This window comes from Porites lutea, chromosome 4 (genome assembly GCF_958299795.1).
Source record: "Porites lutea chromosome 4, jaPorLute2.1, whole genome shotgun sequence".
Taxonomy (NCBI): Eukaryota; Metazoa; Cnidaria; class Anthozoa; order Scleractinia; family Poritidae; genus Porites; species Porites lutea.
In genome coordinates, this window is record NC_133204.1 from 15,769,761 (window position 1) to 15,910,864 (window position 141,104).

At 39.3% G+C, this 141,104-nt stretch overlaps 13 protein-coding genes and 1 long non-coding RNA gene across 17 annotated transcripts; 11 read left to right on the forward strand and 3 right to left on the reverse strand.

The window, feature by feature from the left end:
• Positions 1-2,402: 2,402 nt before the first annotated feature.
• Positions 2,403-8,710, forward strand: LOC140932662 (interferon-gamma-inducible GTPase 10-like). 2 transcript variants are annotated; one of them, XR_012164979.1, is made up of 3 exons: positions 2,403-2,856; positions 6,493-7,700; positions 7,758-8,710. XR_012164979.1 is itself a non-coding variant. In XM_073382180.1 (2 exons), exons 1-2 carry the CDS (start codon positions 2,663-2,665, stop codon positions 7,478-7,480), a joined length of 1,182 nt encoding a protein of 393 aa, XP_073238281.1. In that variant the 5' UTR covers positions 2,403-2,662; the 3' UTR covers positions 7,481-8,710. The 2 variants fall into 2 exon arrangements, 1 of the variants encoding a protein (XP_073238281.1); XM_073382180.1 differs by having other exon boundaries at positions 6,493-8,710.
• A 4,789-nt stretch (positions 8,711-13,499) lies between these two features.
• LOC140932665 (interferon-inducible GTPase 5-like) lies at positions 13,500-22,303 on the forward strand. The gene is made up of 2 exons (XM_073382182.1): positions 13,500-13,709; positions 20,175-22,303. The coding sequence occupies exons 1-2, from the start codon at positions 13,516-13,518 to the stop codon at positions 21,160-21,162; spliced, it is 1,182 nt and encodes a 393-aa protein (XP_073238283.1). The 5' UTR covers positions 13,500-13,515; the 3' UTR covers positions 21,163-22,303.
• Positions 22,304-22,592: 289 nt separating this feature from the next.
• On the reverse strand, positions 22,593-40,093 carry LOC140932663 (periodic tryptophan protein 1 homolog). Its single transcript, XM_073382181.1, has 18 exons — positions 39,909-40,093; positions 37,917-37,975; positions 36,915-37,072; positions 35,652-35,737; positions 34,822-34,924; positions 33,056-33,166; positions 32,386-32,504; positions 31,385-31,452; positions 30,999-31,095; positions 29,976-30,037; positions 29,395-29,428; positions 28,384-28,461; positions 26,123-26,213; positions 25,311-25,390; positions 24,307-24,348; positions 24,102-24,207; positions 23,287-23,381; positions 22,593-23,175 (listed from the first exon to the last, which is right to left on the reverse strand). Exons 1-18 carry the CDS (start codon positions 39,963-39,965, stop codon positions 23,038-23,040), a joined length of 1,584 nt encoding a protein of 527 aa, XP_073238282.1. The 5' UTR covers positions 39,966-40,093; the 3' UTR covers positions 22,593-23,037.
• A 90-nt stretch (positions 40,094-40,183) lies between these two features.
• LOC140932667 (uncharacterized) lies at positions 40,184-48,050 on the forward strand. Its single transcript, XM_073382184.1, has 7 exons — positions 40,184-40,616; positions 41,832-41,950; positions 42,618-42,687; positions 43,772-43,882; positions 45,272-45,460; positions 46,171-46,281; positions 47,127-48,050. The coding sequence occupies exons 1-7, from the start codon at positions 40,446-40,448 to the stop codon at positions 47,307-47,309; spliced, it is 954 nt and encodes a 317-aa protein (XP_073238285.1). The 5' UTR covers positions 40,184-40,445; the 3' UTR covers positions 47,310-48,050.
• A 1-nt stretch (position 48,051) lies between these two features.
• On the reverse strand, positions 48,052-50,989 carry LOC140932669 (dnaJ homolog subfamily B member 6-B-like). The gene has a single exon (XM_073382187.1). The coding sequence runs from the start codon at positions 50,888-50,890 to the stop codon at positions 50,168-50,170; it is 723 nt and encodes a 240-aa protein (XP_073238288.1). The 5' UTR covers positions 50,891-50,989; the 3' UTR covers positions 48,052-50,167.
• A 1,564-nt stretch (positions 50,990-52,553) lies between these two features.
• LOC140932671 (BTB/POZ domain-containing protein 10-like) lies at positions 52,554-86,681 on the forward strand. Of its 3 annotated transcripts, XR_012164980.1 has the most exons (9): positions 52,554-53,070; positions 57,246-57,342; positions 57,938-58,058; positions 58,519-58,616; positions 60,178-60,277; positions 61,153-61,263; positions 61,643-61,699; positions 62,473-62,743; positions 86,639-86,681. XR_012164980.1 is itself a non-coding variant. In XM_073382190.1 (8 exons), exons 1-8 carry the CDS (start codon positions 52,691-52,693, stop codon positions 86,493-86,495), a joined length of 1,092 nt encoding a protein of 363 aa, XP_073238291.1. In that variant the 5' UTR covers positions 52,554-52,690; the 3' UTR covers positions 86,496-86,524. The 3 variants fall into 3 exon arrangements, 2 of the variants coding, with proteins under 2 accessions (XP_073238291.1, XP_073238290.1); XM_073382190.1 differs by lacking the exons at positions 61,643-61,699; positions 62,473-62,743; positions 86,639-86,681 and adding exons at positions 84,415-84,471; positions 86,368-86,524; XM_073382189.1 differs by lacking the exon at positions 86,639-86,681 and having other exon boundaries at positions 62,473-64,040.
• On the forward strand, positions 67,210-68,727 carry LOC140934944 (perlucin-like protein). The gene is made up of 3 exons (XM_073384501.1): positions 67,210-67,350; positions 67,989-68,045; positions 68,173-68,727. The coding sequence occupies exons 1-3, from the start codon at positions 67,296-67,298 to the stop codon at positions 68,586-68,588; spliced, it is 528 nt and encodes a 175-aa protein (XP_073240602.1). The 5' UTR covers positions 67,210-67,295; the 3' UTR covers positions 68,589-68,727.
• On the forward strand, positions 73,086-75,739 carry LOC140932672 (uncharacterized). Its single transcript, XR_012164981.1, has 3 exons — positions 73,086-73,110; positions 73,653-73,709; positions 75,606-75,739. It is a non-coding gene; the product is annotated as an uncharacterized lncRNA (long non-coding RNA).
• Positions 77,381-78,818, forward strand: LOC140932826 (perlucin-like protein). The gene is made up of 3 exons (XM_073382333.1): positions 77,381-77,576; positions 78,219-78,272; positions 78,403-78,818. The coding sequence occupies exons 1-3, from the start codon at positions 77,522-77,524 to the stop codon at positions 78,816-78,818; spliced, it is 525 nt and encodes a 174-aa protein (XP_073238434.1). The 5' UTR covers positions 77,381-77,521.
• A 3,301-nt stretch (positions 86,682-89,982) lies between the features above and the next one.
• LOC140934981 (perlucin-like protein) lies at positions 89,983-91,302 on the forward strand. Its single transcript, XM_073384533.1, has 3 exons — positions 89,983-90,066; positions 90,685-90,741; positions 90,872-91,302. The coding sequence occupies exons 1-3, from the start codon at positions 90,012-90,014 to the stop codon at positions 91,285-91,287; spliced, it is 528 nt and encodes a 175-aa protein (XP_073240634.1). The 5' UTR covers positions 89,983-90,011; the 3' UTR covers positions 91,288-91,302.
• Positions 91,303-107,144: 15,842 nt separating this feature from the next.
• Positions 107,145-108,304, forward strand: LOC140935001 (N-lysine methyltransferase KMT5A-A-like). Its single transcript, XM_073384548.1, has 3 exons — positions 107,145-107,525; positions 107,632-107,831; positions 108,077-108,304. Exons 1-3 carry the CDS (start codon positions 107,436-107,438, stop codon positions 108,300-108,302), a joined length of 516 nt encoding a protein of 171 aa, XP_073240649.1. The 5' UTR covers positions 107,145-107,435; the 3' UTR covers positions 108,303-108,304.
• Positions 108,305-109,338: 1,034 nt separating this feature from the next.
• LOC140934282 (uncharacterized) lies at positions 109,339-111,281 on the reverse strand. Its single transcript, XM_073383936.1, has one exon. The coding sequence runs from the start codon at positions 111,279-111,281 to the stop codon at positions 110,346-110,348; it is 936 nt and encodes a 311-aa protein (XP_073240037.1). The 3' UTR covers positions 109,339-110,345.
• A 5,292-nt stretch (positions 111,282-116,573) lies between these two features.
• On the forward strand, positions 116,574-117,962 carry LOC140934986 (perlucin-like protein). The gene is made up of 3 exons (XM_073384539.1): positions 116,574-116,675; positions 117,279-117,335; positions 117,453-117,962. Exons 1-3 carry the CDS (start codon positions 116,621-116,623, stop codon positions 117,866-117,868), a joined length of 528 nt encoding a protein of 175 aa, XP_073240640.1. The 5' UTR covers positions 116,574-116,620; the 3' UTR covers positions 117,869-117,962.
• A 4,520-nt stretch (positions 117,963-122,482) lies between these two features.
• Positions 122,483-125,685, forward strand: LOC140935108 (perlucin-like protein). The gene is made up of 3 exons (XM_073384643.1): positions 122,483-122,634; positions 123,324-123,404; positions 125,133-125,685. Exons 1-3 carry the CDS (start codon positions 122,574-122,576, stop codon positions 125,546-125,548), a joined length of 558 nt encoding a protein of 185 aa, XP_073240744.1. The 5' UTR covers positions 122,483-122,573; the 3' UTR covers positions 125,549-125,685.
• Positions 125,686-141,104: the final 15,419 nt, after the last annotated feature.

Sequence of the window (141,104 nt, forward strand, 5' to 3'; positions counted from 1 at the left end):
CTATCCACACGGATACGCTACTAAGATTTACATTTGCTAATTACTGGCCAGTATAACTGCCAGTAAGCATGCTCAAATGGAACCCGCTACTGTGATTTCGCGGCATTTGTTGTGGCTATATCGAGCACACATGAGCACAATGGGCAGGCCTGTCTATACGTTGTCTCTACCAGGCACCTGTACGTGCGCTGGACGAACCCAAAGTCGTCTTTGAGGATCTAGAAGAAGAGTCGTTTTACGCGCTTTCGTCTAGAACTAAAAGATTCCACAATCTGGATATGATTAAGTTCCATGGTTGCAAGAAAATGTAGGCTATTGACCAATTGTAGAGCCAAATAGATCAGTAGCTATTGTTTTTTTTTTTTGTAAGATCAAAGGAGCCCCTTCCAGCCCCCGGAGAGTGTTAAAAATGTCACATCGGACACGGATACGGACATTTTTGTAAAATTATATTCAACGGTTCCAGATTAAAATTTACCGCTTGTATGGAATGCATTACCAGTAATTAAAATATTAACTGGTCCAGAAAATCAGCAAATCTCCCAGAAGAAAAGAATAATTTTGTTTTTAGTTAGCAAAAGCCTGAGTAGAAAGGATACTTTTTAATTTAAATTGTTCTTAATTATTTTCGTGGCTAGGATAAATTAAATCATAATTTGTCCAAACACGCTAAAGTAAAATATTGTTCAGGGTTTATGTTCATGCTCAGCTGTTTCCTATAGCCCATGGCTAAACTATAGCTAGACTTTTACTCACGTGGTCAGCAGCTATGCAAATTTTTTGGAACAAAAGGAAGTTTTTACGTAACAAAAGAGTCAAATCCCCATAATACTGGCCGCCATTTTTTTGTTTTGTACACCAATGTGACCAGTGTAGCTGTTGTGGTTCAATTTTATCTTTGGTTTAAATTCTATTTCTCTTTGTTTTGGGGTATGGTAATGTACGATAATGTGTTTAATAGCCGTCGTGAGTTTTTTTGTAAACGATCTATTAAACCACTTACCCTTCTCAAGAAACTTTGATCTTTGCTGGAAAGTTGTCCATGGCGCTCTTTATAATTAGTCTACAATACGTAAGGCCTCGTTTCCTTTGGCCTTGATGTTCTGTCTTATTGCTTTTGTGGGCAATCCACCGAAACCCTTGAGCATTTTTTCAATTTTATCGCGTATTTGACAAGCGATCTTGATTGGATCCCGGCGGGAACTCGACCAACATTTGGGTATAGGTGAACCGCTGGGGGATTGAAACCCTGACCCTGTTTAGGTAAAAAAAACGCCTCAAATACATACCTTGTACATGTTCAGGACAACACCCTCAATTGTATTAGCCTGTTTAAGACAAAATGCATGCCTACTTGTTTTAAAGCCATTTGAAGTTTCTCTCGCAGTGAGCCTCCTCTTACGTACCCCGTTCATAGAAGTCATTCCCGGCGAAACTTGCAAATGAAACCAGTTTGAAGATGGTGATAGTGTTTTCACTTGCACTCGTTTGTTGGTAAATCAAAAGGCATCTTTTTCGCGGTCAACAACCTGCAGAGGGATTCAACTCCGCGATACACTCACATTAGTTCCATAAATGAAGCAAATCCTGAGAGGATATGGACAACTATTTGAATTTTCTGAGTTTCCATGGCACATATTAAGGAATATTTTCCTACCACAAGACCGTAAAACAATTAGAAAAAAAAAACAGCAAAATCCTTCTCTCCGCTGACGGCGGATCATTCACGAAGATTGTTTAGTGCTACCAGCCACGCGAAGAATAAAGGCTTTCAACTTCCGTTGATTTCAACAGCCAATCAAATCCCGCGGTATTGCTCTAACAGCCAATCAGCGTTGTGGCCAAAATCTGGTTGCAGCCCGCGCAAACTTGTGAGACTTTGGATCAGGCCCAATTTTAGCGGGACCGCGTAAGAGAGAATGTACGAGAACTGCTAAAATTGGGCCTGATCTCAGGTTACCAAAGTACAGACAATGGAAATGACGCGATAGTGGCGCATTAGTTGTTTCTCTCGCGCGCGATTTTCCGAGAAACTTCAACGGAAATGGACGTCAAAAGTGTCAAAGTCATTGTAAAAAAACAAATCGACAACAACTTTCCATGGTCTGTTCTATCATCGACCAAATGTCGTCAAAATGTTCAAAACTTTGCAGTGAAACCACTTGCCTGCGAATATTTTGACGTCATATTTATGGTCGATAAGATAAGAGTACAGACCGTGGAATACTGTTGTCGATTTGTTAAACGGACAAATTCTGGGAATTTTTCTCAGCTTGACAGCATATTAGAGGATAAAGCATTTAATTCTAGAGAAACACTATTTATTGTACTTTGTGACTTCTCAATTCTGTCTGGATTACATGAGCACCCAGCCATGAAATTAATTTAGCTGTTGATTTGTTCAGAATTGAGAAAGAAAATGCTTTACATTCGTTTGAGTGTCAAAATAGCGCGAACCTCACCCAAATATGCTGTCCAATCACCGTTTCCCATTTCCACGTGATTCGTTCGTGCTCAAACAAAGATGAAGGTCAGGTAATCATCCTCACAAAAGACGCTGCTCTTTGGTTGTTGGTCCTCTCTGTTCGTTTTACGGCGTATCAAGACAACTTTCTCGTCAAAAATTTTAAACTCCACTCAAGAAAAGTTTCTGTCTGTCGTCATGGACCTGATGGATACGGACTGGGAGGTTTTAACTCAGGAGGAAATCAAAGGATACGTCGAAGAGCATGGGCTTTTTCGAATTAAGGAATACTTCAAGACGAAACTGGAAAGATGGCAGGAGGTAGAGGTGAACATTGCCATAACCGGAGACTCGGGGGTTGGAAAATCAAGCTTTATCAACGCAATACGAGAGTGAGTACATCATAGTATGTAGATGTACCGTATGTGCCACGTTAAGCATCGAAGCGGAACTGATCCGCGAAAAGACTGAAAGAGGCGAAAGCGGAAAACTACATCTATATGATTCTATGCGAGAAAACAAAATCAGGAAAGGCAACAAAAACTGGCCCGGGTCCTCCATTTCAGAGATAAGGTTTCAGCGTTTCGTTTTCTAGTTTACATTGCTTAATTTTCGAATTTTGAGCGCATTTTGCTTCCAAGTCTGGGTAATTCGCTTCAATCCGTGTTTACAAGTGCTTCGTTGGTTGTCTTTACACTAGGCTGTTAAGTAAGACTTAAGAGCTGCTAGGTGTTACTTAACCAGAAATGCGTGTGTGAAGGCTTAAGTAAAATCTCAAGCAACTTCACTTCGTATCTCATTAAAGTCGGAAAGTTGAAACGATTCAAGAAAGTTTCAATTGACTTGAAAACCATCCCTAAAACCGACTTGAAGCGAACTTGCGGTTTCTTAAGCTTTGAGAAAGGCGAAGCATGTCAATAAATCTTAATTATGTTGCGTGGGAAAACGAGTAGTCTTAAGTAAACCTGTCAGTGAAGTAAACAAGATAGTTGTGTATGAAGCTTTTTTTGACTTTAAGAATTTAAAATTTATTTGTATTGAAATATTTCTTAGCTTATTTAGGCTCTAGTGTAAAGACTGCCATTGCCTCATCCTTTCGGCATCAGATCTCCGGGCCATTTGTAAATCGAAATTTTGCCTGCGAGGTAAAAACTGTTCTCCGACCTTTCTTTTAAATAACATAATATGCGGAAACAGTGGCAATGATGTAGTATTCCAAAAAAATATGATTTATTCCAACGGTTATGTTCCTAGAAGTATCAATGCTTGAAAATTTCCCGGAAAGTCAGCAGATCTCTCCATTGTACCTTCCGATAGACCTTCCTCTGGAATTAGAATACATTCTGAATTATCCACTTATAGCCTTCAACGAAAAAATTTTTTTCTGTTTTTACAATGGTGACTGGTTAGTTTGTTTATTGAGCACATTTAGGCCCGGGTTAGACCCCAAACCTAATAATAACATTGAATTAAGTTCATGAAAAGTTCGGCGTCTGAATCAGTTAGGAACGTCTGTTTCAACTTGGAACGGCTCAGCCGTTCCTTTCGTCTAGCCCGGCCGGGAATTTCGCCTTTGGAGCAACTTTGGAACGGCTTTGATTCAGACTCCGAACTTTTCATGTACCGAACCTAATGCGTAAATTATTATACCGTATTTTGTAAGCAGTTTGACCGAAATGAGCACTTTCCGCCCGTTGAACTTAGTTCGGCTGAAATTAATAAGATCGGCGTCTGAATCAATTCAGCCGGTCGAAATAATTTGGGGTGGCCTTAATTCGAATTAGGTTCGGCTCATGAAACAGGGGCACCCAACGAGAATACAGTTCAAAACCACTTAACATAGCATTGTTGAACGTATTTTAGTATTTAAACGGTAGATATAGGCATATTTTTATCCCCTAAAAGCTTTTCATCTGTTCGGATTTCCTAGCTGAAAGTCTAGTGAACCGAAAATTATAGGAATCAAAACTTACCTTTTCGAAAATTTCAGCCAGGAAACGGGTTCCCGAAAATTCTAGGTGGCCGTTTTTAGGGTAAAAATCCGTTAAAAATGGGTAATTATACCAATTCGAAAATCCTAGGAGAGGCAGGCAAGCAAGAAATTTTACAACAAATGTTCCGAAAATTCTAGATCTCAAATCGTCTCCCGAACAGATATTTTCCGAAAATTACCTTTGGGTGCCCCTGATGAAAGGTTCGGCGTCTGAACCGGGCCTTAGGATACGAAAATGGTGTCAACAAACACATTGTTTGCTATGGAATATTACAGACAGGCACGTATAGCGTGCACGAGCAATTTTGAATGCTTCAGTGCAGCTGTAACAGGAATCTTTCCTTTTCATCCTAGTTTGCTGTTTTACTTGAAAGTGTCCAGAAATTGAGTATTTCTGTACATGAAAATGATGAAAAAAAAGAACCAAGCAAACAAATAAAATAACGGCTGAAAACGCAAAAATTACGCATAGTCGATACAAAAGGCGAGGGCTCTACAGTTTTCTGACTGAAGTCAGTAACGAACCTGTCGTGATATAAGATTATTTCAAAATTAATTATTGACATTTTTGTAAAGCTGTGGTTTTGAATACGCTGATACCTCAAATCAAACGTTTTCGATACCAACTAGTTATTCAAAGTTCCATCATTTTTCATTTAGGATACCAAGAATCATCGAAGTCAGTTATGAATATTTTCTGCTTCAAAAACGCGATTCAAAAATCTAACACACCGTTAACACGCTAATGAAACGACTTGAGCCACCTTAATCTAACTGCCCCACAGTAAGAAAGGAGACATATCTAGGTTCTAAAGCAGTTGATAAACTAAATACTTTCCAGTTATTTTAATGACTGTATAACAAGCACTATATAGTTATGCACGCAACTTATATAGGAAAGTGTTGGATCTTTCGCCTTTCGCGGTTCGTGCGTGAGAGAATGTAAGATGTTTGCGAGATTCATTAGGTCAGTAATCTTAACAAGAACACAATAAAGTATAATTCCGGCTTGAAATCAATAGCTGAGTATCCCGCGTATCTTGCAAACATAGCAAATGTTCATGTTGGATTTTATTAGGGAGGTGGAAAATAAGTCATTGATTTTAAAAAAGACGGTTTCCTTTTTTGGGAATGAGTTACAGGTCGTAAATTTTCTATTGTAGAAGCCATACTAAAATGTAAAATCTTAAACAACCGTATCACCGTAATCCGTATCACTGTAATCGAGAACGGCAAAAAAGCAATAGGTCTAAAAAAAATTGGTAAAACAACAACTTTTGCACGTGCATCACGCTTGTTTCTGCCTTTGTTGCACGACGACCTAAAACTTCCTGGTGTCACTTCTACGGCCGCAGAGGTGAACTCGCGACAACAATTTTCCGTTTCTTTTTCTGAACTCAGAATCAGTCCTTCCGAATTAACTCCAAAGAAAATCCCAAACATTTGACAAATTGAATGGAATGGAATAAGAATAATGAAATTTGAAACCGCGCCAATTCACTTTTAAAGTGACGTTTCGCTGCCGTTGCCGATGTAGTTTGTTAAGTTCCCTATTAATTGTGACTGACCGGTTATCGACGAAACTAGCCTAGTTTTCAAAACAGTCAAACAAGCAAACCGAGGCGTAGAAAACACTGTCACCTTACGGCTTGTAAGAGGGAGTTTACCAACTTACTTTCCTGGCTGAAATTTTCGAAAAGGTAAGTTTTGATCCCTATAATTTTCGGATCAGTAGACTTTCAGCTAGGAAATCCGAACAGATGAAATATTTTTTAGGGGAAAAAAATGCCTATATCTACAGTTTAAATACTAAAATACGTTCAACTATGCTATGTTTAAATGGTTTTGAACTATATTCTCGTTGGGTGCCCCTGTTTCTCTACAGGAAGCTCCCCGTGTTGCTTTTCCTTCCAACCAAGAGAACTCGATCTTCACATAGTTCAACTTCGTATTTGGCCAATCTCAGTTTAAGTGCTGAAATTTGAATCTTCGGCATTTAAGAAATATCTAACTGTCAATTGCTTTTTTTCGGTAGACTTGATGATGATGATCAAGGGGCAGCTGAAGTTGGCATCACGGAGACCACAAGAGAGCCGAAAGCATACGATCACCCAACCAATCCTAAAATTAAGTTTTATGATTTACCGGGAATAGGGACTCCCAACTACCCCGACATGGCGACGTACTGCAAGAAGGTGGAGTTGGAGAAGTTTCATGCGTTTCTTATCTTGACAGCCGGCCGATTCACCGAGCACGATTTGGAACTGGCCAAGAAAATAAGATCAAGTAAAAAGAAATTTTTCCTCATTCGCACAAAAATTGACGAAAATGTCCGAGCAGAGAAGCGAAAGAAGTCGTTCAATGAAGGGGCCATGCTACAGAAGATTCGAAGCGACTGTTCCGAAAACCTGGGTGACCTGCTGAGCGATGTGCGAGATATATTCTTGATTAGCAATCACGATCGTGACAAGTGGGATTTCGCCCGACTACTACAGGCCATTCTGAATGCATTGCCAACATACCAGAGAGAGACTCTGGTCTTGTCGCTCGGCAATGCCGTAACAAATGATATTTTTGAAAAAAAAGTTCAGGTTCTGAGGGGACGTATTTGGACCGTAGCTTCACTATCTGCTGCCGCTGCGTTGGTTCCGATTCCGGGGTTATCCATTGCCGTGGATATCGGGTTGATACTAAAAGAGTTCGCCTTCTATAGATCCCAACTTGGTCTTCCAGCGGTAGGATCGGATGATTTTGTAAAGCTACATTTATCCACCCAAGAGCAAGTCCGTAAAATCTGTATAACAACGGCTGCGCAAGCGACCGCTTACTTATCAACCTATGCTGCAGAAACAGCCGTTGAGGAAGTTTTCCGTTTTATCCCGATTCTGGGTTCGGTGATAGCCAGTACCATGTCGTTCACCACCACGTATACTGCACTTCAGGAGTGTTTGAAAACGGTGGAAGAAACAGCATTGTTGGTTCTGAAGGAAGCTGCCATAGAGGCAAACGAGGAACTCGATTGAATGTATTCAGTACATTTTTTACTGGGCCTAATCTGATAGAACAAAAGCCTGCATCAACTTAAGTCGATTACCTTAGACTTAATGAAATCAATCTTAATTGTTGTGAGTTATCGTTTGTAAAAAAGAGATATTTGATTAATTTTGCAGAATCGAAGACTGAAAAATTCCTAGACTAAATTAGATTCATCTCAGCTAAAGCTGGAGAATCATGTTTTTTGGAGCTGGGGTCCCCCCAACCTCTTTCCCAGGTTGTCTCTCCTAGAACCCTGGGAACGAGGTTGGGGTCCCCTTCCTTCATGTAAATAGGCCCTAACCTCAGAATAGCAACCAGTGAATCGCTTCTAAGAATAATGGGCACGAAAAAAAAAAAGATAAAAAAAGGTTTGTAAATGTTGCCGCCAAACAAAATTCAAAAGAAAACAAAGAATTCGAATTTTTCAGTGGGTGTCTACGAAACCAATTATCGAGGAACTCAACCTGGGAGTAAACATTGGCAATAACCTTACATTCCCCCCCCCCCACCCCACCTCCATGTATTAAATTGGTTCTTGGTAAAATTCACGCGTTCATTTTTAGCCTTCTACTAAAAAGAATAGAACAAACATGATGAGTTAAACAAGAAAATGGCAATTTTAACGTACTCAGAAGTCTTTTGAATCTATTTAAGGCTATGAGTTATGAACAGATCTTGTCACTGTATAATTTAGATAAATAAGCCTTAAGCCAGGCGCTTACACTCGAAGTTTTATAAGTAATATGATTAGCATCAAAGACATTGCTTAGTGCAATCTTCGAGGAAATGACAGCAGGCTCGACCAGCCACCCCCGAAAGTCTTAAACATAGAAATTCTTCTTTTATTGCATGCCGACTCTGGAGTAATGTCCCTACTCATGTCAACCCTTCCGTTCCACTAACCCAAGAACTTAAGCTGGGCAAGGACAATTGTCGATGTAATATTTGCTGTGATGAGATTGCATGGTAGTAACAGTTAGTATGGTTAGTTAATTTATCCATAGTTTGTCCTTTTCATCAGTTTGTGTTTTATCCTAGCCCCTTACCGTATGTTTGATTCGAAGTTTTTACTATTTTTTTAGTTATTATTGTAATTGTAGATACGCCAACATATTTGCAAGGAGCGTTTGTTAGAGTCAGTTTTAAGGTTCAGTTATTACGTGTTTACATAAAGTTGATTGATCGCTTAACTGAATTAAATCCTAATTTTAACTACATCTCTTACTGGAATAACTTAGAGACTTTTCAATGCATTATACTTTTTCAATTAGGATTTTTCTGTCTTTGTCTTAATTCGTTTTTGATTCAACAAGATGATAGACTATATTAGGTTTACTATGCAGTTACTACAATTCCTTATTTTTTTGATCAATAAAAATCTCTGCAAAGCTAATGGGGACTGGTTCTGTACCTAACATTTCCAATTTCGTGCTGGAGGTCCCTAGAAAGTAATCACATCTCATCATGTTTGCGTCGTGGTTTCTTTCTATGAAGCCGGTAACTGAGCCGGGCCGGGCTGGTTAGCGGGACGCATATGCCTTTTCTTATATGCAGCCCGGTTACTGTTCATAATGGAAAACTTCAACCAATAGGCCCAAATGTCTTTTGTTTGCCTTGACCCAGGGCGGCTTTCGCTCTCCAGCACGTTGGTTTTGTACCACATGAATGTTTAGCTACAAATTGCCTATTGAGTAAGGCGTGATATTTAAAGTTTTATCCCAGGTTCTGTTGCCAGGGTGCACAATTCTCGGGGGCCCTCTAAATTCGATTCCTTATATAGTCAGAAAATAAATTCCCTGAGGAAGTTTGTGAAGCAAGGAAGCCACGGGTATACTGGATGTCTTAACTGGGACCGAAATAATGCATAAAGAGGGGGCACTTTTGCCACTCGATCCGATGACATAGTTTTACGAGGCTACGACAGTAATTATTTGAAGAAACCCTTGAGTTTGTGTTCTCCAGTGCTCAGTGGCACACCGAATAATCATTCGGTCCAGTCTGACTTAAAACGAAAAGCTGTCCGGACCACTTTCAGTGCTCTTGAACTGGGCTGCGGAGCTCTTGACGTTTTAACAAATCCGCCCTCGTTTTTAAGCAAGCAAGCAGCCTAGCATGGTCGGCCACATTTGATACGAGCAAAGAATTCGAATGTGCTAAATGAAACAAAAATTGGCCAAGCAAGCACGGTGCTAGCGCGAGTATGACCGAGGAGGGTATTCATTAAAATTGATGTCGTCTGCGTGTGCCATTTTTAAAGAAGGTAGATGTTGATGAAAACTTGGAACTAGACTAGAGTCCAGAAGCGTAGCACCTGATTATGACTTAACTACTTACTACATGTAAACCACCAATTTAGGAAGGTTATATAAAGCTTGCAGCATATGGTGGAGGGTTTAAAATTCTCACACCCAAAGACCTTTTGTCAGTATAAGCAACCTTTTTATGAACAATTTATTGTGACTCTAATAAAGTCGAAGATTATAGCGATGGAGTAAGATATAGCCGGAGATGTGAAAACAGTTTTGTTTTCGTATTACTTCACTGTAAGATAAAATAAAGGTAAAATGGCACCCACATAAAAAAAAAAACACCTCTGAGGGAGATCTTTAAAAACAAACAAAGAAAGTTTGTTCGAATGCTTAACAAACTCCATACCAGACCTGGCAGTAATGGTCGACGAGCCTACTTCGTGGGGGGCTACTTCACGCGAGCAAAGTAAGAACTACGAACCACAAACACTCTAGCGCCCTTTGTGTATTTACTGAACTCGCTGAGTGAGTTCAGTTGGTAGGATCCTTTAGCTATTGGGGTCGTTGATCAGTTATTTATGTCTGACAGCCAATAAAATTTGTCACTCGGTTTTCGTAGGACGAAGATTATTTCCGCCTCCTTTTCTTCTTTTTTTTGGACTGACCACTGTCCTTATTACTGCTTAGGCTCAACGCTGCCATAGCGTTAGCCGCTGATTCCCCTTCCATGGGCTCGGGCTTTTCCTCTTTACTGATACCTCAGGCTAATTGAATATAAATGAGATTAAATGACACCGAAACTAGGGCAGAATTTGTGGAAAATGAAACGACAAAGCAAGCGAAACCACAACAATTACAACAAATTAAGCCTTACCACGTGTAAACATTGTTCTGTTTCTGTGTTCTTTGTTGAAGTTTCAACAGCTTTACTCAGAACTTGTAGTCTTTGCCTTGATTCAAGTTTTCGGCGAACTGTGACACAATAGAAAAGGTTAGCAGCAGATAAAGGCCAACTGATTGATAAAAAAATTTCTGATTCACTAATTTCTCAACACTGATTGGTGGAAAAATGGACTTACTAACTGACTTGACTGGCTAAGTGACCTGTTGACTGACGGACCAGTTAGCTGAATCACTGGCTGACTGCCTGGCAGGTTGATCGACTGCTTGGGGTAATTAATCGAGTGAACAAATGACTGGCTGATTGAGAGACTGACAATATGGCCGGGTGACTTGACTGGTTGACTGAGTGACTAACCAAGAAAAAACCTTTTGACCTTTGTGGGATTCGAAGCCACGACCTCCGGATTTAGATCTATCGTTGCTCTACCGACTAAGCTACGAGGACTGATCAAGAGCAAGTCGGGGGTGAGATGGTTGCTACAGCCAGAGGTTTGTGAAATTCCCTGACTTTTTCCTGACAAATGGAAACTTTCTCTCACCAACTGAAATAACAGTTTCACAAATTAGTCCTGATAATGGATTCAACCCTCCCCTCACAGCCATGCTCTTCTCAGTCTCCATTTATTTATGCTTTGAGGAAGTCACATGCAGTGCAATGGCGGATCCCTTTATTTTTTGACCAAACTGAAGCCCGAAGGGCCGAAAAAAACTTTTTTGAGACCACCCCCCCTTATCTCAGGGTCTGGATGACCGCCTCCCACCTCCTTATCTGATGGTCTGGATCCGCCACTGCAGTGTATTTGAATATTGATTGTAAAGGATTGATTTTCTTGAAAACCCATCAGCATGCAATTGTCGTTCAATTTCATGAACAATACTCTACCAATACAACATGATTCATGTCCGTAAAGTGTCCAAAAAATTTAAACGTTAGACTGAAAACAATAAAAGTAGAGAGAAAAGAATAATTATGTACTCCCTGACGCGAAGTGAAATTCCCTGACTTTTTCCTGATCATGCCCCTTAGCTTAGTCGGTAGACCAACGGAGGTCAAACGATTTTTCCTTTGCATTGCATAGATCGTAAACAATTTCTACCTGGAGCACTTTCTGTTAAATTAAGTGTTCTTGATGCCTGCTTCTCGCTGCCAAAACAGCGCAAAAATTTTGAATGGGGTACCAGCTGACGTTCTGGAAATAATTATTTTTAATTTGCCGCTTTTTTTGCGTGCATGAACGAAATCTCTTAGGCCCCGTCCACACGAATTCGGATATTTTTGAATCCGAAACTTTTTCTTTCTGGAGTCAAAAATTTCCACGTCCACATGTATCCCCCGTATTCAAATCGAAATTGCCCGTCCCAATGCCCGTCCACACGTATCCGACACGCGTTTCCGGACTCACTCTAGTACCCAGGACTCCTCAGTGGGAATATTGGCAATGGAGTATGTGTCGTAAAGCGCGCAGTATTTGCGTCTTGCAATTTGTATCGACAGGTACGAGAGAGAACCTGGGAACGAGGTTACCATTTTGAATACAGTATTTACGGTAAAGAACTGGGCTCAATCTTGCTAAGTCACCGGGTAATGAAATATCTGGATTTAGCGTCTACACGATTCCGGATTCATAGCGTATTCAAAAATAATATTTCCACCTTGGAGAGCGGATTTTTTAAAAAAGTTGCGGATTCGTATGTCGGATTCACCGGATACGTGTGGACGGAAGCCTTTACCGGAAAGAAAAAGTTGCGGTCGGGATTAAAAAATATCTGCATACGTGTGGACGGGGCCTTAATAAAAGCGTTGCACTTGCTATTAGATTGATTAAGCCTTAAAACAATTTTGTGACAAAGTGAGGTTGAAGCAACTCTGTTATAAATCTTAAAAAAGCAGACAAACTACATAACGCTAAAGTGCAACTCGAGAACGCAGAGCACCATAAACCTTTTGAAGCACAAGGTTAACGAGAATAGTAACAATTTCATTAGGACAATCACATTGATCGCATGACAAGAAAACAGCTTTAACAAACTTTTAGACCGTTCTTTCTCGGATGGCGACCCTGTTTTCTTGGAATCTCCTAACTCTTTACATTCGTTTGAGCGTCTAAATAGCGGAAACCTGACCCAAATAAGCTGTCCAGTCACCTTGATCCCGTTTCCACGCGATTTGCTCGTGCTCAAACAAAGTTGAAGGTCAGGTGATTATCCTCATATAAGGCGCTGTTCTTTGGGTGTTGGCAGGAGGGGCACTGCATTAAACCGAAGAGCGTGGCCGCTGACCAAATTAGGGACTTAAAGATCCAACGACGCGGACGGCAACGAGAACGTCAAAACAAAAAAACAATAGGACTAATAAACAAAACAACAACTTCGCATATGCCTCACACTTTTTTATACATTTCTTTCCCGTTTTTGCACGACTACGACTTGAAAATGCCTAATATCGCGTTTTACGGAGAACGTAAACGAGCAACGCCGAAATTTTAGTTTTCTCTCTGAGCTTGGATATGGTCACTCGAAATTAAGCTTCAGGAACGTTCGCCTACATTTGGCAAAGTAAGTGGGTAGGAATAATTGCTACAAAGACTGAAAGAACGCAAATTCGTTTTTTAAGCGACGTTCTCGTTGCCGTCGCGTCGTTGGATCTTAAAGTCCCTTTTAAACGTGCTGATCAAAATTATTGGGGGGTCCCATGCCCCCCGGTCCCTTCCCATTCTACGGCACTGTGGTGGCGCAATTTGTTTTTCTCTTTCTCTCGCGCGAGATTTTCCGAGAAACTTCGACGGAAATGTACGTCAACACTGTCAAGGTTATGGTAAACAACAAATCGGCACAACTCCGGCTCAAGAAAAGTTTTTTTTCCTGTCGTCATGGACCTTATGGATACGGACTGGGAGGCATTAACTCAGGAGGAAATTAAAAGATACGTCGAAGAGCATGGGACTTCTCGGATTAAGGAGTTCTTTAAGACGAAACTGGAAAGATGGCGGGAAGTTGAGGTGAACATTGCCATAACCGGAGACTCGGGGGTTGGAAAATCAAGCCTTATCAACGCAATGCGAGAGTGAGTACATTATACTATGTAGATGCACTGTGTGTACCAAGATATCTTTAAAAGACTGACTTAGTGAAATACTACTGAAAGACGTTAAGCATCGTCGCCGAATTGTTCCGCGAAAATACTGAAAGAAGCGAAAGCGGAAAACTACATCTATATGATTCTATGTGAGAAAACAAAATCGGGAAAGGCAACAAACTCTTGCCCGGGTTCTCCATTTCAGATATAAGATTGCTTCACTTTCGGATTTCAGCGTTTCGTTTTCTAGCTCATTGCTTACTTTTCGAATTTTGAGCGCATTTTGTTTCCAAGTGTGGGTATTCACTTCGTTGCGTGTTTACAAGTGTTTCATTGCCTCCCATTCTTCATCGGTACGGCCGGGCTATTTGTAAATCGAAATTTTACGAGGTGCTAAAACTTTTCTCCGACCTTTCTTTTAAATAACGTAATATGGGGAAATAGTGGTAATGATGTCGTATTCTAAAAAAATAAGATTTACTCTATCGGTTATGTTCCTAGAGGTATACTTGAATATTTCTCGGAAAGTCAGCAGATCTCAGTGAGATCTCTCCATGGTGCCTTCCGATAGACGTTCTTCTGGAATTAGAATACATTCTGGATCATCCACTTATAGCCTTCACCAAAAAAAAAACAAAATTTCTGTTTTCACAATGATTACTGGCTAGTTTGTTTATTGAGCACATTTAGGATACGAAAATGGCATCAACAAACACATTGTTTTCACTGGAATATTAAAGATAGGCACGTGTAGCGTGCATGAGCTATTTTGAATGCTTCAGTACAGCTGTAACAGGAATCTTTCATTTTCATCCTAGTTTTGTGTATTGAAATTATCCCGAAATTGAGTATTTCTGTACGTGAAAATGATAAAAAAACAAGCAAACAAATAAAATAACGGCTGAAAACTCAAAAGTTGCACACACTCGATTAAAAGGCGAGGGCTCTGCAGCTTTTCTGACTGAAGTCAGCAACGAATCTGTCGTCATATAGCATTAATTTCAGAATTAATTGTTGACATTTTTGTAAAGCTGTGGTTTTGAATATGCTCATACCTCAAACGTTTTCTACACCAACCAGTTATTCAAAGTTCCATCATTTTTCATTTGGGATACCAAGAATCATTGAAGTCAGTTAAGAATATTTTCTTCTTCAAAGAAGCGATGCAAAAACCTAGCCAACACGCTAATAAAACGACTTGAGCCACCTTAATCTAACTGCCCGACAGTAAGAAAGGAGGCATATTTAGGTTCTAAAGGCAATGGATAAACTAAATACTTTCCAGTTATTTTAATGACTGTATAACAGGCACTATATAGTTGTACACGCAGCTTATATGGGAAAGTGTTGGATCTTTTGTCTTTCGCGGTTCGTGCCTGAGAGAATATAAGTTGGTCACGAGATTCATTAGGTCAGTGAGCTTAACAAAAAGACAATGAATAACGTATAATTCCGGCTTGAAATCAATCGCTGAATATTTCGATTACTTCTGTTCTTGCAAACAAAGGAAACGTGTATGTTGTTGTTTAGTGGGGAGGTGGAAAATAAGTTGTCGTTTCTAAAAACGACGGTTTCCTTCTGGCGATTGAGTTATGGGTCGTAAATTTTCTATTACTGCAGCCATACTAAAATTTAAAATCTTAAACAGCCGTATCACTGCACTCTGTGTTTAAGGCAGGAAGATGTGTAACTGCTTCACATTTAAACATAACTTAATAAAAGAGGTTCCTACCTGAAAGAATGAGCTCATCCTTTATTGGGTCCTAGTATCACTTATCGACCGTGGAATATTTAAAAAACACGAACAATAGTGGTTTGAATTATCAAGGTTTATAAATTGAGCGCGATGAACGAGAGTTTCTATACTTCTTCTCAAACTCATTAATAATTCATAAAGAAAATTCAAAGGAAATTAATGTTTAATGAGTGTTTGGATATCAGATGAAAAACTGCTCATTTTTGCATCCTTAATTTCTCCTTCAAAAATGATTTTGTTTGAGAAGAAATATCAAACATGAGACGTAGTGTTTCATCACCAGATGAAACACCTCGAAGTTCGTCAAAAATACTCCGCTGCGCGTCGTATTTTCAACTCTCTTCTCGGTGTTTCATCTGGTGATGAAACACTACGTCTCATGTTTGATATATTACATGAAACACGTGCTACAAGTGTTTTGAACAGCTTTAAAAACGCCAACTGAGTATTGCTAAATAATGTATTTTTCTTTTAAATCGTGTTAATTGAAAACGGCAAACAAAAGCAGCCAAAATAACTAGGTTGTCAAGTACAGTTGTGCAAATGCATTATGCAACTGAAGAACACGATCAATAGACCGTTCAAGCGACTACTTTCCGCTGAACTTAATAACCGTACAATAGGAAAAACAGTCGCTCGGAGCGAGTGCCACTATATCCAACTGCAACGGAAGAAAATAAGCCTTAATATTTTTTACGGAATTGCAAACTGGTAAGAATTGCTTGTAACTCGTTTTGCCGATTCATTAAGCCCCATGCAAACGGACGCAACATTGTTGGCCAACAACTTGTTGCGTCCGTTTACGTGTGAGTAAAAGTTTAACCGGTTTGAAACTTTGGGCAACTACTCTTAACAACACGCAACAAGCTAAGACGCAACAGGGTCTGCAAAAGGACGCAACATGTAGGGTTGTTGGCCAACAATGTTGCGTCCGTTTTCATGGGGCTTTAGGCAACAGTAGTATCTTGTAGTGGATTGATTTTGGTGTTTTCTCGGTTAAAAAACCTTTTCCACGGTTTTTTGTTTGTTTTAGGCTGATGTTCCTTTTAGGCGTGTGTAGTTATTTTGTTGAATTTTTGACTTTTCAGTTACTTACCAATTAGGATAACCGTTTTATATAAAATTCATATCCATTAGTGTTCTTTATATAAAGTGCCCAACCTAATGAGCATTCCAATGTTTTAGTCTTTCAATCCCGTTTTTTACCCTGGGGCTGAATTCAAATCCCTCCCCTGACTTAAATCACCTAATAAATGCCCAAGGCGTCTATTTAATTTTAGGGGTCCAATCGGGGGCGTTTATTAAAAGTGAGAGGCTTTTATTCTCATTTAAAAGTGTAACAAGCTTAACAAAACTAACAAATAACAAATAAACATGCTTTCGACAAGAACATTAAGAGTGTTTAAAAATAGCGGAATATCCACTTCATCCATATCGCTTTCTCACATCTCAACATCGAACTCAGAATCCTCGCTCAGAGTTATTGCGTTACCATCGTTAGTCTACCCTTACTTTGAACTTGACATTGAACAAGATAAAATCGCAAACCCTGGTTAATCAAACAAGACACTGAATGAATTGAATAATTTTGCTGCGTTTTCTAATTCCCAGTGTTTTGGAGTAATTCTCATATGGGGCGTTTATGAGAGAGGCGCTTTTAATACAATTTTAACAGCGTAGAGGGGGCGTGTATTAGATAAGAGGCGTTTATTTGGAAGTGGGCATTTATCAGGTCAATTACAGTAGATGAATTTTAGCAGGTCCTTGCACGTCATTTATCCATGTATTCAACTGGACAATATTTAACAATTAATGAAGGAGGCTGAGTATCTTATGAAGAATTATGGAGATCGAGGAGGGTGTTATCCGTCGAGGCCGTAGGTCGAGGCGGATAACACCCTCCGAGATCTCCATACTTCTTTTTAATATGATACGAAAGCCGAATTCAATAATTGTTTTATTATTCATTCAAAATATTCTCTTCCTAGTTTAAAAGCATGACTAAAACATGCTTACCTCTATCGATCCATCGATGTTAACTTCATCTTCGATAGTGCACGTTTAGGTTGTTCAGCGCCGCAAATATTCTCCAAATAGCGCGCACCTGTCGCCCTTCGAGTTGTCTTCTTGCTGTTCTTGCCTTGTTTTTAGCTATTATTTTGCCCAGTTCTTACTCTTGAAACGATTGACACGAGTCCGCCAGTTTTGTTTTCACAATCAAAACAACACAACCTCGTCCCCAATTCTTCTCGGTTAACGGTGCATTAACCTGCAAGAAAGCTGCACTTTTGACGTCATCGGTTCATTAAAGCCAAAATTCTTCCAAATTAGGTCATCAGTAGCTGGTTATGGTGAATTATGCGTGTGCTTTTAGCCAATCAGAATCGGGGAAATATTTTGAATGAATAATAATCATACTTAATGCATCAGTCAATTCCAGCTGAGCCCAGCCCCCTCCCCCGGGCTACTGCGGGGCATTTGCCCGCCTTGTCAGTCCCCGGGGGTGGGGCATTTGCAAATTTTGCGCTGCCCGGGGGCCGAGCATTTGCCAAACCCCGGGCCAAGCCCGAGCTTTTGACATGCACGCGGTTTCCTATCAGAATATAACACAAAGGATTCTACTTGAAAAACAAGCAGATTGGCTCATTTTTTAAGGACGGGAAAAAAGTGAAGAGGTTTGTAAAGGCATGTTCTCGATTTTATGCATGCATTTCTTCATTGCTTATCAAGCCAGAATTACACAGCGAAAACTCGGAAGCTATCGACATGAATCAACCCTTTTTGGTTATTGCATCAAGTTTCTCTTGGTATTATTTGAAGAACATCCTTTCATATTTATAAAACTATTCATAGCAGTTAACTTTACAGCGCGCTATTAGTTTTAATGTCAATAATTTTATAACAATACTAAAACCATAAGCTGGTGTCGTCACGGCGTGAAGTCTTAATTAGAGTAGCACTGTTACAAAGGAAGACGTCAGTTGAAACAAAAAATCGCACATTACAATGCTTAAAATGGCACTACTTGACTGTGCGATCAATGAAAAATGTTGCAGTGTTGACGGAGGACGGGACATTTGCCCTCTTTTTTCGTACCCGCCTCGGGGATTTGACAGCTCAAGAGTCCCCACCCCCGGGAATTTGCCATCCAAGACAAAAAAAATGCTAATGCCCGGATGTCATTCCGGGGGGGGGGTTGGGGGGGGCTGGGTACAGCTGGAATTGACCGTGATGCATTAATGTTAATGAGTTTGTATAGTACCTAAAGCGAATGTATATTCCGCTTGTAAGGAATGTATATTCCGCTTATTAATTGTAGAATCGGAATAGCAGTTCAATGGAACGTTTTATGTATCCGGAAAGGTAAATCGATGGCACCCTACGAAGATAACTTATCCTTCAAGAATGCCCAATGAAGACTAATTCTCTCTTATCTGTTGCGGGAATCTGTCCGATTTTTCCTTTGCGGGCGAATCCTTACCTAATTCAGACCACAAGGCAGGAGAGTTAAATGATTTGTTTCGGCAAATTGAACACAGTTAGAAAGAAAAAAATCCTGTTTATTGGCAAAATCGTAGCATTTATAGCCGAATTTTATCTTGGAAAAGGATAGATCTGGTACTGGTTTAATATTCATCGAGAAATTCCCACTCCAAAAACACCAAATTTAGAAAAAAAAGCTATATATTTGACAGCTTTTAACTTCAGGATTTTCCGATCGATATCCAGGACCTTGTTTTCAAACCAACTGTCACTGGAAGCTGTTTCCTTGCGTTTGCCTCATGTATAAATTTAAAATTATGCTGATTGGGCTGATTTATAAGCGATGGAGCCGCAGATAATTCGTGATTTCTGATGTGTTAAATGAGTCTTGAAAGTTTTTTTCCCTGCGTTTGGAGTCGCACGACCGTTCTTCCTTTTTCAGTCTCAGTTGTTTACACGACAATAGATTCCAGTTGTAAGTAAAGAAAACGCAAGTAAAAGTAACGCATTTGGAACGTAATGTACAAGTAGTGCGCTTTACGGGAATTAGGGAGCTTAAGCAACATCTACGGCGACAGCAACGAGAACGGCAAAAAAGCAATAGGTTCAGACTCGCAAAACAACAACTTTGCACGTACATCACGGTTCTTTTTGCCGTTGTTGCACGACTACGACGTAAAACTTCCTAATGTCACTTCTACGGAGGGAGGAGGTGAACTCCGGACAACAATTTTCCTTTTCTTTTTCTGAACTTAGATCCAGTCCTTCAGAATTAACTCCCAAAAAAATCCCAAACATTTGACAAATTGAATGGAATGGAATAAGAGTAATGAAATTTGAAACCGCGCGAATTCACTTTTAAAGTGACGTTTCGCTGCCGTTGCCGATGTATTTTGTTAAGTTCCCTATTAATTGTGACTGACCGGTTATCGACGAAACTAGCCTAGTTTTCAAGACAGTAAAACAGGCAAACCAAAGCGTAGAAAACACTGTTACCTTACGGCTTGTAAGAGCGAGTTAACCAACTTACTTTTAAACTTACTCAGAAGTAAGGAAGAAGTGAAACCTTTAGTCTAGGACTGACTTTCTCTACACGAACCTCCCGTATTTATTCGTATTTGGCCAATCTTAGTTTAAGTGTTGAAAAGAGTTGCTGTTGATTTGAATCTTCGTCATTTGAGAAATATCTAACTGTCAATTGCTTTTTTGGGTAGACTTCGTGATGATGATGAAGGGGCAGCTGAAGTTGGCATCACGGAGACCACAAGAGAGCCGAAAGCATACGATCACCCAACCAATCCTAAAATTAAGTTTTGGGATTTACCGGGAATAGGGACTCCCAACTACGCCGACATGGCGACGTACTGCAAGAAGGTAGAGTTGGAGAGGTTCCATGCGTTCCTAATCTTGACAGCCGGCCGATTAACCGAGAACGACTTGAAACTGGCGTGGAGAACAAGTTCAATTAATAAGAAATTCTTCCTCATTCGCACGAAAATTGACGAAAATGTCCGAGCAGGGAGGCGAAAGAGGTCATTCAATGAAGAGGACATGCTACAGAAGATTCGAAGCGACTGTTGCGAAAACCTGGGTGACCTGCTGAGCGATGTGCGAGATATATTCTTGATTAGCAATCACGATCGTGACAAGTGGGATTTCGCCCGACTACTACAGGCCATTCTGAATGCATTGCCAACATACCAGAGAGAGACTCTGGTCTTGTCGCTCGGCAATGCCGTAACAAATGATATTTTTCAAAAAAAAGTTGAGGTTCTCAGAGGGCGCATTTGGAAAGTAGCTACTTTATCTGCAGCCGTCGCGTTCTTTCCGATACCTGGGTTATCCATTGCCGTTGATGTCGGGTTGATATTGAACGAATTCACCCTTTACAGATCCCAACTTGATCTTCCAGAGAAAGGAACGGCTGATTTTGAAAAGCTACGTGTGACCACCCAAGACGCAGTCGGTAAGGTTAGTATAACAACCGCTGCTCAATTAGCTGCCTACTTATCAGTTTTTGCCACAGAATCAGCCGCTGAGGAAGCCGTCAGTTATATCCCGATTGTGGGTTCGGTGATAGCCAGTACCATATCGTTCACCATCACGTATGCTGCACTTCAGCAGTGTTTGAAAGCGGTGGAAGAAACAGCATTGTTGGTGATGAAGGAAGCTGCCGTAGAAGCAAACGAGGAATTCGATTGAATATATTCAATTCTTTTTTTTTCTGTCCGTGCCTTTCCAGGACTGATCAGATAGAACAAAAGTCTACATCAACTGCGAACGATTGCCTTAATCTTAATTGTTGTGATTTATCGTTTGTAAACTATAGATATTTGATCAATTTTGCAGAATCGAAAACTAGAAAATTCGTAGACTATATTCATTTAGATTCATCTCAGCTTAAGCTGGAGAATCATGTCTTTAGGAGCTGATTAACCTCTAAAGAGCACCCAGTGAATCGCTTCACAGAATAATGGGTAGAGAAAAGTCTATGAGTTTAATATGAACAGATCTTGTCACTGAGTATAATTTAGATAAGTAAACCGTAAGCTAGGCGCTCACACTCGAAGTTTTATAAGTAATGTGATTAGCATCAAAGATATTGCTTACAATCTTCGTGGAATTGAAAGCAGGCTCGACCAGCCACCCCCGAAACAGTTGTTACGCACAGATATTTTTCTTTTATGAAAAACTGAATCATTGGATAATGCAATTCTAGAGCTCTGATTGGCTTAGCCATCGTGGTATATAAGTATACCACGCTCCCCTAATATGGCAACTGTACGCGTATGCTCAGTCAAAATTAAAAACAAGCTGAAAATCGGTTGTTTTTATAAATAAAGTCGGACAGAATTCTCGATATTTTTCGTTTTGTGGGCTTTTATTTTAAAACAATTATTCCACTCGCGCTTGTTGAGATATGAGATGATTATAGCCAACGCGCATTTGCGCCAACGCGCATTTGCATCCCTTTAGCGGGCGGTTATCCTTAGTTGATTTAGTGTTTGTTTTAACTCCAAATGCACAGTTCTGATTCTGTTTGAGCAAATCCGCCCTCGTCTTTAAGCAAGCAAGCAACGCCAAGCATGTTCGGCCACATTTGAAACGAGCAAAGAATGTGCTAAATGGCCAAGCAAGCACGGTACCAGTGCGAGTGTGACCAAGGAAGGTAATCATGAAAATTTATGTCGTCTGCGTGTGAAACTTTTAAGGAGGGTCAAAGGTTAAGAAAGTAGATGTTAATGAAAACTTGAAACTAGACTAGAGTCGAGAAGCGTAGGACCTGGTTATGACTTGAGAACTACTACATGTAAACCACAAATTTAGGAACGCAATATAAAGCTTGCCGCATATGGTGGAGGGTTATAGCCATGCCGTATCCATCCCTTCAAGCGCAGTGACTGAGATAGTCAGTTCATTAACAGGGACGGCGGAACAAAGTTCACGCATATGATTTTCATATATTCATAACTTCATCATAATCCTTTCACGGGTTTATCACGAACCAATTCAACGACCTGCTCCCAGTTGGCTTGTTAGCTTAATTGGTAGAGCGCTGCAGCGGTATCGCAGAGGTAAAGGGTTCGAATCCCGTACAAGCCTGAATTTTTTTCAGGCTTTCTTTTCGCAACTGCAAAAATTGAGTAAATAACTGCGATGATCATCCTTTACTTAATGACTCCAATAAAGTTGAAGTTTATAGAAGGGGAGAAAGATGAAGAGATGCGAAAACAGTTTTGTTTTCGTATTACTTCACTGTAAGATAAAATAAAGGTAAAAAGGCACCCACGTAAAACCATTCGTTGACAAAAACCTCTGAAGGAGTTATTCACAAAAGAAAAAACGATTGTTCGGATGCTTAAAAAACTCATGCCAGACCGGGCAAGGTAATAGTTGACAAGCCTTCTTCACGCGAGCAAAGTAAGAACTAAGAACTACAACCACTCTTGCGCCATCTGTGTATGTACTGAACTCGCTGAGTGAGTTGGTGGGATCCTTTAGCTATTGGGGTCATTGATCAGTTATATATGTCTGACAGCTAATAGAATTTGTCAATCACTTTTTGTGTGATGAAGATTACTTCCGCCTCTTTTTCTTCTTTTTCTTTGACTGACCGCTGTCCATACTACCGCTTAAGCTCAACGCTGCCATGGCGTTAGCCGCTGATTCCTCTTCCATGGGCTCGGGCTTTTCCTCTTTTACAGATACCTCAGGCTAAATGAAAAATATATGAGATTAAATTACACCGAAACTGGGGCAGAATTTGTGGAAAATGAAACGACAAAGCAAGTGAAACAACAACAATAACAACAAATTGAGCCTTACCACGTGTAAACATTGTTCAGTTTCTGTGCTATTTGTTGAAGTTTCAGCAGCTTTACTCGGAACTAGCCTTTGCCTTGATTCAAATTTCCGGCGAACTGTAAACAACAGAAAATGTTAGCAGCAGATAAAGGCCTACTGACTGATAAATAAATTTCTGATTCACTAATTACCCAACACTTATTGGTGGAAAAATGGACTGACTAACTGACTTGACTGGCTAAGTGACCTGTTGACTGACGGGCCAGCTAACTGAATCACTGGCTGACTGCCTGTCAGGGTGATTGACTGCTTGGGGTGAACGAACAAATGACTGACTGATTGAGAGACTGACAATATGGCCGCCGAGTGACTTGACTGGTTGACGGAGTGATTAGCACCTGTGGCAACCACGGGTGATCCAGGTACTCAAGACTTGCTCTCGTCATGCCTCGTAGCTGAGTCGGTAGACCAACGGTAAATCTAATCCGGACGTCGTGGGTTTGAATACCGAGGTCGAAAGATTTTTCCTTTTCGTCGTGTGGCCCCCTTATTTTCTTTTTAGGGATAAAACCCAGGGGTGTTATGGGTTATGGAAAGGACACTTCCGGGAAGAAATTTCGAAAATTTGGGTATACCTCGCGCAGGAAAATACTGTTAAATGCGCTATTCGAAGTTGCTGGAAATTCAAAGCGGAAGTTTTGGTTGAATGGGAAAGCGCCCATTATTCGAGTCTCTGACTATCTGAATGACCAAACTGTCTGTCTCATCAATCAAACAGCTGATTGACGGGCAGAGGTTCATTGACTATTTGGGGATACATCGTAATCAATTGTTACCTGGAGCACTTTCTGTGATATCAAACGTTCTCAATCCCTGCTTCTCGCCACCAAAACAGAACACAAACGGCGAATCAGGGCAACAGCTAGCGTTTAGAATTTTTCCCTAGTAGCACAAAACGAAAAAAGAAAAGGATATTAAAAAGGAAAGTCTTCGTTTCATACGTGAATAAAACCTCTCAACAAAATCGCTACATTTGCTCACCAATTGAAGATCTCTGGATACTACAAACGACGGTTGGTTCTCCTACAAATGTACAACAGAATGTCCCAATGAGAAAAACATGCTAAAAACATGTAAAAAAATACTAGAGCATGTCAAACATAAGACTTACAAACGGTGACGGACAAAAATAGACCGTGTGACCTGCAATTGTCAGCAACCAGGTTTTGTCTTATTTTGTATCTCGGGAGGCGACGGGTATGCGTGGGTTGAATTTGTTATTAGATCTCTTCCTTTCGAGGGGTTTTTCGCATGGTTACCTAGTTGTCTCCACAAAGAACCGATTAAAATTCTATCTAGAGCGCACGACCAAGTGTCAAACGAGTTCTTAAGAGCTCCTGGGTGTTTGGTCGATTTTGACCATTACATTTTTTAAATTAATAAGAAACTCAAACTGTAATAGACATTTCTCACAGAGTCAAGAATACGACAGATGTAGATCTTAGATAGGTTTAACTTTGCGAAAGGGTAACGTTCACACGGTGCCTCAACCGAAGGGCATGGTGATAAGCAACAAGATAAAGGAATACGAAATCAAAGCAAATGGCAATAGATCTTATTCGCACCATAAGCTTTTATTAGGCATTTTTTCCATAGTAGATTACTTGGTTTTCTCACGATATTTGAAACTTCGTAAAGATTGCAGGTGAACACGAATTTGACCACAGTTAATGAAACTGGTAACGAAAGCAGGCAAAAATCAAAGATAAAACAACGGTGCTACAGTTTATGTTGGAAGCTTTTTGACCGTGCGCAACTTTTGTTTTCGGTTCACACATTGTGGTAGAATAAATTGATGGATCATTTCTACTGGTCATTCACTTTAAAACGACAGTTGTGCACGACAAGTCCCAAAAAGCTAACAAAAACATGCAAAAAAGAAGTTTGGCTTCGCCCCAAAATAACGAAGCGAGTAAGGTCTATCACTCTGCCATCAAAAAGTATACAACAAAACGAAATCAAGTCAAACATGAAAGTCACCTGACCTGTATATCCCATACTTTGACAGTCTCGTCAGCTGACGCGGTAACCAGACATCCGGGTACTTGACTACTTAAGGCAAGCCCTATAGATATGAGAGGAAGTTAAAGTTGTTGTATTAATTCCTTTCGTGCATCTTGAGATCATGATGTTGGACTCGGGTTGCATAAGCTACTTCGAATTAAGTGGAATCTGCCTAACACAATTATCTCGTCTCATTAGTACAGAGTAATTACCGTATTTATTCGATTAACCATCCTAGGCGCTTATTAAATTTCTGGACCTTGAGAGTGGGCGCTTATTCGAATAAATACGATACTTTACTGGGAGAAACAACTCGTCCGAAGGCAGATTAACGAAAACGCGTGAAAAGCGAAAAGAACATTGAAGAATCCTTCAGATTGCATTTAGGTACTTTACGAAGCCACCTTCCGATTTAATTGTATATTTTGTGTATAGGAAGTTGGGAAACAAGCATATATTTTTTTCCCGGTGTGATACGTTAGCCGTTTTGTTTTCTGAAAAGCACACGCTGGTATGAGTAGTTCTAGTTTGTGAAACGTGTTTGTAAACGGATAACACTGAACAGAAATGAAACTGAAGAAAACAAAAACAGTTTAGTTTCCGCCCTCTCCTCATAAACCATAACTACTCAAAACGAGCTTTTTTAACTGGCCAACACAGGTGTTTCCGCTTAGGGAAACTAACTCTGTGTGGCTTTTATTGGGCGGATTGCTCGACTGTAAAAAAAATCACTTGTTTTCAAACTTTACACCCAAGACATGACTTTAACTTGACACAAGATAAAAGGACATACCTGATACTGCATCATCGTGTGCCTGAAGAGTGAATATGGGTGTATCTGTTCTGACGTCACAACAAAAGACGTGACCACTCTCTGTACTCGCCTATAAGAAATCAATTTTGTAAGGCATTGTCATACATGAAAACAACCCTCCAAGTTGCGACCATTTTAGTCGCCATGGCGCCTTAAATTTTGGAACTGGCGACTTGATTTGGAGAATAGTCGCCAAGCTGGCGACCGTGAAGAATAGGTTCGTGTTGGCGTATAGAAACAGAAATGGTAATCACTTCTACTGAAATATGAAGAACATTTATTCTAGCTGATTTGAATACTATCGCCTTCAGTCTGTTGCCTTGCACGTGACATTTTAACTTTTGACAAGTGACAAATGGCACGCAATCGAAGCGCCTTGCTTGTCGACAGTGACGATTTCTTCGATATCTTAGGAATGCTTGTCAAGCCAAGTTCAGTGGTTTTTTAACTGGACTACATATTATAAATATTTTTGAATCAATACTGAAACAATCTAATTACATGAAGAGGGAAAGCTAAATTGGTACAAATTCAACACAGAACATTATGTGATAACCGTAACATGTGAACCGTGCTGCGAGTTGAATCGCGGTTTTGTAAACAAAAGCGATAAATGTAAGCGAAACTAAACATCGCAAAACTGACAGCTTATGGTTGTTGCAAAAAATGGTTTTTTTTAAACACCTGTAGCGATGATAAAAGAAAAAGAAAATTTATTATTTCGCAAGCGGCATTTTTGTTTGGGTTCCTTTCAATTGATTGGGAAAAACATTTTCCCAGTACAACTCGTAAAACTTGTTGATCTTTCTATACTCTCCTGCCTTTTTCAGGCTTTCGCGATGTCTAGTGATATTAAAAACGACCTTTTAAATCCCCAAAAATATTTAATAGTTGGGGAAACAAGTTCATCATCAACAAAAGTCGCAAAAGAAATGCGAAACAAATATCAGAAAAAAAAATAGGTCGCCTATCAAGTTGCGACTGGGAAATTTTGAACACATTAACAGAGGATGAGTTAAGTTCTGCTCTCATATACCAACTGGGGATTATACAGAAGGATTGAAGGTCCTAAAGACAACTGGAAATGGTAATTGTCTTTACAATTCCGTTTCAGTATTGATTCAAGGAGATGAATCTGCAAACCTTATTCTCAGACTATCAGTAACTAATGCCTTGCACAATAAACGAGTAATTTATAGACAGTGCTGCATTTTAAGTCAAACTTGCTAACTGCTTTTGTTAATGACAATTTTGATATATTAATATATTAATATAATTTGGCGCCTAAAAATTTCCCCTGGCGACTAAACCCAAAGAGCTGATGGCCAAATGGCCACTGAACAAAAATTTTAACTTTGAGGGTTGGAAAAACACAGTTCAAAGGGCAAAAAAATGTATGCACTATGATACTAAATAATGACACTATACTTAACACATACTCGATAGAGAAAACGTTGTTGCTTGGAAAGTATAAACCACGAAAAGTTTATTAACATTGCAAATTGAAGAGCATTTGGTAAAACGTACATTGAGCTCCTCGTGCAGATGTGTTTAAACAAGGGCCCAAGAGCTTCAAGAGCGTCAACGTCGCCTTTGGGTACATGTTTCCTCAGAAATTTTTTCCCGAGTGTAGCCACATTACCAACATACGTGTTACCAGATATCAGTTTTTAATGCACTTCTCCATTGTTTTGAACAGGTTATTATTTTCAATAAATGGAAGGCCAGGTCATTGACGTGGAACAGGAGGTCATTATTACGAATAATAACCCACTGTTCCATTTCAGTGGCCACAATAATGACCTGCTGGTTCTAAAATAATGGAAAGGTGCATTAAATCGGATATTGCCTGAGCTCCGAGGCCTTCTGCGCGCTCGGTCATTATTTTTAAGAAAGCCTCAGAGCTCAGACATTATCCTATATGTAAACCATAAGGCTCGTAAACGAAAATCCCCAGGGAAAGCTTTGGTGAACGAGAATGATTACTGGTTGAACACTTTCTGATTATGAAAACGAAGTTATTGGACGTTCTCTTCCCAGAAAGCTCTTAGGGCCCATCGTTTATGGTTTACGATTTTCAAGTGACAACGTGTTCTCAGTCGAGTGTAAAGGGTTTGCCGGTACAAGTGACAATTACAAAATGATTACGTAAGATGGCAAAGCTTCATCGATTTCATAGTCCCATTTAAAGTACAGGGTAGGGGAGCTTAGGACTAGTTTATTTTTACAATTCCACTTACTAAAAAGTTGTACGGCGAAAAATGGTTCCACAAAACTCTTTCCACTTCAGAATCGAATTTCCAAGATTTGACGTTACTCTGTGTGAAAGAGGTAAGAAACTGTTAGAGTGTCACATTCCGGTTGGTGTGCAATCACAGCAACAAGGTCAGGTAAATTTACGGCCGGTTTACATGGATGTGGGGAACCCCAGGAGGGTGAGGTAACCTGTTACGTGGGGCAAAAAAATAACTGTCCTGTACATGCAATCTTACAACCCCACCATCTCGGGGTGCACTTTCTTAGGATTACTGAATGGTCGCTAAGCACGTAAACAAGAAAAATGCTGGTAAACCACGTATTTTGACGATTAATGCTCTTCTACACTCCCTTGTTGCTCTTGCTGCAACCTTCAGTGCTGTGGCTTTCTATTGTTACCTTTAATGATGCAGAGCCACCACCAAAGTGAATTTTGCGAGAATTTGATGTATCACGAATCCGACCCCGGCTAGGAGGGTTACCCCACCTTGAAACGATTACATGGCAAAATTTGACCCCGCCTGAGACGGCGAGTCACCCTACCTATCATGCAAACGTGATCAAATTAAAATGAGAGATAATATGAACAGGTGGGTTACCCCACCTAAGCGGATTACCTCACCTACTTTGGGTCCCCCACCTCCATGTAAACAGGCCCTTAGTCGATCTTTGGCTGCTTTTTAATAACTACGGGCTCAATACGGCTGACGTCCTAAACTTTCATCCGTACTCGCGCAGTTAGTATGCGCCAATGTTTTCTAAACTGTGGCCAGATGAAAGAGTAAAAAATCACTCGCCCTTTATGGTGCTCGCGCCTAAGGGCAATCCAGAAAGAGTCAACTGAATTAGCTTTACAAATTGTTTGTTCCCGCAGCAACATCTACACCCTTGGCCAACATGCAATGTTCAGATCAGACTCTGTCAGCTCTACCATTTATCTCAGTAACAAGATATTTACATAAAATCTACGTTTTCAACTTTTGTATATCACTTACATCAGGATTTCTGCAGTCAATGACTTTGGCTTTCCTGTTAAGAAACGTATTAAAAAAGGAATCAGTTAAGAATACAGTCATCAGAGAAATTGCTCGCATTCGTGACATTAGGTCAAGGATTTAATTACAACCAGTAAATTGCAATTTTATGGCGGGCGACGAGATTACGCATGCGCAGCGCCAATCTAGTCTGCATTCGTTTGGACTTCCACTGACAACAAATAAAATGCACAGAGCGCAGTCTGATGACGCGCATTTGGACCTTCTATTACATGAAACTTACACAAAGCACAGCATTGGAGCAAGAGCGTTTTGACCTTTGATCGATCTCACCCGCACGCCGTAATCTTCGGTTATCACCAGTATAAGATATATGAATAACAGTTAACGCGACAAAGACACTTTTTAAGCAACGTTTTCGCTGCCATCGAGAAAGTCCCTAATGGCCAATAAAACACGTGACAGTGTTACTAAAACAATCCCATAATGCAATTCGACACAACACGGACCCAGTCTCACTCCTAAGACTAAAATGGCCATTACTGACATAATTACCGCCATGACTTATTTATGCTACTTACTTGTCAAAAGACCCAGTCAGAATTGACTGTGACTCGTAAGGATGCCACTGTAATGACTGTACCTAAAGTAGATGATTACAACACGTGAAATATGAGCTCGGATTAAAAACGCTCCACAAGCCATCCATTCCTCTATTACAATGGAACCTCGATTTAACGAATGACCAAGAGACTGCCCAAATAAGTTCGTTATAACAAGGTTTCGTTATATCGAGGTTCTCTTCCATATATTTTTCTATTACTGGGGCGGCGAAAATGGTTCATTATATCGAGCACTTTGTTATATAAAGGTACTTTATATCGAGGTCCTAGGGTAAAAAAAAAGGTTCTAAAATAGGCGAATCTTTGCTGACGTCACTGTTTACATTTTTCCTCATTAGCATACGACTTACGAACTCAAAAGTTCAAAGAGCTGATTAAGTCAATCATTTTGTGCAATTTTCAGCTCTTTGAAAGCAATATTAAAGAAAATATCAGCCATCGAAAGCTGCGAAATTGCTCGGTGGCAAAAAAGTTAAGGAGCCATACATTCTTTGTAAAATTTCGCGTTTTTAAAAGACAATTTCTTCAAAGACATTCAGTATATCGGGCTCAAATTATCAGAGAAACCTGAAATTGTTTTGCTCTTTCAATATTCAGCGGTCTTATTTCATTAGCTTTTCAGATAATCACGAGCATATGTTAATGAGGCAAAAAAGGTCAACAATGATTCTCCTATAAAAGACAATCTTTCAGAGTGACTGCAGTAGAAAAATGTATCAGGCTAAGTACCTCAGGAAAAACAAAAATAATTATACTCGCAAATAACAAGCAATGAGAAATGAGCGAACTGTTTACGTGTTTACAGAAAGTTGATTATGTGATCAACTGCTGCAAAAGGATGATTGCCTTTTCCTGTCCGTTTTCTTTACTTTTTCTTGCTGGGGATTATTAATAAAAATTGTAATTGTCAGGCAATGTACCCAGAGGCACAAGATTAAGAATACCACACACTGACAGTCAAGTTATACATATATACATTACCTTATCTCTATGATGTCTTAAAAAGTGCACAGGTTTTGGTTGCGTTAGATCCCATAAAATAACGCAGTGATCCGCAGATGCACTAGCTAAAACGTTTCTGCAGTCAAAGATTTTGCAAAACAAAGTCACCATTTATTCTACGAATACATGTGCACACACAGGTTAGTCATTACCACAGCATAATCGAATAATTATCCCCCAAGAATATACGTTTCCAGACTAATCCTACACTGAATAAAAAATGCGACTATTTTTTGACCCTTACAGGGGCAAAAACCATTACACATCAATCAACGTCTCTAGCTAGCTAGCTCACAACTTTCACCAAACAGAACTACCTTTCGCAAAATAAAAAAAAATATTAAGTAATGCCAGAAGTTTAATACCTTACAAGATGATTCCATGATAAGTCAAGGACTGCATCACTATGCCCTCCTTCTGAGTTTATTGATTTCTATGTAAAAAAGCAAAAAAACAAGGCAAGACCACTCAGCATACATTCGACTCCCGATAACTAAAACCTTCTCGGGAAATCGAAAAAAGTTCGAGTTATCGGAAGCTCGAAGCAAATAGTCGGAAATAAGGAAATGGGATGGGGAATGAATGCAAGTAACATGTATTTAAGCTGGACTACATGATTGTTAAAATAATTTCAATGTTTCGGACTGCTGTACACTTTTCCTTTCGACTTGTCGGGCGCTTAAAGCACGGTTCGAGTCATCGAGGATAAATTTATATAGAAGTGATCTGAAGGGAAACAAAAATTACTTCGAGTTAGTGGGAGGTTCGAGTTACCGAGGGTACAATAATAGTAAATGTATGAAGGAAATCCAGGGGAAATCGATTTTGGTTCGAGTTAGCGCGAGGTTCGAGTTAGGGCGGGTTCGCGTTATTGGGAGTCGACTGTACAAGTTAATTTCCTCCTGGTCGATCTCTTACACAAGTCACAAAAACTTTAGGGAATCTTGTGGATGGTATCCCCTTAAACAGGTTATTTTCTTTTTTTTTTCTTCGGCACGGTTAAGGATCGTACAGAAAAAGCAGATCAAATAATGGGCTATCGAACAACTAGAGGTTGCCATTCTTATGAAGGAGTATGATGTCTAGTGATGGGGAACCACATGTCCATCCACATTGGTTACATGTCTTACATAGCTAGCCCCACATTCCTTGTCAGGCCCAATATTAAGTCAATTAAGCCACACACACTACACCATTAGGGCAAATATCATATGAGTCCTATAGCTGAGGCTAATGGGAGATTCTTGCAGTTTTATTCAGTGTATCTAGACTGACGATATTCGTAATTCTTTTCTCAGAGCCATGCTCGGCGGGGAAAAGTATGCGACAAAGGAACCAGTCTGGTCCTTTAGCGAAGCTTTCCAACCTTTTTCGGTTTTTTCTTTTTCCTTTTTCCAAGAGAAGCAACAGGTTCTAATGTATCCACCAGGTCCAGATCCCAGATGTCGATATGGGGCTCCATTGTGCCAACAGCAACAAAGTTCCCTAGAGGTAAAAGAGACAATTGTGAAACATGGGAAAATTCTGAATACAGTCAACTCTCGCCTTGCGGACACCTTGCTATAACAGACACCCCGATAATACGGATGGTAGCTAAATCCCAGGCAAAAACAAATTACAGATGTTTGATTGAAATAAACTCTGGCTATTACGGACTCTCACTAATAAGGACACTAACTGAAGTTCCCTACAGTGTCCGCTATAAAGGGAGTTGTCTGTATAGTGCATCAACGCTGTTTGTTGGGGGCGGGGGGGGGGGGGGGGCAGGGGTAGGGCATGTGCAATTTAAAAAAAGCCACACGAATTCAATTCGTGCCAAGACGTTTTTGATTGCAAGATACAATACTCAGTAAATGCATCTGCAACGAAAGGAATAACCTCCAAAGCCCTATGGCTAGCTACCAAAAATTATAGCTTTTAGATGTTTATGGCATACAGGTGTTTTGGATAACAAAATAAACTATCTGCTATCCAGGCAATTTCGCAAAAGATCTTAACAAAGTTATTGCTGCGGGGCATTAATTGTCTAGGATTACCTGGTCTGCTGGTGTCTTCTGGGTCAAAATCAAGCCATTCAATAGCCAAAGGAAATGCTTCAAGTAAAATATCATGATGTACGTACTGACTGCCTTCCTCTTCGTTATAAACTAAAAAAAAAAACATGACATCTAATGTCAACAAAAAACCCCTCAAATGACTGATCACCACATGTGCAGTCAAACCATGCTTAAAGGACACTTCATTATCACAGACAGTTTTGTTTTCTTTGTTTCTAGGGAAAGTTCTTAGTTGTCCCTAAATACATGTTATACAGTTGAACCTCTCCACAACAGTCACCCTTGGGACAGAACAAAGTGGCCGTTGTAGAGAGGTGGCCGTTGTGGGGAGGTGGCCGTTGTAGAGAGGTGGCTGTTGTGGAGAGGTGGCTGTTGTACAGAGATGGCCGTTGTAGAGAGGTGGCCGTTGTAGAGAGGTGGCCGTTGTAAAGAGGTGGCTGTGTAGAGAGGTGGCTGTTGTAGAGAGGTGGCCATTGTAGAGAGGTGGCTGTTGTAGAGAGGTGGCCGTTGTAGAGAGGTGGCTGCTGTAAAGAGGTGGCTGTTGTGGGGAGGTGGCTGTTGAAGACAGGTGGACGTTGTAGAGAGGTGGCTGCTGTAGAGAGGTGGCTGTTGCAGAGAGGTGGCTGTTGTAGAGAGGTGGCTGCTGTAAAGAGGTGGCTGTTGTGGAGAGGTGGCTGTTGTAAAGAGGTGGCTGTTGTAGAGAGGTGGCCGTTAGTGGAGGTTCGACTGACTCTACTTAAAAGATGGACAGCGGATAGTTTGTTCTTGTCCATTCAGCAGGTTGTCATGTAGAGTGGATCTTGCTTATATAGAACAGTGTGCTACATTGTAGAGAGGTTTTAACAAGAGTCAGTGTATGGACTGTCTGAAAAAGAAGTGGCCATTGTAGAGAGGTGGCTGTTAGTGGGGGTTCGACTGCATTTACTTAAAAGAGACATCCATAAATCTGGACAGCAGACAGTTTTTTCTCGTCCACTGAGCAGTTTGTCATATAGAGAAGACCTTGCTGAATATAGAACTGTGTGCCGCAATAAACTACACTTTTTGTGATAGTTCAAGAAAAAAACCTTCAGATGGCAGTGAGTACAGCATAGATGTTCATTACGCTAACTGTACCACATGTCAAAAAGTCTAGATTTCATAAGTTTGTATGAACTGGGGGGGGGGGGGGGTACTCAACAAAGTTCTACAAAGGGAGGCTCTGCCCCAAGGTACAACCACTTCAACCCCTAACCCTTTTAAATACCATGTTTGACTGAGAAGGTTCCCCTTTTGCATACCTTCTATTCACGTGGGGTGGTACCCCTTTCACATGCCTAGTTGAGAACTTTGCATCCGTTTTAACTGCTGTAAATGCACTGCCTTAAAATAAGACTAAATCACAAAACCAGAACGTTTTCTTGACATTAATTTTCACAGCCATAAAATGCATTTGTTAGCTCTTTTGGGCCTTTTTACAGACCAAAATGAAATATTTCCCTACCCTTTCATTTTCTTCAGCCAGTGAAATCCCTATCCTTTCAAAAATCTTAAGCCTGAAAAACTAGGTACCCCTTTTGGGTGGCGCCCCTGCTTAGGCCATCATATGGGGTACCCAACTAGCCCGGGTGTATGAATAAATAACCTTTGTGTATTCTCAGTGGACACAGTCATGGCAATAACAGGTTGTGTGTTTTTGTAGATATCTCTTTAAGACTACTGACAAACTGTGATATTTGTTTAAATGTACCCAACTTGAGCCACACCTGATATCTCCAAAGCACTGAAATCCTCATCCACATGTCCAGTAACTATTAAATTATCATCTGGTTTGATGTGAAAATCTTCTTCTTCATCACTGTCATTGTCCTGAAAAAGAAAAGGAAAGGAGGCAAATGCATTCACTGAACTGTCTGAACAGTTTGTACAATAATTGTACAAACTGTTCAGACAGTTCTATAAATGCTATAAACGCTCTTGCCAGGAGCGAATGATGGAGACTTTCCTTTGAGTCCAAGTTATGTAGTGGTACTTTTATGGCTGAAATGATGAGGATGTATTAAGGCCTGTTAACACGATACAATTTGCAGGTGCAATCTGCCAGCCCAACATAATTTGTACACAGTACCAGTAATACCAGGTCATAGAGTGCGGGCAAGACACACTGATTGAAAGTTAAAAAAAAGTTGTACTTTGAAGAAGTTTCATGCAAATAGAAGGTCCAACTGCAAATGACCAAATTGAGTTCTTAATGCATTCCATTCATTTTTAGAAGTCCAAACGAATGCTGGCTACATACAGTCGTGCCACAAGTGCACTGGCATCCTATGCTCCTGTTGTTCAAAGGTTGGATAGCGCTATCCACGGGATAAATCACTATCCAGTGGATAAGTATTGGGGAAACCATTTTACACTATATGCTGGATAGTGATTTAACCAGTGGATAGCACTATGCAATGTTAGAACAACCAAGGCCTGGATCTTAGGACTACAGGCTCCTCTAGTTAACCACAACAATTTGTTGAGCTTAACTTTTTATCTAAAGGAAAATGCTTTGGCAAAATTTGCCCTGCAACTAGGTTTAAACTTTACTTACAGGATTTTCAAGAGTTATGTATGGATCATCTTTGTTCGAGGCATAGTATGTTACACCAGCCATCCCAGCACCAGTCATGAGCTCCCCTAAACAATACACAATAAAGAATTTCTGGTAGTGAGCATACAAAGTTTCGCTCAGAAACAGGACACTTGCCTCCAGAAATTATTATTAACGTCTAGATATTCTGTATACTTCACATCATTTCACTCCTCACAGGAGATATGAACTCAATAAATTGACCTCGCTCCCAATGTGTGGCTTCATAGCTCAGTTGGTAGAGCAATGCACCGGTAACGAGGAGGTCACGGGTTTGAATCCTGTTGAAGCCCTGACCCCTCACGTGTACATGCTTAAATGCAAGCAATGGTATTAATGGAATCAACCGTTTTCAGTTAGTTGGACTTTTTAAAGTTCTATTGGGAAAAAGTGTTTTTTGTTGGTTTTCTTGATTGAAACCAAAAAGAGATAAAGAGATGATTGATCAGGTAGGACAATACTACCATTTCCAAGGATCGATCATGAAACTTCAGTAGATTCTCAACAACACTGTTTAACATTTGCTGCAGCCACACTCGGCAAGTTAAATGGGATGGTTTTTTAACAACCAAGTGAAAAAGTTTTCAAATGTAACCTGGTTAGAAGAGTTTAAAAATGTTAATTTTTACGAGCAGCCGGACTCAGTTTATATATTGAAAACTGAGAGAGTTGGATGGGCAGTTAAATTGTTTTGACTTTTGCTTAGGTCACTCATAACACTCATTTTGTTTGTTTGCCTTAGAGTTGCTGGCAAAATGTAATACATATAACTGATAAAAAGAGGCTGTCTTCTAAAATACTCAGTTGTGTTAAGAGAGAAAAGCTGAACTTGGATGAAAGGTGAAAGGAATAATTTTCAGAACTGTAGTGCTTGAATGTCCAGGCAAACCTAAATTAGGAAAATTCTTTAATTTTCTGCATAAGCAGAGATGATAGTTCAGTTGAAAATGTTAAAGTTAAATTTACCTAATTGTGAGGTGGTTTTACCTAATTTGACCGTACCCCATTACAAGATGAATTTATAAAGGAATATGCATGTTAGCATGTTGGCTGCATCAAGAAGGCAGAAGAAGGGCACTGCATTGAAATGCATGGGCACCATGCTGGAACAAATCAGAGTACCTGTAATAACAAGGTGGCTGAATAGCAGGCAAGTTCCACTGTATTCATTAACTTTGTTCATGAAAAAGACAAAAATCTTATTAAGGAAGGAAAGTGCATTACCTTCTACATCTTCATCACTGTCATAATGAGCCAGATCATACAGGTTGGTTACATCATCCTCATCATCATCACCTCTGCCTCTGACGCGACCTGACTTTGCTTCCTCATTTGATACTCCTTCCCCACTTTCTGCATCTTTTTCTGCCTCCTCCTTTTCCCTGAAGAGTAGAAAATGAAGATACATTTATCCTCTGTCCATGTCTGTCTCTAAAGGTTCCCCCCACTCGCTTGTATCTAAGTAAAGTCTCATGACCAAAATTAAATCTACAGTGGTTATACCTTACATCAACGGGTTATCTGGAGTCCCACCTTGTCATTGCCTACAACAGCATGGCATACGATCTTTTTTCAAGTTCCATACAACACTAAGATCACACTTATCCAACCTAAGGATGCTGTTGATCCACAAGAACAAGGTGGAGTAGAGTATAAGATTCCTTGTGAATGCGGCAAAGTATACATTGGCAAAACAGGAAGATGCATGCATGAATAGATTAAGGAGCACGATGCAGATAATACGGCTTTTCAAAAACCTTTGATACAGCATGTTTTAAAAGACTTTTAAGTTTCAACCCCTGAAGCTACAGGCAACTAAATTTAACTTGATGAATTTTAAGCTCTGATTTTTTTTCAAAATTGTGGTTGTGTAATCAGCGTGTGCATAACAAAACATGACCCCACAACAGTGTTAACATACTTTCATGCAAAAATACTCCTCTGCTAATCAGTGCGCATGTACTGTCTTAGTCATTGTAAAAGGCAATAAGACCATAGGTCAGGAACCTTCATGTATCACAGTTTCAGTTACATAAAAAACATAGGGAAGAATTACTTCTTTGCTGGATGGGATGCTACTCTATCACAGGGTAACTTTAAACCCAGTACTGTGTGAAGAAGATCACAACACTGGTCAGGGGAAACATATGGGGTCTGAATGTCCACAATCAACATTAACAGTAAATCATTTTTACCAGATCAAATACTCTCTGTAAGTTTATTCACCTTAGTTTTTCTTTGGCCTCATCTATTATATTTTGAAGTTCATCTTTGGATAAGGCAACCTGTCAGATAACATGACAATAAATATTAAAAGGTATTATGAATTATATTCTAGCAGACATTCCAGATCTACACATGTATCCACCAGTATTTGTAATTCAACTAAAACTACACTGTACTTCACAGACCAGTGTATAATTCTACAATGTTACATATTTATGCCAGGGTTTTTTTCTTACATGTGTGTAATGCATCCCTGACGCATAAAAATCCCCAAAGATGCCAAATAATTCATGGCATGACATCCTGCAGGACGCAAAGATCGATCGATCTAATTTCTGTGGCAGTTATTATGGCTGTTGTTTAATGGTGCATATTTCTTTTAGCCTTTGTTGTGCTTTAAAATTGGTAGTCTAACAAGATGATGTGCCTGTGTTTTTATATTGCTGATCAAATTACAAGATTGCCATGGCCAAAATTTGATCTACTGCTATTAACACAAAGTCCTGCAAGATTCTGTGTAAAGCAGATTTTTTGCTGTACATAGCTGTGACAGATTGAGAAAAAAAGAGCTCAACATCTCAAAAATTAATGTGCCTCCACAATCCCAATGTTTCATACCAAAATGATGCAAGTCAAGCTGTCAACCTGTGATTCTCAGCTCTTTAAGTCTCAGATAAAATAGATTAAAGTAATAATACCATAGGAGCAGTTGTTCTGCTTGACTAATATTAATAGAAACTTAAATTACAGAACTATGGGAACTGCTGTTCTACTTTACTGATTCAACACATTCATGGAAAAAAAAGGGTTACTGGTTGTTTTGATACAAAGTCATTTTGACACAAGTTTATTCAGTTGAGGTGTAAATAATTCCACATACCTAGCTTAAAGAACAAGAATATTCAACAAAAATGTTTTTCTTGTTCAGCCACAAACTACATGTATCCTTACATTATACTTGAAGTAAACAAAAATCTGCTTCAAGGTGGCTGGGTATTCTGAAATTGCTCGAAAACTATATACTTCAAGTGCGGATCCACACCAGTTTCCACCGATTTACGTAAATCGGTCGGATTTTTCATAATAAATACATTTTAATAACAATGAAAAACTTTCCAAATTGAAATGTATAAAATAGGTTGGACAATAATTTTTTTCTAATTTCTGGACATTAGACATGCTCTGAGATTTTCAGCTGGAAAATAACTTGTCACCATCAAGTCTCTACAACGTGGAAAATGACCTTGATAAAACAATCTGCCAGTTTGCAAGGCTTCATCCGAGGAGAAAGGAACTGGCCAATATCCTGTCTAAATGACTCAGAAACCCAGGAAAGGGGACTTAAAATCTAAAAAATGTCCCGAAGGTGCATGTCCTCGGAACACGCTACAGACTCCCTACAAGCTTGCACATTCCACGCTCGTTTAGGAAATTGGTCAGTATTTATCCTAGAAAATAAAGATTAAATTCCCTGTGCAGCGTAGCTACTTAATGTTAATTTAAAAATAATATTGTAAAATCGACGCTGTTAAGAATCTTTTGAACAGCGTTGATTTTACAATTTTCAGTATTTATCCAAGATCTGTGCTTGTACTTCTGACAAAAAATTGTCAAAATTGGCATAATATAAAATGATATCGCCATGAACAAGAAAGATGCATTGTTCTTGAGACTTTCGTTTATACAGTCATTAATTTATTTTTAGTGGCCATTGACACAGTAAATCAACCCAGTGGCCTATACTATTTTAATGAAATAAGAAATCAGCTGACTATTGGCTGATAAGCTGAGTACCAAGAGAAAATAAATATATCAATCAATAAAGTAAAATCTTTTATTTTTAGCAAATCTCATTTATGAAGTGCTAAATCAAAACAATAAATTAATGCTACATTGTAATCACGTTCCAGGCTACACATAAACTTACTTACTGCTTTGTCACTCGCTACAATGTGTATAGACCACAGATAAGGATATAAAAAGTTCGCTTACCTTATCAGGGACCGCTTTCGCCGCTCCACGTTTAACCCAAGCTAAACAAGTTATCATTTTCCACGCTCCCTGCAACTATTTGCACTTACTACTGCATCAAAATATGATTAAAAAACATTTTTTGTTACGCGCAGTAAGGAATTACATGCTTCTTGCTCGTTTCTTGCAGGCTTCACGTGCGACTGAATGAGCGAAGGACTGGTACTAACAGGGATAGCTGCTGACCGGCAAGGTAACTCAGAGACGTTTTGTGAGTCAATGCTGCGAATGGGAGCGAAAGGGTCCAAACAACTCAAATATCTACAAAAAAGCTTCCTTTTAGGATCTGCACTGCGCTAAAATTTTTTTACTATTTTTCCAGCTTAAAAGTTGTTAATGAGTGCATGGCAAGAAATAGCGTGACTGTAAAATATTATAGCGTGACATATTTTTATCAGGGAGTGATCACGCAATTTTTCTTTGAATTTGTATGCATCGTAGCACCAAACACCTGCATAAGTAATAAGCGAAGAGATTCAAGTATTTCTTCCAGATGTAATGGAGACAGTGTCAGGAATACCTGTGGTTGATTTTGCCACATTGAGTGTCGACCATGAAACCATATCAGCTTCAGATGAGAGGGTGCAGGCAATCGCAAGGCAAATCCACGAAGCGTTCAGTACAGTGGGATTTGTTTATTTGAAGAACCACGGAATCACACAAGCAAAGGTTAGGTAGCCAGATCTTCACAAGGAAATTGGTCATGACCTTAGTTTTACCGAATCCATAATTTTATCTCTTCTCTTCTTTTTATCGGAAATCTTAGCGCGATTTTTAGTCATTTCGTAAGTAAATCGACTCGTTTTCATCAAATTTAGGCCAAAGCGGGGAATGAGGGGAATCAAACGAAAAAAAAAAGCGTTATCTATCACCAAATCTCAATTCGCTGTTTTTTCGGATCATGTGTCCTTTTCACTACTTTCACATAGACCATAATGCACCTTGCTTTGTACCCCCCTCCCCCACCCCCAGAATTTTGCATAACCATTGTTTCCAATTTCACCTGGGTATTACAGTCGTCCTAAAAGAAATCCACGACAATGATTATACAAAGTTTTGGGAAGTAAACAGGGTGCATGATCTATGTGAAAATGGTGAATCGGGGGGGTGTCGACCAACATCTCGGTCGACTGTCGCTCGAAATATCGGTCCCTCTATGGTTTGTGTACATGTGTGGGTCAAGTGTCGGCTGTTATATTGGCCAAGTAGCATTATACTGTCAGTTGAGCATTGGTTGAGTGTCAGTTGACAGATTAAGACTTTGGTGACTAGGATGACTTGGGTGACTAGGATGACTTAGGTGACTAGGGGGACTTGAGTGACTTAGGTGACTAGAGTGACTTGGGTGGCTGGGGTGACTTGGGGGACTAGGGTGACTTGACAGCATATTAACGAATTTTAAATTTGTATGAAGAAACTCATGTGAAAAGTTGTTTGCCTCTGCTTCACAATTACCTGGAAATACATGGCATTGTTATTGGATAAGAAAAACAACTGATTTGCTTAATCAAATTCTAATTTCTTAAATTATAATTTTAAAACTTTAGTTGGGTTAAAGGGTTTTGTTTATGATTTGTTTGATTGATTTACAGCATGTTGCCGGGATTTTGGAAGTGTGACCAATCGTTTGTTTCTTAATTGTTAGACTGATTCTGCTTAAACCGTTTGTTCGTGCTTTTTCCTTGTTTTGTATTGTTCAATCTTCATGTGTAAGGTTAACTACATTGTAAATAGCATAATTATAGGCTCTCTAGATGAGCCCTTTATGCTTTAAGAGCAAATGTTGAATAATAACTAAACAATAAACCTTGTACCGTTGTACTTTTATGTCAAAAAAATGGGCAAGAAATTAAATTAGAAAATATTACTTTGTTAATTTGATAGGTGGATGAAACATTTAATGTTATGGACAAGTTCTTCACACTCAGTAAAGGCATTAAAAAAAAATATGGGAAAAAGGGTGAGCTAGATGCCAATGGCTGGGAAGCCTTGGAGAGGGAAATGTAAGTCAAACTAAAAATCAGTTGTGTTACGTTTAGTTGATCAGCATAAGTATTATAACAATGTTAATAATAATATTGAAGTAGCGATAAGTGGTAGGTTGAGGGGATCCCCAACCCTAATTGTGTTCACTGACAGACCAAGCTTTAGTTTAGGTCAGCTGCATCAGGAACTGAACAATTTTTGTTTGCAAGCAGCCACCTATCCTAAAGTCAGCTGGACTGTCAAAAGAAGTAAACATCTGCCATTAAAGAGTCATTAATGTGGCTCTCTGAGTATCCATCAAAAAAGCACTGGGGCCTTTATTGTATAGTAATGTTCAGAATAAATTATTTATTGGTGGTGGACAAAACACTGACCGCCAGTCCATGGACTACCTCCATGGGCTACCCAAATGGACTACCCTAAAATGGACTATGCCACTGAAGTTGAGAGATTAGGGTCAGGAAACTGAGTGAATGAAGTTTCAGGTCAGTTTTCCCAGTATAATGATCCTAAATGGAACTGATTCACTCAGTTTCCTAACTCTAATCACTAAACTTTAGCGACATAGTCCATTTTAGGGTAGTCCATATGGGAGTAATCAATAGACTGGGGGTCAGTGTTTTGTCCACCACCGTAATTTATTATACTTACGCATACAAATTATCATTTCGCATGTCAACTCAGCACTGATCCAACAAAGCCAGGTGATCTTAAGGAATCATTTGACATTGGAGCTTTTGATGACAAAAAATTTGTAAGTAACTTGTGGTTTTCATATAGATTAAATTAGTCAAGCAGTGATTATTTTCTCGCAGTGTTCTCTCAACCTTTGTTAATAGTCCCCAAAACCCCTTTTTTATATCTAAAAAACCCCAGAAAGATGACAACCAAGAAAATGTAAAATAAATGTTAGTGTGGATACATGTAGGTTCTTTTATACTTGTAATATATTCTGGGTAGAATGTATTTCGTAGACCGCTCAATTCATTTAATTGAAGAGCATTGACTATTAATAATTACAGGAGTTCAGGCTTCAGGAGTTTAATCATCAATTGTTTATTGCAACAGTGCTGTTTCGTATGGTCCAAAATTGTAAGACGAGTGTGGTCCTACAATTTCGGACCATACGAAACAGCACTGTCGCAATAAACAATCGATGATTACTCCTCAAGCCTGAACTCCCGTGATTATTAAGAGGTTCTTCTATATATACATTTTTGCAGTTAGTAATTGTTCTTAACAGCAGGGCCTAGAACAATGCAATTTAGTACTAAGGAAACCTCAAGGATGCAAGGAACCAAACCCTTTATCCCCCAAGAGTGACCCACAATCAAATCCTAATGTTATACAGTTCAACATACCATAATTTTTATTAAAGTGACCATCCAAAATGCTTAGTGTTAAATGTTAGTGGCCCTTTTTTAATCAAATCAATTTAACCATGGGGGTCTCTCAGAAAAGAGGTGGCACATCTACTTTTTGGAAGATAATTATTGTCAAATGTGATGATATGCATGCAGTTCCATGTTTTCACTAACTTTTTTCTTCACATACTTTGAGTTAGTGTAGAGCATTACAGTGAACACAGGGATCAGACAGGTCATGTGTCCATCATAAAACAAGCATTCATGCATGAAAGAAACACCCTGTAAATCAAAACATTTCAAATATTTGGGGCCACGAGGTACTGTTTTTGGCTCCTCATAATAATTTATAAGGGTTAGTTGCTGCTAACACAATTAATAATTTTGTTATTTGCACTTAAGCATGCACCTCCACCTAGTGCTCAGTTTTATCAGCCCACAAATTGATTTGGTATCGTTTTCAAATTTTTGCAGCGCTGGCCCACAGAAGTCCCTGATCTTCAACCAGCAGTCAAATCCCTATTTGATGTGCTAAGTCTTCTTGGTGATAGAGTGCTGTGTGCAATGGCTTTAGGTTTAGGACTGGTGAGCGAGAGCTGAGAATTGTTTTAACATCAGTTTTAATATAAATTTCCAACTAGGCAATTTTAAGGTCTTATTAGTCTCATTTGCTTTAGCAGCATGACTCTAAAAATGCAAGCATTTCTTTTTTTTCGTGTGCGTGCGCCAAAAGGGGGTTATAGTCCCAGGCGTTCCTAGTGGAGATTGTGGAAACTGGGGATGAGAATCGCGACATGTCGGAGCACCATGCATATGTTTTATGAGAAAGCTAAGAAAGATTAATGCAAAAGGTGTCGAGCTTTTCCGGAACGGGTCAGTCCACAAATTCTATAGCTTTAAAGCGCTGATTACTTTTGGAACAAGTGGATACTTGTGTGGTCAAAAAAAGAAAAGTCTGTATGATTGGGTGTTGAAAACTTTTGTTGTATGCAAATGAGTCTTGTGATGAGCATGCAGTTTATGTTTGGCCATGAGTAAAATGATGTGCCATATTCATCAGGTTTTTGATTTCTGGCAATGATGTAATTTCTCTTGAATCAAGGCCCTTGATTTGTGTGTATTTCTACACGCGTACTCAATCAATTCAGAAACAAATTGTTGAATTCGATATATAACGTAAATATCCTGAAGAATACTCAGCCGTCGATAAAGGGGGACGTGAAAGACTTTTAGTGACGAAATCCTGTTTCATGTAGAATTAATCGCCTCCTCATTTCTCATCTAATCTCTAAGTGAGACTTAACGCTTTTAAGAGCATTCTTGTTAGAGAGGTCATTCACAGCCTATCAAATTATTTCTTTTGTTTAAAAGATCAAAGGCTACAGACAGGGGGGAGAGTGGAAGCTGATGGATGAAGGAAACTACACATGCATTATCCTACTAAATAAAATAAAATTCGACATTATTCTCACAGCTATAACTATTATCACATTATTATCAACTATTAACATAATGAAAATAAATGCATTGATCATAAAAAGAAATTATTATTAAATTATTATAATTATTATTTAACTCTCTCTTACTGAAGGTTAATATAATGCTGCTTGTTAAAATCAAATAATAAACTGACTTGAACATTCAACAAATCACTCCTTTTAATCTAGTCATAGTTGCTATGAGAGTCCACAAATAACCACAAAATATGCTCTACAAGCCACTTACTATATGAATTGCCAGTACACAAAAACAAAGAGGAATATATGATGCCATGTAAGTAAACAGCTTAAATAATTCAACTTCAGGCGGCATTTTATTGAGGCTAGAGATTAATGACATTCGGGTGACTTGAAAGAAAACCAAATAATTACACTGATCATCATACTGTTTGTAATTATGAGTAATAATGTTAATTAATTTAATTATTAATAATATCATTAATAATCTGATGTATTATATTACATCACCCTTTAGCCAGCAGATACTTTCAAGAGTTACTACAAGGATGTTGGTACGCAGTGGGGCACAGCTTTGCTGCGCTTTAACTACTACCCAAGAATAACTGACTTTGAGCGCATCAAACCAGGGCAGATAAGATGTGGAGAACACACAGATTATGGAGGAATAACTCTTCTGTTTCAAGATGATGCAGGAGGTTTGGAAGTATGAAGAAACACAATTTACAATCTGTAGACACCCAGCCATGATTTTAGATAACCTTTTCATCTATTTTTTTGTTATATATCTGAATAAAAAACTGCCTTACAGTGTATAGTATTGAATCTCTGTATCCTGGGGGTACAGAGGTCCAAACCTCTCACCTCCCTTACTTTGCATTCCCAGCTCCTGATCTTTTTCTTCCTGGCTTAATACACTCTTTATAAGTTATTTTTTTTAATTCAAAATTTTAAGCATCGTTGCATAATTTCACTCTAATCTGGTTCCCACCAGCTCCCCTGCTCACCTCTCCTACTTTCCTCTACAACCTCCCATAACCCTCCTGCACGTCCCAGCTATTCTTCTGGCCCCGGTAGTTCAAAAGATGGATAGCGCTATCCATCGGATAAATCGCTATCCATTGGATAAGTATAACGCAAACCAATTGCACTATCCAGTGGATAGTGATTTATACAGCTTGGGCTCCCACTCTCAAGGGTGGAGATTCTTAATTTAATTTCGGGCTTCTTTCAATTTTAAAAATTTTACAAAATCAGGTGGAAGAAAGGTGGGTTATTTGTTGGTAAAACAGGGATGAACTGAAGGGACTAATGGCATATTACAAACAGCTAGAGTCCTCCTTTACTTTCCATTTCCTTGTCATTTAATGAAATTTCATAAATATTTATGAGCCATTTTTTTCGTTCATTGTACAGGTAGTCAATAGAGAAAAGAATTTCGTCTCTGCAACTCCAATCCCTGGAACAATAATTGTCAACATTGCTGACTTGATGCAGCGATGGACTGCTGATAAGTTCGTCTCTACGGTAAAGAAGTAGGCCACTAACTGTAACACCTAAAGTTTCATAAACAGGCCAATAATACTATATTCCACTTAATACCAGGTAACTTTTTCATAAATTTGTTCCTTTGCAATAAAAATTTTTTGTAATCTTAGCGAGGTTTCACTAGATAGTCATTTTTGGACACTGAAAACACGGTCTTAGCCACATTAAAAATAAATGGTAAAAATCTCTTGTAATTTTATGGGAAAACATGCTTCTTGCATACTGGTAAGTGTGTGTTTGTGTGAGAGAGGGGGTACTCCCTATCATGGCCTCTACAGGAAAGCTCCGCCCGAAAGGGGTACCTCCTTTTTCAGGTTTCAGGCATATGAAAGGCTACGGGTTTCACGTGTTCAAGTATATTTAAGGGTAGCAAAATATGTCATTTTAGTCGGTAAAAATGCCCAAAAGGGCTAACAGACACATTTTATGCCTGTGAAAAAGTTGAGAAAATGTTCTGGTTTTGTGATCTATAAGCAGTTAAAAAGGATGCCAATTTCTAAACTAGGTACGTGAAAGATGTACCATTTGTCAATAATGGTATATAAAAGGGTAAGGAGTTAGACTGCTGCATGGGGCCTCCCGGTATAAAACTTTGTTGATTACCCCCTCCCCCTGGACATGCATATCCATTTTCAAAGAATGGATAAAAGCCAGCTTTTTGGAACAAATAAAAAACAAAAAAGGTTTCTGGTAGCTGGCATAAAAAGAGCCCACACTATGAATTGAAACAGTTTTAAAAGAACCTACCAAGATTGCAGAAGCCAAGTGCAGATAATTCTGCAACTAAATCTTATGAAATCACTAACCAGCTTATCTGGTGACAGGTTCACCGAGTCATCATACCAGAAGAAGAACTCAAGCGATGCACTCCAAGACGTTCTGTGGCGTTCTTTTATGACCCTGACTGGAAGGCAAAGATTTCATGTCTTGATGGCTCAAATAAATACCCACCAATCAAATGTGGGAAATATGTCTCCCAAGTTATGAAGGGCACTTTCAGCTTCTGAAAAAACAAAAGCATGGAAATTCTTATTATACAATAACTTTTTGGGCACATCTTCAATAATAATAATTGTAATATCTTTTACAATATAATTTCTTACGTATTATTAATTTTTACATGAAAACGTTGTGACCGAAGTGTACGCACCCTTAAGTTTATTAAACAGACTATACATGTAACAGTTCTACTAAGAGATACACTTTATGTATCACTAAATCTGTGCTGAAAATTGCTGACTGCATGGCCAGTTCTTTACATATAAAGTGCAAGAGTTTTTAACAATCAGTCAATGGGATGTCACGCAACGTTGGTAGGAATGTTGCATGACATGCCAAAAAATGGCTGTAAGGGAGACTAAGATTGGTGCTGCCCAGCTTCGCTCCATTGCATAAATCGCGCTGAAATGTGAACAGAGGCCCAATTCAGTATGGTTTTCATGCTGGCACAAAAGCTATCTTGTATGATAGTGTGATCATAGCCTACCAGTAAGTCAAAGAGCTTTTTGCAACATCTTGAAAGTGTACTTATATTTATGGGAAATTACATTGTTAGTTCTCTTGGTTCAGAATGTGCTACATTTTGTACAGTTCTTACCTGCATACACCACACTGCTGGAACTTTAGTAGACTGTAAATTACAACAAAATTCTTGTTGCTGAGAGGAAAAAGACTGTATTGACAAGTGTTACGTGTATCCAATAAAAAGGCACCGAGGAATTCACAAATAAAAAGTAACCGCAACTCAACTTATATTTCTCAATCGTTGTTTATTATAAAGGGAACATCTGTCCCAAAAACACTTTACAACTCTTCTCAAATATAATATTTGTTTAAGCTGGTGTGACTATAAATAAACTATACTTCATACTTACCTTTTGAAATTTAAATCAGCAAATTTGCATGTCAAAATAACTTTAATATCTAAGGTCTGGTTTAGACTTCAACCATTTCAAGAGTGGAATTTTTAGTTAATAATAAATTAAATTTAGGTTGTCTAAATTAACAAAAAAGCATATTTTTGATCTTTCAGACCTTGAACATAAAGGGCTGAACTTGATTCAATTTGAGACAAAGATTCATAAAATGGCCAAACATGTCAGTTAAAAATGTAGAATTTATTATAATACTATAATGACGATTGCTCATGAAAAGTTCTGTAATGAAAAAAAAAATTGTTGCAAAGTCAAATTTCCCAGCTGAGCAAAGCAGGAAGATTAGCTGGGCTGTTCCAAATTATAATAGGTGTTCTTCAATATTATTACTGATTAATTAAGATGACAAACTTAAAATGTTTTTAATTTAAGGTACTATGTTCAGCTCTTGAAAAGTTCAGTATCTAAACCAGGCCTAAGATGTTTTTATGGTTCCTGTATTATCCATAAACTTGTCAAGACAAATAATCATAAAAACCCTCCTTGGCTGACACAAGACAATACTACAGTCAAAGCTCGCTTTACGGGAACCCGCTTAATACAGGCACCTCATTATTTCCGACAGTTTGTTTTGTCCCTGGGCAAAGAATGCCCTTACATTTCTTTCAAATTTAACCCCCTTAACACAGAGACCCTGTTAAGAGGGACACTTTCTATGCCCCGCTCAGTGTCCGCATTAATGGCTGCACTGAAATTTAGTTTTCACAAAGCTACTAGTACAGAGAACAGGTAGAATGTAAGATCTAGTTTTACAAATGTCAAGTTATGTTATTTAAATTCTATAATTTTTACTTCAGTATCTGCACAAAACAAAAAGCAAAACAAAAGCATTGATCATAATACAGTAGAATCCTGATTTTTGGAACCACATTGCTTCAACTTATTGGGAGGTTTGACTGGTTAAGGGAAGTTACCGTAAGTTTTATTCTAATTCTATTATCGGCAATAAAACTGAGGGTTTGAGAAATCAGGATTCTAATGTACCCTGTACGTGCAAACATTCTTTTGCACATAAAGATAAAATTTAGTGTGCACCTAAAATAATCCACTTTAAAATACATGTAGGTCTATTTGCTATTAAACTCAATTACCAGCTAAATATGTGGTGCAAAACAAGCCTGACATTTTATGTAAGGACCTTGAAAAACATCATTCCCTTTTGGTAGAGTGTCTTCTAAATCAAAATACATGCAAAAGTTCCAAATTTCATTCAATTTTGTAAAATTACTAAAAGAAAAACAGTAGCAAGCACTGTTTCTGGGAACGAGGTACCCTGAGATTTCATCCTGATATAGAGACATTACAACTACATTACACACATTCTAGAAGGCAAAAGGGTGAAGAGGACTGATTGGTGGATCCAGGAGGAGGGTCCAGACCCCTCCCCCCCCCTATCAGACCTGATGCTTGTTTGAGACTGAAACTCTTACATCGACAGGATCATATATCACTTTCTAACTGGCTGATTTTTTCAATGAAACGCACGTTGCATTTAGCAACGAAACTAAATATTCAAAAATTGTTTATTATTATCAGGCCAGGGGCATGAAATTTATCTTTACCAGGTAAGGTGGAAGGTAGTTTAAAACTACATGGGGAAAGGCCATTTTATAATGTTATTAACAGGCTGGTGACAATGCTGTACGCTTAACTATTGATGTGCTATAGCACATCTTGTTATTTCAACAATTAACAAAACGTCTTGTCAAAAATATTATAACCTTAGTCAAGCCAAGATATGCCAAGTTCATGGCTCACTTCATCTACTACTAATTTTACCAGTCTGTCTCTGGTTCCTCGATACCCTGTCGCCTGGAACACGTCATGTTATTTGCTTGCTCCATATGCATACTTCCATAAACAAAACCAGTTTTTTTAAAGTTCTGGTGAGAATAAAGCTAAAATTGTCCTGTTACTAGGTTGAGCGGCCATTAAAATCTCCCGAAAACTCTATGCATCGTTGCCATCATATGTCTCTCCAAATCCGCAAAACGGTCGAACATCCCTCCATAGCCTCCAAAAGGATCGTTATATGTTGGAAAGTCGTCCCAACTACGACCTTCAGAGCTTCTACGGTTGTCCCCGCGACGACTTCGCCTTCTGTCTCTTGAACCGCCTTCGTAGTCAGAGAATCTGTTGTCGAACATGAAATCAGGCTCGTCAATAAAGAACCGGTTAGAAAACGGATCCTCGAAAGCATCTGCGTCGAAGAAGTCCGAATTTCGTCCCCTGTTACGCCTTGTAGAAGTGTTTTCACCGGTGGTAAAATCGCGAAAGCCAGCGAAGGTTTGAAACGCCATGTCGAAAATATCGTCAAAGGAAGAAGTGCCAAAGAACTCCCGGAAAACTTCGTCTGGGCTTCGAAACATTTGAGAGGAGAAAGTTTGAAAGGTGGCGGCGAATACATCATCATCATGTGTCGGAGTCGCCGAGAGGCCTTCTTTTCCATACATATCGTATATTTCGCGTTTTTCTTTGTTAGAAAGGACCTCATATGCCTCCGAAACCAGCTTAAATCTTTCCTCTGCCGCGTCTTTGTTGTCCGGGTTTTTGTCGGGGTGCCATCGCAACGCCTGCCGTCGATAGCCCTTTCTTATGTCGTCTTCTGTTGCTGTTTTTGGGACTCCTAATATTTCATAATAGTCCTCCGACATTTTAGTGAGGGAAGACGAGATGTCATTTAAATTTCTCGAAGAGTTATAACGACATTGCTAACCTAAAATATTGGTAAAGTGAAAGGGCGATGGAGAGCACATTACATGCGCTCTAACAGTGGATGACGTCATAATGAGAAGTGCCACAGACCCCCCAGTGTAAAGCCCCAAAGAAGAGAAAGTGATGAAGAAGGAACAAAACAAGTTTAAAATGATAAAACACAAAAATTATACAAATTTGCACGATATTTTGGTTTGCAAGACAAACCCTCCTAAAGGGCAAAAAGAAAAATGAAAGTAAAGGAAACAGAAAGGAAGCTATTCCCATCTCTGCTTCTTCTCAGTCTGACGTGTCTGGGCCTTTAAGGGGGAAAAGAAACCCTTCCACCTTTTCCATATTCTTTGCTCATGCTTTCGCTCCAACTCAGTTTGCCCAATATGAAATACAGTAAAAACCCGTGACTAAGAACCTGTATTTACTGGTATTCAGCTCACTCCTTAGCACAAAATATGTTTACCATTTCAATTGCAGTTGGAGTAATAGGGCAAAATAACTCTTCAAAGGGATCCTGAATGTTGACCTATCTTCTTCGCCCAAGTGTACAGAATCTTTTTTTTTTATAGAGTTTTAGAAAAACAACCTGTTTCAAAATTTAAGGATAAATAGAGGGGGCCAAGAGCCATAATCCCATTATGGCTCTTCAGGGGACCTAACTTGTAAATTTTAATCTTGGAAGCAAGGACCAACTTACAAAAAAAAAAGACTGGATCCTAATAAAGGATATAATCAGCTATAATTGGAAATATAGAAACAAAAGAACAAGGCTGGTTTTACAGTCAGGAATTTCTTTTATTAATGTTTCGGAAGGCACGAGCCTTCCTTCTTCAGGGTCTTACATACAATCTTCCTTCTTAGTCGTGGGTTTTGATGCTGGTAATCTGGTCCGTTAGCCTGTCTCACTACCCGGGGAAGGGGTGCTGTGCTCACTCGTTTTAAACTTTGTTGAAAAATATGAAACGGCAAACTGATCCTTACGGCAAGGCGATGAAGAAGTAAACAAAAAAATTAAACAAATATATATAATATAAGGTATCTGCACAATAAAAACGATGGAGATGTTATTGGTACAGGACGGATTGTTTTTATTATCACTTTTTCAAATTCTTATTTGTAACGAAGTTTTAAATTTATTTCCATTTTTCTTTTAGCCCCTGAAGAAGGTTTGTTTTCAAACCGAAATATTGGGCAATTTGTTTAAATATATATGTTTTTGTTTTATTCTTTTGTTTACCTCGTCATCGCCTTGCCGTAAGGATCAGTTTGCCATTTCATATTTTTCTACAAGTTTAATTGTACTGATCCGAGATCAGCCTCTATTTTCGTTTCGCTTTGAAAATTACATTAGCGGTAGCCGTTAGAGAGAATGTATGAGAACCGCTAAAATTGGGCCTGATCTCAGGTTAACAACTGGGAGATACGGCACCACTCATTAGTTTGTTGCCGTGGACTTGCCGACATTTTATGAACTTTTTTGGGCTGCCTGTGCAAAGACGTTAAAAAGAAAGACAAAACAGAAGACTCCTCCCCAGGACTTGCCGCTAAATCAGAGAAGACTCTGGGGAAAACTACAAGTATCTTTTCGAAAGCGTCAAGATCTCAAGATCATCGTGTTGGAAGAAGTTCACAGCGTCTTTCACTGCATCTCTGGCCCATTTGCTCATGTGAAACTTCAGCTTTATCCATTTAATGACAAGCAAGAGCTTGTTTGTTATCTATGAAAGTCGCGGGTAGTCAAATCGATGGAAAACAACTTCCTAGAGGAAAATGCTGAGGGTGTAGGAGTCGAACAAGAAGACTCCACCGATAGTGAATTAGAGGAGTTAAACGCTCGCGTTCCGTTTGACATTCCTCCCCGAGATTTTCCCAGACACCTTGCGAGGAATAATTTAGAACCGCAGAGGAATACAGCAAGAAACAGAATGGATCATAACATTCGCAGAGACGTTCGTTCGCCTCCAATTATTCAGAAGCAACGAAACAAAGTGGTGACCCAGATTTTACCAAGAAACGCTCAAGTGGCTGATTATACGACCGACAAAATTACCCTTGTAGTTGACGATACACGTTTTGTTGTGGAAAGATCGCTGTTCATCGCTCATCCAAACACCATGCTCGGGAGGTAGGGCATTTTATTCTTTTAAATGAGTCAGAGTAAATACGGAGACTAAAAATGGGCTGTAAGACGTGATATTTTAATTCAAGTTTGTATAGCTCACGTTGTTCATGCAATTAAACTTAAGCCATATTCTTAGGCTTTGTCCCGCTTGTTCACAGAGTTGAATGTGAAGTCGTGTCCTTGTTAGTTGAGTTCACTGGTCAGTGATGCTCAAGTCTGCATTTATTTTTTTCTCCTTATTATTATAATATGAATATTGTAATAATAATAGTACATTGTAATAATGTTATATTTGTTATTATTTCTTCAAAATATTGCTCATTGATTAAAATCCTTTGGTTATTGTTATACATGTAGATGTCAGTTGAGTTCAGCAATGACTTTAGCATTACAGTAATAGCCCGCTTATAAGAAACTGGGTTTTAAGAACCTGTTAGGCTAAAATTTTCATTTTAAGCCCCCTCCACATAAGAACCTACTTAGGCTAAAATTTTAAGTTAGGTTCTTATCAGTGGGGTTGCTGTAAAAGTGTATAGGTAGAAACTGCTGAATTAAGATCATCGTCTAGGACATAATTATGCTGTACCTGCACTGAACTGCCTATAGGCATTGCTCTATGGTACAAATAAATGATTTATTTAAGCAATAGACCACACTTTCTATGGGTTTACTGGCGTGATAACCCATGCGGGATGTTGGGAGAACACTCGAAAAGCTTGTAAATCACTCGCCTTCGGCTCGTGATTTACAAGCTTTTCTCGTGTTCTCCCAACATCCCGCGTGGGTTATCACGCCGGTAAACCCATAGAAAGTGTGGTCTATTGCTTTTATAAAATAACTTCTAGAAGAATGGAGTGTTTTCGATAAAAAATATGGTTCTAGTACCGTGATCAAGTCACGTCTTCTCTCTAAAGTCATCATAAGCCAATCATGACTCACGATTTAATAGTGTTGAACTTTCTCAAAACTCAGTTCAGTCAAACAACAAACAACAGCACTTCAAAACACGAGTTTTTGCACTCATTACATGATAACTTATGAAAGTTGCTTTACAGGAAAAGTCAACACATATTCATGCGAACATACAATGAAAGAATACGTTCATGGTTTGTTTACTACAAAAGTAGAAATTAATTGAACATCAGACTGTACGCAGCTGTATTTTGTTGAGTCGATCCTTAAGAATTTCATTGTTACAGACGGAACTGACAGCTATTGTAATGGAGGACTTCATTCACTTTTTACAAGCTGCAGTGGTTTGAGATCTGTTTTCTGGACTATTATGATCAAGAAATGCTGCGGTAACGACGTGGCTGCATTTGCGAAGTTGTCGCATGTAACTTTATATGCGCGTACAGCGACCGATGGAAATATGTCAGTGGTGGAGAAAGGTTTCTTTGCCGTAGCCACATATTGGCGTAAATGTTTGTCGATTCGTGAAGTCAGGTGGTTTGAGGTAGGTTATGGCATCGATATCACCGAATAATTTGTGCAAATGTTGGAAAAAACCGGCACGAAACTCTGACATCTTTCATCATCGTTGGCAGCTTGTTTACAACCTACAGCGGCAGATTTTGTACCATATCTTGATCAGAGATCTCTTTTTGGAACAATTTCTTTCATTAAGGCATTTGATTTTGACATAAAATAAATCAAGAATGCTAAAACTATCCGTTTTGTTGCTGGTTGGCACATGGGTAAGTTTTCCTAGAGACTTTCTACACCAGAAATTCACACAGTTATTGTCTTTCTCTGCGATTGGCATCGTCGTGAAATGTAGACTGTTTTCCAGCTTTGTACTTTATAACTTCTAAAGCTATGGCAGTAGTGAATTGTGAGGCTCAGTAATAAAATGTGGAAACCAACGTTTTTAATATTAAGAAGGGCTGGGTAAGTAACTTGTTCTGTTTTTTAGCCTTTCTAAAATCGTTGTTTGCAGATCAATAGCGGGTTTGGTTTATGGCTCGTGGTCCGGATGCCTTTTTCTATGGGTTTACCGGTATAATAAACCATAGGTTTTTGACCAATCAGATCACGCGTACTATCTCAGTTATTTTATAAACTGTATTATGAGATGATATTTATAATATATATGTATATTCAGGTGAAATTCAAATGAAAATATAAGAACCTATTTTAAGAACCTCGGTAGCCTAAATTTGCTTTAAGTACCATTTATATAACAACCTTTTTAGGCTAAATTGAAAAATTCAGGTTCTTATATGCGGGCTATTACTGTAGTTTGGTATTATGTTATTATTTTGTTATGGCTGGTTTTCACAAGCAGAGGAGTTGGGGTCAGGTTTTAAGCAGAGTTGTAAGACTTTATGAAGTAGCAAATGTACTGTAAGGCTCTGTTCAGACCCTGAAGCTATCATGAGCCCAACCTAATACATTAAATTAAGTACAAGAAAATTTTGATGTTTTAATCAATGAGGAGCGCCTAGAATTAATATTATTGGGAATGTCTTAATCATCTAGGAACAGCTCAGCTGTTCCTCCCGCCAAGCCCAACCGGAGATTTTGACTTTGGAGCGACTTTGGAAGGGCTTTGAATGTTGAATGTTGAACTTTTCATGTGCTGAACCAAACGCATAAATTATTGCAGCATATTATCTTGGCACTCAGTTTAACTATCAGAGCCTTTTTTTTTCCTTTTGAATTTACTTCAATGTCTGAATCAATGCAGCTGGTCTGAATAATTTGGGTCGGCTTTAAATTGAATTAGGTTCAGCTCATGAAAAGTTCGGTGTCTGAACCCGGTTGATCCAAAGCTGTTTTTCAGGTTGATCTGACAGTTGAACTGTTTATTATAAGACTTTCATTGAAACAATTAAGCAAATTAATAGTAATAGATTTAGCTAATGGTTAATCCTGCAGGTCAACAAATTGTGGGGCTAGTTATTATGACTAGTACATTGTAGCTACAGCTTGCTCTTACTTTTTTTGCACTGGCCTGCATTATTGGAGTCATAATCTTGACGGAATCAAAGTTGGAACATTTCCATTTGCTTCCAATTCTGCTAATGAGTCCATTGCTTATGATCCAGAGTGTAAAAGAGACTGTCTCAACAGGGGGCAAAAGCGGAAGGAAAATCAGTCACAACGCTTATTCCCACAATTTTTTATTTGTTTGTTCTTCCACTTCTACTTTCAACTCCTACAACATATTTTTCACTAAATCATAAGCGACAGGGTCATAAGCAGGAGCATAAAGTTGTTTTCACTAGATCATAACTCCTTACAATTCTGATTACAACTACCACTTTAGTGAAAACCAGCTATTATTAATAATGAGCACGTGTACACTGTACTTTATACTATTTTTATTTAAAAGGTTATGGTTGTAACCAGAACTTAATCCTGGAAATCAAAAGAAGTTGTAATATAAAAATTATTATATCAGGGTTCTCTTTAAGTTTAGAATTTTGGTACAGATGTAGCAGGAGGAAAGTGTAATGTTACAGGAGAATATTTTGAAAGAGGCTCCACGTCAGAATAAAAAATGGTCATTAATGGTCATATGCTATCAAGCATTAGCGGGAGAATTCTGCTCAGTAAATGGAGGATTCTCCTGTCTCCAATGCCTAATGAACACACTGTATAGTTTAACCTCCATGTGCGACCACCTCTAATACGCCACCACCTCCCAAAAGCAACCACTTATCCAAAACACAAAAGTTTTTCAGTCAAAGCTTTATAGTTGGAACTTCTTGTTTTCAACCACCTCTTGTAAATGACTGCAACCATACAGTATTTTAGGATGATGGTTTTTAGAATTTTCCATTGTTTTTAACCTCTTCTACACAAGTGATTAACTGATACAATGGTCTGATCTTTATGTTTGCTGTTTGTATTATGCAACTCAGATTATGATAAGAACCTTATGAAATAACATTGATTTGCATATATTGCAACCTTAAAATTGTATGCAATACTTTCTCTCCAAAATGAACATGTGTCTGGACTTCTTCTCATAAAAGACCTCTTCTTATTGACCACCTCCCATGAGCGACAACTAACTCTTCACATTTTGGGTGGTCGCTTACTGGAGGTTTGACTGTCTGATCTTGACAAAATAGCTTGAAAATAATAAAAACTTTTTAAAACCATTTTAATGTTTTTAAAGAACCCTATGTATGTTCTTACTTGCTGGTACTGTCTTGCTTGTATTCTAGAATGTTTGGTTCAACAATGGAATATACAACAAGAAATGAAAAAGGAGAATATGAAGTAGCCAGGGGCATCTCTGCTAATGTGTTCAAGTGCATTTTAGTAAGTATAGCTTGCATAGGCTCATAAAAATAAGTTCAGTTATTCAGTAATAGATTGATTTTCGTTTGACCTTGATATGGTTATGTGTGAACAAAACCAGATCAACAAACGAACAGGATTGGTTTATCAAGCAAAAAACAAACATGCATGGCAAAATGATTATTTAAATAATAATAATAATAATAATAATAATAATAATAATAATAATAATAATAATAATAAACTTTATTGAACTGTTGTGTAACTTTAGCATTGTGTTACGAATTGGGGACACCGTAACATAAATAACAACAACAAAAAAAATTAAATAAATTAATACATACACTTAGATGTGTGTGAATTAAAAAAATATCTAATATATAATACATACTATAAGTAATAGAAATATAGAGTTATGTGTATATTATATATATATACAATGTTAAAAATTGTAGGATTATAGTGTAAGAATGACTTAGAAAACAGAGAGTTGGACATTTCTCGAGCAAAAAACTTTTCAGGTCCAATTTCTTAATTTGTCTTTTAAAAACTGTTCAAGTCACATTGTGTCCATACATTTGAAAATGGTGTGTCTTATGTGATACTTTGTTTGCAGGATTACTACAAAACTGGAGTGATTAATTGTCCACCAAGTGTACAAATCCCTGAACTCAGAGAGGCCTGTGACTATCTACTTATACCATTTAATGCTCAAGTAATCAGATGTCAGAATCTGAGTGAGTACAATTTTGGCCAAAAAAGTTACATTATTTTATTATTATGTAGTTTCCATGAGAGACACAAAATCTAGTTCCCGTTCACAGCCACACTTTGGGTACAGCTACTGTGAAGAACAGCTCTCCAAAAAAGCTGTCAGCCGTTTGTTGGTTGGCATTTACCTTATAACCAACAGATCATCAGCAGGTTACCAAAAGTTAGGAAATAGTATTAAAATACAGTAAGCACAAGTGTGAAGTTGTGATGACAGGATTTTTAACCCGTTTTCTTTGAAAATATTGAATCAACATTTCAAACCTGAAATTTTGAAGTACCTCTGATAAATACACTTTATCTTAGTCACAGCTGAGAGAAGCACATTTTGAATTTTACAGAAGTTTTCTGGAAAATCCAAAGAAGTGTCCACTGAAGTGCAAAAGAACTTATCATCAGTGATTGTTTTTGTTCCACTTTGTTCAGGGGATCTTCTTCATGAACTGTCAAATGATGGTGCCAAGGATCAGTTTCAGTATTTTGTAGAGCAGTTCATCCTTCCTGTAATGGTTTCTTCCGCAAAGGTGAAGTACCCTTTACAAACTGTATAATGCACCTGAAATGCCTAGATGAAGATATTTTTTAACAAGCCATTGTTTTAATAAATAAATAAATAAATAAATAATGATAATAATAATAATGAATAATAATAATAATAATAATAATAATAACAACAACAACAACAGTGTTCTCACCAGGATTTTGCTTTGGGGAGTTACAGGGCCCCCTTAAGGGGACAAAGTGAGCCTCCTACTTGATCCAATATGGCGGATGGGGTGTTTGCAATTTGATAGTGATGTATACACCAATTTTTGCAAAGTACATGGGACCAATGAAAGTTAAGGAAATAAAATTGAAAACTTTGAATCTGTTGATATCATGTTTTTTATTCATTCAACTAAGCAAAATGCTGGGGTGTTAGGTTGACCATTAAAACTACTTAACTGTAGACGCATCTTCTTGGCTTTTTATGCGCCATCTCAGATTTTCTTCTGGGAATCCTGCAAGGCTGCAGCCTGGTGAGAACAGTGTGACAATAACAATAATAATAATATTTAGGTCAGACAAGTATGAACTGTAGATACTAGAAGAGCATCTTCTGAGAACCAGAAAAATTAACGTAACAGGATCTTTGATCGAGGCAACATTTGAAAAACAGAATGTTGATAACAACTGAAGCGTAGAATTGTCTATAAGCTTTTATGATGGGTCATTAATCGGTGGGACTCTTGATGAGGTTGAGCCCTGTCCCACCTCCTGCACACTGTTTTGAAAAACTTAATTATTTTTTCGACAATTTTAGTATCCAAATGAAAACTGTGTTATGGCCCCTAGACCCTGGACCCCTCTCCCTGCATGTATCTGTCACTGTTACTGTAACTGTACATAGGGGTTTCAATGAGCACTGATTCCCGATGAAACATGTCAGCTACTTTTTCGCCTGAAAAAGAAGCAACTAGTTTTAATAATGTTGTAAACAAGAAAAAATAATTATCATAAGATCTAAATGAAAATGTAAGCTTACCGGTAATTATGATGTGTAAATTACAAGGACCACTGGTTTTACAGTCATGTATTTTATGCTTTAGTTACATAAATGCTGTATTTCAGTTAATTTTTCTCACGTTTGTTCTTTGGCTTACGCAGAATTTGTTTATGTGCAAATGTACTTAATTTTGAATATTGACATTTATTTTGTTCACTGCTTGTGAGAATAATTGATTGTGTGGCTATGAAACCTGAATGAAAGCTATATTTTCTCAAATGAAAAACACTCTTTTGTACTCAATTTAGTCCCCAGAAAACTTGAAATCGCATTTTAGGGTGTTGAAATTCCTAAATTTTCTGGCGGAGCATGCCCCCCAGACCCCCCTCGAAGAAGGGGACTAATGGCTATGGTTGGTGACTCTATTCAAACCTACTGGCTACTTTAATATTGTTACTGAAACTCCTGTGTATGTTGTTGTTTGATTTTAACCTTGGTTCCCTTTGTTTTGGGGTATGAGGTTAAAACAAAGGGAAGTAAAATTTAAACCAAGGATAAAATTGAACCAGACATGTACATCTATTCTCTGTACTTTGTAGAAAGGTGATCGTGAATGCCACATAGTAATACTGACTGACGATGATGTGGTGGACTGGGACGAGGAGTACCCTCCAAGCATGGGAGAGGAATATACTCATAGTAAGTACAACGGATCATTATACATTTCGGGGAAACTGCCCACCTACCCCTCCCCTAAGCATTTTGCCCTAGCTGAGAAGTAAGTTTTAATGTTGGGTTAGGGGAGGGGTAGGTGGCCAATTTCCCAGAAATGTATAATGATCCACAACTACTCAATTATTATACAGTTAAACTTTGCTATTTTATTTTTGTGGCTTCTGTGTTTGTGTGGTTTTGCTTAAGTGAACTTGTGCATCTGATTGCATAATCCATAAATGTGAATTTCATTAATTCATTATTTCATCTGCATCTTTTTTCGTCTTTGCCGGGTATGTTATGAAACAATTTAATGACCAGTTCCCAGTTGCTAGTTCAATTGGTTAGAGTGCTGCACCAGTATCGCATAGGTCAGGGTTCGAATCACTCTGGGCTGGCCCAGTGTGGCGTGCTGGTGTGCTACATGTACATGTAGGCCGAGATCTTTCACGTTAATTAAACACGACAAAAATCAGTATTGTGATTACATATACCAACCAAGCCAACCCATTAAGCACATATCCCTGTAGCATGTTGCCAGGATCCTGCTAAACCAGGTTAGACATTTTTTAAGTAAACAAGCTGGCCAAGCAGGGTCCAGTGATTCAAACCTCAACAAGGGGTATGGGTAGTACACTGCTCATGCGTAAAACTTCCAATCTAAACATTACGGTTCCATGTTGGCTGGTATCATGTAATACCAGGATAAAAGTCACCTCGGCAAAGCAAGCGAGCTCAGCATAGCCAGCCCAGTTAGTGTAATCTGTCCCTTGGAGAGTTCCCATTACTTTTTTTGCATCATCATGTTTGATGAGCAAGTGTGTCAGCCAATAAATTCAACATTGTTCACTCTCTTTCAGTTGTGTATTCCACTTCTTTGTACCGGTTCTTCAAGTACTTTGAAAACCGTGATGTTGCTAAAGAAGTCCTTAAAGAAAGAGGCCTCAAGAAGATACGACTGGGAATAGAAGGTAGCGTATAGTTGGATGTACAGTTGTCATTGCTTGCAATCAGAGTTATCTGTCATATTTTCAGCTGTTTTGAAATTTTAACCCCTTAAGGCCTGATTTCAACATATATATTGTTGGGAGAAATTTGTTGCTGGTCACTTTTGGGGCTTGAAGGGTCCGTTAAATACCAACAATGCCATTTAAATCACTATTATTAAAGTAATTATTAGATGGGAAACACTATCAGTTCGTATGGTCACCTCGTGGCTTAGTAGAACATTACACGTGGTCAAAATCCCCCCATAATTTAAGATGCCCTCTACTCCCACACGAGTTTTCTTTATCAGCAAAAGGCCATAACAAAACCTCTGATTACCGCATACTGTACGTTGATTGACAGGTTACCCAACTTACAAGGAGAAGATAAAACAGCGGCCTAATGGTGGAAGGCCTGAAGGTACGATTAGTCAAGCTCTTATCGCATTTCATTGTTTTCTTTTATCAACTACAACCTTACCTTCGAGAAATTAAACGAAAATAAAATAAAGCAGGCAATCTTCAGCGTAGCCTCCCACGCAGACGTTCTTAAAGGTTCGTAACGCGTTCCTACCCCACGAACGTCTGCTGAAACGAGCGTTAAAAAACATAGAGAGCCAAAAGAACGTCTGCGTGGGAGGTAATCTTCAGCACCCATTAGTATGAGTGATGGGGTAATTACGGTGTACCGCTGTATGTGATTCTCGTAGGTCCGTTTTTCTGCTCGAGTTGACCTTTTCTATTTATATTTTTCATTTGAACATCTTGCACAAGTAGGAGTTTCGGTGCTGTGTAATCCTACAATGCATCACATTACATGACATCACGTCACTTTACTTCACATCACATCTCATCAGATCACGTCACGTCATGTCAATTCACTTTACTTCACATCACATCACTATGCATTACATCACATCACGAAATTTAAAAGTCCTTTCTTATTTTCCTGAGACATAGCAGCGTGAACTGGACATGCGAGCGCAGGGAAATTGCCTGCTGAATTGCAAGAAGTGTTAATTCGGTCGCGTGGATCGCCTGCTTCTAGCACTATCTGTAATTAAGATGAGAGACTACGGGATATCTGTGTATTACGTTACTTCAACAGTATTAATGGTTATATACTTGTAATAGTTGCGCTCTTAAACCGCTGCCTTAAGACACAGTGTACTATTTTTTTCCACCTTTATCCAGTAATATACAACTACGTTCAACGGCCTTTTGTGCGCATGTCATGGGAAAAAGAAGAAAGCAAGAGCCGCCATGTTGATTTCCAGTGCGTGAAGACTAAGACTGGTACTCCAGGGCTGGTAGAGGCTGTAGATGAACCGGCCGCTTTGGCAGCAGCTGGTGCCGGACCTCACCCTCCTGCTGCCATACTGGGTGCGGATCCAGAAGACATCGAGTGACGCTGAAGCAATGGCCGACATATCAGCGAACAAAATGCTGTCATCTATACCAGGGAATCATTGCTGTGGGAATCATTGCTTGTAAAGAGACCCTAAGTTTAACTTACGTTGCTCATCCATAGACGCGAAAGGCATGTCCGCATTGAAAAATGCGTAGAAAAGCTGATTATTGCATGCTGACAGGCCTTTATTCGTTATTGCCCATGGTTTAAGGGTGAAATGTAGCAAGACGATAAATTGAGTTTCGATCAGCATTTTTCAAACTCATTAATGATTCATGAAGTTAAAATAGAGACCTCGTTCCCAGGCTTTCTCTATTTCCGTTCCTCTCTATCACTCCTTAATATCTCTCCAGGGGAAAGGAAAGATCGGAGACCTGGTAACGAGTTTGATTCCAACTTTGAAGGAGATGCGCAAGTCTGATACTGATGGTAACTAACAGTAACAAGTTGTCATGGTAACGCACGGTGGTATTGCACTGGGTCCGAGTTATTCAAAGCCTGGTAAGCTCTAACCCGGGATAAAAATAATACAGACGTGTTGCCATGGCGAGCAAACTCAAGTTAAGCGCTCGGCTCAGGATTTAATGGGAAGACATAGTGAAGACTAGTTAGCCATATATATTTATTACCATGCAATTAGTTAAGTTAGCTCTAGCGAGCTGTTTAGAAAATAGATCTCTAAAATTGGCTTTCTACATTGAATTAAGAGTAATGCCTTTATCGAATTCTTTTGCAACGGGGTGCTCTGTTAATGGAGTTAAGATTCAAAATTTCAGCGACGCACTAGCTCCATAACGAAAACAAATTGAGTTCTTGTTGGCGTTTTTGTTGCATTTCAAATTGAACAGCTTCAAGTATCAGTAATATAATGTAAGCGTATTTATTTATTTAACTGCTCTAAAATCATTACGAGATTATGCAAAGAAAATTTTACGGGTGGTAGGTGAAGTATATTTTTCATTAATTAGTTCTTATCTTCTTTGATCTCCTTAAATTTCGGCACGCTTTGTCAACAGTCTTTTCAAAGCTATTACCAAATTAGTTGCCTTCAGAGTAGAAGAGAAACAGTCTGGACTGACAGTCGTCCCCTCACCCCTACCCCTAGGGACCGCCACTTACGGGGCTGGGGTAGGGAGGCTGCCGACTCTTGGCCAGTTCTCACATCACTGTAAAGTGGAGTGGAGTATTACTACTTATAGGCTTGTAGTGCACAGAAATAAGCGTGTGTTTGTAAGGATTACAGGTATCTCGCTCGAGGTGTTCCAGTTTATTAGGGAGACTGAAAGCGGGTGAAGTGTCCCTTTATTCCTCCTTCTCCAGTGCCGGATCCAGACCTTGAGAAAAGTGGGCGGGGGGGGGGGGGGGGGCGGTCATCCAGCCTCTTATATAAGGAGACGGGGGGGGGGGGGGCGGTCTCCAAAAAAAATTTTTTCGGCCCCCTCGGGCCTCAGTTTAATCTTAAAATAAGGGGAGGGGCCGGACCCCCGGGCCCCTCTCCTGGATTCGCCACTGCTCTCTCTTCGACAGAATCGAGTGAGCCGTGAATAAGCCACTTTCAAATTGCCCTAAATACACTCAAATTAAGCAAACCCATTGTTTCCAGTTTCTCCACGGTATTGAAATATCGGGCTCAAATTTTCACAGGTAACTGAATTTGCTTTGCTCTTTCAAAATTCAGAGATGTTATTTTAATAGCATTATCAGAGAACGAAAAGCCTCAATCGTATGTTAATGATCGATCTCGTGCCCAGGGCTTTTCAGGGCCCTTCTTTCCATTTTCTGAGGGAAAAGCCCTGGAGACGAATTTGGTTAATAAGGCAAAAATTCGCCTGTAAGTTTGCTGCAGCTCTGCTTATTTCCCCAGAAAAACCCAGATTATCATGTATGGGAAATGATATTTAGGAAGACTTGATGTTCAGGCTTCAGAGCAGTATGTATTATCGAGCATACTTTAGGTTAAATGCTTGGGTCTTATCCAGCGCTTTAATTTGTCGTAAATTTTGCTGATGTTTTCTGAATACAGTCGCATAAAAGCACGCTTATGATCAAAAATAAAGGTAAATTTTGCTAAACATATTCTTGGAATTAAATTAAAAAAAAAACGCTTATTATTATGTTTGTTGTGGTGTATTTCTCTAATTTACACCTAAAGCTGTCACAGTATTCCTTAAAATTGTGCAGTGCAAGTGGACAAAGCTTTTATCTCATTCAGTCATCTTCACAAGAGGTTCGGGGCACAACGGTCATCATCGTTAAGGATTAGGGACTTCAAGATGATGTTACACGAGAGAATTCGTCGTCATGTAGGGTACGTCCTTATCACGCACACTTTTCCTCTTGAGGCGGGCGTGATCCTTCGCCATGCTCTCAAAGAGAGCGTACCGGTAATCATACTGGTCATCTATGTTGTGAAATTTATCTCCCACATGCGCATGCCACAGTGCATCTTAAAGATCGTTAAGCTGATCAAAATCAGTGTATTTCATTCGCCTGAAAGTAAGTAACCTCGGTCTACGCTTTCGAATTTTCTCACTCATTTCTCAGTAGACCATACAGTGATCACTTAAACCAGGGTCGTACGTTCCTCATTTTTCAAAGTGCTCATTGTACGTCAAACGTCCTATAGCGTTTGTGACTGGTCAGTGATTCTTGTTGGTTCAGTTATCAGGCATTGGAAGCTGTTAACTTCTTCAAGATCCTCAAGAATCTTCCCGTCTGCGCTCCCAGGTCTAAGCCTGTCCATATTTAAGTCGCCAGCAATGACGACAGTCAGCTTAAACAAACAACCCGCAACAACATGCAACAAGGTGTGCAAACATGTAACATCCAACAATATTGGGAGTTGTTGGCCAACAATGTTGCGTCCGTTTGCACCGGGCTTAAGCTCTCAGCGAAGAGCTTAAACGGGTATGTGCTGCTGAACAAGGTATGGTTTTCAGGGTCTTAAGTCTTAAACAGGCTATACAATTTCGCAATTTAGGGTCTTGGACACAGTGTCTTTTTGGACCGGCAGGGGCGGATCCAGGTTTTTTTTAGGAGGGGGTGCACTCGTTTCTTGCTCTACTTCAACACCAATAAACAGAATACTAGTTGTATTAGAAAATCGAAGGTCATCTCGGGGGGGGGGGGGGGGGTGCGCACCACCTACACCCTCCCCCTAAATCCGCCCCTGACCGGGGAAGCCTTTAAAAGAGTGTGAAGAATGGCTATACTGAGGTCTTCATTTGTAATACCAAGCTAAGTTTCTTTTTCCAAAAGAAAACCAATTCCATGATGGCATTTAAAAAATTACTGTTGTTCTATATACGGAACGAAATGATTCGGGGTCTGACTTGGACAGGATCAGGGTTTGAAGGCCTCTGGGTGGGTGGAACACCTCCACCCTCAAACTTCCCTTTAGGGTCCCCCCTGGGACGATGTATGGGACGATATTTACTTATTTTGCTTCAATAGAGGTTGGCCTTTTTTTCCATACAGGAGCATTTTCAAACTTGTTAATTAGCAAACATCACCCATTATGGCTCTTGCCGATTGATCTGCCCAAATATACTAGATTGTGCGAGATAGTCAGGCCGCATCAACTTCATCAACATTTTGTTCACAGGTCTTCCTGCCCCTTTAAACTCCTTAGTCCCCGTCGGCTTACTCCGTGTTCCTTTTACCTTTTCTCGTACCGGAAGGCCTTGCTAACGCTTAATCTACCTGTGAACATATATGGTGATTACAGTGGTACGCTATTCTGTACTTCCGTGTTTCCTTGAATGATTTTTGCCCCAAAGCTGACACTTATACCAACAACAAGAGAGGATAAAGAGCTTTATCCTCTCTTGCCAACAGCTAATCGATCGATGAGGGCGCTAAATGATTTCTTGGCTAACCATAAATTTTCATGTTATTAATATTTTAATAAACAAATCAATAAATGAATACCACACGAAGTGATACACAAAAGACTATTCTACTTTATTATTGCTGGTGCAGTTTAAGTTAAAGAAATAATAAATGTGGGAAGACACCTTCTTTGTGAGTACTACAAGAAGTATACAAGTGCTGCAATTGCTATGCTATCTATACTCTAATCAAAGAAAATTTGTCAGGGAAAGAACTTCCTATTGTAAATAAGGCTTAAGACGGAAGTTGTTGGACCTTTCAACCTCCTATCTCCCTAAATAAACAAGATTCTTTAGTGAAACATCATTATGCAAAATGAATTTATGTCAAGTTATTCAGGGCAGTCTTATAGAGTGCACATGTGATATAAAAATGTACAAAAAAGACATCGCACCGAAAGGTTTTGGCAAAAGAGCTATGGGCTACCTGCAATTTTTAGTTTGAAAAACGTTAGCGAAATTATTCCGCTATCGTTGAAAGCAAGACTGTGAGATCTTTAAAACTAAAATTATAGCAATCCGCCTATGATTTTCAACGATACTGCGTCATGTTTACTTCCCTAGCTTGATCTTGTTTTATCTTGTTTAGAGGGATGTTAACAATTATAGCAGCTTCACCAAGATTTTCTATGAGTCATCCATTTGAGGACTGTAAGAAAGAAGGACCCGCTAACATCACACATCAGAGAAATCCAGCCCTGAGACTTTGAACTGAGATGAAACTGGTTATTATTGTACCGCTTTTCGTTGCGCTCTTATGTGTCACTGCAGGTATGTGTAAGTCAGTCGTAAAAATCAATTCGGTGTTCAAATCTCGATGCCGCTTCTCTAAAATTTTACCCGGAGCCTGGATTGTTTAGACTGGTCTCTCTTGCTTTCTTGGTTATATTTTGAAACACGCAAAGCTCACTCCAAGCAAAAGAGAAATGACCAAGTTTTCAAAGAGTAAAACTGAGTACTTCAAGTCAAGATCAGGGTAGAAAATTCATTAAATCTGGCTTTCAAACTCAACGATATAACCAAAAAAATTGCCACAATTGAAAGGTGTAGGCCGGGTCGCTTTACGTCTCCTTAGTAAAGGCAGAATCTTATGCCTCAGAAGCCCGACTACGTGCAAACAATCTGAGTGATTCAAATGACAACAGTACGTATAGGTCGGGACAATACGTACACTGGTTTATATGTCTACGCTTTTGATTTTACGAAATTTAACAAAAGATACTTGCAACGCGGATGACACACAACAAAATCACGCGCTCACTGGGATGGGTGTAGTCAGCCTTCCTTGAAATAACGGGTTGGAAGTACATTTGTAACTCTTGCACTGAAAAGGGTAATTTATCGACACATTAGAAGAAAATTTTTTCTCACGAGTTTTTTTTAAATTGTGGGTCTAATTTCTTTTTCAGCTCGGTCAGATAATAAACACAAGAGAAGTGCCACTGATATCGCTTTTCGAATAACTGGTAAGGAACTGACCAATTTTCTTCATTTTCCGGTATTTTATTTTTGTATTTTCAGATCACAATTTTGTACTTTGTAGTACAGTAACAGGCTATAACCAATTCCATTTTTTCATCACCAATTATATAGGTCCCTGTCCCAGTGGTTGGACGCATTTCAAAAGCTACTGTTACTTTGTGAGTAGCGCAGTCAAAAGTTGGCAAGCTGCTCGAACGTACTGCAAAAGCAAAGGCGGAGATCTTGTGAAGATCAACAGCGATGAAGAAAACGAGTTTGTTCTGAACTTGGTTTATAAACACGCCCCGTCGATGAAACAGGTTTGGATCGGACTGAAGTGGGACGCGCTGATAAGCAAGTTTATCTGGGCTGACAACGCGCTTCCAAAATACACCAACTGGAACCGTGGTGAACCGAACGGAAAAGCATCAGAACCATGCAGCAACATGTGGACTGGAAAGGACCATGGAGCGAATGGTTATTGGAATGACCTCGCCTGCTTGAATCGTGCGTACCCCTGTGGTCTTGTCTGCAAGAGGCTACCCTAGGCTGCATCCACCGTCCAAGCCGAAAGTAGAACGATTAAGTAACCTTGCTTTCTATAAAACTAAAGAGCATTAAAGCTTAACATCAAAACAATATTTTAACAATGTATTGTCGGCTTGACAAATAAAACAGTAAAATCCATCTTACTTGTTTTCCCATTTTTGGTTGTTTTGGTTGGTTGGACTAGTTACCAAACTGAACATGTGTAGGGGAACCTTCTTGTAACGTATTTGGAAATTTCACTTTTTAAGATTCCACATATACATACAGTCATAATAATACAACATGGCTTCAGCTTTGAACAATGCAAAGTACCGGAATGATGGATCAGTCCATAAAACTGAGTCACATGAAAGTTTTTGTTAACGTCTTGTCAGCGATTAGAGACGATACATCGCTTTATGAAAATATGCAAATTGAATAACTTTACATGACGATAAAATTCAATCACAAACATTGCCTTTGAAACTGAACAATGCCCAAGAATAACAGATGTTGAACTTTTTAACGATGACAATTATAGTCCTATGTACAAGTTATGAGTCATTTTAGAGACGTTCCGACGATACATCGCTCAACGTCAGTGTTAAAATGAGGGTTTACTTTGCAAGTCATCAACATGGTAGAACTTCGTCCTCCCTTGAGGATCATAGTAGAAGAATGCACTTTCTTCTATTCCTGATTCCGGTTGTTTCCTGTGTTCAAGGAAACGGGGGATGCAGACCTTGACGGGAATTTAAGAGGTGGGGAGGTTTTTACGGAAACGAAGTAGTCCAAGTACCTCCCGTCTGGTCCCTGCGCTACTTTAAATAACGTGGATGGCTTCTCTAGTTCCACCATTAAATTATTTTCATCTACTAAAAGATCACTGCATGATGGTTTCTTAATCCCTAGACTGATTATCTCATCTATTTCAGGTTTCACAAGTAGATAAGAAAAGATGAAATAAGTCAATCAACTATCTCATCTGTCGCATTTGACACCAATGAAATCTTTTCCTCCTCTTCTGGTGCTAAAATGAATACAATGCCATTAATTCAATTATTAATCATTATTTTATTCACTTCAGTTATCTCAGTTTGCTCACCAACCTAGCAAATATTAAAGCGAGTTTTTGATTTTCTTTAGTTTTAAGCATAATCACATTTATTTTAATTGAATTTCTCTTGGCATAATCAAGTGAATTTTTAAGAACGAATGTCGCTAAGGAATGAGCAAAATTGGAAATGGTCAAACAAAACCTTCCCTCATACTTTGTGTGTAGTTAGTACTTCAGATGAAACTACTCATTGTGGCATTTGTTTGACTTCTAACAAAAACCTGCAATGGGCATCAGGGAGGGGAGGGGGAACTTTTTTTGAAAAGGCTAACAAATGGACATTTTTAAACATATTTTTTTCTTACTAGCTTTCCGATTTAGATCAAAATTGAAACAGGATGTAAATATTTCACCCTTTGTGAACCATTTCGCGCTTAAAAATCAGCGGGTACTTGATACATTTTTGCATGCCAATCAAATAAAACATGTATACCTGAGACAAAATAGTAAATTTTCGAAATTTTTGTTCGCCGCTATTTTTCTTTTAAATGATGTCATTGGGGCGATGTTAAGCAAGAACGTTGGATGGTTCCTATAGATTGCATTCCTTTACGTTTTACAGTCAGTTATCTGGCAGATTAACGATTTTTGGTTTACAAAAACAGGCATCGTGTGGTTGGCGGTTAATTTATGCAAAATACTATACCCGCGATATAACTTGGCAGGAAAGTCGACTTCGAAGTTTTACAGCAAGTGTTTCCTAAGAGGTCCGCCAAGATGATTGATGGAACAGAAAACCCCTAAATTCCTCCAAAGTTTGCTAAACTCACAGCGCGATACAACGAATTTGGCTATAACATTTCAAACTTGAAGTTTTGAAGTACCTCTGATAAATACACTGTATCTCAGTAACAGCTGAGAGAAGCACACTTTGAATTTTCCAGAAATGTTCTGGAAAATCCAAAGAGGTGTCCACTGAAGTGAAAAAGAACTAATCATCAGTAAATGTTCTTGTTCCGCTCTGTTTAGGGGATCTTCTTCATGAACTGTCAAATGATGGCGCGAAAGATCAGTTTCAGTATTTTGTAGAGCAGTTCATCCTCCCTCATGTAATGGTTTCTTCCGCAAAGGTGAATTACCCTTTACAAACTGTATAACGCACCTGAAATGCCTAGATGAAGCTATTTTTTAACAAGCCATTGTTTTGATAAATAGATAAATAATAATAATAACAACAACAACAACAGCAATAACAACAACAGTGTTCTACTTGTACCTACTTGATCCAATGATGATGCATGCACCAATCCGATCCGATGACGATGCATTCACCAATCTTTGCAAGGTACATGGGACCAACGAAAGTTAACGAAATAAAATTAAAGACTTTGAATCTTTTAATATTATGTTTTTTATTCATTCAACCAAGCAAAATGCTGGGTTGTTATGTTGACCATAAAAACTACTTAACTGTAGACGTTCTTAAGTCCGTTTGACTCGTAGAATGCCTCTGCACTCCAGTGGGTGCATCTTCTTGGCTTTTTATGTGCCATCCCAGATTTTCTTGTGCAAATCCCGCAAAGCAGGGGCCTGGTGAGAACACTGTGACACTAACAATAATAATAATATTTAGGTCTGACAAGTATGAACTGTAGATACTAGAAGAGCATCTTCCAAGAACCAGAAAAATTAATGTAACAGTTTCTTTCATCGAGGGAACGTTTGAAAAACAGAATGTTTATAACAACTGAAGCGTAGCATTGTCTATAAGCTTTTATGATTGGTCATTAATTGGTGGGACTCTTGACGAGGTTGAGCCGTGTGCCACTCCCTGCACATTGTTTTGAACAACTTTTTTTTTTTTCGACAATTTTTAATAGTAACCAAACAAAAACTGTGTTATGGCCCCTAGACCCTGGACCCCTCTCGCTGCATGTATCTGTCACTGTTACTGTAACTCTACCCAGGGGTTTCATTGAGCACCGAGGACTGGTGAAACATTTCGGCTACTTTACTACCTGAAGAAGAAGCAACTAGTTTTAATAATGTGGTAAACAGAAAAATATCACAAGATCTAAATCAAAATGTCAGCTTACCGGTAATTATGATGTGTTTACAAGGACCACTGGTTTAACATGTATGTTATGCTTTAGTTACACAAATGCTTTTCTCACATTTGTTCTTTGGTTTATACAGATTTTTTATGTGCAAATGTACTTAATTTGGAATATGTCATTTGTTCACTGCTTGTAGGAATTGCCGGTGGTATTATGAAACAATTTAGTGACCAGCTCCCAGTTGCTAGTTCAGTTGGTTAGAGCGCTGCACCAGTATCGCAGAAGTCAGGGTTTGAATCACACTGGGCTGGCCCAGTGTGGCATGCTGGTGTGCTACATGTACATGTAGGCCAAGAACTTTCACGTTAATTAAATACGACGAAAATCAGCTTTGTGATTACATATGCCAACCAAGCCAACTAATTAAGCACATATCCCTGTAGCATGTTGCCGGTATCCTACTAAACCAGGTTAGACACTTTCTAAGTAAACAAGCCAGCCAAGCAGGGCCCAGTGATTCAAACCTCTGCAAGGGGTATGGGTAATACACTGCTCGTGCGCAATACATCCAATGTATGTAAACATTACGGTTCCAGACTGACTGATATCATGTATTAGTAAAATCCAACTAGTGGTCTATTATCAATGCGGCATTCTGATTGGTTGAGCTACTACTAGGCTATATGTTATAGTCCACTAGTAGCGATAAGCGCGGGCTTTTTGGCGGCAAAAAAGGATAAAAGTCACCTCGGCAAAGCAAGCGAGCTCAGCATAGCCAGCCCAGTTAGTGTAATCTGTCCCTTGGAGAGTTCCCATTACTTTTTTTGTATCATGTTTGATGAGCAATTATGTCAGCCAATAAATTTAACATTGTTCACTCTCTTTCAGTTGTGTATTCCACTTCTTTGTACCGGTTCTTCAAGTACTTTGAAAACCGTGATGTTGCTAAAGAAGTCCTCAAAGGAAGAGGCCTCAAGAAGATACCGTATTTATTCGATTAACCGCCCTGGGCGCTTATTAAATTTTTGGACCTTGAGAGTGGGCGCTTATTCGAGGTGGGCGCTTATTCGAGGCTGGGCGCTTATTAAATTTTCACCATTTTCAGCAAGTGGAGTATGCTTATTTTGTAACAAAACAATAAATGCTAATAACAAAACGCGAAGAAGTAACAAAGCAAGGTTTCTGTAAAATACTGTGAAGAAGACTCCGTCCTCGGGGAAGTCTCTTATTAGAATTTATTCACTCAAGTGGGTGGGGTGGGGTGAGCGCTTATTTGAGTTTGATTGGGAGGAGTAGGGGGTGGGCGCTTATTCGAGGGTGGGCGCTTATTAACTTTTTCTGCCTTTAGGATGGGCGCTTATTCGAGGTGGGCGCTAATTCGAGGTTGGGAGCTTATTCGAATAAATACGGTACGACTGGGAATAGAAGGTAGCCTTTTGTTGGATATACAGTAGTCATTGCTTGCAATCAGAGTCATCTGTCATATTTTCAGCTTTAACTCTGGTTAAAGCCAAATTTTAACCTCTTAAGGCCCGATATCAACATGTATATTCTCCTTACTGTTCTCCATTATGTTCCTTATTACACTGCTTGAGAGAATTTGAATTAGTTTAAAGATCAAGGCATTTTATCAGTGCTGATCATTCCATTGATTCTCTCGACTTGTACATTTGATTTGGCAGTAATATTGTTGGGAGAATTTTGGTGCTGGTCACTTTTGGGGCTTGAAGGGTCCGTTAAGTGCCAACAATGCCATTTCAAATCACTATTATTGAAATAATTATTAAATAATGAAAATATAGGATGGGAAACATTGTTCGTATGGTCCCCTCGTGGCTGAGTAGAAGTTTACACGTGGTCAAAATCCCCCCATAATTTAAAATGCCCTCTTACTCCCAAATTAATTTTCTTTAGCTGCAAAAAGCCATAACAAAACCTCTGATTACTGCATACTATACGTTGATTGACAGGTTACCCAACTTACAAGGAGAAGATAAAACAGCGGCCTAATGGTGGAAGGCCTGAAGGTAGGATTAGTCAAGCTCTTATCGCATTTCATTGCTTTCTTTTATCAACTACAACCTTACCTTCGAGAAAGTAAACGAAAATAAAATAAAGCAGGCAATCTTCAGCGTAGCCTCCCACGCAGACATTCTTAAAGGTTCGTAACGCGTTCCTGCCCCACGAACGTCTGCTGAAACGAGCGTTAAAAAACGTAGAGACCCAAGAGAACTTCTGCGTGGGAGGTTATCTTCAGCAGCCATTAGTATGAGTGATGGGGTAATTACGGTGTACCGCTGTATGTGACTCTCGTAGGTCCGCTTTTGTGCTCAAGTTGATTTTTTCTTTTTATATTTCTCATTTGAACAACTTGCACAAGTATGAAATTCGGCGCTGTGTAATCCTACAATGCATCACATTACATGACATCACGTCACTTTACTTCACATCGCATCTCATCATATCACGTCACGTCATGTCAATTCACGTTACTTCACATCACACCACTATGCATTACATCTGATCACATCACGAAATTTAAAAGTCCTTTCTTATTTTCCTGAGACATAGCAGCGTGAACTGGACTTCAAGGCGGAAAAACGTAATGAGCAGGCGTGAACTTTTTTGCCCAGATCCCCTGGCCGGGTTTGAAAAAATGGCGGGATTTCAAATATTTTATTGCCTAAAAATAAAATGTTTCCACTCATAACCTGGAAAGAACAGGCAATTTGTCTTCAAAAGTTGCAAGCTGTGGTTATAACCTTGTCGTTGCTTAAGTTTCTTGCAACTTGGCAGCCAAGCTATGATTCACCATTTAGCTATTTTCAATAAGCTTAACTGGTCCATGCGAGGGTCTTCGTTTAAGCAAATTAACCTCTGCCGATAATTAGAAAATACAGAAAATTGCACATTAGGGTTTGTTTTGCTCGCCTCAGTCAAATCAAGCTGCAGCAATTGTTTGCGGGAAAAGAGTCAATTGTTTTAAATTCACTGCCGGCAGTTGTCGTTCTCTACTTCACAAAGAGTGAAAAGAACAATTTGCGTACAGAAAGTTATTGTTATAAAGGACAGAAACTTTCATAGGCACTGGAAAACAAAACTATGTAATGAAAAAGGAAAAAAACTCTGACTATTATTACTTGAGCAACAGAAAAATGATCTTGAGTAAGCTTGCTGGCCTTTTATTTCCTAGAAAGTTTAATAAGCGCACAAGTTATGCGTTATAACAGCAATATAGTTCTTTGACTGAAGCCAAAGAAAAAGCTGGTTCTGCAAAGGTAATAAATCTGGGCATGTAAAAAAAGTAACCGTAACTACTAATAACAGAATACATGCGGGTTTTATAATTCAACCCGGCGAAAATGAAATCAACTCATAAATTAATCGGATGCACAATCAGAAAAATACTCGCCTCGTAAGAAATGTTCAAAACCTTTTATTCCACCTCAGACTGACGGAATGATCCGTTTTTCCTTTAACATTGGTTGTTCTGAATCCAAAGTAATTTTCAAGCGACGAAAAAAAAGCAAAAATGTCAAATAAAAATGCTTTACATGGAGTGAAACGTTTGCACCTCGTGCGTTTCACTCAGAACTCCAGCAACAAACAAACACAGTCAACACACAGAAAAGCCCGCCTTGAGCTTGCGATAAGGGATGCGCGGAAGCTTGCGCAGAACGTTTTTCCGCCCCGAAGAACTGGACATGCGAGCGCAGGGAAATTGCCTGCTGAATTGCAAGAAGTGTTAATTCGGTCGCGTGGATCGCCTGCTTCTAGCACTATCTGTAATTAAGATGAGAGACTATGGGATATCTGCGCTTTACGTTACTTCAACACCATTAATGGTTATATCCTTGTGATAGTTGCGCTCTTAAACCGCTGCCTTAAGACACAGTGTACTATTCTTTTCCACCTTTATCCAGTAATATACAACTACGTTCAACGGCCTTTTGTGCGCATGTCATGGGAAAAAGAAGAAAGCAAGAGCCGCCATGTTGATTTCCAGTGCGTGAAGACTAAGACTGGTACTCCAGGGCTGGTAAGGCTGTAGATGAACCGGCCGCTTTGGCAGCAGCGGGTGCCGGACAACACCCTCCTACTGCCATACTGGGTGCAGATCCAGAAGACATCGAGTGACGCTGAAGCAATGGCCGACATATCAGCGGACAAAAAGTGCTGTCATCTATACAAAATAAACAGAATACTAGTTGTATTAGAAAATCGCAGGTCATCTCGGAGGGGGGGGGGGGGGTGGTGCGCACCCCCTACACCCTCCCCCTAAATCCGCCCCTGACCGGGGAAGCCTTTAAAAGAGTGTGAAGAATGGCTATACTGAGGTCTTCATTTGTAATACCAAGCTAAGTTTCTTTTTCTCCCAAAAAACTAATCCATGATGTCATTTAAAAAATTACTGTATTTCTTTATACGGAACGAAATGATTCTTGGTCTGACTTGGACAGGATCAGGGTTTGAAGGCCTCTGGGTGGGTGGAACACCTCCACCCTCAAACTTCCCTTTAGGGTCTCCCCTGGGACGATGTAGGGGACGATATTTACTTATTTTGTTTCAATAGAGGTTGGCCTTTATTTCCATACAGAAGCATTTTCAAACTTGTTAATTAGCAAACATCATCACCCATTATGGCTCTTGCCAATTGATCTGCCCAAAATATACTAGATTGTGCCAGATAGTCAGGCCGCATCAACTCATCAACATTTTGTTCACAGGTCTTCCTGCTCCTTTAAACTCCTTAGTCCCCCTCGGCTTATTCCGTGTTCCTTTTACTTTTTTCGTACCGGAAGGCCTTGCTAACGCTTAATCTACCTGTGAACATATATGGCGATTATAGTTGTACGCTATTCTGTACTTACGTGTTTCCTTGAATGTTTTTTGCCCAAAAGCTGACGCTTATACCAACAACAAGAGAGGATAAAGAGCTTTATCCTCTCTTGCCAACAGCTAATCGATGAGGGCGCTAAATGATTTCTTGGCTAACCATAAATTTTCATGTTAAAATATTTTAATAAACAAATCAATAAATGAGTAACAGACGAAGTGATACACAAAAGACTATTCTCCTCTATTATTGCTGGTGCAGTTTAAGTTAAAGAAATAATAAATGTGGGAAGACACCTTCTTTGTGAGTACTACAAGAAGTATACAAGTGCTTCTGGTGCTTTTTAAGAAAGTGCTGGTAAAGGGACCCCTTATTCGAGAGATAGGGTATTTTCAGTCGAACCATTATTTACACTGATGTGTTGACATTTCCTATGTTAATATAGATAGTGTTATCCTTAAGTGTATTTGCCTTAATTTTAAAAAAATTGTTATCTGTACTTTAATCAAAGAAAATTTGTCAGGGAAAGAACTTCCTATTGTAAATAAGGCTTTAGACGGAAGTTGTTGGACCTTTCAACCTCCTATCTCCCTAAATAAACAAGATTCTTTAGTGAAACATCATTATGCAAAATGAATTTATGTCAAGTTTTTCAAGGCAGTCTTATAAAGTGCATATGTGATATAAAAATGTACAAAAAAGATATCGCAATCTGCAATTTTTAGTTTGAGAAATGTTAGGGAAATTATTCCGCTATCGTTGAAAGCAAGACTGTGAGATCTTTAAAACTAAAATTATAGCAATCCGCCTATGATTTTCAACGATTCTGCGTCATGTTTTACTTCCTAACTTGATCTTGTTTTAGCTTGTTTAAAGGGATGTTAACAATTATAGCAGCGTCACCAAGAGTTTCTATGAGTCATTCATTTGAGGACTGTAAGAAAGAAGGACCCGTTAACACCACCGTATCAGAGATATCCAGCCCTGAGACTTTGAACGAAGATGAAACTGGTTATTATTGTACCGCTTTTCGTTGCGCTCTTATGTGTCACCGCAGGTATGCGTAAGTCAGTCGTAAAAATCAATTCGGTCTTCAAATCTCGATGCCGCTTCTCTAAAATTTTACCCGGAGCTCGGATTGTATAGGCTGGTCTCTTTTGCTTTCTTGATTATATTTTGAAACGCGCAAAGCTCACTCCAAGCAAGAAAGAAATGAAAAAGTTTTCAAAGAGTAAAATTGAGTACTTCAGGTCAAGATCAGAGTAAAAAATTCATTAAATCTGGCTTTCAAACTCAACGGTATAACCACAAAAATTGCGACAATTGAAGCATGCAGGCCGGGTCGCTTTACGTCTCCCTAGTAAAGGCAGAATCTTATGCCTCAGAAGCTCGGATAAGTGCAAACAATCTGAGTGATTCAAATGACAAAAGTACGTATAGGTCTGGACAATATACAATGGTTTATCTGTCTACGCTTTTGATTTTACGAAATTCAAAAAAACGATACTCGCAACGCGGATGACACACAACAAAATCACGCGCTCACTGGGATGGTTGTAGTCAGCCTTCCTTGAAATAACAGGTTGGAAGACATTCGTAACTCATGCACTGAAAAGGGTAATTTATCGACACATTAGAAGAACATTTTTTCTTACGAGGTTTTTTTTAATTGTGGGTTTAATTTCTTTTTCTTTTTCAGCTCGGTCAGATAATGAACACAAGAGAGCCACTGATACCGCTTTTCGAATAACTGGTAAGGAACTGACTCATTTTCTTCATTTTCCGGTATCTTTATTTTTATATTTTCAGATCACAATTTTTGTACTTTGTAGTACAGTAACAGGCTATAACCAATTCCATTTTTTTTATCACCAATTATACAGGGCCCTGCCCCACTGGTTGGACGCATTTCAAAAGCTACTGTTACTTTGTGAGTAGCGCAGTCAAAAGTTGGCAAGCTGCTCGAACGTACTGCAAAAGCAAAGGCGGAGATCTTGTGAAGATCAACAGCGATGAAGAAAACGAGTTTGTTCTGAACTTGGTTTATAAACACACCCCGTCGACGAAACAGGTTTGGATCGGACTGAAGTGGGACGCAAATCTGAGCAAGTTTGTATGGGCTGACGAGGCGTTTCCAAAATACACCAACTGGTACCCCGGTGAACCGAACGGAAAAGGATCCGAACCATGTAGCAACATGTGGACTGGACATGTCTCTGGATCTAGTGGTTATTGGAATGATCTTCCCTGCTTATATCGCAGCTCTCCCTGTGGTCTTGTCTGCAAGAGGCTGCCCTAGGCTGCATCCACCATCCAAGCCGAAAGTAGAACTGGCTTTCTATAAAACTGAAGAGCATTAAAGCTAAACATCAAAACAGTTAACTTTAACAATAAAATGTGTACATGTAAAGTCGGCTTGAAAATAAAGCAGTAAAATCCTTCTTATTTGTTTTCCCATTTTTGGTTGTTTTGGTTGGTTGGACTAGTTACCAAATTGAACATGTGTAGGGGAACCTTCTTGTAACGTATTTGGAAATTTCACTTTTTAAGATTCCACATATACATACAGTCATAATAATACAACATGGCTTCAGCTTTGAACAATGCAAAGTACCGGAATGATGGATCAGTCCATAAAACTGAGTCACATGAAAGTTTTTGTTAACGTCTTGTCAGGGATTAGAGACGATACATCGCTTTATGAAAATATGCAAATTGAATAACTTTACATGAGATAAGGAGACCACTATAAATAGTTTTAACAGTCGAAGGAAGTCCTTTTAATTTGGAATCAAATTGTACAAACTAAAAAACAGACAGACTTTTGCCAACTTACTGTAGGGACACCAGGAATGACAATGGAACGATAAAATTCAATCACAAACATTGCCTGTCAAACTGAACAATACCCAAGAATAACAAATGTTGAACTTTTTAAAGATGACAATTATAGTCCTATGTACAAGTTATGAGTCATTTTAGAGACGTTCCGACGGTACATCGCTCAACGTCAGTGTTGAAAAGAGGGTTTACTTTGCAAGTCATCAACATGGTAGAACTTCGTCCTCCCTTGAGGATCATAGTAGAAGAATGCAATTTCTTCTATCCCTGATTCCGGTTGTTTCCTGTGTTCAAGGAAACGGGGGATGCAGACCTTGACGGGAATTTAAGAGGTGGGGACGTTTTTACGGAAACGAAGTATCTCCCGTCTGGTCCCTGCGCTACTTTAAATCAGGGGCAACCAACGAGGATATAGTTCAAAACCACTTAACATAGCATTGTTAAACGTATTTTAGTATTTTATACAGTAGATATAGGCATATTTTTATCCCCTAAAAACTTCTCATCTGTTCGGATTTCCTAGCTGAAAGTCTAGTGAACCGAAAATTATAGGGATCAAAACTTACCTTTTCAAAAATTTCAGCCAGGAAAAGGCTTCCGAAAATTCTAGGTGGCCTTTTTAAGGGTAAAAACCCGTTAAAAATGGGTAATTATACCATTTTGTAGATGTTCGAAAGTCCTAGGAGAGGCAGGCAAGCAAGAAATTTTACAACAAATGTTCCGAAAATTCTAGATCTTAAATCGTCTTTTGAACAGATATTTTCTGAAAATTGCCGTTGGGTGCCCCTGTTTAAATGATGGCTTCTCTAGTTCCACCACTGAATTATTTGCATCTGCTAAAAGATCACTGCATGATGGTTTCTTAATCCCTTGACTGATTATCTCATCTAATTCAGTTTTCACAAGCCGATAAGAAAAGATGAAAATGAGTCAATCAACTATCTCATCTGTCGCATTTGACACCAATGAAATCTTTTCCTCCTCTTCTGGTGCTAAAATGAATACAATGCCATTAATTCAATTATTAATCATTATTTTATTCACTTCAGTTATCTCAGTTTGCTCACCAACCTAGCAAATATTAAAGCGAGTTTTTGTTTTTTCTTTAGTTTTAAGCATAATCACATTTATTTTAATTGAATTTCTCTTGGCATAATCAAGTGAATTTTTAAGAACGAATGTCGCTAAGGAATGAGCAAAATTGGAAATGGTCAAACAAAACCTTCCCTCATACTTTGTGTGTAGTTAGTACTTCAGATGAAACTACTCATTGTGGCATTTGTTTGACTTCTAACAAAAACCTGCAATGGGCATCAGGGAGGGGAGGGGGAACGTTTTTTGAAAAGGCTAACAAATGGACATTTTTAAACATATTTTTTTCTTACTAGCTCTCCGATTTAGATCAAAATTGAAACAGGATGTAAATATTTCACCCTTTGTGAACCATTTCGTGCATTTCTGAGCTTCGATACAAGGTAGCTTACAATCCCAATACCTTTTTCCTGAATTGGAAACAACGTACAGCATCAAAATGTATGCAGCAGGAGTTTGAGCCAAAACTGCCAAGGGATATTTTAAAACTGTCGAAGAACAAGTCAGTCTACTTCAGAGTAAGGTTTGGAGCAATTTATAGTGGTTCTAAAACTGAAAAGTACCTTTTAAAGAATAGCACGATAGGCAATCGGCTTTTGTTTTAAGAAATAGCAAACGTTGAATTTACTCGTCCCGAAAATTCAAACTGGTGGCTCCTTCTACCTGATAGTAATTTATTTTTGAAATTCCAAAACAATTTCACAGCTGAATTTTGAGCGACTTTTAGTTACGGACTTCTGCTCCAACGATTTTTCTGAAATTCCTCTGGCATATTTATTATATCAATTAAAGCCGATACCAGAAATTTCAGTAAAAAATATCAGCAAATTTTTTTACTACACGCGATTTTCTTTGAACAGTAGGGTTCTTTTAAGCGCTAATTTCTCAAGAAATATTTACCATCAATGAAATCGGAATATTTCGTATTATTGCCGAATGATATCTGTTGTTCTTTGCAAAGTTTCGCAGCCATCGCGTTTAAAACCAAAAGTTATGACGGAAAATTTGTAACAGCTAAATGCTCTTGTGTTAATTACGGAGCCACCTTAACAAACCATTGTTTTAATAAATAGATAAATAATAATAATAATAACAATAACAGCAATAACAACAACAGTGTTCTCGCCAGAATTTTGCCTTGCGGAGTCACAGGGCCCCCTTAAGGGGACATAGTGAGCCTGCACTCAGAATGATCTCTTACGTGAAGTACCTACTTGATCCAATGATGACGCATGCACCAATCCGATCCGATGACGATGCATTCACCGATCTTTGCAGGGTACATGGGACCAACGAAAGTTAAGGAAATAAAATTAAAGACTTTGAATCTTTTAATATTATGTTTTTTATTCATTCAACCAAGCAAAATGCTGGGGTGTTAGTTTGACCATAAAAACTACTTAACTGTAGACGTTCTTAAGTCAGGTTGACTCGTAGAATGCCTCTGCACCCCAATGGGTGCATCTTCTTGGCTTTTTATGTGCCATCTCAGATTTTCTTGTGGGAATCCCGCAAGGCAGCGGCCTGGTGAGAACACTGTGACAATAACAATAATAATAATATTTAGGTCTGACAAGTATGAACTGTAGATACTAGAAGAGCGTCTTCTAAGAACCAGAAAAATTAATGTAACAGTTTCTTTCATCGAGGGAACGTTTGAAAAACAGAATGTTTATAACAACTGAAGCGTAGCATTGTCTATAAGCTTTTATGATTGGTCATTAATTGGTGGGACTCTTGACGAGGTTGAGCCGTGTGCCACTCCCTGCACATTGTTTTGAACAACTTTTTTTTTTTTCGACAATTTTTAATAGTAACCAAACAAAAACTGTGTTATGGCCCCTAGACCCTGGACCCCTCTCGCTGCATGTATCTGTCACTGTTACTGTAACTCTACCCAGGGGTTTCATTGAGCACCGAGGACTGGTGAAACATTTCGGCTACTTTACTACCTGAAGAAGAAGCAACTAGTTTTAATAATGTGGTAAACAGAAAAATATCACAAGATCTAAATCAAAATGTCAGCTTACCGGTAATTATGATGTGTTTACAAGGACCACTGGTTTAACATGTATGTTATGCTTTAGTTACACAAATGCTTTTCTCACATTTGTTCTTTGGTTTATGCAGATTTTTTATGTGCAAATGTACTTAATTTGGAATATGTCATTTGTTCACTGCTTGTAGGAATTGCCGGTGGTATTATGAAACAATTTAGTGACCAGCTCCCAGTTGCTAGTTCAATTGGTTAGAGCGCTGCACCAGTATCGCAGAAGTCAGGGTTTGAATCACACTGGGCTGGCCCAGTGTGGCATGCTGGTGTGCTACATGTACATGTAGGCCAAGAACTTTCACGTTAATTAAACACGACGAAAATCAGCTTTGTGATTACATATGCCAACCAAGCCAACTAATTAAGCACATATCCCTGTAGCATGTTGCCGGTATCCTACTAAACCAGGTTAGACACTTTCTAAGTAAACAAGCTAGCCAAGCAGGTCCCAGTGATTCAAACCTCTGCAAGGGGTATGGATAATACAATGCTCATGCGCAATACATCCAATCTATGTAAACATTACGGTTCCAGACTGACTGATATCATGTATTAGTAAAATCTAACTAGTGGTCTATTATCAATGCGGCATTCTGATTGGTTGAGCTACTACTAGGCTATATGTTATAGCCCACTAGTAGCCATAAGCGCGGGCTTTTTGGCGGCAAAAAAGGATAAAAGTCACCTCGGCAAAGCACGCGAGCTCAGTATAGCCAGCCCAGTTAGTGTAATCTGTCCCTTGGAGAGTTCCCATTACTTTTTTTGTATCATGTTTGATGAGCAATTATGTCAGCCAATAAATTTAACATTGTTCACTCTCTTTCAGTTGTGTATTCCACTTCTTTGTACCGGTTCTTCAAGTACTTTGAAAACCGTGATGTTGCTAAAGAAGTCCTCAAAGGAAGAGGCCTCAAGAAGATACCGTATTTATTCGATTAACCGCCCTGGGCGCTTATTAAATTTTTGGACCTTGAGAGTGGGTGCTTATTCGAGGTGGGCGCTTATTCGAGGCTGGGCGCTTATTAAATTTTCACCATTTTAAAGCAAGTGAAGTATGCTTATTTTGTAGCAAAACAATAAATGCTAATAACAAAACGCGAAGAAGTAACAAAGCAAGGTTTCTGTAAAATACTGTGAAGAAGACTCCGTCCTCGGGGAAGTCTCTTATTAGAATTTATTCACTCAAGTGGGTGGGGTGGGGTGAGCGCTTATTTGAGTTTGATTGGGAGGAGTAGGGGGTGGGCGCTTATTCGAGGGTGGGCGCTTATTAACTTTTTCTGCCTTTAGGATGGGCGCTTATTCGAGGTGGGCGCTAATTCGAGGTTGGGAGCTTATTCGAATAAATACGGTACGACTGGGAATAGAAGGTAGCCTTTTGTTGGATATACAGTAGTCATTGCTTGCAATCAGAGTCATCTGTCATATTTTCAGCTTTAACTCTGGTTAAAGCCAAATTTTAACCTCTTAAGGCCCGATATCAACATGTGTATTCTCCTTACTGTTCTCCATTATGTTCCTTATTACACTGCTTGAGAGAATTTGAATTAGTTTAAAGATCAAGGCATTTTATCAGTGCTGATCATTCCATTGATTCTCTCGACTTGTACATTTGATTTGGCAGTAATATTGTTGGGAGAATTTTGGTGCTGGTCACTTTTGGGGCTTGAAGGGTCCGTTAAGTGCCAACAATGCCATTTCAAATCACTATTATTAAAATAATTATTAAATAATGAAAATATAGGATGGGAAACATTGCTCGTATGGTCCCCTCGTGGCTGAGTAGAACTGTACACGTGGTCAAAATCCCCCCATAATTTAAAATGCCCTCTTACTCCCAAATTAATTTTCTTTAGCTGCAAAAAGCCATAACAAAACCTCTGATGACTGCATACTATACGTTGATTGACAGGTTACCCAACTTACAAGGAGAAGATAAAACAGCGACCTAATGGTGGAAGGCCTGAAGGTAGGATTAGTCAAGCTCTTGTCGCATTTCATTGTTTTCTTTTATCAACTACAACCTTACCTTCGAGAAAGTAAACGAAAATAAAATAAAGCAGGCAATCTTCAGCGTAGCCTCCCACGCAGACGTTCTTAAAGGTTCGTAACGCGTTCCTGCCCCACGAACGTCTGCTGAAACGAGCGTTAAAAAACGTAGAGACCCAAGAGAACTTCTGCGTGGGAGGTTATCTTCAGCTGCCATTAGCATGAGTAATGGCGTAATTACGGTGTACAGCTGTATGTGACTCTCGTAGGTCCGCTTTTGTGCTCGAGTTGACCTTTTCTTTTTATATTTCTCATTTGAACAACTTGCACAAGTAGGAAATTCGGCGCTGTGTAATCCTTCAATGCATCACATTACATGACATCACGTCACTTTACTTCACATCGCATCTCATCATATCACGTCACGTCATGTCAATTTACGTTACTTCACATCACACCACTATGCATTACATCTGATCACATCACGAAATTTAAAAGTCCTTTCTTATTTTCCTGAGACATAGCAGCGTGAACTGGACTTCAGGGCGGAAAAACGTAATGAGCATGCGTGAACTTTTTTGCCCAGATCCCCTGGCCGGGTTTGAAAAAATGGCGGGATTTCAAATATTTTATTGCCTAAAAATAAAATGTTTCCACTCATAACCTGGAAAGAACAGGCAATTTGTCTTCAAAAGTTGCAAGCTGTGGTTATAACCTTGTCGTTGCTTAAGTTTCTTGCAACTTGGCAGCCAAGCTATGATTCACCATTTAGCTATTTTCAATAAGCTTAACTGGTCCATGCGAGGGTCTTCGTTTAAGCAAATTAAACTCAGCCGATAATTAGAAAATACAGAAAATTGCACATAAGGGTTTGTTTTGCTCGCCTCAGTCAAATCAAGCTGCAGCAATTGATTGCGGGAACAGAGTCAATTGTTTTGAAGTCACTGCCGGCAGTTATCGTTCTCTACTTCACAAAGAGTGAAAAGAACAATTTGCGTACAGAAAGTTATTGTTATAAAGGACAGAAACTTTCATAGGCACTGGAAAACAAAACTATGTAATGAAAAATGAAAAAAACTCTGACTATTATTACTTGAGCAACAGAAAAATGATCTTGAGTAAGCTTGCTGGCCTTTTATTTCCTAGAAAGTTTAATAAGCGCACAAGTTATGCGTTATAACAGCAATATAGTTCTTTGACTGAAGCCAAAGAAAAAGCTGGTTCTGCAAAGGTAATAAATCTGGGCATGTAAAAAAAGTAACCGTAACTACTAATAACAGAATACATGCGGGTTTTATAATTCAACCTGGCGAAAATGAAATCAACTCATAAATTAATCGGATGCACAATCAGAAAAATACTCTCCTCGTAAGAAATGTTCAAAACCTTTTATTCCACCTCAGACTGACGGAATGATCCGTTTTTCCTTTAACATTGGTTGTTCTGAATCCAAAGTAATTTTCAAGCGACGAAAAAAAAGCAAACATGTCAAATAAAAATGCTTTGCATGGAGTGAAACGTTCGCACCTCGTGCATTTCACTCAGAACTCCAGCAACAAACAAACACAGTCAACACACAGAAAAGCCCGCCTTGAGCTTGCGATAAGGGATGCGCGGAAGCTTGCGCAGAACGTTTTTCCGCCCCGAAGAACTGGACATGCGAGCGCAGGGAAATTGCCTGCTGAATTGCAAGAAGTGTTAATTCGGTCGCGTGGATCGCCTGCTTCTAGCACTATCTGTAATTAAGATGAGAGACTATGGGATATCTGCGCTTTACGTTACTTCAACACTATTAATGGTTATATCCTTGTGATAGTTGCGCTCTTAAACCGCTGCCTTAAGACACAGTGTACTATTTTTTTCCACCTTTATCCAGTAATATACAACTACGTTCAACGGTCTTTTGTGCGCATGTCATGGGAAAAAGAAGAAAGCAAGAGCCGCCATGTTGATTTCCAGTGCGTGAAGACTAAGACTGGTACTCCAGGGCTGGTAAGGCTGTAGATGAACCGGCCGCTTTGGCAGCAGCGGGTGCCGGACAACACCCTCCTGCTGCCATACTGGGTGCAGATCCAGAAGACATCGAGTGACGCTGAAGCAATGGCCGACATATCAGCGGACAAAAAGTGCTGTCATCTATACCAGAGATCATTGCTGTGCGCTTCTAAAGAGACCATAAGTTTAGCTTACGTTGCTCCGCCATAGACGCGAAAGGCATGTCCGCATTAAAAAATGCGTAGCAAAGCTGATTATTGCATGCTGACAGGCCTTTATTCGTTATTGCCCATGGTTTAAGGGTGAAATGTAGCAAGACGATAAATTGAGTTTCGATCAGCATTTTTCAAACTCATTAATGATTCATGAAGTTAAAATAGAGACCTTCGTTCCCAGGCTTTCTCTATTTCCGTTCCTCTCTATCACTCCTTCATATCACTCCAGGGGAAAGGAAAGATGGAAGACCTGGTAACGAGTTTGATTCCAATTTTGAAGGAGATGCGCAAGTCTGATACTGATGGTAACTAACAGTAACAAGTTGTCATGGTAACGCAAGGTGGTATTGCACTGGGTCCGAGTTATTCAAAGCCTGGTAAGCTCTAACCCGGGATAAAAATAATACAGACGTGTTGCCATGGCGAGCAAACTCAAGTTAAGCGCTCGGCTCAGAATTTAATGGGAAGACATAGTGAAGACTAGTTAGCCATATATATTTATTACCATGCAATTAGTTAAGTTAGCTCTGGCGAGCTGTTTAGAAAATAGATCTCTAAAATTGGCTTTCTACATTGAATTAAGAGTAATGCCTTTATCGATTTCTTTTGCAACGGGGTGCTCTGTTAATGGAGTTAAGATTTAAAGTTTTAGCGACGCACTAGCTCCTTAACGAAAAAAAATTGAGTTCTTGTTGGCGTTTTTGTTGCATTTCAAATTGGACAGCTTTAAGTATCAGTAATATAATGTAAGCGTATTTATTTATTTAACTGCTCTAAAATCATTACGAGATTATGCAAACAAAATTTTAGAAGAGAAACAGTCTGGACTGACAGTCGTCCCCTCACCCCTACCCCTAGGGGCCGCCACTTACGGGGCTGGGGTAGGGAGGCTGCCGACTCTTGGCCAGTTGTCACATCACTGTAAAGTGGAGTGGAGTATTACTACTTATACACTTTAAAATGAAAAGAGCCAAATCGACCCCAAAGGCCAAATCGGCCCCAATTTCTCGAGGGCCGATTTGGAACATGCTGGGCCGTTTTGGACAGAAAGAGTCAAAACAGTTCTAGATGGTACCAATTCGGCCCATCTAATTTCTGAATCGGCTACGCTAAAAGCTACTTTGGCACTTCCTCTCAATTTGGCCCTTCCGATAGCCAAATTAAAATTCCGATTTGGCCCCAACAAGGTCTACTCGGAGCGACCGCCTTTTGCCGTCAAAAGAGAGCAAGAAAACGACTTAATCCTCTGCTGTGTTCTCGAATTTTGTATGGCGAAAGTGTTAGCCTGAGAAAATCTGGCGTTGTAATGATGTGCGTCAGAGGCGAGAGTAAATAAACTGGAGATATTACGGGGTGCTTTGTTATTAAATAGGTCATGCATTATGATACAAATGGATTTAATGTACAGAAAATTCAGCGGAAGAACATTATAGAAGTCAAATAAAGGGACAGAATGAGATTTGAACGGTGCAAAATTGATGAGGGCGAAGCGCACGCTTTTGTAGCATCAAGATCGGATCCAGGATTTTTTTTAGGAGGGGGTGCACTCGTCTGTTGCTCTACTTCAACACTAATAAACAGAATACCAGTTGTATTAGAAAACCGCAGGTCACGGGCGGGGGGGGGGGGGGTGTGCACCTCCTGCACCCTCCCCTTAGATCCGCCCCTGACCGGGGAAGCCTTTAAAAGAGTGTGAAGGATGGCTATACTGAGGTCTTCATTTGTAATACCAAGCTAAGTTTCTTTTTCCAAAAAAAGAGAACTAATTCCATGATGGCAGTTAAAAAAATTACTTTTGTTCTATATACGGAACGAAATGAGAAATGATTCGGGGTCTGACTTAGACAGGATTAGGGTTTGAAGGCCTCTTGGTGGGTGGAACACCTCCACCCCCAAACTTCCGTTGAGGGTCCCCCCTGGGACGATGTGTATGTGACGATATTTACTTACTTTGCTTCAATAAAGGTTGGCCTTTATTTCCATACAGGAGCATTGTCAAACTTGTTAGCAAACATCACCCATTATGGCTCTTGCCAATTGATCTGTCCAAATATACTAGGTTGTGCTAGATAGTCAGGCCGCATCAACTCATCAACATTTTGTTCAGAGGTCTTCCTGCCCCTTTAAACTCCTTAATCCCCCTCAGCTTTATCCGTGTTCCTTTTACCTTTTCTCGTACCGGAAGGCCTTGCTAACGCTTAATCTACCTGTGAACATTATATGGCGATTATAGTTGTACGCTATTCTGTACTTCCGTGTTTCCTTGAATGATTTTTGCCCAAAAGCTGACGCTTATACCAACAACAAGAGAGGATGAAGAGCTTTATCCTCTCTTGCAGGAGCTCCTGTCTCTTGCCAACAGCTAATCGAGGAGGGCGCTAAATGATTTCTTGGCTAACCGTAAATTTTCATGTAAAAATATTTTAATAAACAAATCAATAAATGAGTACCACACGAAGTGATACACAAAAGACTATTCTACTTTATTATTGCTGGTGCAGTTTAAGTTAAAGAAATAATAAATGTGGGAAGACACCTTCTTTGTGAGTACTACAAAAAGTATACAAGTGCTTCTGGTGCTATTTAAGAAAGTGGTGGTAAAGGGACCGCTTATTCGAGAAATAGGGTATTTTCAGTCGAACCTTTATTTACACTGATGTGTTGACATTTCCTATGTTACTAGATGTCTGACTGCTAAAAAGGAGAAGGTGGCTATCCATAATGTTATCCATCAGTATATTTGCCTTAATTTAAAAAAAATTGCTATGCTATCTATACTCTAATCAAAGAAAATTTGCCAGGGAAAGAACTTCCTATTGTAAATAAGGCTTTAGACGGAAGTTGTTGGACCTTTCAACCTCCTATCTCCCTAAATAAACAAGATTCTTTAGTGAAACGTCATTATGCAAAACGAATTTATGTCAAGTTATTCAGGGCAGTCTTATAGAGTGCACATGTGATATAAAAATGTACAAAAAAGACATCGCACCGAAAGGTTTTGGCAAAAGAGCTATGGGCTACCTGCAATTTTTAGTTTGAGAAACGTTAGCGAAATTATTCCGCTATCGTTGAAAGCAAGACTGTGAGATCTTTAAAACTAAAATTATAGCAATCCGCCTATAATTTTCAACGATACTGCGTCATGTTTACTTCCCTAGCTTGATCTTGTTTTATCTTGTTTAGAGGGATGTTGACAATTAAATCAGCTTCACCAAGATTTTCTATGAGTCATCCATTCTAGGACTGTAAGAAAGAAGGACCCGCTAACACCACACATCGAACATATCCAGCCCTGAGACTTTTAACTAAGATGAAACTGGTTACTACTGCACCGCTTTTCGTTGCGCTCTTATGTGTCACTGCAGGTATATAATATGCGTTAAGTCAGTCGTAAAATCAATTCGCCGGGTCTTCAAATCTTGATGCCACTTCTGTAAAATTTTACGAGAGCCCGGATTGTATAGGCTGGTCTCTTTTGCTTTCTTGGTTCGTATATTTTGAAACACGCAAAGCTCACTCCAAGCAAGAGAGAAATGACCAAGTTTTCAAAGAGTAAAATTGAGTACTTCAGGTCAAGATCAGAGTAAAAAATTCATTAAATCTGGCTTTCAAACTAAATTGCTACGACTGAAGCATGCAAGTCGGGCCGCTTTACGTCTCCCTAGTAAAGGCAGAATCTTATGCCTCAGATCTAGAAGCCCGGCTACGTGCAAAAAATCTGAGTGATTCAAATGACAACAGTACGTATAGGTCCGGACAATATACACTGGTTTATCTGTCTACGCTTTTGACTTTACGAAATTCAAAATACGATACTCGCAACACGGATGACACACATCAAAATCACGCGATGGGATGGTTGTAGTCAGCCTTCCTTGAAATAACAGGTTTAAGTTGGAAGACATTTGTAACTCTTGCAGACACATTAGAAGAAAACTTTTTCTCACGAGGTTTTTTAATTGTGGGTTTAATTTCTTTTTCAGCTCGGTCAGATAATAAACACAAGAGAGATGCCACTGATATCGCTTTTCGAATAATTAGTAAGGAACTGACTTTTTTTTTTTCATTTTCCGGTATATTTATTTTTGTATTTTCAGATCACAATTTTTGTACTTTGTAGTACAGTAACAGGCAATAACCAATTCCATTTTTTCATTACCAATTATATAGGTCCCTGCCCCAGTGGTTGGACGCATTTCAAAAGCTACTGTTACTTTGTGAGTAGCGCAGTCAAAAGTTGGCAAGCTGCTCGAACGTACTGCAAAAGCAAAGGCGGAGATCTTGTGAAGATCAACAGCGATGAAGAAAACGAGTTTGTTCTGAACTTGGTTTATAAACACGCCCCGTCGACGAAACAGGTTTGGATCGGACTGAAGTGGGACGCACACCTGAGCAAGTTTGAATGGGCTGACAATGCGCTTCCAAAATACACCAACTGGAACCCTGGTGAACCGAACGGACAAGCATCAGAACCATGCGGCAACATGTGGACTGGAAATGCCGTTTGGTCTAGTGGTTATTGGAATGACCTCGGCTGCTTGAATCGTGCGTACCCCTGTGGTCTTGTCTGCAAGAGGCTGCCCTAGGCTGCATCCACCGTCCAAGCCGAAAGTAGAACGATTAAGTAACCTGGCTTTCTATAAAACTAAAGAGCATTAAAGCTAAACATCAAAACAGTTAACTTTAACAATAAAATGTGTACATGTAAAGTCGGCTTGAAAATAAAACAGTAAAATCCATCTTATCTGTTTTCCCATTTTTGGTTGTTTCGGTTGGTTGGACTAGTTACCCAATTGAACATGTGTAGGGGAACCTTCTTGTAACGTATTTGGAAATTTCACTTTTTAAGATTCCACATATACATACAGTCATAATAATACAACATGGCTTCGGCTTTGAACAACGCAAAGTGAATGATGGATCAGTCCATAAAACTGAGTCACATAAAAGTTTTTGTTAACGTCTTGTCAAGGATTAGAGACGATACATCGCTTTACGAAAATATGCGAATTGAATAACTTTACGTGAGATAACGAGACCACTATAAATAGTTTTAACAGTCGAAGGAAGTCGTTTTAATTTGGAATCAAATTGTACAAACTAAAAAACAGACACACTTTTGCCAACTTACTGTAGGGATACCAGGAATGACAATGGAACGATAAAATTCAATCACAAACATTGCCTGTGAAACTGAACAATGCCCAAGAATAAAAGATGTTGAACTTTTTAACGATGACAATTATAGTCCTATGTACAACTTATCAGTCATTTTAGAGACGTTCCGACGGTACATCGCTCAACATCAGTGTTAAAATGATGGTTTACTTTGCAAGTCATCAACATGGTAGAACTTCGTCCTCCCTTGAGGATCATAGTGGAAGAATGCAATTTCTTCTATCCCTGATTCCGGTTGTTTCTCGTGTTCAAGGAAACGGGGGATGCAGACCTTGACGGGAATTTAAGAGGTGGGGACGTTTTTACGGAAACGAAGCAGTCGAAGTACCTCCCGTCTGGTCCCTGCGCTACTTTAAATAACGTATGTGGCTTCTCTAGTTCCACCATTAAATTATTTTCATCTACTAAAAGATCACTGCATGATGGTTTCTTAATCCCTTGACTGATTATCTCATCTACTTCAGGTTTCACAAGTAGATAAGAAAAGATGAAATAAGTCAATCAACTATCTCATGTGTCGCATTTGACACCAATTAAATCTTTTCCTCCTCTTCTGGTGCTAAAATGAATACAATGCCATTAATTCAATTATTAATCATTATTTTATTCACTTCAGTTATCTCAGTTTGCTCACCAACCTAGCAAATATTAAAGCGAGTTTTTGATTTTCTTTAGTTTTAAGCATAATCACATTTATTTTAATCGAATTTCTCTTGGCATAATCAAGTGAATTTTTAAGAACGAATGTCGCTAAGGAATGAGCAAAATTGGAAATGGTCAAACAAAACCTTCCCTCATACTTTGTGTGTAGTTAGTACTTCAGATGAAACTACTCACTGTGGCATTTGTTTGACTTCTAACAAAAACCTGCACTGGGCATCAGGGGGGGGGGGGGGGGGGGAACGTTTTTTGAAAAGGCTAACAAATGGACATTTTTGAACATATTTTTTTCTTACTAGCTCTCCGATTTAGATCAAAATTGAAACAGGATGTAAATATTTCACCCTTTGTGAACCATTTCGTGCTTAAAAATCCGCTGGTACTTGATACATTTTTGCATGCCAATCTAATAAAACATGTATACCTGAAACAAAATAGTAAATTTTCGAAATTTTTGTTCGCTCCTATTTTTCTTTTAAATGATGTCATTGGGGCGATGTTAAGCAAGAACGTTGGATGGTTCCTATAGATTGCATTCCTTTACGTTTTACAGTCAGTTATCTGGCAGATTAACGATTTTTGGTTTACAAAAACAGGCATCGTGTGGTTGGCGGTTAATTTATGCAAAATACTATACCCGCGATATAACTTGGCAGGAAAGTCGACTTCGAAGTTTTACATCAAGTGTTTCCTAAGACGTCCGCTAAGATGATTGATGGAACAGAAAACCCCTAAAATCCTCCGAAGTTTGCTAAACTCACAGCGCGATACAACGAATTTGGCTATAACATTTCAAACCTGAAGTTTTGAAGTACCTCTGATAAATACACTGTATCTCAGTAACAGCTGAGAGAAGCACACTTTGAATTTTCCAGAAATGTTCTGGAAAATCCAAAGAAGTGTCCACTGAAGTGAAAAAGAACTAATCATCAGTGAATGTTCTTGTTCCGCTCTGTTTAGGGGATCTTCTTCATGAACTGTCAAATGATGGCGCGAAAGATCAGTTTCAGTATTTTGTAGAGCAGTTCATCCTCCCTGTAATGGTTTCTTCCGCAAAGGTGAATTACCCTTTACAAACTGTATAACGCACCTGAAATGCCTAGATGAAGCTATTTTTTAACAAGCCATTGTTTTGATAAATAGATAAATAATAATAATAATAACAACAACAACAGCAATAACAACAACAGTGTTCTACTTGTACCTACTTGATCCAATGATGATGCATGTACCAATCCGATCCGATGACGATGCATTCACCGATCTTTGCAAGGTACATGGGACCAACGAAAGTTAACGAAATAAAATTAAAGACTTTGAATCTCTTAATATTATGTTTTTTATTCATTCAACCAAGCAAAATGCTGGGGTGTTATGTTGACCATGAAAACTACTTAACTGTAGACGTTCTTAAGTCCGTTTGACTCGTAGAATGCCTCTGCACTCCAATGGGTGCATCTTCTTGGCTTTTAATGTGCCATCTCAGATTTTCTTGTGGAAATCCCGCAAAGCAGGGGCCTGGTGAGAACACTGTGACACTAACAATAATAATAATATTTAGGTCTGACAAGTATGAACTGTAGATACTAGAAGAGCATCTTCTAAGAACTAGAAAAATTAATGTAACAGTTTCTTTCATCGAGGGAACGTTTGAAAAACAGAATGTTTATAACAACTGAAGCGTAGCATTGTCTATAAGCTTTTATGATTGGTCATTAATTGGTGGGACTCTTGACGAGGTTGAGCCGTGTGCCACTCCCTGCACATTGTTTTGAACAACTTGATTTGTTTTTCGACAATTTTTAGTAGTAACCAAACAAAAACTGTGTTATGGCCCCTAGACCCCTCTCCCTGCATGTATCTGTCACTATTACTGTAACTCTACCCAGGGGTTTCATTGAGCACCGAGGACTGGTGAAACATTTCGGCTACTTTACTACCTGAAGAAGAAGCAACTAGTTTTAATAATGTGGTAAACAGAAAAATATCACAAGATCTAAATCAAAATGTAAGCTTACCGGTAATTATGATGTGTTTACAAGGACCACTGGTTTTACATGTATGTTATGCTTTAGTTACACAAATGCTTTTCTCACATTTGTTCTTTGGTTTATGCAGATTTTTTTTTATGTGCAAATGTACTTAATTTGGAATATGTCATTTGTTCACTGCTTGTAGGAATTGCCGGTGATACTATGAATCAATTTAATGACCAGCTCCAAGTTGCTAGTTCAATTGGTTAGAGCGCTGCACCAGTATCGCAGAAGTCAGGGTTTGAATCACACTGGGCTGGCCCAGTGTGGCATGCTGGTGTGCTACATGTACGTGTAGGCCGAGAACTTTCACGTTAATTAAACACGACGAAAATCAGCTTTGTGATTACATATGCCAACCAATTAAGCACATATCCCTGTAGCATGTTGCCGGTATCCTACTAAACCAGGTTAGACACTTTCTAAGTAAACAAGCCAGCCAAGCAGGGCCCAGTGATTCAAACCTCTGCAAGGGGTATGGGTAATACACTGCTCATGCGCAATACATCCAATCTATGTAAACATTACGGTTCCAGACTGACTGATATCATGTATTAGTAAAATCCAACTAGTGGTCTATTATCAATGCGGCATTCTGATTGGTTGAGCTACTACTAGGCTATATGTTATAGCCCACTAGTAGCGATAAGCGCGGGCTTTTTGGCGGCAAAAAAGGATAAAAGTCACCTCGGCAAAGCACGCGAGCTCAGCATAGCCAGCCCAGTTAGTGTAATCTGTCCCTTGGAGAGTTCCCATTACTTTTTTAGTATCATGTTTGATGAGCAATTATGTCAGCCAATAAATTTAACATTATTCACTCTCTTTCAGTTGTGTATTCCACTTCTTTGTACCGGTTCTTCAAGTACTTTGAAAACCGTGATGTTGCTAAAGAAGTCCTCAAAGGTAGAGGCCTCAAGAAGATACCGTACTTATTCGATTAACCGCCCTGGGCGCTTATTAAATTTTTGGACCTTGAGAGTGGGCGCTTATTCGAGGCTGGGCGCTTATTAAAATTTCACCATTTTCAGCAAGTGGAGTATGCTTATTTTGTAACAAAACAATAAATGCTAATAACAAAACGCGAAGAAGTAACAAAGCAAGGTTTCTGTAAAATACTGTGAAGAAGACTCCGTCCTCGGGGAAGTCTCTTATTAGAATTTATTCACTCAAGTGGGTGGGGTGGGGTGAGCGCTTATTTGAGTTTGATTGGGAGGAGTAGGGGGTGGGCGCTTATTCGAGGGTGGGCGCTTATTAACTTTTTCTGCCTTTAGGATGGGCGCTTATTCGAGGTGGGCGCTAATTCGAGGTTGGGAGCTTATTCGAATAAATACGGTACGACTGGGAATAGAAGGTAGCCTTTTGTTGGATATACAGTAGTCATTGCTTGCAATCAGAGTCATCTGTCATATTTTCAGCTTTAACTCTGGTTAAAGCCAAATTTTAACCTCTTAAGGCCCGATATCAACATGTGTATTCTCCTTACTGTTCTCCATTATGTTCCTTATTACACTGCTTGAGAGAATTTGAATTAGTTTAAAGATCAAGGCATTTTATCAGTGCTGATCATTCCATTGATTCTCTCGACTTGTACATTTGATTTGGCAGTAATATTGTTGGGAGAATTTTGGTGCTGGTCACTTTTGGAGCTTGAAGGGTCCGTTAAGTGCCAACAATGCCATTTCAAATCACTATTATTAAAATAATTATTAAATAATGAAAATATAGGATGGGAAACATTGTTCGTATGGTCCCCTCGTGGCTGAGTAGAACTTTACACGTGGTCAACATCCCCCCATAATTTAAAATGCCCTCTTACTCCCAAATTAATTTTCTTTAGCTGCAAAAGGCCATAACAAAACCTCTGATTACTGCATACTATACGTTGATTGACAGGTTACCCAACTTACAAGGAGAAGATAAAACAGCGACCTAATGGTGGAAGGCCTGAAGGTAGGATTAGTCAAGCTCTTGTCGCATTTCATTGTTTTCTTTTATCAACTGCAACCTTACCTTCGAGAAAGTTAACGAAAATAAAACAAAGCAGGCAATCTTCAGCGTAGCCTCCCACGCAGACATTCTTAACGCGTTCCTGCTCCACGAACGTCTGCTGAAACGAGCGTTAAAAAACGTAGAGACCCAAGAGAACTTCTGCGTGGGAGGTAATCTTCAGCTGCCATTAGCATGAGTAATGGGGTAATTACGGTGTACCGCTGTATGTGACTCTCGTAGGTCCGCTTTTGTGCTCGAGTTGACCTTTTCTTTTTATATTTCTCATTTGAACAACTTGCACAAGTAGGAAATTCGGCGCTGTGTAATCCTACAATGCATCACATTACATGACATCACGTCACTTTACTTCACATCGCATCTCATCATATCACGTCACGTCATGTCAATTCACGTTACTTCACATCACACCACAATGCATTACATCTGATCACATCACGAAATTTAAAAGTCCTTTCTTATTTTCCTGACATATAGCAGCGTGAACTGGACTTCAGGGCGGAAAAACGTAATGAGCATGCGTGAACTTTTTTGCCCAGATCCCCTGGCCGGGTTTGAAAAAATGGCGGGATTTCAAATATTTTATTGCCTAAAAATAAAGTGATTCCACTCATAACCTGGAAAGAACAGCCAATTTGTCTTCAAAAGTTGCAAGCTGTGGTTATAACCTTGTCGTTGCTTAAGTTTATTGCAACTTGGCAGCCAAGCTATGATTCACCATTTAGCTATTTTCAATAAGCTTAACTGGTCCATGCGAGGGTCTTCGTTTAAGCAAATTAAACTCAGCCGATAATTAGAAAATACAGAAAATTGCACATAAGGGTTTGTTTTGCTCGCCTCAGTCAAATCAAGCTGCAGCAATTGTTTGCGGGAAAAGAGTCAATTGTTTTGAAGTCACTGCCGGCAGCTGTCGTTCTCTACTTCACAAAGAGTGAAAAGAACAATTTGCGTACAGAAAGTTATTGTTATAAAGGACAGAAACTTTCACAGGCACTGGAAAACAAAACTATGTAATGAAAAATGAAAAAAACTCTGGCTATTATTACTTGAGCAACAGAAAAATGATCTTGAGTAAGCTTGCTGGCCTTTTATTTCCTAGAAAGTTTAATAAGCGCACAAGTTATGCGTTATAACAGCAATATAGTTCTTTGACTGAAGACAAAGAAAAAGCTGGTTCTGCAAAGGTAATAAATCTGGGCATGTAAAAAAAGTAACCGTAACTACTAATAACAGAATACAAGCGGGTTTTAGAGAGATCATTGCTGTGTGCTTCTAAAGAGACCATAAGTTTAGCTTACCTTGCTCCGCCATAGACGCGAAAGGCATGTCCGCATTAAAAAATGCGTAGCAAAGCTGATTATTGCATGCTGACAGGCCTTTATTCGTTATTGCCCATGGTTTAAGGGTGAAATGTAGCAAGGCGATAAATTGAGTTTCGATCAGCATTTTTCAAACTCATTAATGATTCATGAAGTTAAAATAGAGACCTCGTTCCCAGGCTTTCTCTATTTCCGTTCCCCTCTATCACTCCTTAATATCACTCCAGGGGAAAGGAAAGATCGGAGACCTGGTAACGAGTTTGATCCAACTTTGAAGAAGGTGCGCGAGTCTGATACTGATGGTAACTAACAGTAACAAGTTGTCATGGTAACACTTGGCGGTACTGCACTGGGGCCAAGTTGTTCAAAGCCTGGTAAGCCCTAATCTGGGATGAACTACGGAGGTGTTGCCATGGCGAGCAAACTCAAGTTAAGCGCTGGGCTTAGAATTTAATGGGAAGACATAGTGGAGACTAGTTAGCCATATATATTTATTACCATGCAATTAGTTAAGTTAGCTTTAGCGAGCTGTTGAGAAAATAGATCTCTAAAAGTGGGTTGCTACATTGAATTAAGAGTAATGCCTTTATCGATTTCTTTTGCAACGGGGTGTTCTGTTAATGGTGTTAAGATTTAAAGTTGTAGCGACGCACAAGCTCCATAACGAAAAAAAATTGAGTTCTTTTTGGCGTTTTTGTTGCATTTCAAATTGCACTGCTTCAAGTATCAGTCATATAATGTAAGCGTATTTATTTATTTAACTGCTCTAAAATCATTACGAGATTATGTAAACAAAATTTTACGGGTGGGAGGTGAAGTGTATTTTTCATTAATTAATTCTTATCTTCTCTGATCTCCTCAAATTTCGGTACGCTTTGTTAACAGTCTTTTCAAAGCTATTACGAAATTAATTGCCTTCAGAGTGGAAGAGAAACAGTCTGGACTGACAGTCGTCCCCTCACCCCTACCCCTAGGGTCTGCCACTTACGGGGCTGGGGTAGGGAGGCTGCCGACTCTTGGCCAGTTGTCACATCACTGTAAAGTGGAGTGGAGTATTACTACTTATAGGGTTGTAGTGCACAGAAATAAGCGTGTGTTTGTAAGAATTACAGGTATCTCGCTCGTGGTGCTCTAGTTTATTAGGGAGACTGAAAGCGGGTGAAGTGTCCCTTTATTCCTCCTTCTCTAGTGCCTGATCCAGACCTTGAGATAAGGGGGCGGGGGGGGGGGGACGATCATCTAGAGTCTTAGATAAGGGGGGCGCGGTCTCCAAAGAAAAAAAAATCGCCCCCTCGGGCCTCAGTTTAATCTAAAAATAAGGGGGGGGGGGGGGCGGGCCCCCCGGGCCCCTCTCCTGGATCCGCCACTGCTCTCTCTTCGACAGAATCGAGTGAGCCGTGAATAAGCCACTTTCAAATTGCCCTAAATACACTCAAATTTAGCAAACCCATTGTTTCCAGTTTCTCCACGGTATTGAAATATCGGGCTCAAATTTTCACAGGTAACTGAATTTGCTTTGCTCTTTCAAAATTCAGAGATGTTATTTTAATAGCATGATCAGAGAACGAAAAGCCTCAAGCGTATGTTAATGATCGATCTCGCGCCCAGGGCTTTTCAGGGCCCTTCCTTCCATTTTCTTAGGGAAAAGCCCTGGAGACGAGTTTGGTTAATAAGGCAAAAATTCGCCTGTAAGTTTGCTGCAGCTCTGCTTATTTCCCCAGAAAAACCCAGATTATCATGTATGGGGAAATGATATTTAAGAAGACTTGATGTTCAGGCCTCAGAGCAGTATGTATTATCGAGCATACTTTAGGTTAAATGCTTCGTTCTTCTCCAGCGCCTTAATTTGTCGTAAATTTTGCTGATGTTTTCTGAATACAGCCGCATAAAAGCACGCTTCTAATTAAAAATAAAGGTAAATTTTGCTAAACATATTCTTGGAATTAAATTTAAAAAAACGCTTATTATTATGTTTCTTGTGGTGTATTTCTCTAATTTACACCTAAAGCTGTCACAGTATTCCTTAAAGTTGTGCAGTGCAAGTGGACAAAGCTTTTACCTCATTCAGTCATCTTCACAAGAGGTTCGGGGCAAAACGGTCATCATCGTTAAGGATTAGGGACCTCAAGATGATGTTACACGAGAGAATTCGTCGTCATGTAGGGTACGTCCTTATCACGCACAATTTTCCTCTTGAGGCGGGCGTGATCCTTCGCCATGCTCTCGAAGAGAGCGTACCAGTAATCATACTGGTCATCTATGTTGTTAAATTTATCTCCCACATGCGCATGCCACAGTGCATCTTAAAGATCGTGTATTTCATTCGCCGGAAAGTAAGTACCCTCGGTCTACGCTTTCGAATTTTCTCACTCATTTCTCAGTAGACCATACAGTGATCACTTAGGCCAGGGTCGTACGTTCCTCATTTTTCAAAGTGCTCATTGTACGTCAAACGTCCAATAGCGTTTGTGACTGCTCAGTGATTCTTGTTGGTTCAGTTATCGGGCATTGGAAGCTGTTAACTTCTTCGAGATCCTCAAGAATCTTCCCGTCTGCGCTCCCAAGTCTAAGCCTGTCCATCTTGAAGTCGCCAGCAATGACGACAGTCTGCTTAAACAAACAACTCCCAACAACAAATTAACAACTCCCAACAACATGCAACAAAGTGTGCAAACATGTAACATCCAACAATATTGGGAGTTGTTGGCCAACAATGTTACGTCCGTTTGCACCGGGCTTAAGCTCTCAGCGAAGAGCTTAAACGGGTATGTGCTGCTGAACAAGGTATGGTTTTCAGGGTCTTAAGTCTTAAACAGGGTATACAATTTCGCTATTTAGCGTCTTGGACAGAGTGTCTTTTTGGACCGGCAGGGCCGCGGATCCAGGATTTGTTTAGGAGGGTGTGCACTCGTCTCTTGCTCTACTTCAACACCAATAAAAAGAATACCAGTTGCATTAGAAAACCGCAGGTCATCTCGGGGGGGGGGGGGGGGGTGCGCACCCCCTGCACCCTCCCCCTACATCCGCCCCTGAGGTCCGGGGAAGCCTTTAAAAGAGTGTGAAGGGTGGCTATACTGAGGTCTTCATTTGCAATAACAAGCTAAGTTTCTTTTTCCAAATAAAGACTAATTCCATGATGGCATTTAAAAAATTACTTTTCTTCTATATACGGAACGAAATGATTCGGGGTGTGACTTAGACAGGATCAGGGTTTGAAGGCCTCTGGGTGGGTAGAACACCTCCACCCTCAAACTTCCCTTTAGGGTCCCCCCTGGGAGGATGTATGGGACGATATTTACTTATTTTGCTTCAATAGAGGTTGGCCTTTATTTCCATACAGGAGCATTTTCAAACTTGTTAATTAGCAAACATCACCCATTATGGCTCTTGCCAATTGATCTGCCCAAATATAGTAGATTTTGCGAGATAGTCAGGCCGCATCAACTCATCAACATTTTGTTCACAGGTCTTCCTGCCCCTTTAAACTCCTTAGTCCCCCTCGGCTTACTCCGTGTTCCTTTTACCTTTTCTCGTACCGGAAGGTCTTGCTAACGCTTAATCTACCGGTGAACATATATGGCGATTATAGTTGTACGCTATTCTGTAACAGTTCCGTGTTTCCTTGAATGATTTTTGCCCAAAAGCTGACGCTTATACCAACAACAAGTGTGGATGAAGAGCTTTATCCTCTCTTGCCAACAGCTAATCGATGAGGGCGCTAAATGATTTTTTGGCTAACCATAAATTTTCATGTAAAAATATTTTAATAAACAAATCAATAAATGAGTAATATGAAATGATACACAAAAGACTATTCTCCTTTATTATTGCTAGTGCAGTTTAAGTTAAAGAAATAATAAATGTGGGAAGACACCTTCTTTGTGAGTACTACAAGAAGTATACAAGTGCTTCTGGTGCTATAATAAGGAAGTGGTGGTAAAGGGACCTCTTATTCGAGAAATAGGGTATTTTCAGTCGAACCTTTATTTACACTGATGTGTTGACATTTCCTATGTTACTAGATGTCTGACTGCTAAAAAGGAGAAGGTGGCTATCCATAATGTTATCCATAAGTATACCTGGTTTTTTGAAAACCGGGCTACTAAAAAATGTCAGTCTCTCGCACTGATTGTTCATTTGATGGCCCTTGTTACTTGAAAAGTAAAATCTCACCTCAAAAAGAAATTATTGAACACATGAGCTTCCATTTGATAGAATCATCTGTCTTGAAAGTAACAAAAGTGAAGTTTTCCTCATTAATCTGGAAAATAAGGCATTTTAAGAAGCAATTTTTAGTGTCGGTGTCACCGATTGCAAAGCCAGTTCCCCAGTTCACCCCATTTTTAATTGAAGCTGGTCTCCCAAAAACAATCTAAGCCAACACTGCTCAACAATACCAAGTCCTAAAACCAGCAGTTCAACTGCTTGCTGACTAGGAACATTATCAACAGAGTGGGTCATTGCTTGCATGCAAACAGCACAAACAAACTGCATAAGAGTGCAAAAACACATCAAACTTTACAACAACCCCACTCCCCTGGAATTTAACAAGGCTACCCCAAATGCATACCAGACGATAGCCCCTTGTCTGTGCAACAATATAGCACCCAGCCAGACACAATCCCCCCTTAATTTGAGTGAGACATTGACCTTTGAAAGACAGGGGTAGCCCCGGTACAAAAACTCAGCGAATCCGCCCTCTAGCACAAAGCATAGTCTTTACAACAACCCCACCCCCCTGGAATTTAACCAGGCTACCCCAAATGCATACCACATGATAGCCCTGTATCTGTGCAACAACATGACACCCAGCCAGACACAACCCCCCCTTAATTTGAGGGAGACATTGAGCTTTGAAAGACAGGGGTAAGCCCAGGTACAAAAACCCAGCGAATCTGCACTCTAGCACAAAGCACAGTCTTTACAACAACCCCACCCCCCTGGAATTTAACCAGGCTACCCCAAATGCATACCACATGATAGCCCTGTATCTGTGCAACAACATGACACCCAGCCAGACACAATCCCCCCTTAATTTGAGGGAGACATTGAGCTTTGAAAGACAGGGGTAAGCCCAGGTACAAAAACCCAGCGAATCTGCACTCTAGCACAAAGCATAGTCTTTACAACAACCCCACCCCCCTGGAATTTAACCAGGCTACCCCAAATGTATACCACATGATAGCCCTATGTCTGTGCAACAACATGACACCCAGCTAGACACAACCCCCCCTTAATTTGAGGGAGACATTGAGCTTTGAAGGACAGGGGTAAGCCCAGGTACAAAACCCCAGCGAATCTGCACTCTAGCACAAAGCATAGTCTTAACAACCATCCGAGCAAGAACAAACCAGTGCAAAAGTTAATTGCAAAAAAAGTAGTCGACTGCTGTGAGAAAAGAAGATCATTAGTTCTTTAGGTTAACATTGATTATAGTTTCACTAGTGTGCAATTTGTGCTATGATTTTAAATTAGTTGGATAAAGTCGATGTACATAGGACTGTATAAGACTTTAAATAAAGCATTGTCGTGTCTTGTCTTGTCTTACAACAACCCCACCCCCCTGGAATTTAACCAGGCTACCCCAAATGTGTAGTTCTAGAATATATTCATTTATAGAAGGGTTTGGAAATTGTTGGCGGGTTTGGGTTCTCATAAAGGCCGCAAAATTTAAGTAAATGTATGAAGCTTGACTGTAATTTCCAGAGAGGTTGGGGGGGAGGTCTAAGAAATAATCCTTTTCGTGGGGGAAGTATGGAAAATTTTCGGAACCACACAATGGATACCAGATGATAGCTCTGTTTTGGCAAAGTTTGATAATGAAAGATTTTTTAAAAGATAACGTCTTTATTATCAAATGCCAAAATATTATTAATCATTATTTTACAGTATATGTTTCATTTGTATTTGATAATGGTGAGATGTCTCTGAATTTCACGGTTTAATAGAGTTCTGTAAAGGTTGCTGTACTTTAATGGACTCATTGTTGGGTTTTGGGCCATATGAAGAAAAATTATCACTATACACTTATCTAGTGCGCAATAAAGTTACATTACCTTGGCCGATGAATCTTCTTTTTAGAATAACTGGTATATTGACACCTTCTGCATTGTAAAGCTGACTTGATGGTATATGTCAGTTACATAAACAATAAAATATAAAATATGACAGTAAGCGTTTGTGAATTTAAATGTTATTGGACCAATCAATTTCAAGTATTTGGTAAGAAAGACAAATTGTTTACAAATTTTTTGGATTGGTTTTGTTATCGTACAGCAAGAAAAGTTTGTTTCTATAAAACCTGAAGTCTTAAGGTACGAAGCTCTTTGAAAGGGCTTGAGCTTATGTGTTTTTCTATGCCAGGATTTTCCTTTTTAAGACTAATTAAACAGTAATAAGAAAATCTACCCGTACGAAACGCGCAGCGCTGTTGCAGCGCTGCAGAATGGCTTCAAGAAGCGCTGCAGAATAGCTGCAAAGGGGCTGGCTGCAGCAGTCGCAAATTTTGGCTGTTCGGGGCAGCGCTATGAAGCCGTTTGAAAGCGATAAGCAGCGGTTTAGCAGCGGTGGAAAGGACACACAAAAACGCTGTCAGCGCTGCCAAATAGCTGCAAACGTGTACAAAAATTCAAAGAATTATGGCATTTGCCTGATTCGATAATGCGGTTTGGCAAATTAGTGCCATCACGCAACGCGGTCCGGAAACCGGCTTAGTAGCAGAGTAAAAACCACTAGAAAGTCAAAATGCAACTTATACTTTATTAGTATCCACGCGTACACGTTACAAAAGCACGTGACAATAGAACAAATCTGCAACAGTCTCGCTTTGTAAATATTTAGCAATCACGGTCACTCATCTGAATGTAAGACCAGCCATTAACATGCAGACATTGAAAATTATCTTTTTTAAAAATAAAGAGAATAACATCGATTGTTCTACATAAAGTTTACACGGCCATTAGGCAAATGATATTTTGATTCGTTGGAACGGGCTAAGCTGGACATTGCTCACCTTGACGTTTCGTCCATGATCCACGATCTTCTACACTTTTTTCATGAAAGAAATCAACCCAATTTTACTTTGGTCGTCGTTAAATTTTACAATGGACTAAGGAACGAACATTACCACGAGCGTATAAGAATCTTGTAAGTGCGAACCCCAACTGAGATTCTTGTATCTGAGTTGCTTGCTCTGGTTCGATTCGTCGATACTTAGCGTAGAAGTCACTGTTCAGTGCGTTGTTTGCAAATACGTTTGAGCTGTTCCATCCAAAAACTTCAACAGAACTTCCATCTCGAAACAGAACTAGATGCAAAAAAACTTAGAATGTTTGCGCCTTTCATTCAACGGTCGCAAATGTTCTGTGTTTGTCTAGAGATGTAATGGGATCTCATGCAAAAGGACCGACCAATTAGATTACGGCCTAGAATGTCTCCAGGGAATTAGCGATAACATTCCCACACTCGCCGGTCACGGAATGAAATTTATTGAAATCTTTATTCCGAAAGCATAGGATTTGGAGGTTTATTCGATAAGTGATCTTCTTTGCGCACAAGCTTACTCACATTTCTTAGAGGTACAGTCAAAGTTTTCGCGTTATAAAAGCCGTAATCTGTGCCAAGGCTTTATCTGGCGATTCATGTTATTGGCGCTCAAGAAAGTCAGATCGACCGCAGCTGAATTGTAGCGTTACTGCAGCTACTTCGCAGCGTTTGAAAGTCGGCAACTGCGCTGCAAAACCGCTGCCGAGAGCTTCAAAGAGCCTTCAAAGGCTGCACAGCGCTTTTGCATCCCGCTGCAACTTGAATGAAGCTGCTGTTTGGCTTCTAAAAGGCTGCTGAACAGCTGTAATTTAACTGTACAGCTATTTTGCAGCGATTTTGTGGCGCTGTACAGCGCTGCAAGTTTCGTACGGGTATAACTGTAAGTCATAAATAATCATGACCTCCTGGCAAAAGAGAATGAAATTGTATTTTCTCTGTATGGTGTTAAAAGCGACACAGTTTGTTTTCTATAAATAAGGTCAGTAAACAAGTGTTATGTTCTTTGAGTAAGCAAGATCACCAAACAGTCCTATTATTGGTTTTAATGCACCTGACATCACGGCGGCCATGTTGGATGATAAAAACAAATGCATTTCTGTCCTCTGGGAACTCAACTGTATTTTCATTTTTATGTATTGAATTGTTTTCAAGCCTGGTCGCCTTGTCACGTGGTTACAATCCAAGAATATTAAAAACCTTATTTATGATTATGCGTTCATGTTTCATGATGTTTTGACTCTTCATGCAATACTGAACTTCGTAAAGTAGGAAATTGCTGCATTCACAATAAATGTAAGATGTTGTCAGAACAGTACGGAAATCTTGCCCCAGTGTCAATATCTTCAAAGTTTATGTTCCCTACCTGAATCCAGAAATCCAGAAAAGAATTAATAGCCTTCTTTTATAAAACGCGGACTTAGGTCACATTGATTCCTTTCAATCGATAGCCTGGATTAAACGTTTCAAGTTCATTTGTTTCTGGCTCCTGTGGTCTCGGGTTCTCATCCCGTTATAAAAGAATCAAAGGCTGAGAAGAGATCCGAAGTGTTTTGATACACGGATGGTGTTTGCAGGCAAATTTTCAAAATAGTTGTATATTTTTTTCACACCCGCGGCAAATGTAGCCACCCTGCCTGGAAATGCGGGCTCATATTCCAGTTGCAATGAAGGTCATGTGACAAAGTATCAAAATTTATGCATAATCATGTTCAAATCTACGCATAAATTATCATAACATATTTCAAGTCACATGGCGTTTGAAAAGCAAAAACATATCATCAATACATTGAGCTAAAGGGGTCTATTGAAACGTCTGTATGTCTCATATATTTTTCTTTTTAATGAAATAATAAAAGTCTGAAAAACAAATACAAATATTTTGAAAACTTGCCTGCAAATACCAGATCGACATTCAGTGAAGTAGCGAGATTGACACATTCCACAAATAGAATTGCAGCTTTTATAAGCATTCCCACACTCTGCCACACTTCTATACTTTCTCTAATTTTACCCTGTGGGAAAATAGCTCTTACATCCTTATCCAGTTGCCACAACGTTATTCGTTATACGTTATATCCTACGCGAATGTTAGACGGGTGATGCTGCGGCACAAAAGAGCGGCAAAATGTCCTCTTTTGTCAAAATTTTTAAATCAATGTGTCACTACAGAGGAAGGAAACTTTGTTTCCACATCGGAGCTTTTTTCCGCCTATGAAACGGCAGTTTCAATTTGGACCGACGACGATAGTGTTCACGGCCAAACAAAGTTCCTAATGAAGAGAAGTGCTTTTAATCGAGTAAGTTCAAAAGTTGAAAAAGAAAACATCTCAAGGCATTGAAGGTGAAATGATCTAAAATCGTTTATTTTTATGTCAACAGCAACTAAAAAAGGAAATTTCCACCTTTTCATTCTCAAACAATGGAAATGTCACGTACGGCGTACAAAACAACACCAGAGGATACTTCAATATTAAACTCCACCGCGCCCGTCGTATGCTTGGCCATGAATTTGGAGGTGAACAGATGTTAAGAAACATCTCCGTATTCATGGCCAGGCATCCTCCACCAGTTCCTCCAATCGAGGTGAGTGTTTACTTGAGGCTCTTTCGTTCCTTTCCTGTTGAATATCTTTTCTTCTGGTTTAATGAAATGTTACTAGCTGATCAGTATTCGCACTTTTCTTGCACAGGTGCACGACGTTCCAAGTGACCCGCGAGGCGCGGGAAAATGCGCCTTCGCCAAAAAAGACGTGGAAAGAGGACAGGTGGTGGCAGAGTACACGGGGGAGCTTATATCGATGACTGAGGCAACGAAACGCGAGGCGGAGTACGCAAGAGTAGGAAAGACATGTACCCTCATGGTCATAGATCACCGCGGCCAAAGTATCGCGTAAGTTACTGGCTTAAGCGCATTTTTGCAAATACTTTTACTACCTCCAAGACGACGTTATATAAACACGTGTAACCGTTGTTTTGACTTGACTTGTCGCCTTTGGATTTCTTTGAACTATCTTTCTGTTTCAACTTACTCGCGAGAACCAACAGTTACCCAGTATGTTATGAATATATGTGGGATATTCTTAATGTTTGTGTTAAGTTGTACACACTAAAACGTTATTTATTATTTACTTTCAGAATTGATCCTTACTATGGTGATATTCATGCCGAACTAAACTTGGCGGCAACTATCAACCATTCAAGGCAAAACGCAAATTTAAAGCCCTATGTTGATGATACATCATCGCGAGCAAGAGTGTTTTTCGTTGCTTTGCATGATATTCCACAATCTGTGGAATTCCTCTGGAATTACGGCGACGCAGATTGGGAATATCATACAAACAGTCAAACTCTTCCACCCTAGCTTTTACCGTTTCTTTTTCTTCTTTATTCTTTCCCTTTTTTCTTAATCATAACTATAGTAAAATTCTCAAATCTGATTGGCTATCAACTGTGCTGATTTCACCACTTATAGGCCAATACGCGTTATGCCTACTAATTGGACAGCACGCACCATTGCAATTGCGCACTCAAATGCTTTTTTCCTCACCGCTAGCAAAAAAATCTCGGAAGTTCTTGCGTTTTAATTTTGAAAAATCCTAAAATATCACACATTTTGTTATAGTTATGATTAAGTTGTAACAAACGTTCATGCAACCCAATACGGTCTGTAATCATAATCGAGATTTAAGTAATCACTCCCGCTGCACGGTCCTCCGATTTTTTGTTGATCACGCGCATCATTACAGACCGAATTGGATTCTACTTAGTCCATCTATTGCCATTATTACTAAATTTACAATTTATCGTGACGTTATTACAATACATGCGGTACTTGTTTCATCCCCCTTTTTTGTCAATTTGGGCTAACCGGCATTACCAAACAGGCAATAATTGCCTTTACCTTTTTTTGTCTATCGATGCCAAAAATTGATTTTTATGTTGACATTTGTTATTCAGTAAAATGTTCTCAGAAATAGCTGCTTTGCGCTGCATTTCAGTCATGCATGCAATTTGATTACGGACCAAAAGTAAAGTTTTGTTTTATTGTGCGCGAGTGATTTTACGAGCTAGCTTTGCGCGCTCGAAATGAGTTTTAGCATCGACGACGACTACAGCAACGAAAACGTCACTTTTAAAATGAATTTTCGTTTTTCAAATTTTATCGCGTTAATTCCAATTCACTGAAAATGTCTAGTGTAGGCAAATTTCCCTGGAGTTGATTTCTTAAGGACTGCACTCCAGTTTAGAAAGACAAAGAAAATTTCCCTATCGCTTGTTTACGTCCTCCATAAAACGTGAAATTAGGCTCGTAGTCGTGCAGCAATGGCAAAGAAATGTGCAAAAAAGTGATCTGCACGTGTAAACATGATGTTTTGTTTAATAAACTTATTGCTGTTTTGACGTTCTCGTTTTGCCGTCGCCGTGGACCTTGCTAAAACTCCCTGCTGACAAAGATTGCGGTAAAAGGTTTATGGCTTAGGACATTTAATTTAGCCTGATAGGTGTTACTTTACTTTGAAGCTAAAGTATACTCACGTCTAAAAAAAATTCCTTTTCATGGGAGGTCGACGATTAGGGAGCTTTGGCATCGACGGCGGCAACAGCAGCGAAAACGTCAATTTTAAAACGAATAGGCGTTTTTTTTTAAATCTTGCGGTGTTAATTCTAATTCTCTCCATAAAATGTATCGTAGTTGTGCGGGCAGTGACAGCAAAGAAGTAGATGCACGGGCAGACTTGCTTTTCTTAATAAACCTATAGCTTTTTTGACTTACTCGTTGCCGTGGCCGGACGTCGTTGCTATAGCTTCCTATGTCCTGATGTCTTTGCTTCATGTTTCTGCTATTTACCCTTAACTATAAGGTTTCCCTTAGTTTCTTACTGATTGCTATTTGGCTAAGGGAATATGTTTGATAAAGTGGACACCTATAATTTAGCTTGGAAACATAGCATCCTTTCTTTCATCAGCTGTACATAAATTGCGGTTGCATATTGGCCAATGCACCTTACAAGTCGTTGCTAACAGAGAACTTTATAAACGCAATAGTTTCTCATTCCTTTCTAGTTAAATCAAATTGAGTATACACAGCCAAAGCAAACTGATCGTGAGGACGGCACGCTTAAGCCTTTACCGCAGCGGGGCACTCGTGCGATTATCAGTCGCCTTTAGTTCAACGTTTGCCTTTTAAAAAGGTCTCAGGGTGCAGTTACAAGTGTTTACTCAGTCGAACTGTGGTACATCGAGTTGTGAACACTACTAAACGGATACAGTGAATAAAATGTTCATGAACCTAATTATTGTCTCTCAATCCGATAAAACCAACGGTATCGTAATTAGGGTATAACAGTTATACAATATTGTAATTGGTATTATCACTATGTACACAAGTAGTGGTTATTCATTACTAGTCAGCATCATGACTGTCTTGATCAGCGGGAGCAACTGCCAATGCAGTGAAGAACCGTAAAGCCCTTTCAGATAAATATTTCTGGGCGAGTGTCATACAATTTGGTCTCACATTTTCGCGAACAGGTCTGCAATCTTGTCTCACAGGAACTAGATCCGCTGGATTCAATTCCTCACATTGTTTCTTCTTTACAAAAGAGACAATTGTTGGCTTTTCTACTGTATCCATTGTAAACCTGATAAAGGCGGTTTCATTGTGCCTGGTAAGCGTTAAGTTTCCTTCTTGATCTGGTATCTCACCATAGCCAAAATTCATAAACGCAATTTTTCCCACTCCGAATTTTTCTCCGTTAATGTCCTCGCTTCTAGCAATGTATTTCTTCTTTAAGTACGATTTATAGTTCATTATCTGATGAAGGCTTACCCAGTGGCTTCTGACGTTACGTAAATGGCTATTTCGTAGAGAAATTGCCCATTCTTGAGGAGTTTCGATTTTTTCCTGAGTGTTAAAGAATTGCTGAATACACCCGAATCTTCTATCACATATTGAAAAGGAATGCCCTTCCAACAGAAATTTCAGATCTACTCGAAGAAACCTTCCATTTTGGACAAGGGTGTCCAAGTAAAAAAATAAAAAGCAGTGTTTAAACTGTGCTGGCGAGTTGTCTGCCCATAGTATTAAATGATGAAATGTCCCGTACCTTTCTATTAGTGTCTCCAATACGTAGTTAAGTAAAGATATCACTTCATTAGGACCACTTCCGCCAATGGATTCATCGTAAAAAAAACAGTTCATAACGTCCTCATTGGCTGAATAGATCCCGAAAAGATTGGTCCTTAACTTTCTCAAGTAAAAGGAATCTTGAGAGGAAACTTTTGGCGTCGGAAGACACTTATGATAGTCCATTTGGAGAACCAACACTCTTGGCATCATCGTTAAATGGTACCCCTGGGTTACAATCCGGTCGAAACGGAATAATAGTTCAATGGGCCGAAGATTTAACAAAGGTCAGTAGTCGGATGGGCGCATTATTTATAAGTGTGTTCACTTGCTTGTTTTGTCGCAATATTAAAAAAAATGTAAAGTCGCGAAAACTCTAGATTTTTCTCATAAAATGCAGCTATTTTGTAGAACGTGTTTCACAACTCGGGAATTACACCTGAATTCTAGACTTTTCGTGAATCACGCAGTTGAATTTCCTTAAGGCCGACTGTTTCAAGGGCGAAGTTGATAAAGTATTATCATTATTATGCAAAAAGTGAGTGCATTTCTTATTTTTGATGGAGTAATATTTGTGTCTTTTAGGAGGAAAAATTACACAAAAATGCATTTTTCTCTTCTCATCCCACACGATTACAGAGGCTATTTTTAAAAAAACTATACTGATAAGTAGCGAAACTGTCAACACCTGGTAGATTGGTTATAATTGACGTCAGAAAACGTTTTTATAGTTACTTTTTTATCACGATGCTAGAAAATTCTAGAAAGCTCTATCTTCCATGAAGAATATAAAATGAATAAGAATCACACGGGTGAGATTAAAACATTTTCCTTTCCTTCAACAATGGGCTCTTTTGCTCAGCAAGAAACAGAGATGAACTTAAGTGGGGTTGATGTTAATCGCCTATTGTACATTTTTGACAGTTCGAATCCGTGGCAATATTTTAGACAAGGTAAACCTCTTGCAAGCTCGGTAGAGAAAGGAAGGAGAACTTTGAGTTCCAGAAGCAAGTTAAAAAAGGTTTACGTGCCAAAGACGAACCGAGTGAACCGGCGCAAAAATGCTGCCTTTGGTTTGCACAATTTGAACTTGACCTGTTGTGACAATGGATGCCTCCTGAGACACGGTCTGTGTAATATAAAACGCATCATACGGCAGCAAAGGGACCTGCTTTATAAGAAACAATACAATGAACAAAATTATCTTCTGTCAAAACTTGTGGAAGTGAAGATCACGCAAACCGGAAAACGAAAAATAACATACAAGTCCCCATCGCTGGGTGAAGTATGCAAGACTGCGTTCCTCAAGGTTTATGGTATCTCAAAGCATAAAATAGAATGTCTGCTAAAAAAAATGAGCCCTGAAGGACCATTTATAGAGCCCGACCAAAGAGGGCAAACCACTCCTCGAAGACTTTTGCCTGAAACAAAACAGACCGTCATCGACTTTATACTTTCACATGACGCGTCCGAGTCTCATTATAGAAGATCGCGAAGTGGCAGCAAAAAGTATTTCCAATCCAATGAAACACTACGAAAAATGTGGTCGGAATATGTTCGTGAACATCCTGATGTCAAGACGACCAGGTTAAAAAGAAAAAACAAAGGACCTGTTATAAGTTTTTCAACTTTTAGAAATATCTTTAACACCGAATTGAAAGATGTTCTTAGCTTCAGAAAATCTAGGCTCGATACCTGTCAAGTTTGTAACAAGACTAATAACCGACTTAAGTATCTAAAATCTTTACGAAATCGAAGCGTCAAGCAAGATCAAGAGATCCGCGATCTGACTCATTCAAAGAACTCTCATCTCAGAGAAAGTGAAGCAAGGTTTGCTTCCTTGAAATATGACGTAACAGTATTGGCTTTAAAAGTGCAGTAAACCCGAGCTGAGACACTTTTTTTAGTTAATTTAAATAGCAAAATAAAGAAAAGATAAAAATACGACTGAAATAGATCTTTTTACAGTCTTATTTATTTTTAATTGTGATTATTACAGTTTTCATTTCTGTAACTTTTTTTCTCTCTCTCTTACCATTGCTGAATGATCTGATTTTTATATATATTTTTTCTGTTAATAGAGGGCCACAAGTAAATCAGATTTTACTGTAAAAAGGTTATCTGCTGTCTAAATAAAGTCTTCACTCCACTTTATCCGACTGCATAATTTGCCAGCCAGATCATAATTACATCATATGGATCATTCCCCTTAACAGGAAGGACGTTTCTATGTTACGCTACGATATACATATGCCCCTTACTGATGTACGTTTGTAGTCTACAAAGAGGCAACACTTGTAAATGGTGAGAAACTATCTTCCCGCTCGTTCGAATCTTTTTGCAATACAAAGATTTAAAGATCACTGTCTAAGTCACAAATTTAATGGGAAGCTTAAAAAAAACACGGGAGGAGAAAGAAATAACAAGTATCTTTCGTTGCAGCATTTTTATTTATTTTTGTTGCAGTCAAGTAATATTAAGATAATTTTACCTCAACGGTACCGAGACTTTAACAAAAGCAAGGCTCATATCACTTCCGTACATAATTTTTTATAACATAAACTCCTTTGCGCGGGCACCCCCAACGACAATTTCCTCCTAATATATTTTAAACACTTCTTAGGCTATCCAGAGTATTTTTAAATCTGTAGAAATGCATCGTAAGTGTCGCTATAAAATTTTGTGTATCAGTTCGGTCATCCTACGGTATTTTGAGTCTTTTGAAAAATACGAGGGCTTCACCGTTAATTTACCGTAAATATTAGATGCACTTAAAGGTTTTAAAAAAGTTAAAACTACATAATTGATTCCTGTTAGAAACATCACATTTTAGAGTCCGAAATTTTCCATTTTTTCTGCCTACGATAAATAGCCTAGACTGGGGGGTAAAATGTGAAGAATTAAACTTAAAATAAAATAATGGAAATTCATTAGCTAAGTTTCAAAATTTGTATATGAATAGATCAATATTCATAAGCAGATTTTAAGCAATCCTCAAGCAGTAGAAAATAATAGGCCTGTTCTCCCTCTCCGTAGAGAAATTATAAAGTAAACAGTCGCTGGGTGTGCCTGTTTTAAAAAATAAGAAAAAAAGGCTAAAGTTATTTAAGAGTCAATTCAATGACTTAAAACCTATCAAAAAACTTATTTAAACAAAATTAGTCGACTAATAAGCCAAGTAACTCCAAATGCATACCAGATGATAGCCCTGTGTCTGTGCAACAACATGACACCCAGCCAGACACAACCCCCCCCCCCCCCCCTTAATTTGAGGGAGACATTGAGCTTTGAAAGACAGGGGTAAGCCCAGGTACAAAAACCCAGCGAATCTGCACTCTAACACAAAGCATAGTCTTTACAACAACCCCACCCCCCTGGAATTTAACCAGGCTACCCCAAATGCATACCACATGATAGCCCTGTATCTGTACAACAACATGACACCCAGCCAGACACAACCCCCCCTTACTTTGAGGGAGACATTGAGCTTTGAAAGACAGGGGTAAGCCCAGGTACAAAAACCCAGCGAATCTGCACTCTAGCACAAAGCATAGTCTTTACAACAACCCCACCCCCCTGGAATTTAACCAGGCTACCCCAAATGTATACCACATGATAGCCCTGTATCTGTGCAACAACATGACACCCAGCCAGACACAACCCCCCCTTAATTTGAGGGAGACATTGAGCTTTGAAAGACAGGGGTAAGCCCAGGTACAAAAACCAAGCGAATCTGCACTCTAGCACAAAGCATAGTCTTTACAACAACCCCAACCCCCTGGAATTTAACCAGGCTACTCCAAATGCATACCACATGATAGCCCTGTATCTGTGCAACAACATGACACCCAGCCAGACACAACCCCCCCTTACTTTGAGGGAGACATTGAGCTTTGAAAGACAGGGGTAAGCCCAGGTACAAAAACCAAGCGAATCTGCACTCTAGCACAAAGCATAGTCTTTACAACAACCCCAACCCCCTGGAATTTAACCAGGCTACCCCAAATGTATACCACATGATAGCCCTGTATCTGTGCAACAACATGACACCCAGCCAGACACAACTCCCCCTTAATTTGAGGGAGACATTGAGCTTTGAAAGACAGGGGTAAGCCCAGGTACAAAAACCCAGCGAATCTGCACTCTAGCACAAAGCATAGTCTTTACAACAACCCCAACCCCCTGGAATTTAACCAGGCTACCCCAAATGCATACCACATGATAGCCCTGTATCTGTGCAACAACATGACACCCAGCCAGACACAACCCCCCCTTACTTTGAGGGAGACATTGAGCTTTGAAAGACAGGGGTAAGCCCAGGTACAAAAACCCAGCGAATCTGCACTCTAGCACAAAGCATAGTCTTTACAACAACCCCACCCCCCTGGAATTTAACCAGGCTACCCCAAATGCATACCACATGATAGCCCTGTATCTGTGCAACAACATGACACCCAGCCAGACACAACCCCCCCTTAATTTGAGGGAGACATTGAGCTTTGAAAGACAGGGGTAAGCCCAGGTACAAAAACCCAGCGAATCTGCACTCTAGCACAAAGCATAGTCTTTACAACAACCCCAACCCCCTGGAATTTAACCAGGCTACCCCAAATGCATACCACATGATAGTCCTGTATCTGTGCAACAACATGACACTTAGTTTGATGGAAGCCTCCCTCAAAAAATATTATCTGGGCCAACGGAGGCAACAGCCCGTCCCTACGGGACGGACTGTTGCCCCCCTCGTGCAAATTTTCTGGAATTTGCACTGATTTCTGTCACTTCCAGGAAGTTATTTGAAGCCCATGGTTAAGAGGTGAGGGTGGTTAGTCCTGAAGAGCGAGATTGTTATTTTTACACTAAAAGTATCAGGGCTTTAAGCAAATTAAGTTTTGAAAGATTGCCTGCAATGTGCTGGACTTGACTTAAGATTTCAGGCAACCCGGTTTTCAAAACTCCAGGTAGAAGTATATTTGCCTTAATTTAAAAAAAAAATTGCTATGCTATTTATACTCTAATCAAAGAAAATTTGTTAGGGAAAGAACTTCCTATCGTAAATAAGGCTTAAGACGGAAGTTGTTGGACCTTTCAACCTCCTATCTCCCTAAATAAACAAGATTCTTTAGTGAAACATCATTATGCAAAATGAATTTATGTCAAGTTTTTCAAGGCAGTCTTATAGAGTGCACATGTGATATAAAAATGTGCAAAAAGACATCGCACCGAAAGGTTTTGGCAAAAGAGCTATGGGCTACCTGAAATTTTTAGTTTGAAAAATGCTAGAGAAATTATTCCGCTATCGTTGACAGCAAGACTGTGAGATCTTTAAAACTAAAATTATAGCAATCCGCCTATAATTTTCAACGATACTGCGTCATGTTTACTTCCCTAGCTTGATCTTGTTTTATCTTGTTTAGAGGGATGTTGACAATTAAATCAGCTTCACCAAGATTTTCTATGAGTCATCAATTTGAGTCATCAATTTGAGGACTGAAGAGGGACCCGCTAACATCACACATCAGAGAAATCCAGCCCTGAGACTTTAAACTGAGATGAAACTGGTTATTATTGTACCGCTTTTCGTTGCGCTCTTATGTGTCACTGCAGGTATGCGTAAGTCAGTCGTAAAAATCAATTCGCCGGGTCTTCAAATCTTGATGCCACTTCTCTAAAATTTTACCAGAGCCCGGATTGTATAGGCTGGTCTCTTTTGCTTTCTTGGTTCGTATATTTTGAAACACGCAAAGCTCACTCCAAGCAAGACAGAAATGACCAAGTTTTCAAAGATTGAAAATTGAGTACTTCAGGTCAAGATCAGAGTAAAAAATTCATTAAATCTGGCTTTCAAACTCAACGATATAACCACAAAAATTGCTGCAATTGAAGCATGAAAGCCGGGCCGCTTTACGCCTCCCTAGTAAAGGCAGAATCTTATGCCTCAGAAGCCCGGATAAGTGCATAAAATCTGAGTGATTCAAATGACAACAGTACGTATACGTCCGGACAATACACGTACACTGATACTCGCAACGCGGATGACAGACAACAAAATCACGCGCTCACCGGGATGGTTGTAGTCAGCCTTCCTTGAAATAACAGGTTGGAAGACATTTGTAATTCATGTACTGAAAAGGGTAATTCATCGACACATTAGAAGAAAATTTTTTCTCACAAAGCTTTTTTTAATTGTGGGTTTAATTTCTTTTTCAGCTCGGTCAGATGATAAACACAAGAGAGATGCCAGTGATACCGCTTTTCGAATAATTAGTAAGAAACTGACTCATTTTCTTCATTTTCCGGTATATTTATTTTTGTATTTTCAGATCAAAAATTTTGTACTTTGTAGTACAGTAACAGGCAATAACCAATTCACCAATTATATAGGTCCCTGTCCCAGTGGTTGGACGCATTTCAAAAGCTACTGTTACTTTGTGAGTAGCGCAGTCAAAAGTTGGCAAGCTGCTCGAACGTACTGCAAAAGCAAAGGCGGAGATCTTGTGAAGATCAACAGCGATGAAGAAAACGAGTTTGTTCTGAACTTGGTTTATAAACACGCCCCGTCGACGAAACAGGTTTGGATCGGACTGAAGTGGGACGCACACCTGAGCAAGTTTGAATGGGCTGACAATGCGCTTCCAAAATACACCAACTGGAACCCTGGTGAACCGAACGGACAAGCATCAGAACCATGCAGCAACATGTGGACTGGACATGCCGGCGGATCTAGTGGTTATTGGAATGATCGTCCCTGCTTAAATCGCGTCTTTCCCTGTGGTCTTGTCTGCAAGAGGCTGCCCTAGGCTGCATCCACCATCCAAGCCGAAAGTAGAACTGGCTTTCTATAAAACTATAGAGCATTAAAGCTAAACATCACAACAGTTAACTTTAACAATAAAATGTGTACATGTAAAGTCGGCTTGAAAATAAAACAGTAAAATCCATCTTATTTGTTTTCCCATTTTTGGCTGTTTTGGTTGGTTGGACTAGTTACCAAATTGAACATGTGTAGGGGAACCTTCTTGTAACGTATTTGGAAATTTCACTTTTTAAGATTCCTCATATACATACAGTCATAATAATACAACATGGCTTCAGCTTTGAACAATGCAACGTGAATGATGGATCAGTCCATAAAACTGAGTCACATGAAAGTTTTTGCTAACGTCTTGTCAGGGATTAGAGACGATACATCGCTTTATGAAAATATGCGAATTTAATAACTTCACATGAGATAAGGAGACCACTATAAATAGTTTTAACAGTCGAAGGAAGTCGTTTTAATTTGGAATCAAATTGTACAAACTAAAAAACAGACAGACTTTTGGCAATTTACTGTAATGACACCAGGAATGAGAATGGAACGATAAAATTCAATCGCAAACATTGCCTGTGAAACTGAACAATGCCCAAGAATAACAGATGTTGAACTTTTTAACGATGACAATTATAGTCCTATGTACAAGTTATCAGTCATTTTAGAGACGTTCCGACGGTACATCGCTCAACATCAGTCAGTTAAAAAGAGGGTTTACTTTGCAAGTCATCGGCATGGTAGAACTTCGTCCTCCCTTGAGGATCATAGTCCATAGGCGTACGGGCAATTTTCGGCCAGGGGGGGGGCGGTAAACCATTTGCCCAAAAAATTCTTGCAAGTTGCCCAAATTTTTACAAAACAGTCGAAAAGAAACGAGGGCTATACGATGCAACAACATAGGCCGTACTGGCATATGAAAGTGGCTCGATACAGTTTTTCAGGGTCAATACCTTCCACGTTTGAGCATAAACTACGTCGCCATAAACAAACATTTGGAAACATTTTACCACAGTTGTATTAGATAAAGATGAAAATATGTCATGATCTGGGTTGCAATGACATTGGAGTTGTAAAAGCAACGAACTGACGCCATTACCTATTATATATATACTTGCAGCATTATTTCTCACCGGGAAATCGTTCTCGGGAGCTTTTTCCTCCAATAGTCGCCTCGATATTCGTGAAGTTAAAACGGAATCTGTAAGGGCGTTATCGGGATATTTTGGGATAAAGTTTTTATCGTCAGGAATACAGTAAAAAATGGAAAATCTTGATGTTTAGCCATTATCTGTAGAAAAAGAAGCGCTTTTTACATGCAATTTCACCTTATAATAGTTCCAATCTTTTTAAAAACGTGTGTGAATTATTTCAGAGTTAATTCTGATCAATTGCTACAAAGAAGGATTTGATTAGTATGTATCATGGCGCTTTTGTTAGCGGTTTTGTAAGCATTTCGGTCTACTTTAACAAATTAGTGAATAATTTAAAACGCTTGACAGATTTTTTTTAAAAATTAAGATTCTTCTCGTATTAAACTGAGAATTAGTCAGCCACTTCTTCACTTTCAGACCCATTACTGATGCTATCTGCCACACACTGTTCTACGAGCAGAGATGATTCTAGAAATGAAGTTAGGCGGAAGTTTATTGTAATCAATTCACGATTGGAAATAGCCCATTGCAGTACAGCGCCCAACGATAAAAACACTCAGCATATGATACCCTTCCCTTATAACCAGAAACTCATCACGTGCTTGGCAACCACTGTCTCGTGTGAATGTAACTGGATTACTACGCCGATTTCAGGTTAAAATAGAAAATATATATCTCTTCAAAACACTAATAAAAAAGCATGGAAACGTCTTTAAAAGCTGGCTTTGCCCAAATTTTCTCTTTTTGACCAAAAAATCTAAGTTGCCCAAAATTTGGGGGGGCTGCAGCCCCCTCGCCCCCCCGGCCCGTACGCCTATGCCTCCCTACCCCACTAATTTTGGCCTCCAGGCCTGTTCCACCCACCCACTGTTAGGGCAGTCCCTGGGCTATCCAGCTAAACCGACCAAGACAGCAAGCCCCCTGCTTTTTTGGACACCGGACTGGCGGACTGGCTGTGCCCGGCGCCAGGCAAAAACCTAGTGACCAGTCATTTTAACGAAATCAGACAGAAATATTATTAAGTAATATTATTATTAAAGCCTCATATTTTGCGCATTCTCTTGACCTTATATGGTAAAATGACATAATAAATAAATAACATAACATAATAACAATATTGATCCTTCTCCTCAAGTGTGAAATATAAGTATGGCGATTTTTACACTTTACATGTTTTCAATTAGGAAAGTGACAATGTATAATTGTCACCTAGATACACAGCCTGGTGATCTGGGGCCATTCAAACGATGTTATTCAGTAACATCCACTGAAAGGTCCATTTCCCCGCAGAGAAAGAAGAGGCTTAAGACATCAAAACATCCTTTAAACGGAGGCAGTGGCAACTTCTTGTTTGAATTGATTGGAATCAATCGAGGAATGATCGAAAAAGTTGGACAAAACCTCTCACCGAAAATCAAACAAGTCGGATATAGACGATCGAAGTGCAGATGAATCAACTTCGAGGCGAGCGTGACGTCATACGTTTACGAAATCCGTCCGAAGATATGAGGGCCTTTCGACGGATGTTAACGAGTGCTGACCAAAAATCACACATCAACGGATTATTTTAGAAGGAACAAAAACATGGCAGTCCAAGGCGGGACTGTTTCTCGCAATTTTATTTTGGTAATTCGCAAATTTATTGATTTTATGTTGCTTTTCATACATAGTATGTGGTTTTCTTTTTCCATTAAACAGTTTCCCTCTGCAGAATTTGGAATGTGCAACATATAGCTGCGTATAGCTGATAAGAACCGCCGAAGAGTTGAGCTATCGAGCAGTGTTTTGTCGCAAACCTTAGGAAAGTTAAGGTCGCTTCAAGGTAGAGAGCTTTCAGTAGTAGATGTGATTTGTTTATTAGGATCATTTTGAATTTTAACTTTGGATTCAAGGTGTGGACTGATCGTAGTAAACGAAGTGCGTGAAATGTGATGAAGTGTGAATGTTTATTCAGGTATATATGATACGTACAGCTGTAAGCTCATATTTATAAGGCTCTCTTGAATATACTTACTTACGATAAATTTGACACTTTCTCCAGTAATTTTTATCAGCATCATAACTTCTTTTATCTTCTGATGTCCTCGCCCGGCAAAAACGATGAAACCTATAAAGATCTATAAATCGATCGAGCCTGTTGCTGTTGGTTAAGATCTAACACGGCTGCGTGTTAGTTTCCCCCGCAATTTCAGTACCAAAAGACAAATACGATACGAAGGGATAACCGTAAAGATGCATGATGATTTTTAGGTTTTTTAATCATTTCCTCTGCCGGTCCACTTCTCGCTTCTCTAAAAATATCTACTGTGGCAAAAAAACCCCGCAAGTACCCGCTGACCACCACGCAAGGTGTCCGCTTTGGAAGTTGAGAGAACATCGTTTCTCGGTCCCAGACCTCGTCTCTTCCTCCCCCCGACTCCCCGCTGGAACGCCGCTCCCAAGCCGATTACTCCTAGTATTTAGTAAAAAGTTGCGATGCGTGAAAGAGGTTTCAAATTACGTATGCAAATTTACTTATATTTTTGAAACAAAATTTCGAAGTCAGCGTTGTATGTTTTGCTTTAAACGGTACACTTGGAGATTTATGAAATTAGCTGTTCAGTTATATAAACGTTATGTAAACGTTTATTTACCATTTTGACAACTCATTAAGACCATATTTCGCATTCGCCATCGCGAATGATCCTGAGGCGACCAGACGCAAGTTATGTACCAAAAACAAACGCATTTTATGATTAAGAAGGTAGCCTTCATATCAAAAATATACCGACACAATCGTCCAAAAGTTCAGATAAGCAAAACAACTTCAAAGTGTAAGATAAGAGATATACGCGCATGAAAGCACTGACGAGCGGTGTGAATTTCTGCAGATGCGAAAAAGTAAAGTTGACTGATGAATATTCAAAAGTTATGTATTTTCTTTCCGTAACTGAAAAGCCGAGAGTCGATTTTTGCGTCTAACAGGGGAAAATCAAGTTTCGGGTACTTTTGAGCAGTGCTGTAGCTTTAGATAACACGCCTTGCGTGCTTTTGCGCACGCTGAAAGGGTGTTGTGCTATTTTGCACGCAACTGTTGTCCGCTTTCATTGACACACGTTTTCTGTTTTTTTTCAACTTGCTCACGCTTAATTGTCTCAAGCGTGTCCTCTAAAACAAAAGAAATTACTAATAAGGCAAGATGGCTTGCGTGCTAAAGCGTGTTAAAATGAATTGTTTTGTTTTAAAATGTAAGCGTTTCGTAAGCGTTCTTTCACGTTGAGCCTCAAAATGCTGTGGAGGGTCACATATTCTTGCTAGCAAAACTAGACCGCGTAATGCCGCGATATAGTTTCATCCTCAACTTAACGCTTGAACTCGCTGTTCGGATGATCATAGTCTCGCCTCGTGATGTTTACGTCTATCATGCATAAGATCCTGTCTGAACTCGTTTATTCAGCTTCATCCTTCAATGAGTCATCACTTTGACAGAGAACTGTGAGAAACAAGAACTCAAAAGAACTGCTCAGCAATTCCCTGACCGCTGGTGAGACCGAATCCGAGATGAAACTGTTTTCGGCTATTCTAGCCATATATTTGGCACTTTTATGCGCAACAGACCTAGGTATAGTGTAATTTTTCCATAGCACCATACAGCTGAGTAATGTTCTTCCAGACCTAGCAAATCAGCAGTGATTTAAAGAACTAAGTCGGGGAAAAGCAAAAAAACTAAGAACACCCATACTTAGGAAATTGGTCACACGGAATAATACTACATTTTTTTAACACAACTAATCGGGAGCCTCTCTATGGGAACGTCGTTTTCGTCGCGTTCAGTTTTCCACCAAATCGTCGATTTTACAAAGAAATCATTTCCGTATCAAGTGAAATTGTTTTGCTTGGTATTAAACGTTACTGGCGAGCGCAACAACGTAGCGACGGCGACGACGACAAAGACGAGAAAATAGAAAAGAAACAGATTTAATAAGCAAAATAAAAACACTCAATGCCTTCATCGCAGGAAAAATGTTGTAAAACACTAAAATTTGCCGGATCGGAATGGTAATGCGACTGTTGTTTTAGTCCGTCTCTAAAGTCGTCATTTCATCATTAGCGATCATTGCGGCTTCGATTTCGTCAGAAATACTTCTCCAAAATCTTGGTTTATGATCACTGCATCGGCTAAAAATAAGATACTTGTCGATTAGCATTTTTCCGTGAAAAGGTTGCAATTTCCAGTCGCTAGTACTCTTTCACAAAGTGAAGATCCTACTTAGATATTGTTGATTTATGTGAGTGCAATTTTTCTTGCAGTTCAGACGGGCAGTGTAATTAAACGAAGTGGTGTCAATGAAGCAATGCTTGCAAAACTGCGAGATATCGAGCGAATACTTGGTGAGTAAAGTTGATCCCGCAAAAAATAAACCCTCTCTTTTCCCCCCCGAATTTAGAGATAGCTTTCACGAACTGATAGTTAGACTTTGGTCAATTTTTCTTCCAGTCTCTTCTTTCAAACAACAGTTTTGGTAGTTATTTGCGTGATTCAGTTTTATAATTTGTCGTTTTTCGCGAAAAAGAATCCTCGTCAAATTTAAACACGCGAAATACAACGCGAAATTTTTACAGTTTCCCTTATCAATCGATACAAATCACTTGATTGCTAACGATTTTTATCGATTTCGATTTTTAGCAAGAGAGGATAAAGCTCTCTAAGCTTTAACCTCTCTTGATTTTTATCTATTGGCTACACCCGAAACTACACCGACTTTATTTTGACAAAAAGCGGTAGATCTAAATCGTGAAAAACTGGGCGCCAACAAACCAGAGGAAGATTTTAAACCTGGTTTTGAAGAAAAGATAAGATTTTTCAGATTTTTTTAAAATAATTTATTAAAAAGTAATTACTTCAGATTTACGTTAGTCAGTCAGTAAAAATCAATCTCGATGCCAAACAAACTTTTTTGCCAATTAACCTTTTCGTTGCTTGAAAACACAGAGCCCGTCTAAATTCAGTGACGATTGATTGATTTGTCGAAAACTGAGAAGCGTGCTCGCTTCCTAGCGCCCTGCGGCTCACATATTGTCAAATTTCTTATACATGATTGGCTTGTTCGTTAGACCACAAACACAAAGGGAAAAGAATGTAGTTCGGTTAACAGCAGCCGTTTGTGGGGAGGAGCGTTACGCGACGACACTAAAAACGGTGGTGTAGCTGACTATATATTCTCAGGATTTGTTTTATTTACGGAGAGTGAGTGTATCGCGGAGTTGAATCCCTCTGCAAGTTGTTGAAGGCTAACAAGGTGCATTTTGATTTACCAACAAACGGGTGCAAATCAAAATACTGCCCATCTTAAAACTGGTTTCATTTGAAAGTTTAGCCGGGAATGACTTCGCCGAACGGGGTACGCAAGCGGAGGCTCACTGCGAAAGAAACCTCAATCGCCGACTGTGAATTATTAGACGAAAAATATCGCATCGCTGTTCAAGGAATTTTCAGTGTTAACAGACTGGTTGTTTGCCTTCGCTTTTTGTAAAAAATAAACCAAGAAAACTGGTGTCCTCGCTCGTTGGCTGTTTGCTTTTGTTTTTAAAGATTTATGTACTGAAAATCGGGGGAAACTTGCCGAGGAAAATATTAAGGCAACGGCCTGAAATAGAGATTTCAGTATTTTAAATTCGAGCGCGCCCAGCCAAAATAATAAAACTAGTAGAACATTGTGTCGCTGTCTTTTCGAAAACGTTTTACCTTCTACGCCAACATAAATAACCTTCGAGGTCTCCCTTAATCTCGCAAGAAGTTAAATGTGATTGTGCTGACTGTTTTATTTTTAGCTGAAAAAATTAAGAGATAAAAGCTATTTTTTAAGTCAGCCAGTGCAAAAGAAAGAGTCTCCAGGTTTTACTATTTCCAGAGGTTGGCATCAATCTGGATTATGTACTACAACAATAGTGCAAACACTCTCATTGCTATTATCACAATTTACTCCAATTCTCTCCTTTCCATCCCTGACATTTTTATGGGCCTCCCCCCAAGCTTCGCGAGTTTCTGCGATACACGTATTTCTAGTCGCACAGTAACAGGCAATCACCAATTCCATTCTTTCATCACCAATTATATAGGTCCCTGCCCCAGTGGTTGGACGCATTTCAAAAGCTACTGTTACTTTGTGAGTAGCGCACTCAAAAGTTGGCAAGCTGCTCGAACGTACTGCAAAAGCAAAGGCGGAGATCTTGTGAAGATCAACAGCGATGAAGAAAACGAGTTTGTTCTGAACTTGGTTTATAAGCACGCCCCGTCGACGAAACAGATTTGGATCGGACTGAAGTGGGACGCACACCTGGGCAAGTTTGTATGGGCTGACGAGGCGCTTCCAAAATACACCAACTGGAACCCTGGTGAACCGAACGGAAAAGCCTCAGAACCATGCAGCAACATGTGGACTGGACATGCCGGTGGATCTAGTGGTTATTGGAATGATCGTCCCTGCTTAAATCACGTCTTGCCCTGTGGTCTTGTCTGCAAGAGGCTGCCCTAGGCTGCATCCACCATCCAAGCCGAAAGTAGAACTGGCTTTCTATAAAACTATAGAGCATTAAAGCTAAACATCAAAACAGTTAACTTTAACAATAAAATGTGTACATGTAAAGTCGGCTTGAAAATAAAACAGTAAAATCCATCTTATTTGTTTTCCCATTTTTGGTTGTTTTGGTTGGTTGGACTAGTTACCCAATTGAACATGTGTAGGGGAACCTTCTTGTAACGTATTTGGAAATTTCACTTTTTAAGATTCCACATATACATACAGTCATAATAATACAACATGGCTTCAGCTTTGACCAATGCAAAGTGAATGATGGATCAGTCCATAGAACTGAGTCACATGAAAGTTTTTGCTAACGTCTTGTCAGGGATTAGAGACGATACATCGCTTTATGAAAATATGCGAATTTAATAACTTCACATGAGATAAGGAGACCACTATAAATAGTTTTAACAGTCGAAGGAAGTCCTTTTAATTTGGAATCAAATTGTACAAACTAAAACAAAACAGAGAGGCTTTTGCCAACTTACTTTAGGGACACCAGGAATGAGAATGGAACGATAAAATTCAATCACAAACATTGCCTGTCAAACTGAACAATACCCAAGAATAACAGATGTTGAACTTTCTAACGATGACAATTAGTCCTATGTACAAGTTATGAGTCATTTTAGACACGTTCCGACGGTACATCGCTCAACATCAGTGTTAAAAAGAGGGTTTACTTTGCAAGTCATCAAGATGGAAGAACTTCGTCCTCCCTTGGGGATCATAGTAGAAGAATGCAAGTTCTACTATTCCTGATTCCGGTTGTTTCCTGTGTTCAAGGAAAAGGGGGATGCAGACCTTGACGGGAATTTAAGAGGTGGGGACGTTTTTACGGAAACGAAGTATCTCCCGTCTGGTCAGCTCTGGTCCTTGCGCTACTTTAAAAAATAAGGGGAGGAAGCAACGTGGATGGCTTCTCTAGTTCCACCACTGAATTATTTTCATCTGCTAAAAGATCACTGCATGATGGTTTCTTAATCCGTTGACTGATTATCTCATCTATTTCAGTTTTCACAAGCAGATAAGAAACGATGAAATGAGTCAATCAACTATCTCATCTGTCGCATTTGACACCAATGAAATCTTTTCCTCTTCTTCTGGTGCTAGAATGAATACAATACCATTAATTCAATTATTAATCACTATTTTATTCATTTCAGTTATCTCAGTTTGCTCACCAACCTCGCAAATATTAAAGCGAGTTTTTGTTTTTTCTTTAGTTCTACGCATAATCACGTTATTTTCTCTTTGTATAATCAAGTGAATTTTTTTAATACGATACAGTTAGGTTGGGTCCGGGGGGGGGGACTCCGCATATGAAAGGGGTGGGGATGCTCGTCGGAAATTTTGAATTAAACCCCTAAAGGAGACCGATCTGGGAGTGGCTTCAGCTTTTTTTGACCCCTAAAAGAGACCAAGAGAAAAATGAGAAAAGTTGGATTATATGGATGGAGTAAATAAAACGAATTAAAAATATACATATCAAATATATATTTTTATATTTTTTCGCGTGCAACCCTAAACGAGACCTTCACGGCTAAATATGATGGCGTTTTGCCCAAAACACCCTAAATGAGACCAAAATCCGAAATTTACACCCCTAAGCGAGACGACGAGCATCCCCACCCTTTTCATATGCGGAGTCCCCACCCCCCGGGGGTTGGGTCAAGTACTTCTCTTATAGCGAAATGGATATCAACTTTTCCTCGGTGTCAATGTTAGACTGTCATTTTTAACACAACTTAATGCCACCAGAACTTTTTCAGCCTATCTATACACAGAAGTGGTTAATAAATAATGGTAATTAAACTGAGTGGAGCGCAATTTGATCTGAAATCATAAGCGTGCCTGTTTAAAAATTGGACGAGGGCGCAGTGCGGCGAGCTCGATTTGAAACCACACGTCCACAATTGCACGTCACGAAGTTCAATTACCACTTTATTACAGCCATTTTGAAATCGCAAAATTCACAGAATTCAGTCAGTACAATTATTTTATTGATCCAGTAGCCTGTTTGTTGAAAAGGGGAAACAAAATGGCTTCACCTCTCATTTTGTATATAAGACAAAAATGATGCGATGTGAGAGCAAAAATGATGCGATTTAAAACAGAAATGATGTTCTTTAGAACATGAATGAGACCATTTAAAACAGATGTGATTTATGGCCAAAAACTGAAGTGTGATTCGTGAACAAATCACACTGGTTAGAGCCAATCAGATGACAGGGATCACCAGTGATTTCAAAATGCCTTATAGTAAAAGACGAAACTTCTTGGAAAACTAAAATTTAAAAACGAGAACTTAAAAAATCTAAAACTAAAAATGAAATAACAATAAAAAAGAACTAAAAGTAAAAATGAGAACTATCAGCCAGCTCTTCCCATTTGATTTCCATGTGATGTCTACACCAATGCAGGTGCTTTCTAGTCAATCATAGCCTTAAAGCTTAAACCTTCGGGGAAATAATTCGCAATGATGGTTAAGTCAAACTACCGTATATTTTTTTGACCTTCAAACTAGAACGGGTCTATCACGGCACAAGGTTGACAATGAAGAGTCCCAAGAGAGCTCTCTTGAGTGTCCACATTAGCAAAGTTGGTTTTTAGCTTGAGAATTCGTAAATGCTTGATTGATATACCCCTTACACAACGACTGTCCCAGACGGCATGGCGTCTTACGTTTGCTCTTATGTGACCTGGGAATCTAAGTTTTTTTTCATAAAAATCGTATGCTGAGCAGCCTGGATTTCACAGGCCGTCAGAGCACAGTGTAAATCCTTGTATTAACGTCTTTCACAGAACATATTTATGTGCAACGTCTTGATAGAAGATGAACGCTGGTGTCCAGATAGTAATATTACAGCTTAAACTATACAACTGACTATAAGTTATAGTTATTCTATCTGACGAGTGATTTATGAACATTTTAAGTATGAGAAATGATCAAAACATAAGAAAATATGACAATATTGCAGAATGTCGTTAACTCCTAGCACAAAAAGCCCCACTGCATGAGTATGTTATGAAAAAGGGTTGATTTATACATATAACTGAACTCATTGTATCGTTGAATGAGCGTGCAGCCAATAATGTTTTATTACCAAGTTTAGGTACAGCTGACTATTGTTAGCCTCCCAAGCAGACGTTCTTGGGGGTTCGTCACGCGTTCCTGCCCCACGGGAAGGACGTCTGCGTGGGAGGATTGTAGACTTGAAAAGCATTGCAACCTGCTGGTGAACGGCTTCAACAACTTCTAATGTAGATCTATTCCCAAAAAATCTCTGAATTTTTTATTGTCTTCTCCGAGAATAAGGGAGCTAAAAACTCAGCTGTGTTTATAAACTATAAAGTCACATATCTTAATATACTTAACTTTGTTTTTTCTTAAGAGCTGTTAATCAGTTTCTAAACTTGTCATAGTCTCTAGTTCAGGCTGAGGAGTTTCCCATCCCACCAAAAGATATGGTCATTCTGGTACCCTAGGTACCAGAAGTTTTTTTCTCGCGTGCGGCGGGAATCTTCGGCCAGAGGCCGAAGCCGCGAGAAAAAACACTTTTCGCGCGTGTCACTAAAAAGACTTGATAGAAACCGGAAACTGCGCAAGAAACGTCTCTGGCATATACGGAATCATTCTGGCTTTAATGTGAAATAGCGGGCCCGTCCTTTGCATGAATTTTTGTGAGATATTTTCCCTTGCTTGAAGTTTTTTTTGCTCCCACCCCCCATCACTTTTCTAATGGTCCGTCCCTAAGCTTGTGATAATGTAAAACGTGACCTTAGAGTTTGTTTGAACAACCAGTTTTCCTCTTTTCTTTGCTCCCGCTGTGTTTGGACATTCTAAGGGCCTGTTTACATGGAGGTGGGGTACCCCAGGTTGGTGAGGTAACCCGCCTGTCCATATAATCTCTTATTTTTTAAAATTTCATCACGTCTACATGATAGGTGGGGTAACCATATGAGAGATTATAAGGGCAGGCAGGTTACCCCACCTAAGAGGGTCACCTCGCCTCCATGTAAACAAGCCCTAACTTTGACTGAGCAAATCTTATTTTTGCTGCACTGAGTCTTACATTTAGAGGTGTTTCATGTACTAATAGAGTTACTATCTCCTGTGTTTTATTCTTCTGTAGGTGTTTCTGGTAGCTAGAAAGGTGACAATTTTCGCGCAAATGATATAATGGATCGAGTTTTTTCTTTTGACACGACCACCGTCAGGCAATATTTGTGGGCGTGGGTGGGCGGAAGAGCCAGAACAATGGACTGGTAACAGGTGCTTTATTTTTCTCCTCTTCTCAGGGGCACCCAACGACGGTTTCCTCCTAAATACTATGAAACACTTTGTAGGCTATCCACAGTACTATTATTTCTCTCGAAAAGCATTCTAAGCGGCGCTGTAAAATCTTTATCTGTTCGGTCATCCTAGGGGAACTTGAGTCTTTTCAAAATTACAAGGGCTTGAGTATTATTCAGTTCCCAAAAATTTTAGATGAAATTTTACGTATAACTAAAGTGAGACTTTTTCTAATTCCTCTCTCAATCACACTTTTGAATCCGAAAATTTTAGGTTTCCTTTTTTCTATTAAAAATAGCCTAACTTGGGAAGAAAAATGCGAAAATTAAACTTCGGAAAATTGTAGGGAATTTATTAGATTAGCTTCGAAAATTGTACGTAAATGGATCGTTCATCTAAACATCAGGGTCGTAACATGGTATATCCGGGGCCCACTGATCCCTATTTTCTTGCCGTCATTTTGATCCCTGAGCCCCATTTTCCCCAAAATTTTGATCCCTGAGCCCTGATAAAAGAATTGATCCCATCCATGTTTTTACACAAAATTTTAACTTAGGCAATTTCTTTTATCTCCAAATATAGAATATAGAACATGCTCAAATGGGTTGATGAGAAAAACATTAACTTTAATTTTTCAGTGCAAGTTGTAGGTTGTATCAGAGCTTTCTATTCTGCTATCCCTGTTGATGTTGTAGTCTTATGCGAATTTCCGCTCTCACACTGTTTGTGTTACAGTCAGGATCACGATCAATTACCAGTAACAAAATACCTGCTTTACATGAAGTAGAAAAATTAAATGATGCAAGCCACAGGTTCTACAGTTTGACAGCTTTTCTGTGTCAAGCCCATTAACGGCTTTTCCTGGCTTAATAACCATTGTGTAGATTGTCAGAGGACATATCTGGTTCAGGGGCGGATCCAGGATTTTTTTTAGGAGGGGGTGCACTCGTCTCTTGCTCTACTTCAACACTAATAAATCACATAGGTTTTTTTTTTTTTTTTTTTTTTTGCAGAATAACAGTTGTATTAGAAAACCGCAGGTCATCTCAGGGGAGGGTGCGCACCCCCTGCACCCTCCCCCTAGATCCGCCCCTGTGGTTGTAGGTCTTTCAGACCTACTCCTTCCAGCTTCAAATCTAATTGGCTCTGAAAAGTTATCCGCCCGAGCTTGCTCCCCTTCCTCTTCGTCACCACTTGACGCAGGTGAATCATCTGATTCAATTGACCCCTGGAGCAATGCAACTAGGCGTTGCTCTTCAAGGCAGCTCAAACAGAAGTTGTTTCCATCTTTTATTATTTGCACTTTCCCGATGATACACTTAGGTGAATTTCTCTCGTCACGGTGGCCAGTCTGGTATACAAGGGGATCTTCTTCTGACTGTTCCAGCCATCTCAAACCCATGTGATCTTCCAGGAATGCGTCACCGTTATAGTGGAGATCTTTTAAAAGAACTGCAAGGAAGAAAGGATGATATACCTGTTGTAATTGTGCTTGAGAGCAACGTCGCCTTTTGAATAGATAATCTCATATTCTTCGGCGGCGTCTTGAACTGTAGTTTGTCCTTCACTCCCTTGAACCTCTTTCGGCAGATCGACTTCTCTATATGCCGACGCATTCCTTCTGAACATACTCAGAGCAAGTAGAAGTGTACCAGCACTTTCTTTGGTCTTCCCTCTTGTTCGTTGCTGTCGTACACCCCATCCGAATTCCTTCGCAAAGCTCTGCAATGCCTTTCTTTGTCGCTCCTTTCCCTCCGCGCTCGTTTCCTCGTCCACATCCTCCTTAAGGTTTACTCTTGCCGTGCGACTTTCGAAGCCATTCCGGTGCCTTTGGACCCACAATCGGCGACAAAATGAGTTGAGACACTTCGCCCAAAACTGGGCTTTTTTTACGTGTTATTAACTTCAAAAGGAGGAAATATTGCTTTCCTCCCCCATCCCCTCCGTGCAATGGTGTGCCCTTGTTCTAGCTACCTATAGAAAACAACAAACACCCCAACTTTGAATGGAGGGGACAGGGGAGGGGTGCGGATTCTTTTGTTCTCCGAAGTTACCCTAGTTAAGTACAATGTCTCAACAATTTTGTCGCCGATTGCAGCTTTCTCTGTGTGTAATGGCTTTGAGGACCGGTATAAAAGATAAAAGAGGATTGGTAGAGCCTCTCTAGTGATTCTAAAAGGCAGCTGGGCCGCCACGATGCGTATTCGTTCAGAGCTGGTGTTGTCACTCCACTAAAATATCAGGCTTCAAATCTAAGGTGGTGATACCTTTCGGGGCCAACCATTACATAAGCCGAGGCCGAATAGCCGAAAGGGGCGAAAAAATCCTTGTAGATCAATATTGTCACTAAAGTCTGTAAATTTTGGGCAAAACAAAATAGCCACTGCACGAATGAGGTCTGAAAAAAGCTTGCATGAAAAACAAACCCATTCCCGGCTCAAAAATCAAATAGTGGGCCCCTTACTGGTGGCTCTTCATGCTGAGTGCTATAATATATTAAATTCCTGCAGACTCTGCTACTTGTACCTAGTACGCAACATTCCTTTCACTAATTCAACCGTTTATTTTATTAAAAAAAAACTAAAGAAAATAAGCTATTAAGGTTTTGTTACTTTTATTTCACCGAGGTAAATCTTTGGTGTTCCACTTATTTTCACTAATTCTACACTGTAATTTCAGACTATTTATCATACAAGCGTTATCAGTTATACAGTAATGGAATGTGTCCTTTACTTTCCCAGCCCAATACTAGTACTGGAGGGTGATCACGAACCGATCTCGGTTTCTCATCAGAGTTCGAGATGACCCTAAAACTCCATGCAGTTAGAGCAGATTTATTAAATTGCAAGAAAGCATTTATTTTGCAACAAAGCGCGCGAATTCATTGTACTTTTGTATTCTACTTTTGACGTCCATTCTAATTATTTAAATACTTTTAAGAGTTAAGTTACTAGTCAAGAAATACGAACCTTGATTTATAGTCGCCTTGTGACTTGCTTGCGGCGATGAGGCAATCGGCACCTATACAGTAAATTCCGCTTTCAATGAATCGGTTTGTCTATTGTCCTGGCGGTATTGTTATGTTTGATCGGCCGAAAAACTCTATGCTTGGACCCTTGCCAGGAGTTAATCAGTCAAGGAAGTACTTACGTACCTTTCCCTGGCACAGGACTTCTTTTTGTCCTTCTCTTCTTCCCCATTTCTCGCAAAAAAAGGTATGTATAAATCGCTTTCTCTGCCTTCTGGCGTTGACAGCGCGTTGAGGAGTTGCGTTACAAAGCGAGAAAAGTGACTTGAGATTCATATTACGGTGCTCTCAACAATTAATAAATTAAGAATATGATACCATGTTTTCGTCAAACAACCAGAACTTCATATGACAGGAACTGCCGCCAGCCGGAAGCAAGAATAGGTATTAAATGTACCTCGGCCAGGAAATACTGTCGACACAAACCTTATTAAGCGGAAAATATTGTGATAGAAGATTTTTAGACCGTGTAATAAATCTGATCCCTGATTCGGGCTCAAAAGCCTTGTGATCCCTGATCCCATTCTTCTGAGCCCTGAGCCCTTTCCTCTGAGCACTGATCCCAGTCATATTTTCGGCTTTGAGCCCTGAGCCCATATACCATGTTACGACCCTGAAACATTTTTTAGCCGTTCTCAAGTAAAAGAAAATTCTAGGCAATATTCGCTTCTTCGAACAGGTATTTTAAAGAAAACAGTCGTTGGGTGCCCCTATCCTCTCGCCTCGCACCTCGTGCGAAATGCCTCGCTTGGCTCATAAAGTGCCTGTTAGGTAGGAGATTCTTACTCCAGAACAATAACGTCGTGCTCGATGTTTACTTTGATCTTCGCTTCCCAAATGTCTTATAGTTTGCTTGAACAAGAAAGATCGACCGCAGGACTTTGGCGCGGTGTTTACAGAAACGAAAACGAGCAAACGCGACAGATATCGGGTCGCATAAGAAATGCTTCTCGAAGGTTTAGCAGTTTCGTCAGATAACATACTCTGAACATTCAACTTTTTTCCTGTGAAGAAGGCCCTGAACACTTTGAGCACGTGTGTTGTTTTATTCTTTTAGTTTGTAGAAAAGCTTACAATGACAATAAATCATGAGTGAAATCTGTTGGCTTTCTTTTCGCATTTGTCTAAGATGTGTCTGTAATTGCAATGATCTTCTATACATTTTTATATAAACCAGGGACACTGGAAAAATGAATAATGCATCCCCACGTAATCGTCGATCGTAGCCTGTGTAGAGCCGCCCCCTCCCCTCCAACAAAATTTGGGAGAGTCGTTCTCCTTCTCGTCTTCTCCGCGTACCGCCGCGAGAGGCACAGGGTCCAGAGGAGATGTGTTTGTCCTTAGAACATCAAAACCCGTCGAAAACCTCTGAAAAATGGGTTATTTTGATCGCGTTACGGTTTCGATACACATTCTATAGTCCGCAAACCAAGAGACTGAGGGCTCGCAAGATCGGCTTACAGTATAAAATACGGACTTGTCCTTTCTTTTACTCGGCACTTCGTGCCTCGGTCGCCCTTCGGGCGACGGCCTTCGGTCACCCTTAGGGCGACGTGCCGTGCGCCAGCGAGTATATGGCTTGCGGTTATTGATTTTCAAAAGTCGATCTGGGTGTCGATCTGGGTCAGATAAGAAGCGAAGAAATCGTTTACAGTAGATTTATAAAGATCCCATTGGGCTAATTAATCGTGCTAAGCGACAGGTATAGACATTTTTCAAGGTAAGTAATTCATTTATTCACACGAAACTCCTCTGGACCCTATGCGAGAGGATATAAAAAAGGACTTTTCCCCCGTGGGGTACACCCTTTAATATCCTATACGGGGAGGCTCCGCCCGAAAGGGGTACCTTTTTCAAATTTCAGGTAGATGAAAAGGTAGGAATTTCTCTGGTTGAAGTAAATGAGAGAGTAATGAAATCTGTGATTGCGAGAAAACTTTAACTTAAAGGGATAGAGATTTTTGAACAAGAATATGAAAGGGTTTACAACTAGCAGGATCTTCGTCCACGGTTTTTGCAGTTAATTTAATCCTTTATACAAAAAGGGGACCAAAAATAATATAAAAACGGGTAAGTGGTTGGACCTCGCAGCGGAGCCTCCCAGTATAAAATTTTGTTTAGCTCCCCACCCTCCCGGTTTTCTCTTCGTGAAGGGAAACTTATCAGCGGTCGCTTTCTCATGAGTAGGTAGGTACCTCATGTATGGGGAACTATAATGTACGGAATATACCGAAAATTTCTCGAGCGTCGCTTCAGGTGAGAGAAAACAATTGCATTCCCTTTTTTCAGTTATTACCGGGGCCCAGCCGGAGGCTGGCACCGGTCTTAAAATGCGGACGGTTTCTGTCAGGGGGGGGTGGTGAACTTGGTAGTTTGTTTGTCCGGACGATCTTGGCCATCGTGACGTCACGAAGAGAGAAGCGCGCAACTTCGAGGAGTTTTCGAAAATGGCGCCGTTGCCATTTCCAAATGCTACTTTTAAAGTTGGTTTTCCTGGATACTGACGCTCCAAAATGGTCTTTGTCACGGTAGGATAGTGCAGTTCCAACATCTCTTTCCGAGCAGGTGAGTGAAATGTGCATTAATCCGAAAAATAACGCGTATGAGAGCTGTAAACAGTTTCGGTCAATTTCCTCGAGTGGAATAATGTGCCGCAAAAGTTTCAATGTTCGCACAGTAATATCGCATTTTCTCGAAATCGGTGAGGTGTTGAACATCGAAACTTGGCATGAGGGTAGCTTACTTCTATGGGAAAGCATTGCCTCTGAAGTTTATTGAGATAAAGTAGCAGAAAAAATGATCAGTCCATTCGAGTGTGCGAGCGTAGCCGCTAGTAAAGGTACAGTCCCAGAACTGATGCCATTGTATTCATTACTTTGCTGTTATCTCCAATAATGCCAATAGTACCACCTATTCAAGCTGTCTTTTCGGGATAAGTAAACTTTAAAGTAGTTTGTGTTAGAGGGAAAGTATAGTTGCAACAGCTTTTTTCCGAGAAGGAGAGTTAATTGTATTATATTCTGTTGATAATTACCTCGTAAACAGTTTAAGCCAATTTTTTCAAGTGGAATAATTGTCGCAGAAATTTGCATGATCGCATATTAACATCGCATGTTTTAGAAAATCGTTTTGGTGTGGAAATTCGAAACTTGGCAGAAGGGTAGGTCAGCAATAGTGGAAAACATCGTCCTTGATGTTTAATGGGAGAAATTAGCAGTAAAAATGATCAGTCCATTCGAGACAGATGACCTCGACTCGGTTACCCCGGCACAATGTAAGTCAATTATTTTTCGGTTTTAAGAAAAAGGAAACCAAAGACTTCCCTCAACACTATGTATCTATAATAATTACACCAGCAATATATATTTTTTTAACACTTGAAGGTTGTACCGTCTTGTTTGAAGCAAAGGATATTTCTCTGTAATACCTCTAAGCTTACATTAAGTTTTCATAAATAGCCAAAAAAATTAATAAGATTTACATACAGCTCCAAACATGTACATCTGTTATGCATGAAGCAATTTCATATCCTTCCACATCAATAGTTAGTGCGAATGGAGTCAAACATGTACAGTGAAACTTGTATAATTTAAGCGGACACCTCAGAGAATGCTGTAGTGCCCACTTGATACAAAGTTTCTTCCTACTACATACAGGTTTCGATAGAAAATGTGATATGAGACAGACCTGCCAACTCTCACAATTCTGCCGTGAGTCTCACGATTTTTTAACTTTTCTCACGGTCTCATGACAAGGCTCCCAATCTCATCGTTTTCTGGGAAATATTCTAAATTGAAATATTACCTTGTTGAATAAAAACATAAATTTTGTGGGGAAATTCTTGTCCCTGGATAAGCTTTAACTATTTTAGCCATGAAGTTGTCTTAGCCCAAAGAAATGACTCTGCTGTATGTTCGTCACAGTGATAACCTATTTTCTGGCCTCTTAAAGTCATCAAAGAAAAAGTGGCATCTAATTTGTTACATAACGGACCACACTAAAGCAAGGTTATATTAAAATAAACAGTTGATTCCCCTAATGGAAAAGGGGTCGTTTAATTTTGATCGGGAAAAAATAGAATCTTACTAGTTTTTGTAGAATCTCCCGATTTTTTTTCATGAGTCTACAGATTTTCCTTTATCAGGGGTTGGCAGGTCTGTATGAGGAGCTAAGTACCATTCAAATAAAAGGCGGAAACATTTGGAATACTCCCAGAGATATGATGATTGACATTTGCATTAATATCTTTATTTGTGTGGAGCAAATTGTACCTCAAATTTTAGGATATCAAATGAGTCAAACAAATTTATACAAACAAAGTAGCGAAACACTGCAAATACTAATACTGGAGTGATAACTGTGATTGGGGTTGCAACAACAAGTACTAAATACAAGTTCACTCCTTCAAATATGGGGAAGTAATGGTCATATGCAATCACTGCAGTAAAAGGGGGAACAAAAAAGATCAAGAAGTACTTTCCATAATCTAATATTGATGGTGTATGCACTGCTGATCTGTGTAGGCCAGCCACTATATCCGTAAATACCGTCAGGAGATGAGCTACTAGTTCTTCAATCATCTTCAAGGAACTCTACATATGTAAGGTCTACACATACCCATCTACCTGAAAAAAGGAATGTCTATATTTACCACTTTAATTTGATATCTACCTTAATCATAATTATAACAAAAGTCTCCAACGTCATTGGCTATTGGCAGCTCTGGTTTCAGTATTAATAGGACAGTGTAAGAGGACAGTAGCCCGACAGTGCCTGTCATGCCTATTGAGTAAGTAATTGGACAGTATGCCCCACTATGAGCAATGCGTTCAGACAGTTGCTCATGAATGAGTTCTTTTTTCCCTCACTTCTTACAAAAAGCCGAGATCTTGGGTTTTAATTTAACAATTTTTTTTCTGTAATGATTTATTGGAAACAAAACTTCATGTGATCCAATTCTGTCTGTACCAGTAAATCACAAGGCGAGAGTCCAGTCCTGCTGTGTGGTTGTCTATATTATGTTAAATCACTCCTGATCACTTCTATGATATAATGGACTCCACTTAGCTTATGAATAAGAGCCAATCATTAAAAAAATATGCAAGAGAACATTTGACATTAACAGAACAACAAGTTTACTGAGAAAAACTTCGCCTTATCAAGTGAAAAGTGATTAACTGTCAAACATCAATCATGAGTCAGTCATTTATTGGCCCCACGTACATGTATCTCAGACTGAATACAGGCGTGACAGCAAACCAACTATGGCCTTCTACCGAGTTAATCTTCCCTGTTTTTTATAAATTTTCGCCATTAATTAGTTGCAAAATTTCCCTCCTCATAACAGTTAGTGGTAAACTTCGCGTTTTTCTGAAAATTTGCATTTGTCTGATTACTCGTTTTTTATGCATGACTGTAGTGTATGTGCGCATGGTCTTGGTCTTCACTGCACCTAAACACGACTTACCCAACTGCAAAAGAGGCGTGAGAGATGGCATGCATGGCTTAAAGCGAAATTATTATAACTAGAACCACTACGTGGAACTTACCGGGGCCCAGTGGAACACGGGATTGCATAGTTTACCTCTCGCACCCCTCCCCCTCCTCTGTGGAGGCTAATACTTAGTCTGAATTAACTCATGCAGAAGAAAGGCAACAAAATGCATGAGAAAGGAGGATGTTGTTATAACGGTCTGTGTTATAGTACTGTTTTTACACTGTGATGTCAATAAGTGTGATCTGTATAAGGTTTTTATTTGTTTTTAAGTTTGAGTGAAAGAGCAAAAATCACTGACAGTTTTGGGTTGAATGGTAATGACAAAGTTTGCAAAGAAGTTTGTTACAGAATTATCACAATTTTGCCTACACGGTCTGCATTACACTTCTCATAGAACAAACATGCATGTTCATGGAGAGTCTGAAGTGTTGAAGAATCCCAGAAAGTGCATGATTTGATGACAGAGAAACAAACTGCATATATGGACATAATAAAATGCTTATTTATTGATGACTGAGTATAATTTGTTAATTCACTGCACATTGAAATGGAGGCATTTGATTGTAAGGCAGTGGTTGATACACAGTGGCATTCGTCAATATGACCTATAGTAATTGTAGAGGAAGTATTTCTTTCCTGAACTGGGTAAACAGTAGTAAGTGGTGCAAACTGGCCTTGATTAGATTCTACTATTTGTATAGTAACATTTAATGCATCTGCATTAACTGCTTGAATGATAAGTGCATCAGCCCATGTACCTTGAATACACATATTATTCAGATATCTTAGGCCATGAATTTTCGGTATTGCTTCCAATAAAGCTCTCTGGGTTGTCTCTCATAAATTGAACCCCTACAGTACGTATATGCATATGATGGTTGCTATTGCCATATAATTGATGCGATACAGATCTAAAGAAACAATCACCTGCACTGTCAACATCTATTGATTGTAAACCAAGTTCACCTAATCTTGACTACATCAAATTCTCACAGGAAATAGGAGAGATCAAATGCATTGTTGAGCTCTGATTTTGCATAAAAGGTCTAATTATTACTTCATGATGATCAGTGTTGTATTGAGTAGGTCCTGGCATTCTTCTCAACATCTTTACTTAGTTTGAAATCAAATAATTGGTCATATGACTTACACAATTGCAAGAAAACAATGATAAATATCGACGTGCTTTACATTTTTTCATTATCCTCTGATAATGTCTGCTAAAGAAAGACAACAAATAAGCTTTCTTGGGTATAGCCATTTTATTTAAGTTAATTATCTTTGGATCGAATTGGTTATTACATTTATAGCGTGCATGATAAAGTTTTCTCACCTTATTAACATAGCGATGGAGCTTTGAAGACTTCGGTGTGTCAATCGTTGAAATCTTATTGAAGACAAATTTCTTCAACATGCTAATCTTCTTGTTGAGACCTCTAAGAAATAGCAGTGGAATTCTGCTCGGTTCACGAGCACGTCTACATCGCCTTGTAGCACGATTTTTTAAGATGATATAAAGTTAGCTTTGATAAGTGTTCGCTTTGATTCTCGATAAATTTCACGATGGAAGGTTCACTCCAGGTAGATAGCTTTGATAGGTGATTAACTCTTAAGTGATCGCTCGTAAATTTGTCTCTCCAAATATTCACTCTTAAACCTTCGCTCATAAACTAATGCATCGTAAAGGTTGGGGAACGAAAAAGCTATAACCTTTCTCTTGACTGTCCTCCATGCCTCGTGCTTTTCAAAATGGCGGATAAGATTTCAGTGAGCCAGCGATATATCTCAGTCAGCGATATATCCCTAACAATGTAACGTTGAAAAAAAGACAGAAACAGACAGCATTTTAAGACCGGTGCCAGCCTTCGGCTGGGCCCCGGTAATAACAAAACACTTGGAGGGTTATTGTTGCACATCATAACAACGTATATAGGCAACATATTCATGATGGATATTTGCAACACTATTTCATCAGTCATATAAACGTTTTAGAGCCCTATGGTGTTGATGAACGTACAGAAGCTATGCACCTGTTAGATGAGTTCAAAATGAAGCCATTAAGCATTGTTTCAAATTTTGATAATGCCAACCTCAGCCGTTGGAAGGTTGATCAATTTATTATCGTTGGTTTGCTTGCAGCAGTGGCATGCATGTGGATCAGCTTTTATTTCTCAAATGTTGGTAAAATTTTCACGGGAACAAGTGTTGTACGACAAATATTTGGGGTATATGCTGTATTTGTTGTGATAATGACTGTAAAAATAATTTTGGATTAATTTTTTAAAATAACATCATTTTAACATCATTTTAATAAGGTTTTTTTCTGGAATGGTTTTTAGCATTTATGAGGTTGTTTGCATCGCTGACATTTGTGTAATCAGCTTGTGTACTTCCCGGCCAAATTATATCACTAACATGTAAATTATTATGATAATTAATGAGATTTTGGAAATCGCTCAGTCCTTTTAACAATTTCTACTGAACGAGTATATATTTCTTAATTTAAGATAGGATTTCACATATTCAAACACTGATACCTTTTGGAATGTTAAAGAAGATAATATGGGTTTTGTGTGATGGTGTTATGCTAGAAAATATCCATATTCCTCCCAGAGACCTTGAGTTTCTATTTTGGTTTAATTTTAACCCCTAACCCTCTGGAAATCCCAGTTTATGCTTATTCTTT

What these genes read in the sequence shown, in the direction of transcription:
- LOC140932662 (XM_073382180.1), top strand. Translation starts at nt 2,663, where the DNA reads ATGGACCTGATGGATACGGACTGGGAGGTTTTAACTCAGGAGGAAATC. An exon ending in TTTATCAACGCAATACGAGA is followed by an intron (nt 2,857 to 6,492) that starts GTGAGTACATCA and finishes TTTTTTCGGTAG; the next exon opens with ACTTGATGATGATGATCAAG.
- LOC140932665 (XM_073382182.1), top strand. Translation starts at nt 13,516, where the DNA reads ATGGACCTTATGGATACGGACTGGGAGGCATTAACTCAGGAGGAAATT. An exon ending in CTTATCAACGCAATGCGAGA is followed by an intron (nt 13,710 to 20,174) that starts GTGAGTACATTA and finishes TTTTTTGGGTAG; the next exon opens with ACTTCGTGATGATGATGAAG.
- LOC140932663 (XM_073382181.1), bottom strand. Translation starts at nt 39,965, where the DNA reads ATGATAACTTGTTTAGCTTGGGTTAAACGTGGAGCGGCGAAAGCGGTC. An exon ending in TAAGACATCATAGAGATAAG is followed by an intron (nt 30,038 to 30,998) that starts GTAATGTATATA and finishes CATCTACTTTAG; the next exon opens with GTACAGTCATTACAGTGGCA. An exon ending in TCAAAGTATGGGATATACAG is followed by an intron (nt 24,349 to 25,310) that starts GTCAGGTGACTT and finishes GTACATTTGTAG; the next exon opens with GAGAACCAACCGTCGTTTGT.
- LOC140932667 (XM_073382184.1), top strand. Translation starts at nt 40,446, where the DNA reads ATGGAGACAGTGTCAGGAATACCTGTGGTTGATTTTGCCACATTGAGT. An exon ending in ACGGAATCACACAAGCAAAG is followed by an intron (nt 40,617 to 41,831) that starts GTTAGGTAGCCA and finishes TTAATTTGATAG; the next exon opens with GTGGATGAAACATTTAATGT. An exon ending in ATGATGCAGGAGGTTTGGAA is followed by an intron (nt 45,461 to 46,170) that starts GTATGAAGAAAC and finishes TTCATTGTACAG; the next exon opens with GTAGTCAATAGAGAAAAGAA.
- LOC140932669 (XM_073382187.1), bottom strand. Translation starts at nt 50,890, where the DNA reads ATGTCGGAGGACTATTATGAAATATTAGGAGTCCCAAAAACAGCAACA.
- LOC140932671 (XM_073382189.1), top strand. Translation starts at nt 52,691, where the DNA reads ATGGAAAACAACTTCCTAGAGGAAAATGCTGAGGGTGTAGGAGTCGAA. An exon ending in CCAAACACCATGCTCGGGAG is followed by an intron (nt 53,071 to 57,245) that starts GTAGGGCATTTT and finishes CTTGTATTCTAG; the next exon opens with AATGTTTGGTTCAACAATGG. An exon ending in ATGTGTTCAAGTGCATTTTA is followed by an intron (nt 57,343 to 57,937) that starts GTAAGTATAGCT and finishes CTTTGTTTGCAG; the next exon opens with GATTACTACAAAACTGGAGT.
- LOC140934944 (XM_073384501.1), top strand. Translation starts at nt 67,296, where the DNA reads ATGAAACTGGTTATTATTGTACCGCTTTTCGTTGCGCTCTTATGTGTC. An exon ending in GCTCTTATGTGTCACTGCAG is followed by an intron (nt 67,351 to 67,988) that starts GTATGTGTAAGT and finishes TTTCTTTTTCAG; the next exon opens with CTCGGTCAGATAATAAACAC. An exon ending in TATCGCTTTTCGAATAACTG is followed by an intron (nt 68,046 to 68,172) that starts GTAAGGAACTGA and finishes CCAATTATATAG; the next exon opens with GTCCCTGTCCCAGTGGTTGG.
- LOC140932826 (XM_073382333.1), top strand. Translation starts at nt 77,522, where the DNA reads ATGAAACTGGTTATTATTGTACCGCTTTTCGTTGCGCTCTTATGTGTC. An exon ending in GCTCTTATGTGTCACCGCAG is followed by an intron (nt 77,577 to 78,218) that starts GTATGCGTAAGT and finishes TTTCTTTTTCAG; the next exon opens with CTCGGTCAGATAATGAACAC. An exon ending in TACCGCTTTTCGAATAACTG is followed by an intron (nt 78,273 to 78,402) that starts GTAAGGAACTGA and finishes CCAATTATACAG; the next exon opens with GGCCCTGCCCCACTGGTTGG.
- LOC140934981 (XM_073384533.1), top strand. Translation starts at nt 90,012, where the DNA reads ATGAAACTGGTTACTACTGCACCGCTTTTCGTTGCGCTCTTATGTGTC. An exon ending in GCTCTTATGTGTCACTGCAG is followed by an intron (nt 90,067 to 90,684) that starts GTATATAATATG and finishes TTTCTTTTTCAG; the next exon opens with CTCGGTCAGATAATAAACAC. An exon ending in TATCGCTTTTCGAATAATTA is followed by an intron (nt 90,742 to 90,871) that starts GTAAGGAACTGA and finishes CCAATTATATAG; the next exon opens with GTCCCTGCCCCAGTGGTTGG.
- LOC140935001 (XM_073384548.1), top strand. Translation starts at nt 107,436, where the DNA reads ATGCTTGGCCATGAATTTGGAGGTGAACAGATGTTAAGAAACATCTCC. An exon ending in CACCAGTTCCTCCAATCGAG is followed by an intron (nt 107,526 to 107,631) that starts GTGAGTGTTTAC and finishes TTTCTTGCACAG; the next exon opens with GTGCACGACGTTCCAAGTGA. An exon ending in CACCGCGGCCAAAGTATCGC is followed by an intron (nt 107,832 to 108,076) that starts GTAAGTTACTGG and finishes ATTTACTTTCAG; the next exon opens with AATTGATCCTTACTATGGTG.
- LOC140934282 (XM_073383936.1), bottom strand. Translation starts at nt 111,281, where the DNA reads ATGATGCCAAGAGTGTTGGTTCTCCAAATGGACTATCATAAGTGTCTT.
- LOC140934986 (XM_073384539.1), top strand. Translation starts at nt 116,621, where the DNA reads ATGAAACTGGTTATTATTGTACCGCTTTTCGTTGCGCTCTTATGTGTC. An exon ending in GCTCTTATGTGTCACTGCAG is followed by an intron (nt 116,676 to 117,278) that starts GTATGCGTAAGT and finishes TTTCTTTTTCAG; the next exon opens with CTCGGTCAGATGATAAACAC. An exon ending in TACCGCTTTTCGAATAATTA is followed by an intron (nt 117,336 to 117,452) that starts GTAAGAAACTGA and finishes CCAATTATATAG; the next exon opens with GTCCCTGTCCCAGTGGTTGG.
- LOC140935108 (XM_073384643.1), top strand. Translation starts at nt 122,574, where the DNA reads ATGAAACTGTTTTCGGCTATTCTAGCCATATATTTGGCACTTTTATGC. An exon ending in TTTATGCGCAACAGACCTAG is followed by an intron (nt 122,635 to 123,323) that starts GTATAGTGTAAT and finishes TTTTTCTTGCAG; the next exon opens with TTCAGACGGGCAGTGTAATT. An exon ending in AGATATCGAGCGAATACTTG is followed by an intron (nt 123,405 to 125,132) that starts GTGAGTAAAGTT and finishes CCAATTATATAG; the next exon opens with GTCCCTGCCCCAGTGGTTGG.